The sequence below is a fragment of the Rhynchophorus ferrugineus genome, unplaced genomic scaffold (assembly GCF_030347505.1).
Source record: "Rhynchophorus ferrugineus isolate W39M unplaced genomic scaffold, kcgeb_rfMv2 rfM1, whole genome shotgun sequence".
NCBI classification, from domain to species: domain Eukaryota; kingdom Metazoa; phylum Arthropoda; class Insecta; order Coleoptera; family Curculionidae; genus Rhynchophorus; species Rhynchophorus ferrugineus.
Window position 1 is genome coordinate 18,032,837 of NW_027472580.1, and position 144,179 is coordinate 18,177,015.

At 32.2% G+C, this 144,179-nt stretch overlaps 1 protein-coding gene across 2 annotated transcripts; it reads left to right on the forward strand.

Moving 5' to 3' along the window:
• The first annotated feature begins 18,328 nt into the window (after window positions 1-18,328).
• Window positions 18,329-117,765, forward strand: LOC143195853 (homeobox protein unc-4). 2 transcript variants are annotated; one of them, XM_076403333.1, is made up of 4 exons: window positions 18,329-18,709; window positions 81,872-82,059; window positions 111,563-111,767; window positions 117,362-117,765. In XM_076403333.1, the coding sequence occupies exons 1-4, from the start codon at window positions 18,466-18,468 to the stop codon at window positions 117,628-117,630; spliced, it is 906 nt and encodes a 301-aa protein (XP_076259448.1). In that variant the 5' UTR covers window positions 18,329-18,465; the 3' UTR covers window positions 117,631-117,765. The 2 variants fall into 2 exon arrangements, with proteins under 2 accessions (XP_076259448.1, XP_076259457.1); XM_076403342.1 differs by having other exon boundaries at window positions 18,329-18,703.
• The last annotated feature ends 26,414 nt before the right edge of the window (window positions 117,766-144,179 follow it).

Here is a 144,179-nt window from a genome sequence, read left to right on the forward strand (position 1 = left end):
GACATAAACACACGCAACACATTAATAAATAAAAATAAAACTTGATGAATTTGCTGTTATTGAGTTGAAAAAAAACCATCCAACATCATGCAATAACAGCGCAGGGGATGGTGAAAAAAACAGTGGAAATTCGAGCGATTAATAGGACCTTATCTATCCATCCGTCAGGGTGAAATACGGCGGCAGGCGTGCCAACATATTTCCCACGCGAGCGCCCATAAAAATCCGAGATGTTGCAACTGCGCATCACCGACATCTTTATAATCCGTTTATCCGGCCGATATCTAATAAATCGTCCGGGAATTAACATACGTTCCGGGTCGCATTATACGGAGATGGACCGCGGGAATCAGCTGAGGGCGCGATTAGCCGGCGAAGGGCGACTACGACATTTGACGCCCATTGGATTACGGCCTCAATGGTTTGAAATTGCATTTTTTACATGATATCGCAGTAATTATAGCTTCAACACACGTTTCTCGAAACACAACACTAATAATGTTTTGAATGAAGTAACTTTTATTATTGTGAAAAAATGGATAAAAAGGAAATTTGCGTGTTGATAAAATATTGCTTTTTGAAAGGAAAAAATACAGTTGAAGCAAAAACTTAGCTTGATGCAATGCAACCATCCCTTGATTGGTATGCTAAGTTTAGACGTGGTGAAATGTGCACCGAAGACGGTAAACGCAGTGGACCCAAAAGAGGTTGTTACCGACGAAAACATTAAAGAAATCCACAAATTGATTTTGAATGACCGTAAATTGAAATTGATTGAAATAGCAGATACTCTAAAGATATTAACTGAACGTATACATCATATCATGCACGAATATTTGAATATGAGAAAGCTCTGTGCTAAGTGGGTGCCACGCGAGCTCACTTTTGACCAAAAACAACGACGAGTTGATGATTCTTAGCAGTGTTTGAAGATAATCAAGCGTAATAAAATCGAGTTTTGTATCGTTATGTGACAATGGATGAAACATGGCTTCATCATTTTACTCCGAAGTCCAATCGACAGTCATCCGAGTGGACTGCACACGATGAAACCGCTCCAAAGCGTTGGAAACGCAACAGTCGGCTGGCAAGGTTATGGAGTCGGCATTTGGGGATGCGCATGGAATAATTTTCATTGACTACCTTGGAACAGGAAGGACCATCAACAGCGACTATTACATAGCGTTTTTTAGACCGTTTGAAGGACGAAATCGCCGAGAAACGGCCGCATTTGAAGGAAAAGGAAGTGCTGCTTCACCAAGACAATGCGCCGTGTCAAAAATCCATGAATTGGGCCTCGAATTGCTTACTCATCCACCGTATTCTCCACATCTAGCTCTCAGCGACTATCTCTTGTTCTCAGATCTCAACAGAATGCTCGCTGGGAAGAAATTTTCTTTGAATGAAGAGGCGATCGACGAAACTGAGGCCTATTTTGAATCAAAGGACAAATCGTACTACAAAAATGGCATCGAAAAGTTGGAGGGTCGCTATAATCAGTGTGTCACCCTTGAAGGGAAATATGTGAATAAAAAAACTAATTTTCCAAAAAAAATGTGTTTTACTATTGTAGGTCGGGGACTTTTCAATTGAACTGTTAGTCTATCCGAAGTAGCAGTGAACTCACATCATCAATATGTTTAATGTAGTGCCTGCTGCAATTTGTAAGTTCGTTTTAGAATCAGCCAATATTTTCCTTCTCATTTTATTCTATTTAAAAAGAGATGCTGTCTAATACGTTTGAACATGTAACCGGCAAAATTCTTCAAAACGTTAGTGATGATAAGAGGTTATAAACTGGCAAACGCTGATTTGGCGCTTTGCTTGTTTTAATTTCAAAATTTCAAATCGTTGCTTAATATTTTGGGCTGACTTATACTCTGGCCGAAAATGCTGAGGACAAATAAATAGTAAATCAAAAATACATTGCGTCCTTAATCTGTAACTTCGACTAGGAGTGGAAAAATGCGTTAGAGTTGTAACTATTGATACTATTAAATACTAATTTGCTGGTTTTTTTATTGAAAATAATTTTATTGTGTTGCAGCTGTACTGAATATTAGTGTGTGTATTATAACTAAAATCTGCCAAATTAAAAACAAATCGTATAATTTTGGATTCATCGAAAAGAAAGTATCTACGTAACTTGATGTTAGCTCTATTCAAGATTAAATTTATGAAATCTATAAAAAACAGTGAGTAGTTTTTTTAATTATTAGTTTGGAAAGTATCCGTACAAAACTTCGGGATACGCATCTCTTAGGGATATAATTCAATATTATTGGGAAACATTGTATTAAAATAGTATATAGATAAGCCACGAAGAGGTCAAATGCAACCAAACATTGCTTTTAAAATAATACAATTTTTAAATGGCCGGCTTGGTGGCGCAGAGGTAAATGCGATAGGACGGTCCTCCTGCTGTTGAAATATCCGCGGGTTCGAATCCTGCTGGGGCATGGTCGTAAATTTGTGTTTGTGATTATTTAAAATTTGTGATTATACCAGTCAATAGTGTAAAATCCGAAAAGGAAATTGATCCCAGTCACGCCAGTAACCAGGCTGGATAAGACTGGATGTCTTCTGGGATGATTTCTAAAGTTGGTTACTCCCCAAACGGTAGGCTTAAGGCTGAGGACCGTGGTTCGGAGCCCACGTTAAACTGTAGGTCCAGGCCTGATAAACCCATAATTTGGTAAATGGAGACGTTAAAATATATTTAAAAAAAACTTAAATGGGCGACTAAGGGAGTCTTGTTATTTCAATTTGTGTACAGACATAGGTATTTCAAAATGGAACATCAGGCCACCATTTGTAAGACGCTAGTAAAAAGAGTGTAAAGATATCCTGAGACAGAGTGATGAGAGTGGTAACAACTAAACGTACGCACATAATTAATTGAATATAACTATAGAAAATGGAATTGTAGGGCGTGAATGATTTGTGTGCACAGATATAATTGTAATTGTTCAAAATTAAACGTAAGGATTAGGCTAGAACATACATAGGAGAGAATGAATACTAACTGTTTTGTAGATATGGTAAAGGCCTTAGACATAATTTAGTGATTAATTTTATCAAGAATAATGTACACAGGTAGTAGCAGAAGAAATAAAAATACAGTGATACCAAGATGACTTGCCAAGTAAACACACCATCGAAGAAAACAAGAACTACACGTAATAAGTAAATATGAAAATAAAAAGTAAACTGAATGGCTTTTGCACTGAACGACCTTAGATTTTCCATCACTTTAGCTCAACAATAATATTTACACAAATATCTGATTATTTTAGATAAAAAAATCGGACCATACTTGACGAAGAAATCGGGGAACATACATTAATATATATATATATATATATATATATATATATATATATAAATATATATATATATATATATATATATATATATATATATATATATATAATATACAGCCGAACATAGAACCTCCTTCTTTTTCGAAGTCGTTAAAAAGAACCCACTCCAAAAACAGTCCATATAAATGATTGTAGAGGCTACAGTCTTGATATTTTGAAATACATTGAGATATTCATATACTATATTTTATTTAATATATATATATAAAATATTAAAATATTAAAACTTGCTTTCCCTACATAAAATAAGAATTCCCAGTTAGTTATTATTGAGTTTTTCGGTGTATTTAAAATATAATCACGGAGTGCCCAATATTTCGTTTTTAAATTCATTACTATTGTTCATTGGTTTAAGGACATTTTGGATATTAACAACAGAAAACGGTCTGGAGTGCCAAAACTGTGATGTGTAAACTTTGTTAGATAACAATAAATTGCAACTCTTACTGTTGGCACTTAGCTGAAGCTCTCAAAGAACTTTCAGAATTTCTTGAATTAACTGTTTCCAGGCGTTTACATATTGGTTGCTACCAAAAATTGATGTTGACATACTATGACTAGCGATAATTAGTGGAAATACTACGCAAATTCTAAATACAAAACGCCTGCAGATATCTATTATTGGCGTCATTTGAACGACGCATTGTCGCAAATAGCAGGGACTAGCAATACTAACAGGTCCTAGTTCATCCTCTTTCAACTCACATGACAGCACTCGGCCACAAATTCCAAAAGTTGTGAACGATACACTGTTACAGCTCGAATGGGAAGCATCGAGCGTATTCACCAGACTTTATATATTTAGATTCCAATTTATTCAGATAAATGAAATATGACTTATTTGATGCATGGTTTCGAAATGCTGAATATGTACAAAAATGATTGATTAAAGATTGGATCTTTTGACACGATATTGCTATGTTGCCAGAAAGATAGGAAACAGCTAAAGAAAATGATAGAAAATCTTTTTTTAATGTATATTTTTAGCAATTTTAATGAATAAATACATTTTTTGAGTGACTATTATTAGAATACATGAAAGTGCCTAATAAAGCTTAGCTTAACGTTAGCATCTGAAAGTGCAGCGAGAAGCTAAAGAATAACATTAGCAAATAGTAAGTAGAGTTTAATTTAAGTTTAAAAGAAATCTTGAAACCAAAAAATGCTGGTCACTTTGGTAGTATTTAATGATTTAGACCAATAAGTAAATGTCTCCTTAAAGCTTATTTAAAGGAAACTCTTTTCGTAAGCCATGGCTTACTTTTCAACTTTATTTAGGTTCTGCTTAAATATTATTAGATCGATGGTGACAACGTTTCTTAATCACACCTACTGGAGATTGCGTTTTTAAATGTTTTGGCAATCATTATGGTATATTCTAATAATGTAATATATCTTAATATTTATTTGAGCTGACAATTATAAATAATAGTGATAATCAACAGGTACTGAAAAATTGATCTTTGTTTATTGGATAGTTTTTGTTTTTGTTTATTGGTAGTATGTTTTTTAGTCGAATATAGACACAAAATATTAAGAATTTAGAAGGGTATCTTATATGGGTGCGTTATGAACAGTATTTAATTTGTTTATTTGCGACTAGGTGGCTTGAACTTTAAATTTGACAGCAAAGCTAAATTTGAGATATTCAGCCTTCAGAAGACTGGTCTAGAAGATAAAAAATCGTAGAGTGCGTGTGTTTATATTTCGTGGAAATAATCAAGAAATCTACAGACTTTTTTGGTAATTATATACTTCCAATAGAAAGAATTTGATATATATACAAAGAATTTCGGTTTAATTTTCTTGGACAAAGCTTTTATTGAAAGCGTCTCTTTCGAGTTGGATGCATTTTTCAACATGGCTGACAAAGCAAACTTAAAAAACTTATAAACTTGCGTATTAAATATTCTTATTTTGTTAACTGGGTTTTTTTGGTTCTTTTTTACTTAAAATGATTTGTTTAAATCTGAAGACCTCTCAGATGTTGCGTTCCGGGATGTAATACTGTTTCAAAGAGAATGCATAGCTTTCCTAGGGATCTCTAAATCAGAAATGGCTTTTATCAATAAATAATAAAAAACTGATGGGATCTCTTGGGAGATTTTAGATAAGAACAGCAGGGTTTGTAGTGTATATTTTACACAGGCAGACCACAAACCGATATGTGGAAGAGCATTACTTAACAGGGATGCGGATGAACAGGGGTCCAGCTGTTATTTAAATTGTAAGTATGTCTTTATATGTAACTGATTTGTAAAATATAACTTGCCTCTATTTTAGCTATGGCATGGAGGAAGGAAAAAATTGATCCAAATATGTCAGGAAACATTATTGAGTTAAACAGTGAAGATATTGAAGGCCGGCAGTATGATAGATGAAATTTGACTAAGTCTAAAGGACTTTTTTTACTTTATATATAAGATAAATGATTTCTCGACTAGTCTAGTTAAATCCCAGATTATGCACAAAACTTATCAAGCAGTCTGTCAAATGTTTTATATTAATATAATTTTATATACATTTTATATTAAGCATTCTCAACGAGACGTGATTAGAAAGATAGTAGTTAGGTGTTTTTTGTTTCGGTAGATGAAAATGAACAGAATCTAATTTTAAATATCTAAATACAACACAGCTTATATGGATGAAAAATATAAAAAGAAGATTTAAAAAGTCATTTAAAAATAAATAGTCTCCAACATATATATATATATATATATATATATATATATATATATATATATATATATATATATATATATATATATATATATATATATACTGTACTGTGCTCTATATTTGGCTGTGTTATATTTAAAATAATAAAAAATTTAGTTTGTTATACTTTGTATATTTAAAAGTATAAGTTTTGTGTTCAATTTGTTATATTATGTTTTAATATACTGTTAGTCTTTTATTACATTTTTATTTTTACTATTTTTATTACTGCTATTATTATTAATAAAATATTTTATATTTCCCGCTACTCATATTGTCAGTGTCGCCCTCTGGTGGCCAATGAACGCTAATATACAATATAATAATACATGGAACATTCCTCTGTATTTTGTGATTATAGATAGAGATTCATTCATGCATTGGCAATAACATCAAAAAACACAAATGGAACCTTTTTGCAATTGAGAATGAAATTTTGAATGAATTTTTTTATTATATAATTAATTACCGAAAAATCATTTATGAACTAATAGTATTAGTCATTTATAAGGTTATAGAGTATTATTTTTAACACAGAACTCTATAGAACAAGTTTGGATATGATTAGCTTATACACATTATGGTACATTAAAAACGTGATCTATTGCATTAATGACAATTGTTTTTCTATAAGGAAGAAATTACACAATAATGTCTCAGTTTAATCGAAAATACTTCGTGGATAAGAGAACAAAGGCCGAACGAAAACGTTTTAATTCGCGGTAGCAATAATCATTTCTGGGAATGAATTCAAATAGAAACATATATATGATTTGGTTTTATTAAAATAACGATATGATCTGATATTGTGAATTATTTTTAATTAGATTGTTTCTTGAGCAATTATATCTGTCAGAGATCGAAACGTTCTGCTATTGTTGCATAAAAATGTAATAGGAAATATATTAATATTCAGATTGCGTAGCTTTTGATTGCGAATGAGTATTTTTAATTTAATTTTTATTATTTCCTTGAGAACGCGCATGTATTGTTTGCCAAGAACATTTGTTGTTATTAACTAACATCATTTAAGTTATTCCTAAGCTCAAATAAATTACCGGTTGTATTTAGATTTACTATTAAATTATTAACAATTTTATGCATGTATTCTGATCATTTTTTTTTCTTTTATAAAGACATTTATTCAGAAAATATGATACAATATACATTTATCAAATACATTTTCCTTCATTTTCTATAACTTCACGAAACAAAATAAAAGCCTATAGACCTCATACCTCATATCACTTCTGCCACTAATATCTAAGGTTTTAGAAAAACTCCTGTTGAAAAGAATAAAACCGATCATAGAGAGAAAAAACCTAATACCAACACACCAGTTTCGGTCTATTAACAAACATTCAGCAATTGACCAGGTCCAGATAATAACAGATGTTGTTGAAGAAACCTACGAAAGTAAAAAAGTATGCTCAGCCATATTCTTCGATGTAGCACAAGCCTTTGATAAGATTTGGCATGAAAGACTTGTTCATGAACTACAGAAAATGTTACCTAAACAACACACCAAACTATTCAAATCGTACTGACAGTCAGAATGTTCAGAGTTAAACAAGAAGAAGTTTACTCCAAATTAAAAGAAGCTAAAGCAGGTGTACCACAAGGAACTGTGCTGGGGCCAACGCTTTGTCTACTCTACACTCATGATATACCACAATTAGAGAATATTACGATGCCTACATTTACTGATGGTACTGCGATTATAACTATCAAAGGCAATAGTGAAAAAGCCACACAAAAACTACAACAGGCAAGTGATAATATAAATAATTTTCACAATATAAAAAGCTTGGAAAATAAAAATGAATGGAAGTAAATATGTGCATATGCAGTTAACCTACAATCAGACCGTACAAGCACATCATTCCATATAGCGACAACGCTAAATATCTCGGAATGAATCTGGATGCAAAACTTCGCTGGAAGGAACATATAAAGAAAAAAGAGAAGAACTGGAATTGAAATAAAGGAAAATGTACTGGCTAAATGGAAGAAAATCACAATTATCAGTACATAATAAATTGCTATTATATAAGCAAATACTGAAACCTATATGGACATACGGAGTTCAGTTATGGGGATGTTCTGCAAAGAGCAACCTAAACAATATAGGAATTTTTCAGAATAAAGTCCTGAGAAGTGTTCTGGGCGCTCCCAAATACTACAGTACTGACTACCTATGAAGAGATCTTCAGATACCCACAGTCAGTCAAGAAATCAAGAGAATCGCAAGGAGGCACGAGGAAAGACTTCATTATCATGAGAATATGCAACATTCATGAGAATGCATGAAGTATTGCAACTTTTGGATACGACCAGGGCAGGACACAGACTTAAAATAATCAAACTATCTGATCTTGTGTGGTGTTGTGTAGTGAGATGCATATAAAAAAAATACAGCAGTGACATGTATAAACATTATTTCACCAAAAACTGTGATAGGGCCAAAAGATTCTCCTTATTATGTAACTAGATTCAAGTTATCATAAAGACAAATTGTAAACCTACAACCGACTAACCAGTCGGAAACGGCTAGTAACAATGTAATAATTAAATAATAAAAATTCTATAACTATTTACCTCTTTTTTCTTAACATTGTGACAGTAAATAAAAAGAACGGTGTTGGTTCAGTAGCGGTTCAATCATCGATTCATTTTTGGGAAGAGTTGTTAACAACAAAAATTTAAAATTTGTCAACTGCTAACTAATCTGAAAGTTCTTTGAGAATTTTATCTGGGGTTTCCTTCAAATAGTGTCTCCATTTAAGCCAATAATGGTCTTTCAGACCATTCTTTGTCGGTCACATCAGCATTTCAGCATATTGACAGAAGTGAGAATTGGAAGTCGCTATATCTTGTGAGTATTCTGAGTATTGTATAACTTTCCATTCGAGCTGCAACACTTTATCTTCACAACCCTTGCGATGTATGGCTGAACATTGTCATGGAGATGAAGGCCTTAGGTTTATTTTTCACTATTACTGACCTTTTCTGCGACCATGCGCTATTAGACTTGTTCATTGAAAGTCAATAGTGACGAACAGTAATGATTATATCCAGTTTCAGTAGCTTGAAGGGCACTAGAATAGGCTAGATGTATATTTAAAATAAAAACGTTGAGGACAATTCGAAGTATATAGTTTTCTCGAAGTAAATGTTATTTCTAAAAAAAAATCGATTTAAAATAAAAATTGTCTTTTGAAAAGGTGAAATTTTAAATGAGCATTGGGCGGCTTCTATGTTTGCTTACATTATTTTAATAATTTTGTGTCATAGTTAAACCTATATGCTATATATGCTAAAATACACAAACAACTTTTTATTGCATTTTCTTCTTCTTTTAGTGTATGTTTGTTCCAAGGTAGAAAAATCCTTCAAGGCGGTAACAAGACAGTATAATTTGAACATCGGTAATTCATTCACTGCAGATATGCGGAAGTCAGAATATGTGTTTCTACAATATTTGAATGTTAACTAGCCAGAAGGAAATTGACTTCTAACTGAACTTACTGATTTCTCTCTGCTGTTCACTACTGATCCTATATTGTCAAAATATAAAGAAAAATATGAATTAAATGCAAGCCTTCAACAAGTGTAAGTCATATCCCATCATTGATAAATCACGAAAAGCCAATATCAAACAAGTGGTTTCTTATACATCAAATAGCTTGATGGGCTTTACTTTACTAAAATAATGGTAAGTGGCACATATTTGATTGAACAATGTGATATTGAACAATGCCTGGTGTGTGTTATTGCAAACAGCAATATATGAACCAAATGTTCTCATTTAAGTCATGTAAAATAATTGAAACTAAGCGGAGATCTAGTATAATAATTATAGGAGAACTTGATGAGTTAAAGCATGTCTAAACACAGATTACTTAAAGTAATTAATGAAGTATTGTAGTCACACGTGCTTATAACATTGTGAGGCTATTATTGAAACGAACTTTAAAATTACAATTTGCGCATTTTATTTATCCAAATATTACAGGGTATTTATTTACCCAACATTCATCATCAAATGTACATATAATGAACATAATTTTTTTTGCGTTTTAGTTACTATCAATAATGTAAAATGAATATTTTGGCAGCGTTTTCAAATATATATATCTCTATTTCAATCTCTATCTTCAAATTATGTGTTTTTATGTGGTTTTATTTCTGGTAAATTTTTATTAATAGTTCTCTGTACTTTTAGTTTTAAAAGGAATGTATTTTTAATATTTTTCTTATAGTATATTATAATTAAAATTAATATTTTCGTGATGTTTTGTCACCTAGCCTATTTTCTTATCTCTTTGCAAAACAAAACTGTAGTCATGAATATTACGCTTAGGTGTTGATGTGGATATCTCCTGGTGCCTTTTTGCTTTAAAGAATGTCATTATTTTCCTTATCAGACACAATACACCACAAAAACCTTTCTTTTCTGCTAGGCCTAATGAAACCTTAATATTGCAAACAAAATCGCCTTTTTCAGCCAATTTGGGTTGTAGCCATTTTTTGCATGCTTTTGGCATTTTCCTATCTTCAGCATAAACGTTTGGCAACAGTTGATTAATCACTTGCTAAGCTGCGTGATGGTTCTTTGTAAGTTTGAGGTAACTTTTCATCCAAAAGTCTTACAACTAATTGCCTCGGAATATTTTTGGTTCGCTAAGCCGTTCTTTGACATTGATATCAAAAAAACCACTTTTGAACCGTTAAAATCAAAGTCGTTAATTGAAATATAATGATTTAGCAGTATCATAAGTAGTTTCTAACAGTTTTTAGTTGGTTTCAGCATATATATATATATATATATATATATATATATATATATATATATATATATGTAGCGGCATCTTCTTAAAATGATACCATGTTAATGAAATTAATATTGCTGACATCTAAGAAAGTAAGTTTTAACATAAGCAACAAACAGGATAACTATTAATTAGACTCTATGTTTAGTTTTGAAAAATTACCTAGTGTTAGATGAAAATGAACATTCGAATAGAAATACTTTTGAAGCTGTCATAATGACAAATTAAGGTAATTTATTTGAAAAACTAAATATTGTTGCCGTATATTAGGTCGATCATATTTTTCTATAAAATATTGTATATTATTAGATTGCCTGTAATAGGAACGGTTCTAATCAAATCACATTAATACATAAAAATCTATTTTAGTAATGATACATTAAATTGCAAAGAAAGCAATATGAGATCATATGTTTATTTAATAATCCTCAGTGTCATTATGTTTTACATATCTAAAAATAATAACTCGAATGATCGAAGTAACAAAAGTCATGCTTACTGTTTCATATCAGTAAAATTGATTACTGAAATAAACGTATGACTAAATGTATTATTTTGGTTTAAATTCAATTCAATTCTTCATAAATTATTGCTTATTTTGTCAAGATCAACTTAACATTTAAACAATGTATTATTACGTGCACAGTGAATGGACACCTGACCTATACGCAATATTTATTTATTACGGTACTGAACCACCATTTTCTTTTCTTAGTTGCAATTCTTCGTGGAATAGATGAGTAGAGTGCTCGAATAGTTTCCAATGAAGTGATATTCCATTCTTTTACCAAAATATCAGCCATGGCGGTTCATTTATGAGTGTATAGGCGCATTATTATATTGAAATATAGCAGTCCTTTAATCCAGATCAGCTAAGTACCACGATATTGCCACCCATTCTATGACTAAATGTATTATTTTGGTTTAAATTCAATTCAATTCTTCATAAATTATTGCTTATTTTGTCAAGATCAACTTAACATTTAAACAATGTATTATTACGTGCACAGTGAATGGACATCTGACCTATACGCAATATATATCTATTACGGTACTGAAACACTATTTTCTTTTCTTAGTTGCAATTCTTCGTGGAACAGATCAGTAGAGTGCTCGAATAGTTTCCAATGAAGTGATATTACATTCTTTTACCAAAATATCAGCCATTATTATATTGAAATATAACAGTCCTTGAATCCAACTAAATCAGCTAAATACCACGATTTTGCCACCCATTCTATAAGGGAACCTTTCACGTGCTTGAATGTAGGAACCAGGTAATCCGCTGGCAGGCTTTCTTTGAAGTTATTTATACGTAAACCCGTCCATTTATAGGAAAAATGTAAACAATGGTTTATCGGACAATACCACATTCTTCAATCATCAAGTGTCCGGGCATAATTATTGTTGCACTGCTTCTTTTACAGCTTAGCGTCGGCTTCAATAATAAATGGTTTGACAACCGCTTCAATGAATGTCAGTTTTCTGGCGCTCCCGCTGTATTGTTTTTTTCAAAGTACTATAAACTATTAATCAAGTGAGTGTTGAATATTACTGTGACGTTTGCCTATATCGATTTCTATTTCTGAAGTACCACACGGCATTCTTCAGTACTTTGTACAGAAACTGCTAAATTATATCATTGATATGATTACTCTTCTTGGGATAACCTTACATCGAATTTCTTCCAAACAGTCAATACATTTTTCTAAATTAATATCCATTCAGTCACAATAGCTTTTCAGCGCAGCTTTAGGTCCAGTGTCATTCCTAAATAACCTTTGGCAATTGGATATTATTTATTCTCATAGGTATGTTTTGATTACTTGTATATATAAAATTGACGTGGACAAATTTAGTTGCATTTAAACCGATTCTATAGTGCCTGGCACAATTGTTAATTATATTTACTGACATTTGCAATCTTATTTCTTCTTCATCGTGGTTTATAGCTAGAACCAGTATCTTAAGTAAGAGTATCTTTAGGAATAGTAGCTATTTTACTATATTGCAGCTCAAGAATATTCCCGGTTTATTAAACCACCATCATAATATTATATTTTATATTTAATCAGTTTTTTGTTTCGGCATAATTATATAAACGGTTTTGGTGTTTTGAATGATAATATTTTTACATACTCTAAACGGTAAAGGAGCACATTTTATTATTATGTAGAATCCTTCACCTACCGGAAAAATATAGTACCCATAAATTTATTTTTGCTTTTGGAGAAATTCTAACATAATTTTTAATATGAAATTGATTTTTTAGTGATTTTTTTAATAAACCCTTTGGAACTGAGAATCTCAGCACAGAAGCAGCCCAGTTATAAAGTATATTTGAATAAAATTGATTAACGGATTTTAATTAAATTACTTAAAACTGTTGTTTATGATGTATATGATCCCTTTCGCGCACTAGCTTCTTAAATTTGTTGCAATCGATGTTGATTATGCGCGTGGTCATGTAATGTGAGCTGCGCATACTTTTCCCGGGTGTCCGAATATTTTATACAATCATATCTATAATCTATTCAAAACAGTAGTGACACGGGTGACCTGTCAAAACGTTGCAATGTTGCCGCAGCAACTCTGAGTTTTAACTAAATTTTAATGTAAATAAAATAATGAAACAAAAATGTTATGTATTATAATTTATTTTAACATTATTGTACATCTAAAGCATATATAATCGAAGGACTTAAAACTACAATTGATTCTACAGCCACAATACTTCATAGGTTAGAGTTGTTTTGTTATATATACATTAAACTTTTTCCCACACTAGTATCGGTAGGGTTCTGGGCGCGTTTTTTTCATGTAGCGGTATCCCCCGAAGGCCTAATCCACCTAATTAACAATTGTATATCTGAATAATGTATTTTACTTTCATTAGAGAGCAAATTTTCGTTTTAGACTTAGTTCTTGTTTCTTTCGATGCAATGTACCCTTGTAAAGTCATTATGATATTACTTCATTTCTCTTTAGTTAGTCCTGTGACTACCTGTATACGTCTTTCTTACTAAAATTACATTTAATCACTGCATTCTCCTTAATGTCTTATTATTATTTGTCAATTTATTCTTCAATGTGTCTGATCGAGCTCACACAAACCGAAGGTGTTATTTTCGACAATGCCTCTTTCCTTAAATCCAGACAGTTCTGGTTTGAATATCCTTCTCGACCTGAATTGGATTAAATATGCAATGTTAGGGAGGAAGACATAATACTCTGTGGCCATAACGTTCAGTAATCCGATTTACCATGTATCTTTTCTCAAGCTTATTTCTAAAAAAGTAAATTACATAAAATGCAATTAAATATTTCAAACGTATTTACCGAGTAACAATTTGAAATAGTGCATTCTTTAACATGATTATGGTGCATTGTACATAACAATAACTTGTGGTTCTTCCAAGTTCTTTAAAAGCGGATTTTCAAACTACTGCAAAAAAGTTATAGTGCATTTCTAAATGGTAGTCACTCTTGGAATAGAGGAAAACATTAATTCTGCACCAGGAATAGAATCATTACTGTTTCCAGCATGAAGAACTATATGTCTGCAAAGAATTATTAATAAATGTTATGACTAACAAAATCTAATCGATAGTTATCCCAACGTTTACCTTTTTCTACCAACTTTTGTTGTCTTTACACTGTATTTATTATCATCTTGCAATGAGTGACCCAATGTACCGTTCTGAAATATTTATGTCTCATTTAAATATATACATTTATATAATAATTCTTCCTTGATTTTGTTGTATGTTTTTGAAAATTGTATTCTTTTAAAATAAATCTCTGAAAGTTCCATTAAACCCCTTCGTGGGTTATCTTTACACCACTTTTCATTACACAACAGTGTATGAAGGGATGTTCTATATCCCTCAAGTAGTATATGTAAATCTTTGGCTTTATATGGACACTTTCCAGACTAACAATTTTCTCTGAAATAATTATATTAAATTATGTTTCGACTGAAAAAACTGCTTACTGTTTTTTACGTTTGGTATATTTGATCTCTGATACAGCTAACAACAAGCTGGTCTTGATTCGTCACCGGTTTTGCGTAAACACGGTTTCTTTTTGGTGAACTTAAAGTTATATTGTTCTTTTATTTTTTGAGATAGTTTAGTGACCGTGACCGTATTAATACTCAGTGCATCTGCGACGCGCCAAAAATTATTTTCAATAAAAACTCCGGCGTTTTGCAATTTATTAAAACAAAGCGTTAAAACAAGGTTTGGCGGTTTATAACCCCTAATTATAATATCTTGAAGAATTTTGCAGACGTTTGACAAATGGACAAGCTTTGTAGGTTCTTTCGGTTACATGATCGAACTCTTCTGACAGCATTCTATCTCTTTTTAAATAGAATAAAATGAAAAGTATAGTATTGTCAAACTATAAAACGAATTTACAACTTTAGACAGACACATATTGACACACCTGTCGCTACTGTTTTGAGTTGACTATATGAATATCTTAGTACGCAAAATTTTGTTTGTAACACAGTTTCGTATATATATATATATATATATATATATATATATATATATATATATATATATATATATATATATATAGTCTATTTTTATCCACTAGAGCTTGTCTTGATAACATAAACCCAGAAGACATACAGTCTTACGCAGTACGGTTACTCTATTAACTGGGATCATTCTCCTGTCATATTTTACAATTTTTCCTTTTGTACAATCATAATTATGAAAAATCATAAGGAACATTTACAACCATGCCAAAGCAAGATTCGAATCTTAAGCCGGAACTCTGAATCGACTGAGATTGGGTTACAGTCGTTTTTCGCAGGATAACTTCGAACTCGCCAGGTCATTGTCAGTGTTGTCACCTTGTTCTTACCTCAGCCATCCTCAGCCTCATCATATGCTAGGTGACTATCCAAGTCTCATTCAGCTTAGGGCCATGTATGGGTTACACTAGTTTAAGGACTCATTAACAGGGAACAATACAGACCGATTCGTTGGATTTCTGCGAGAGATCTACTATCCTGGCGATTCAATGTAAAAACTAATATGTTCAATCTGGATGGAGCCTCTTATTTTTTATGATCCTGTTTATTATATTTATTATTTTAATACCCCCTGTTTGTCTTACTAATTTTATATTATTTTTTATTTTATATATACACTTTATGTTTATCCCCTTCCCCTTTTAGATCAACATATATTAGGACATTCGACGATCGGCCATAATTGTTTAGTTATAGAGAGTGTTAGTTTCTTATGTTTTGAACCGACCTCAATGCTTTTGATTTCATTACCTCTCTCACACAAAAGGTCATCTTTCATTTGACAAACATGTATGTCTGCTTTTTTTCATAATTTCTACATTCTATGTCCCGTCAGTTGGTTTCAGACTTGGATCTACTACAGGGATTCTAAATCAAAACGTGGATCTAAAGAGTGGCGTGAACTAAATTTTTTGGTTTCAAAGCAGATTCGTTAATTGGGATGCAATAAGAATTGTCTTTCATCAGATTTATAGAAGACAAAATACTTTTACGTGAGAACTGTTGTGTCCCAGCACAAAAACATTCAGATTTTCCACCTGTTTTAGCTCCCTTTGACTTTTGTTTACTGTTAAAAATATGATCGTAGAAAGACCACTTGTAATTTGTAATAGTGTTAAGTTCCATATATTGCTATAATAATGTTGACGTTCATTTTATGTACATTTATAAAAATTTTCTATAATACTGCGATTTTTGCTGTCGGAGACAACAGCGAAGAAGGCACACGAAAATTACAACAGGTAAATAATGATGTATCTAATTGGATCCACACCTGATATACAAAAATTAAGGATTGTAAATCTGCGCATGTGCAGTTGACCTATAATCAGATCGTACAAGCACCAATAATAATAAATAGTACTATAATTCCATATAGCATCAACGCTAAATATATCGTATTGAATCTTGAATTTTGCTGCAGGAAATTTATTGGCTAATTGAAAAGAAATTCCAATTATCAGTACACAATAGATTACTATAGTACAAGCAAGTATTGAGACCTATATGGACATACGAGTTCAATTATGGGAATATTCTGCAAAGAGTAACGTAAAGAAAATACAAATTTTTCAGAACAAGGTCCTGATAAGTATTGTGGCGCACCCAAATACTACAAGACTGACTACTTACATCGAGACCTTCAGATACCCACAGTCAGTCAAGAAGTTAAGAGATCAGCTGGATAATACTGGGACAGGACGGATACTCAAAAGAATCAAACGATTTCATCTTGTATTATATAACGTAGTGAAGTTACTTTTTATAGAAAAACAGGTTAACACATAAACATTATTACACCAGAGGCTAGTAGAGGTCTATTGGGTCCTCTTAGATATATGCGTAGACCTAAGTTAGTGCAAAGACAAATTGTAGGTTAGTCGGCAACGACTAGTAACAAGGAAATAAATAAATTTAAAAAATACTTGTGTTTAAAATTATTGCCGTAAATAATCGCTATGTAAATTAAAGCGTTTTCTTTTTGCTATTGCTTTATTATTTATGCAGTGCTTTCCGATTAAACCAACACTTTACGCCGCAATTTTTTTCCTTACATAATTCATCCAATCATTAATTAGATACGTCACAGAAACGCCTCGATATATCAATGCCTAAATAATTTCACACACACACAAACACGCGCGCACGTACATTCGTACGTACAAGCCACTAAAATAATTAATATAGCCGCATTAAATTAAATCTCTAATTATATAAACAGCCCTACGCACAACTCCCACCCTTGACGGCAAACGGCGCCCCCTCAGCTCCCCTCCCCCAGGCCCGTCCGTCTCCCACCTGTCCATCTACGCAAACAGGCGCCCTCCCGATATCCCCCCTTCCGCCCCCCCGGCCGGTAATTACCGCTGGGCGCGGAGGGGGTGGGAACGAAAAGCGTCGCGTCACAGCAATTCATCAAAAAATAATAAAAGCTAAATTTCAACTACGCCAAAAAGCTCCATCAATCCCCCCACGACGATAAATAACGAAACATATTGACACCACCTTAAATTTCGCCCTAATGATATTCGAGCGTCCGCGGAGGGGTGGGGCGGGACCCGCGCACCATAGGCGTCGCTTTTTTCGGTCGGAATCGCGCGGCGATTGGCCGTAGCGCGGACCGGCCCCGCCCCCCCGGCCGACCGAGATCGCTGGAACGGCTCGACGAGTGCCGACCCAAAAATCGCGTCCAGTTTAGTTTGATGACTTTGAATGTTGAGTAGTCCGGCAGGCTGGGAGTTTCCGCGCGTCGTCTGGAACTCGTCGACGCTTATCAGTACCGTTGTCGAGGGCGCGAGTGCTTTCTCGGAGTTGCGGATGTCGATTGGAGACTCGATCGAATTGAGCCGTTGAGGAGCGGAAGAAGAGGCGCGCAGCGAACAGAGAGACTTACAGAGACATGAGATTTTTGGTGTTTGCCGGCAGTGATTGACGTTGTGGTCCCGGTTTTCTCGCCAAAGTGTCCACGGAAGACGGTAAAATGGTACTGGAGTCGGGGGTGCTACCTCCGCCACTCCAACTGTACGCGGCAGCCGCAGCGCATCTCGCCCCGAGACCGCCATGGGCGCCTCTGTTACAATTTCCCGGTGCCGCTCAATTGCTCGGCATGCCCGGGGCATTTTCGCCGCTAAATCGTCCACGATATCCACACGGTCTGGGTCCTGGCCTTAGAGCACCACCAGGTCCACCGTCGGAAGACTCCGGCAGCGAATTAAATGGTAAAGGTAAGCTGATGTTACTTCTTAAAGATCGTATCTATCTTCTGTTACATATACATTACAAAAAATCATTTTTATCGCCAAATTTTTATTAATATTTGCATGTAAGTAAATGTAACAGAAAATGTTAACGAATTGACAAAATCGCCATAACAAACAGATGAATATCACCATTCTAAAACTAATATCTTTAATATTTGAGAATAACATTTCAAAAATATCTAAGTCAAAGTAATTTAGTTAAAATCTTTGTTAAAATGTTAATATATCATTAAAATAACTATATAGTAATGGGTTTATTTTATTAATTAGATATTATCTAATGTGTGTCATCATTAATTTCATTACATAAAGCCCAATTATGCTAAAGTTATTGTAATAATATACTAATTAAAAAACTTAACATGATGTTATTTTTATCTTAAAATTGTGTGTGCCGGTCACATTAACATCACTCTATATATTTCTTAAAATCATTGAAAATATTTAGCGTACTGTATTTCATATATTTACTATTTTAATTATTCTTTTACAGTTTAATTATTCGTGTTTCATTAGTTTGACAGTTAAAATTGCTTCATTGATAAATTTCTACTCATAAATCTTCTGTTAGATAAATGTTAAATAGTTGGAAGGGAATGTGTATTCAGAGTAAAAATAGGAAAATTCGAGTATACCAAAATACCATCTGATCTGATCAATTAAAGATAAAAAACCTAGAATAATACTAGAATATAGAATACAGAATTTACAATTTTGTTTAAAATCAAGTCTTAAATATTCTCAAATAATGTGGAAACATAATTTTTTTACATAACATTGTTTCATTAGTCTGACAGTTAATGTTGTTTCAGTGATAAATTTCTACTCATATTAACATTACTGTTTTTACATAACATAGTTTTGAACAAGATTTAAAATGTATGATAACACTATATTAAATAATTTAACATATTTTTATGATTTTTGGCAGTTAAATTTAATTGATTATAACACAGTAATTTATTTACTAAATATAATAAAATTTGACAAATATGTATAGTTATTCATGGCACCATTACAACTACTCTCTTAAATATATGTTAAACATTTTTATATTTTAAAGTATATTATATATTTGAATTACAGTCTCTGATATAAATTATTTTTGAAAAATTAAGACGATAGTTATTATTTTTTGGATCTAACTAAATGCACTTAGTTATAAGCTGATAATTACATGTATTTCTAATAATTACTTTAAACTTAATGCTCAATTACGTTCATATTAATATGAAACTAAGTATATTATAGCGAACGTTACCGTGATGTTGTATCATGTAATATATGTTATGTAATGGGAAAATATATTGAATACAAAAATGTGATGTTATTACAGTTTAATGTACATTTTTTCAATAAGTTTTATGACAAACTTAATGAACAAAGATTATAGGATTTCCTTTACAACCAGATTATTTATTGAGAATTTAAATCGAATAAACTGAAACTTATCACAAATTATATTATATTTTATATTACAAATTTATTGCTAATGATATTAGTTCCTAGTGTCATTAATTTTTTATTTAGGTTATAGTTAGTTTACATTCCATTATAGTACACATATATATATATATATATATATATATATATATATATATATATATATATATATATATATATATATATATTATAGTGTACATTCTACTTATTAAATATTTTTTATTTAGTAATGATTTACGGAAAGTAATGAATAAAAATGTTCAAAATTATTAAAAGTAGTTAGTAATATATGAATGTATTAAGTGCATTTGTTTATTTTTTATTTTAAATAGCTATTATTGATATAAATTGGTGCAATATATTTGAATCAAAACATCTTTCTGGCAACATGAGGATGCCGTGTTAAACTTGGTTGCCAACATATAATATTGATCTGAACAACTGCTAATCATATAACTATCCATTTGAGTGGCACAAGTATACTTTTCACAACTTTTACAACTGGCACAAGACGATGACTTTGCATCGCTCTCACTCACACACTTGCTATTGTTGGTCTTTTTTGTGCAACATTATGTCGTTCAATATTCAATTCACGTGAGTAGACATCTGCACTTTGCTGAACTACAGAAAACTCTCCATTTTTGCCAGGTAAGGAACGGTTGAAATTTATTCCAGTAAATTGATGTAGTACCAATTTTTCCTTCTTTTGGTTCTTTCACATCGCATGTAAACATCTGAAAAGTTTATTTATCAACTGCTAAGCCAAGTTAATTCAACAAATCTTGGAATTCATTGTGTTTGAATGTTTTTGGTTCTGCAGGAATCCTTTGTCATTGATATCAAAATCACCGCTTTAGATCTACATACACTGAATGAATAACTTAATAATAATACTGTCATATATAAAATTCAACAGTAAAGTTTGGTTGCTTAATAAATTGAAGTACTTCGCGTTTTCACCAGTATCAATCGTTAATAAACATACATGGAAACAGCTAATATGTATAATACTTAACAGAGTAACTAAAATATATCAGAGTGGTATTATATAAAGTTCTAACCCAGGAAAAATCAGTTTCATTAGGTGAATTAATTTTAAAGGATTTTATTTTTGATTTTTGTTGTATTTGATGTAAAAGTACCCCTATCGATAAATATAAGAAATTATGGTTTCAATATAGTTGAGAAGGAATATCTGAAGCAAGCTAAAATGTTTAAAATTAATAATTTGAATATAAGTATTAATGAAATCATCAGTGGAGCTACAATTTTGATGAATTTATAATAATAACCGTTGAAAAAAATATCGCTTTACAATTATAACTATTACAAAGTGGTGTGTAACTTAATGACGCTCGAATACATGAATTCGTGAAAACCTACATGAAAACATTTGAAACGGAAATTCCTTTTGCACCCAATGTAGTCACCAGATCTAATTAATTGTTTATATTTTTATATTGTCTCTTTAATTGTTTATAACTTTTTCGCTAGACACCACATGATTTGGCAAGTAAATTTATATAAAGATGTTAATGTAAAAAGACGATAACATATATAAATGTAAAATAACTTTACAGACAATAAAATTATAATTTCTATTTCAGTTTCTCAATCATTTCAATTGTTCATGTCAATTTCAATTGTATAAATGTATAGCGTTTATTTAATAAAGGCTCATTGTAGAGTAAAAACTAGTATACTAACAGATCATTTGAAAAGTTCCCGGCCTGACACGTAGATGGTGGCTCTACTAGCATTAAATCCATTTGTTTTTTAGTTAGCCCTAACCCTCAAAAGATGCGTGTATAAATTTGACAGCTGTCGGATCATTAGTTTGTGAATTATAGCATTTTGAGTGAAGCAACTTTTGTTATTGTCAAAAAATTTATAAAAAGCATTTTCGCGTGTTGATAAAATATTGCTTTTTGAAGGGAAAAAAATACAGTTGAAGCAAAGACTTGGCTTGATACCGAGCTTCCGGACACTAACCCAGGAAAATCAACCATCGAGAATTGGTATGCTAAGTTTAGCATGGTGAAATTAGCATCGAGGACGGTGAAAGCAGTGGAAGCCCAAAAGAGGTTGTTGTCGACGAAAACATTTTAAAAAACCCACAAAATGATTTTGAATTACCGTTAATTGAATGAAATAGCAGACACTCAAGATATCAACTAGACGTGTACATCATATTATTCACGAATATTTGGGTATGAGAAAGCTCTGTGCAAAGTGGGTGCCGCGAAAGATAACTTTTGGTCAAAAACAACGGCGAGTTGATGATTCGGAGCAGTGTTTGAAGATGATCAAATGTAATAAATACGAGTTTTTGCATCGATATGTGATAATGGATGATATATGGCTCCATCATTTCACTCCGAAGTCCAATCGATAGTCATCCGAGTGGACTGCACACGATGAACCCGCTCCAAAGCATGGGAAAACGCAACAGTTTGGGATGTACATGGAATAATTTTCATTGATTACCTTGAAAAAGGAAGGACCATCAACAGCGACTATTACATTGCGTTATTGGACCGTTTGAAGGACAAAATCGCCGAAAAAAGGCCGCATTTGAAGAACAAGAAAGTGCTGCTTCATTAAGACAATGCATCTTTTCACAAGTCGGTGGAAACGATGGCAAAAATCCATCCACCAAACGCTGTATTCTCCAGATTACTATTTCCTGTTCTCAGATCTCAAAAGAATGCTCGCTGTGAAGAAATTTTCGTCGAATGATAAGGTGATCGCCGAAACTGAAAAACTATTTTGAAGCAAAGGGCAAATCGTATTACAAAAATGGTATTGAAATGAATTACATTGAATAAAAAAAAATTCCAAAAAAAATGTGTTTTACTATGGTAGCTCAGGGACTTTTCAATTGGCCTGTTAATCGGAGAAAGCTGAAGTAGTTGATTACACTTGCAGAATTATTATAATTCTATATTCAAATTATATTTATGTTATATAAAAAAAAACAAATGACTAATGCCTGAATAAGAGTTTTATAGACTTACTTATGAACTTAATACCTGACAGAATATTAGTCATTACATGTACAAAAATAACAGGATGGTTGGTTTATTTCCTGCTCATTGATCCTAATCCTCCTTCTCAGTTTTAATTCTTTGCAGAACAATACCCAATATCCGTTTGGTTGCGTAACATAACAACCTTTCTCCCATCAAGAGGCCTCCAAAAAAGGACAATCGCCATCGGTGAACACACACGCATACTTGGACCATATTCAATTGTCCGAAGTCTCGTAGCCGTGTTAACTACATTTTTTTTAAGCCGTAATCTGTTTTCGCTTTGATAGCAATACCGAGATCACGTTTGTGTTTGTGGTCTGGGACTTTATAAAACCAGGCGTGAAATTAAAATTATTTAGATGTGTAAATAGGAGTTTATAATTGATTGTTAACAAGACACTGTAAAGATTGGATTAGTTGGTATGACGTTAAGGTTTTTTTTCGTAGAAATTCATAGATTTTTTTTTGTTATAAATATACTGTATGCTTTATTATAAAAATGGTGTACATTTTATTTCTCATATTGTCTCTTGTTTCCTTTTATTGTAAATATTTTCTGAGTCAGATATTAAAAAAATGTACATTTGGAATTGATATTATATTTTCCAATTTTTGATTGATTCTAAATGACCTGGGTGTTTTATCTAGTTTATAAAAATTAATACTAAGAAAAAGAACATAGCGGTGATTTTATATTTATCAAGATGTCACTTTCAGAAACTATCGATATAGTAACAGGTGAATTGAAAAGTCCCCGGCCTGACACATAGATGGCGCTACTAGAATTAAATCCATATGTTTTTAGTTAGCCCTAACGCTCAAAAGATGCGTGTATAAATTTGATAGCTGTCGGATCATTAGTACGTGAATTATAATATTTTAGGTGAAGCAACTTCGGTTATTGTGAAAAAAAAAGGGATAAAAATGAATTTCGCGTATTGATAATATACTTCTTTTTGAAGGGAAAAATACGGTTGAAACAAAAACTTAGGTTAATGCGGAGTTTCCGGACACTGCCCCAGGAAAATCGACCATCAATGATTAGTATGCTAAGTTTAGACGTAGTGAAATGAGCACCGAAGACGGTGGACGCAGTGGACGCCCAAAAGAGGTTGTTAACGACGAAAACATTTAAAAAATCCACAAAATGATTTCGAATGACCACAAATTGAAATTGAATGAAATAGCAGACACTCCAAAAATATATCAACTGAACGTCTACATCATATCATTCACGAATATTTGGGTATGAAAAAGCTCTGCGCAAAGTGGGTGCCGCGAGTGGTCAATTTTGACCAAAAACAACGATGAATTGATGATTCGGAGCAGTGCTTATATATTTTTTTATATAATATGTGACAATTTATGAAACATGGCTCCATCATTTCACTCCGAAGTCCAATCGACAGTCATCCGAGTGGCTGCACATGATGTACCCGCTTCAAAGCCTGGAAAAACGCAACAGTTGTCTGGCAAGGTTATGCTGTCTGTATTTTGGGATGCGCATGTAACAATTTTCATTGACTACCTTGAAGGGAAGGACCATCAACAGCGACTATTACATAGCGTTATTGGACCGTTTGAAGGAAGAAATCGCCCATAAACTGCCGCATTTGAAGAAAAAAAATTGCTGCTTCACCAAAACATGTCACAAGTCAGTGAAGACGATGGCAAAAATCCATGCATTTGGCTTTGAGTTGCTTCCTCATGCACCGTATTTTTCAGGTCCCCAGCGACTATTTCCTGTTCCCAGATCTCAAGAGAATGCTCGTTGGGAAGACATTTCGTCGAATGAAGAGGTGATCACCGAAACTGAGGCCTATTTTGAAGAAAAGGACAAATCGTACTATAAAAATTGTATCGGAAAATTAGAGGGTCGCTATAATCAGTGTATCACCGTTGAAGGGAATTATGTTGTATAAAAAAAACTAATTTTGCCAAAAAGTGTGTTTTACTATGATAGGCAGAGGACTTTTCAATTGATTTGATAGAATATAGAGGCTCTAAAAGAATAGAAATTATTGAAGGCATTCGGTTCATACTTAAAATTAGTTTTATGATATTTTTCAGATTTTAAATTTCTTCATTTTGTACATTTTAGATCATTAATTCTATTTGCTAATTTTCAACAAAATTGAAGATCATTTACACGCTAGATTTAATGCCTATTATCGTGTTTCCAAGTCCATGCAAAGCAGCAGGTAAACGAAGGTTTAAATATTGTTAGAACTGCTATGTGCAAATCATGATTAATGTTTTTGAACGTTACATATAAAACGTGTCCTGAAATATTTCTGGACGTCTTACAGACGTTTGACGTAGAATCTCATTTGGGATTGATTCACAAGATGAGCAAATTTTTACCGCGGAACTATTGTCAATTACTGGAAAGAAAATGTAAAGTATCGCATGCTAGAGCATTCTCAATGCTCAAAACTCTTGCCAGCACTCCTATATTTGCTCTAGATGGCCGATATCCCAACAAAAAAATAAACAGTACGTGGAACATTTGCTGATGGCACATTTATTATGGCGAAGTACATAGTATAAGGTACGATAGCTCTAATTAGAGCTATAAAAACCATAAATGTCAGTCAACAATATACACAAATGAACCAGAACCTGGAAAATATATCTTAATAGCGATAATATTTTTTTGGGACGAAAAGTCCGAAACTGAATTACTTTATTTGAAATATACCCAATTCCTCAATCAGAATAAGCAAAATACCTTGGCATTCATCTTGATGGTAGAACACTTGAGACAAGAAGTTGAGTTGACCTAACAAGGAGATGATTTATCAATCAATGATAAAGCTTACTTGGAGTTCAAATCATGAAACCGTCCAGTAATCTGCTCCAACGCTGCCAAAACAAAATTCTTTGATTATTTGCCAACGGTTTTCGCTACGTAATCAACGAAGAACTGCACGATAACCTAGAAATCAAATGGATCGACCAAGTTATCCGAAATTTCGTGGATTTAGTCAGAAAATTGAAACGAACCGAACCACATGAACTTGTTTGAAGTGCATGAGTTTTTCTGTTATACGGATTTATTTTGTGATTATGTTACACTTTTTTAAATTAAATTTTATCTGATTAATGTAATAATCATTAATAATAATCACATGAAGAAATGTTTGAAATAGTTATATGAACGAAGAGGGTTTATCAAAAAAAATATGCGTTCTTTAGCAAACTTGTGGCAAATTAAATCAATTTCTATATAATTGTTTTATAAAGTAATTATATCATATACGATGTGTCTTACCAGAGTTATTATATCACTATTGGAGTAAAATATAATACAATTTAAAAACATGAGGTATTTTTTCATATTTCAAATTTCGTACCTCCTATTGCCGTTTGCAATGATCGTTAAGATCAGGCTTAATTAATACTTTATGACTATTATATAGTTGATATTAATATTATTAATAGCGTTGATGGATTATGGATATAAATTGGAGTATATAGATTATGATAAAATATGTTATATCGATTTTAGTAAAGATATATCAGTAATATAGGTATCAGTATATGTATTATAATCTAATGTTGACGTAATATACTTCAGTTATTCTACTTCTTTTGTTTTTTATGTCAATGGATTAATAATGATTACTACAGATGAAATGAGTGAATTTTGAGTCGATTATTCTAAGCTATGTTTTCGGTTATATCAATTAGTATATTAATTATGTCGCTAACGCTAATGGTTACATTGCTTGAAAATTGTATATATAGTAAAGCTTCAAATAAAAGAACCATCCTTTGAAACTAATTTATAGGCCTAATGATAAAAAGTTAATTTAACATCACAATAAATAAAATATTCTTTCATATTTCAATGAATTTTAATTGTCAGTCGACGTATTCATACCGTTAGCTTATATTGTAAGTCATCAATATAATTAAAGTACAATATCTGCTTACAGTGATAATAGGGGTTGTAAAAATGAAAATGTTGATCTACCATCTCAATCCCGAAATCATCCCATCGTCGAAAAAACTCTAATTCTAGCCCTGCAACCAGATAATTTCGTATCGTCAACGGCGACAAGCCCCTAATCCGTCAATACAGGCGTAAAGTCGCGCAGAAAACCAACCCCCGGCGTCGTATCTCCCGCCCCACAATAAATACCATCAGAAGTGGAGAGCGACATAACGGATGGTCGGCATTTGCGGCGCAAATAACCTTAATTTCTATTCCGCGGTCGTTCGTACGCGGAGAAAGTTAAGTGGAAAACTCCCCGACTCCCTAAAGCACGGAGTCGGGGTGATAATCCCGCCATAACAGTTTCGAACCCCGGATTCCGGCCGCCACCACTCCGCCCGCCCCCGGATTGTTCACGACATTTTACGGACCGGAGAATAGTGACGGCAAAACGGTTTGTTGTCGACGATGAGCTGGAGAGGCTCCCGCCCGGGAGGGAGAGCGAGCGAGAGAGAGAGAGAGATAGAGGATCGAGATCAGACTACGCGCGGTTTTGTTGGGTGGTGTGTAACTAGAGGAGGAACGGAGGGGGCCAAAAATATCATTAATCTTTTATTAAGCTCCAATTTAGCATTAGCTTATCCCGATTTCAGCTTGTACCATTAATTGTATACAGTTTTATGTCTTTTTAATGCGTCTACTGGTGGTAGAAAATTCTAATTTTTCTAATTATCAGATTTTATGTTGTTCAACTTTGGGTTTCTACCAACCAATGGTATGTAATGATAATCTGAATAAGGAGCTGAATGTAGAAACTGTCGATGACAAAAACATGAATAGAAGCTCCATCGGCACATCAATGTTCCAGTTCCTAGATAATGATAGTTTACTAATATTAAAGAAAGTAAAACCATTTGATCTAGTTCAGTGAAGTCATAAGTAAAGCTCAGTGCACATTAAACACAGTGACATAAATGTTAAGCTCAAAGTGTCTGCCGTAGAATAAGTATTTTGTAATTTTAAAACCATAGAAAATTAGAATAAAAACAATTAGCTTATTAGTGCTAATTCAAAAGATTTCTATAATAAATAATATTTTAAAAAATAATAAGCCGGCTTGGTTGGCGCCGTGATAAAGGCGACAGGACGGTACACATGCTGTTGTAGTAGTCGCGGGTTCGAATCCTGCTGGGGCATGGTCGTAAATTTATGTTTGTGATTGTTTAAAATTTGTGAATGTTCTAAGCAAGAGTGTAAAATCCGACAAGGAAAATGATCCCATTCACGCCATTAACCAGGCTGGGTAAAATCAGATGTCTTCTGGGATGATTTCTGAAAGTTGGTCACTCGCCAGTCGGTAGGCTTAATGCTGAGGACCGTAGTTCGGAGCCCACGCTAAGTTGTATGTCCAGTCCAGATAAACCCCTAGTAGGTAAAAGGAGACTTTAAAATATATTAAAGAAAGATAATAAATAGGTATTATTTAATTTATATACTATATATTACAAATATATATTTAAAGTATGACCAGGATACACCGTCCTTTCTCATTTTAAAGAGGCTAACTTGTTGACAAGATTTGTTACTGATATATTCCATCAATTTCTTCAAGTTTTTTCAATTTTTTTGGCAACAAGCGATACCTCGTAGAGGAACGTTGTTATTTGGCACATATTTATGTGTCTATCACCAATTGTTGCGTTTATTTATAATTTCGAAACCGTACGCCAGCCAAGCTATGCTGCATCGACTGAACAGCCTCGTTCACTTTGTTCAATTGATGCCTGTAAGGCGTCTGTAGTAACAGTTTCATTCGGTTTTAGCAATTCGTAATGCAGTATACTCTGCAGATTGCTTCATATTCACAGCAACATTTTATGAGCGTGAATATTTCACTTCGATGTCCATATTGATATTAGCTCTTCTGGAATAGCCCATGACTTTTTGTAATTGGGATTGTCGTAATAGATCCATTTTTCAATATTAGTTATGATGTACTCTAGAAAGCTCAAAAACGATATACCATTTTACCTTTAAATTATATTTTTAATTTACATGGTACCCATTTTCCTTTTTGCAAAAGTCTGGAAACATTGATACATCAACTGCTCAGCTGTTTGACACTTCCTTGATAGTTTGCGCTGGTTTTTCTCCAATAATAAGAACTTTTTCGATCCACAAAGCTAATTATTGTCATTGACATAATTAAATCATAATTTAACGGCTATTAGTTTCTAAAAAATTACTAGTAATTAAAAAAATGAATGTCGAAAAGGCAATTTTTAACTTTCCAAAAATAATTATTGGAATGTTAAACATTGGTCTGTATACACCGAATTACTCAATTGTACTATATGGAAAATTACTATTTTATGTAAAAAATTGTCAAAACCATGGATATATAATAGTTAGGTGATGTTGTTTAACACTTGTTAAATTAATACTTCACTTTTTACTAATAGATATTGTTATTAATAAAACTAACTGTTGGTACTAATTTCTGGATATTTTCAAAATCTTTTGATAAAAGTTGTGCCTTCTATGTAGTTCGTAAAAATCCTTTTTAAAGCAAAATGACTTCCTGGTGAATCACACAATGACATGATAATAGCGTTCCATCCAAGAAATTCTATAAGAACGCTACACGACCGTAAATTTTTCTAATAATTTCAGGTGCATAAAACGTTTTCTCTTAACGCAATTCTTAATTTTCAAAAATATCGTTTTTCTTTTCGTTGAGTTGTAATTTTCTTCTGACAGAATTTGAGTGAATCTTGAAAGATATTCCAATGCTCATCAAAACACGGCACGAACATTGAGCCAACTGAAATCTACTCGTTAAATCATAAGTTTCATTTAACGTAAATGAAGTATTTGCACTTGTTACGTTTACTTTGATCTGACCAGTAATATCAATTGTTATATCATCAACCTGTTACAGTGTGCCGTGAAAGTGAAACGCTGCCTACTTTAGCTTTGACATTTGTATCATTGTATCAATTTTGTGCAAAGATTGTCAAAACCTCTTTAACGGGAATTTTCAGATTTTTTTTGGTATTATTATATATTTAGTATATTCTTAACCACTAACCACTAATAATATATTTATTAATATCTAAAGTCTGGTTTTCATAGAGTTATATGATCAGTTTAAACGCACATAAATCGTTTTAATATTACTGTGAAAGTGGCATCCACCATCTTTGCCATTATCAACAGGAAAGTTCCAAAGCAAACGTCACAACGTAAAATATTCACAGGCAACAATAATTACGCGAACTACATAATAAACCAACTCAGATTTTTTCAGCCATAAATAAGCCTTAACCGTTAAATATGGCAACATTTCAATGGCTTGATTATAACCTACGGGCCGACGTTTTTTACCTCACGGCCGTAGACCAATATCTTTATTAAAACGAATCGTAATTTCGTCGAGTCGACCTGCATGCGTATGATGTCTTTATCGTCTTTACTGTCCGTAAGGCGAATTATTATTCAATAATCATCCGAGGTTGACGCTGTTTTCCTTTCCAGGCCTGTAATGGGATAAGTGGATGAGTGATGTCTTCATTGATAGTAGTTAACTTCGTAACTAGCCTACATGACACTTTGATGTCTCCGTGGGTGAATATATATTTATATATTATAATGTATTATATATATATATATATATATATATATATATATATATATATATATATATATATATATATATATAGAGAGAGAGAGAGAGAGAGAGAGAAAGAGAGAGAGAGAGAGAGGGAGAGAGAGAGACAAAGAGAGGGAATATGGCAACATACATTTCAAAGAGTCACAATGTAACAACCAAGGTGTTTAGCCGCACGGTGAACGTAGCATCTTAGAGCGTGTGTTTATGGTATTCGTATTATGAAGTGTTCATTGCCACATTCCTACTGTCATAAGTATTTACAACCAGAAATACCAAGTAAATACACATGGCCTCCATGGGTAATATGGCAACATCGATTTATAATTTGAGAATTCTGAAGTACAGTGTTCTAAAAAAAGGCTCAAATTTACTAAAATAAGCCTACTTCTAAAATAATAACTACTAAAACTTACCTACTTTAAGATGTTTTATTATTATAAGCTCTTTCAGATAAAGGCATGCAGTCTTAGCTTCTTTGTCACAACTTACCAGGATTATTACTCAGCTGCAATCCTGATTCATCAAGGTTGAATATTTTCTGTGGATGCTTAAACGGATTATATTTTCTTAAAATCGTCTCTAGCAATTCGAAATATTTAGCACCTTAGCTCTAGCGGTTGAAAGTCCTTGAGCTTTACCTACTGCCAGCTCAGGATATCCTTTCATAAATGACAGAAATTAGTCTTATCCTGCCATTTATTTCTAGCTATTAAAATTATGACGAATATTTTGCCGGATAACAAAAGAGCATGCAATTTTTTTGATATCACAAGCTGAATAGATAGAACTAATTTCTTGTTCAAAAGAAAAACAGCTCTTCCCGCCTAGAAGAACTTTATTAATTATCTTCTTCTCGTTAACCTCCCTGCCTCTATCTCTAATTAATATTTTAATCCCTAATTGACCCTCTATCATTAACGATAAAAGAAAATAATTGAAACTAGAATTTACAAACTTCTCTTTGAAAGTATTAAAAGTTACATATGGCAAAATTTAGGTTAGAAGTCTTAATTAGAACCAATAATGGTTAATAAATTGAATCAATAATACTTGATTCGAAAACCTCTTGTCAAATTTAACTCAGTAAAATATCTTGGAGTTTACTTATAGGTTTACTTACCATGGATTAAACTGTATTAATAAAACAAAATATCAACTAGAGGCATGCTTCCTCGTATAAAAGATAACAGATGACTCTGGCTGCGTCGGCGTCAAAATTTCGTACTAGTTAGAGTACGACTGAGGCATATTATCCGATGCGGCATATTTTCCCGCATATATATATATATATATATATATATATATATATATATATATATATATATATATATATCAACAAAGAACATTCAGAGAGCATTTTCGGAACAATCAGATATTACGAGTCTAAAGCCGGAATCTGAATATCTTTTAGGCCGGATTTGTTGGTTGATATGTTCTACCAATATCGAATGGTATTCTACCAAATGAAAAATAACTGTCTAATGTAAAAAAAATTATCAGAATACATGTAAGGACCTAATATAATATAAAATGATAGCAAATCTAAAATGAAAACTAAAAAATATAAAATGAACTGGAAATCTTCTAATGTTGATTAGTAACATTATACTAGAAATAATAATGCTTATTTAATGAAACTTTATTATAGTGCATATGAATGGTAACAAGTCACAAAACATTCTAGAATAACAGCATTATTAGTTTATTTAGTTAGAAGTTATTATCCTTTGAAACTTAAAATTCCAGTTGGTCTCGAATTGAGCTAATGGAACCTGGCCATAGTGTTAAGTAAACTCTATACTATCAACAAGTAATAAGACTAAAGCAAGAAATTTAGATAAATTCGCCATCGAAAATATGAAAAAAAACGAAACTATTTTTTCCTAATCCATTAATGGATAAACTACGTTATGACATGACCATATATCATTTTTATTTATCATTTTTCCAATGTATTGGTAATTATTTAGCTTTTCTATTAAAATTACTTTATATTAAATTACAAATTCTTTCCATTTAAACTAATCTTGATATTAAATTATTTAATACATTGTTACTAGTTATTATCAAGTAATTTACAATATGTCTTATACGATAGCTTAAATCTCTGTATATATCTAGGAGGACCCATCAGTCTCTATTTAGTCTTTAGTCTAATAATATTTATATGTTAAAATTAATGGTTTTATAGTAAAAGCGCCTCACTATACTACACAACCAGATCAGAAGATTAGATTATTTTCGGTCTGTGATTGATATGAGAATAGAGTCTCATTCTGTCCCCTTGAAATTATCTTGATTTCCTGACAATGGGTATCTGAATCATTTCGTACTATTTGGGTGCACTTACTGTGTTTCTTAGAATACTGATAGTTATATTTTCGTTGCTTTTCGCAGAACATTCCCATTATTGAATTTCGTGGGTATAAGTTTCAATAATTGACTGTATAATAGTAATTTATTGTGTACTGATAATTGTAATTTTCTTGCAACTAACAAAATATATTTTCCTATATCTAACTCCAGCTAAAACAATCTTGATAAATATTTTTATTTCTGCTCTGGCCATTAGTTATCATCAACTACAAAATTCAATTGAAAATTATTTTGCTAACAGATTCTACAACATCAACCATTCTTAAAGACAAATCCTCCAGTTATCCATGATATTAGAACTTTAATGATAGTTAATTTCCATCAGTTCAGTAATTAATTGTTGTTTCATTGATACTGTAATAGATTTGCTATTAACGAATTTATTATAGGTTGAAGCACTCTAGAATCCTTCTGGTATAATTAAAGCTGTAGATATAATTAAGACAAAGATTATTTCCGAGAATAGATCATTAAAAACAATCAAGGTTTAAGGTATATAATCATCGTAGCCAGCATTAAAAGTGAAGAATTTGTTAATTAATATTGAATATTAGTTTGTAAATGGTATGAAAATATCAGCTTGATGTAGTATGGACTTTGACTGATCCCATAAAGGTTATTCTTTTCTGAAAGCTTAAATTTCTTTACAATTTGGAGCTATTATTGAATTTTTATAATAATTAATGTCATATTAGATCATGCCTAGTTTCAGAATATATAAATAATATGGAAATGAAATCAATTAAAATCTAATTATTTGGTGATTGCTTGTGTATTGATCAGCAATATCTATTGGTAAAATGCTAGATATCAATGAAACAAGTGTTAAAAAAGTTATCCTAACTGTTAAAATCCATGGTCCATCGACCATGAAGGGCAATATTCACGGTCATACATTTTTGCTATTGATAGGATATGGCAGGATGAACAAGGTGCAGTTTACTACGAGCTACTAGATCGAATGGATCTGTTAGTGCAGATGTCCACCGAAGACGATTTAATAAATAGAATGACATATTGTTGCAAAAAGACTAGAAATAGCGAGTAACAGACGCAAGATCATCTTCCTACATGACAATGCTCAGCCATCTATTACAATTTGCTGCCACACCAACATAGATTTTATGTTACGGTATCGTCATGTCACCAGAAATATGGAAACAAGCAGTAAAATATTATGGAAAATATATTTTTTAATATATATTATAGCACTGTTCTCAACAGAAGCCTTACGAAAAAGACTAAGAGACAGTTACGAGGTACTGTGACTTTTGATGTTACCTTTATTGTTATCAAGACAATAAGTAGAAATGAAAGTTACGTGTTAAAATATCGCTGAAGTAGTGTATTAGCTTAATAAATGTTACAATGTCCTGAGGCAAAAATCAATTCCCATTGACTGGTTATATTCATTATCCGTAATACTCTAGAAAAGATCTACAAACATCCACAAAATATTTTTGGATGATTGAAAGCTGTCTATAAGAAATATATCATTAAAATTAATGCCACATTAGCTGCATATATTTTTCCATATTTCTCTTAGTATTAAAACTTGACAGGTTTTATGAACACCAGATCCCTTGTTGAACAATTTTTAACTAGTTTTATATAATAAGAATTTAAAACCTTTTAACACATGTTTTAGAACGATTTTTGCAATGATAATCGAAAGAAATATCTGATAAGTATTTTAAAGTTGACCTATTTGATTTAATAAACTACAGCTAGCTAATTCCACTTAATGCAAAGTAGAATCTTCAAGCTATAGATATTTAACTGATGATAATGTTATATAACCAGGCTTACCACATTATTTTTTGGTCTGAAATTTTGCACCAAATTGCTAGGATAGGATACAAGAATAGAATGGAAGTTATAGAAACACCTATTCATATGTAAGAAATGTCATTCGCTGTAACTTTGATTTTAACTCGCAGGACACTTGAATATTTTTAAATGTTTTACAATCTATAATGGGGCCAAGTGGCAACAACCATCAAGGCCTAGTTTAAAATCTGACAGGTGACGTAAGATTTTATATTTTCTGGGATGATCTCTCGGGGCATTATTTTGACGATCACTCGTCGGTCTGTAGGCCTGCCTATACCCAAAAGTCTTGAGTCCCTATAAAACACTAAACTCTTAATACAGTCTATATACAGGAAACTATACGACAATAAATAAATTGTTATATACATACATATTATGTGATCAACTTAATATTTTTTTCATTTTCGATAACGTCTAGTAAGCGCCATGTAATTGTAAAGTGCTCATGAATGTCCCTGCTTTCTTGTCTTTTATACTTCCTCATAATTACTAGATTATATCACTTGTAAAATTTCAAATGAATTTCTTTTGTTCCCAACTAATTATTGTCGTCCTAAATCTAAATTAGCGTTGGGAACTATCGACTGAAAACAATCGAAACAGTCGATAATAGCAAAACAGTCGAAACAGTCAAAAACTAGCTTACTATTTTCAATCAAATGCAGGGTTTTGCCTGTTTTTTCAATTCGTGATGTCAGACGAAGATATAAGAATCCTTTCCTGTATAAATTGTGAGAGAGGAAAGGATGGAGATAATTGCTTGGTGCAGTTAATTTTATATGTGTTTATATTCTCCAACGGTAGTATAAGCGAGACGGAAATGTACATATTCCTTCATAATAGTAATATACATAATATAATACTAATACATAATACATAATAATAATAATACATAATAATAATTACTGAATATTATCAACATGCAATTAATAATTTCATTTTAAAGGAAGTAGAATTACTTTTACATTTGATTGTTCTGTGAATCTGTAAAAAGGAATGGGATTTTTTTATGGAATGGAATAATACCCTATAAGGGTTTTATGGAATTTTAATATGTTTATTGCTATTTTTAAATAATACACTATAATAAATATAGACAATTCAATATAATTTCAACAAAACCTAAAAACTAAATATGTACAATAACCACAAATAACAAAACTTATACAACATATTAAACATATCCAACAAAATAAGATCCATGGCATAATTAAAATTGATCGCATAATAACTACTACAGATTTTTTAAATAAAGTAAATGCTTTGTTTATTATTGAACTTAAATATTTTTAACAAAAATCAAATCAAATAAACTAAACATTTTAACAAAAGAATTTTACTAATTAGCATTCAAAATTTTAGTCTTTTTACCCTATTATATTAACAAACTTGAAAAATATCGTTTACAATTACACTTAATTTACAAGTAAACTAGTAAAAAAAACATAAAACTGTATGTAAATGTAATAAATCTATATAAGCATAAATCGGATACATTTTTGTCAAGGTCACGGCTAGGACGACCGAGCCAGAACGTTAAAAGCAGTCGAATAAAACTAATAAAACCAAAAATAGCAACAAAAAGTACACGACTGAAACAGTCGATAGTAAATAGTAACAAAATCAGTCGAACCGAAAATAGCGACTGAAAACAGTTACTAGTAAAAAGTAGAAAAATTGGTGTAACTAAAAATAGCCATTGAAATAGTCGACAGTAAAAAGTTGTCTATTACTAAATAGTCGATAGTCAATTTCAGTTCCCAAAACTAATCTCAATAATTCTGAGTGATTCAGCTGTATTTTTTTTTACTTCATTAAAATATTGCACTGATGTTTTTTTTTAGCAAATTCGATATATCCAACTTAAAGACTTAAAACAAACTTTCGTTTATTTGAATAATGAATTCCATTCCTGAATTCCATTACATTATTAAGCAAAAGCGGACCTTATCATTCCAAACAATCAGAACCCAATAAAACTTTAACGCTATTATTACTCTATAAGAAAAAAGCCGAAACTGAAAAACTTTTTGATTATATCTCAACCCCCCGCCCGCTCCTACTCTCCTATTCGCCAGGCTTCTGGACCGATCTCCGCAACGGCAAACTTCCATAAATCCCGGGACCCGAAGTCGGTTCGCCGTTCCCGAACCCACACCAGACTTGGCCGAATCCAGACTTTTAATTTAACTTTTCGCCGTTCGCGGGTCTATAAATTCTCGTTGTTTCGTTATTCTGGGAGCCGAGACATCGAGACGGCCGAGGACGAAGAGTGGAGGGTGGGGGGTCGGCTGGCTGTTCAGATATAGATATATACGATCTTGCTCCCTCTGACGCGTATCTGAAGCGGAGTCTTATCGAGCTCGTACATCTTCTGGATAGGAACAGATTCTAGAAATTGAATAAATCAAAGAACGAACATGGTTATTATAGGGTGTCGACAGAGTAGGACTGAATTTTTTTCGAGTTACGGATGTTTTTATTTACCGAAAGATCTACGAAAAAGATTTGTTACCCCCAGTGGTTCAATAATCTGCCCATTATGTAACAATTATTTATTATGATAATTATCATTAAATAGCATGTAGAAGATGACATCTTGCTCTAAAGTTTATATCAATGCATTAATCAGATCGGATAGTAGCAAAGGTTTTAGTCTACACACTAACTGATTAGCAGATGTAGGAACATTTCTTGGCTGTACTCGAAGTTTGAAGTATTGTGTTAATAACACTCTGAGTTATATTCGTTATGAATTCAAGAGGGACATCACGCTGTATCACTTCATTAAAGACGTAGCATGAATCACCGACTATAACACACAACAATTTGCTCTGCTACGCTCTATTTACTAGTTCGACTTGTGTTCATGAGGCTTCCTCATCTTGAGTGTTCTTATTGGGTTTACCTCCTTCTAATTTATGATGTTCAAGACCTGAATGGCCTCAACGTTCACAAGTACTGATTTATTCAGCAATATTACTTCGATTTTCGTCCGGCAAGCCAGTGCATTTCGTATAGTATAAATCCAAGTTGTTCTTGTTAGATGTCGGTTTAGGTGTACGCTAATGAACCTCTGCTTGAAGGAGTTGACATTTATTTAAATTCACTGTTCATTAAATATTTAATAAAGAATTGAATAACCAATATTGTAAGCAAGGTATTAATATCTTCTTGATTAAATCGTTTTTAAATTATCGGTCAATAATCTTCATTAAAAAAAACTGTTATTCAGTTAAAACGCACATGCTCAGAACGCACGGTAGAAATAGAGAACATATGATACCATAATGTTACATTACTGAAGAAATACTTCATAGCTACTTAAAAGAAGTTCATCATTCAGTTCTCAAAAGAGCTTCTCAAACAATACGCTATGTCTTTTTGAAGCTTTTCGTTGCGTTTCCAAAAGTTTGATTTGTCTATCCTGAGAATCCTGGTAGGAACTCGTTCACGTTTCAAGCAACGGACATGACCAAACTATTGCAATATGTGCATTAGTTATCGCAAAGATATTTATTAAGAATTTAATAAGTATCTTTAATTTAAATATGATCTCAGAATCAAACATGCAGAATTTGACTTAATCATCGTATTTAAAATAACTGATCAAGATTGGTAAACAAACAATCGAATAATGTTTTTCTTTTCCACACTTCTCTTTTACAGATACCAAGTCGTTGAATTCCTGCATTTGATCTATATGTCATTGGTATTTCCAATAGTAGAGAATTCGTCAGTAATCAATACTTTGTTTTTTTCATTAATTCTGAAGACATGTGGGTCAACAATGCGAATTATATCGCAAGCACAATTCGCTGTTAAACTAGTCTGTCCTCAGATTGTTTCTTAACGAGCTCTTTGGAGTCTTATTAATATAATTTTCATGAACACTTAGCTGTACATTTTAGGGGACTTATTCCTTAGTTTAATATAGTTTTTATAATGTTTATTAATTCTTTGTTTAAAATATTGCAACAATTATCACTTTTTTCCAGCTCACGTCTTACCTCATTGATCACTAGTGGTGTTCGTAATTCGTCCAATGGTTCGTTAGGAAAATAAAATTTATAGTAAATCATTTATTAGGTTAAAATTAAAATAACTTTAATAAAAGCAGCTAATATTATTGATACTATATAAGGCATTACTAACAACAATAAATACCAATGTTTGTTATTTAGACTTTAATAGAGATATAGATAACAATAATTTTCTTATTAATTGAACTAGGAATTTTCACAAATTTTCCATCTTTACCTAAACCTATAAAAAGCTTGAAAGCCTTCTTTTGTTTCCTGTAAAAAAGTGTCTTCTACACTACGTTATATTACGTTATATTATTTATTATTTATTATTATTTATTTATCTTATTCATATATTTATTAGTTTTATGTTCGAGAACTTAAAGATATATTAAACAAAAGATTAAAGTTTGGTGTCTCATGTTCAAAGACGATATAAAGTCTTGTATATGTCTACAAAATAATCCCGTTACACATAAAAAAACTATGGAAATCTAACGATTCTATAAAATAACTGGAATATATCAGAAGACAATCACATGCAAGAAAATGTTCCATCATATGATTTTATAGAGTATCTAATACTGATACATCCTATTAGACATTAGTATAAATTTGATGAATATTATAGTAAATAAAAACAATTAATTGAATTAATTTCTAAATAATATGCAATAAACCTGACGTTTCATAATAAATCATAAAGGCATTAAACTAGGACTTATGTAACACAGATTACATACAACTAAGACAGGTTTATAACGATGATTGACATTACAAGATGATTTAAAAAAACCTGTACAAGGATTAGAAAAAGTGTGCTATATTATTCAGGGAGTTAAGTAAGGACAGATGTTAGATAATAATAAAAAAGAAAAAGCCTATGTGACAAAAAGGCTCTAACTGTAAAATATCTGATAAATTATTAATTATACTTGTCTGCAATCTGAGTACCTTCAACAAATTATAGGACGTCAGGATTTTTGAATATAATTTAGGGTTTAATACAAACTAGAAAAAAGGGGCGTCTTTTCTGCTTTTCAACGGTGCTTTTATGCTTCTGGACAAGATCCTGGAATTGATTGTCCGAAAATTAAAGGAGTGCGACAGTTTTGAAATATTACTTAGACAATAAGCTAAGTTTATGAAATTTTCCTACTTTTTGTGTTTATGAATTAGCAGAAACCAAGTGATTCATTGAACTAAAAAATGTTAGTTGCTAGATATACCAAAGGAGCTTAAAGTTGGTGAAAAGAACGTCCTACATGGAACATTTGTATCTCTATATAAAATTCTTTTACTACGACTACGTATAAAGTTGGAATTGATGAAGGAATTAGTACTAAACTTTCCTAGATTATCAGAAGTAAAGGTGAAGGATGTTGCTTTCGCCTGATTAAACATTAGACCCATGATTAACCCATAATTCATCACGACCCTGAAAGGTCCTTAAAAAGCAGGGCGTTTTGTTTTAGAGAGATATTATATAGAGAGAGACATTTTTAGGCAATTATAAACAGCCCAACTATTTTTAGCCCAACTATAAACAAATCGTCAAAAGAATGCTAAAGACATTTCGAAGTTTAGGGTGTCTATTAAGTAAAAAAATATATTTTCTTCTTTCCCATCTGGTCTAATTTTGGGAAAAATTGGGAGACATGAGTGAAGAACAAGATGATAATGAAAAACAAGGTGATATCACCAGGATATTAAAGAGATGGGGAAAAGAAACCAAGGAAGAAACAAACTACAAAGAAACAAACTACTATTGGACGTTTCAGAAATACCTTGTTTTGATATCTTTTAACATATATTAGATAAAAAAATGTGTATCCTTAACAGCTTGAAATTAAAATAATATTTTTGAAATCTATTCTCTTTTATTTTAATGTAATAGCCTGTTTATTATAGTAACCCAAATTCTCAATAAACGTGTCGTCTTATAACAAAAAGGAGGGTCAAAAGGTTATTTTGGGATTCATCCCACCGAATAATGAATATTACGTCAGAAACCCTAAACAAAAGAGCTTCTAAGTTCATAATTATTTTTACTACAGACTTGTGTTATAAACTGCATTATAAAAATTGCCGTCAACGAAATAATATCAAAACGTTATTTCAAGCTGGTCGTAATAACTTTCTTCAATCGGTTGTCATAAAATAAGTCATCGGGTCAACTAAATTTTATATCGTATTTTGTAAAATTTCGTAATAAATTTACATATTGCATTATGCAGAAATTCATCGTGTCACCCAAAATATCGACCGCAATCAAAACATTTATATATTCACAATACTATACGTTAATTTAGCAATAATTTATTAATGTTTTATTTGTGCATTGAAGTATAAAACAACGTTATATTTCATTTTCCGTTAAAATTTATCACCGCGAGTGGAAATAAAAAGCAAAATTATGTGGAAATTCAATGACATTTTTGTAATGGAAAATTATTCGTTATTAATTTATAACCATACGGAGATAAAATATTTAACATATATTATACTTTATATGGATTTAGTTAGTTTAATCGACAAGCGATTGATCAATATATCACGCGTTACAATAAAAAAAAAACTAAGATAAATGTTTGATTAGAATTAAAATGTAAAAAAGGATACTTTTTATTATTTACTATTGTGTATATAAAAATGGATGTACACATCATTGTAGTGGTGGTTTGTTCTGAAAAGAGCCCAAAATCTGTATATATATTTTTTTATTTTGTGGTCTAAATATAAACATAGAAAGAATTAAAAATCTATTTGATGGAACATCATCTAATTTATAAATATATAGTTACTTTGATTTCTATGTTTTAACACTTTTCAAGATATTTACCATTTATTACACTTCGCTACACAACTGTAAGTTCACATTGTTTACTTCTCTTGAATCAGCGTCTTTGTCAAATGTTTGGTCAAGATTTGGAACACTTCGATGTTAACCAGGGAGTGGAGTCTTACCTTATGTATTGTTGCAAATCTACTAATTTCCTCTATGGTAGTTGGAATCTGAAGGTCTCCGTGTAAGTTAATGCCTCTATAGCATCTGGATACATCCACAATGCTTCTCCGGACCTTATACTTGTATCATGTTTCCATAATTTCGTAAAGGTTTTAGTAAATAACCAATATATATTTTATGATTTAATTCGAGTTTCAATGAAACTTTGCATCAAGATTCATCATACCCGAATAAAGAGTTCCATCAAAAAGGTTCCAGACTCGCAACGTTTTTGAATACAGCTGATGGTTTTGTACAAAATATAAAAAAATTGTTTGTTGCATATGTTTTTTAACAATAACTCAAAGAAGACTAACATTTAGTATTATAAATTCATTCAAATTTATCAACAATATTCATTATTTCGTATATGTTGATTAGCTTCTTTAAATAGGTTATACTAAAAATACTTGAAGTCATATTTGTCATATTTTATATGGAGATCTGAGTATTAATCAATTATGTGGAAATAGATTCCATATCAGATATTGAAATAAAAAGTCTCTTAGGCAATTTAAATGAAACAAGTAAAAATCACCAACACTGGTTTAAAAGGAAAATAATTGTTCACTCTAATACTTGAATATTGAAATTTCAACAACGATAGCAGTGAAAGAACTTTCAAATAATTGCGGATGCTAATTACACATAAATATTGATAAGTAACTTTCATGTAGTTTATTGTATAAACAGTGAATAGTTATTTTTTAAGTGAAGTAATATACCACTATATAGACTGTACTAAGAGTTTATGTAATTTTGAATCTTTATTTGAAGGAACTGGTATAGTGAATAAATTAATTCAATTACAAGTATTGTCAATGATTTTTGTAACTTCTATTTATCCTAATCATTCAGTCAGGATGATTCAGTCAAAAAATCTTCTGTGGAAATCTTGGCAAACGACTGGAATAAATCTAAGTGAGAAGGCCGGTTTGGTGTATACGGCAGCAGGGCTTTATTTTAGCTTTTTATTTTATTGTAGACCTTATAAATTATTAGGTATAAGGTCCAGTATAAGGCCCAACATCTTCTTCGTCTTCTCTCTTCATCTGCTAATTCAAAACTTATAACTTTTTCCATGAGTTTTAATACGGTTTGAATTAGACTTTCAGCGTCTTCATACGAGACTATATATAATCGATATTGTTGCAGACGTGAAGTATCAATGGAAACAACCGTTAAACAGCTCGATCTGTTCAATTGTTATGTTATGTTAAATTCGATGTTTGTGACATTTCTCAACATAATATTTTTTCACTTAATGCTATTGAGTTATTCAGTGTATACTATAGATAAGCATAGAACGCTCAAAATGTTATATTTTCTTTTTATTTTTATAATATTTTATATACATTTTCAACATTCAATATTTTGGTTGCTTAATTTGAAGAAATCTGTTGCCAAAGTCCGTCGAATTCTTTTAGAAACTTTTAGTGATGCTACTCTATAATATCACAATTACCGATTTTGGTTTCAACGATTTAAAAGTGTCGATTTTGATGTAAATGACAAAAAACCATATGGAATAGCAAATAAGTTCAAAGACAGTGCAATTATTAACTATTTTAGATTATTGCTTGCGATAGCAAAGATCCAAATTGAAGAAAAATGACTACCATACGAATAGGCGATGAAAAATTAATATACTACGATTATATAAAGTGTAATAAAACATGCGTTTGTCTACTAGAACCATCCATAATTACACAGAAGCTCATTATTCATGGCTATAAAATCCTGTTGTGCATATAGTAAGATCAGCAAGGTGTAGTGTATTACGCTGATAAAACCGAAAGAAAATATTACTGCTTGTGAAGGATACACTGTTACAACTCGAATGGAAAGCCTTGTCCTACCAGATAGAGCGCCTACTTTTTACCACTTGTTCATTTGATACAGCATAGTTTTGCTAGAATATCGCTTTGAAATACCAAAGAAATGCGAAAATTGATCGACGGTTGGATCGCCGTTAAACCAAGATCGTTCTTCCGACACGATATCGTCATGTTGCTAGGAATATGGGAAAAAGTTATAGAAAATAATGCAAATATTTTAGTTAATATATATTGCACCAATTTATTTCAATAAGTGCCTAATACTTAAAATTGAGCACCTAATAATTTTTCCTTTGATGTCATATTTACCATATTTAATATATTTTGACGCTTTTGTGTCTCGTTTGTAGTCTTAAAGTTTTCCACAAATAACTTATCTTCTATTTGAACATCGAAGATATGAAAAGATACGGTTGATTGGTTGCTGATGATAAGGCGTAACTGCTTCAAAGTTATATTGCTGATCAGGTTATATTTTTACAATGCATGTAAATGATTTATTTATACTCCTACTACAAAATGTTAGCTCGATATGAAAACATGAGCAAGCATCACTAATGGTCACAAAATATAACCTTCTTTTCTTTCAAAATATTCGACCACATTTTAATAATCCTTCACCCAGGAAAAATAATATCCATTCCTGTGAGTTTCCTCTTTCATAACAAACTTCAAAAACTGATGCAGAAACCCAAACAGTTTCTGATGCGGTCCTGTTCGAACATTTGTCTCCGATCGTCCCCACATGAAAATTCTATTTTCCGAGACGAATTGATTATATTTATCATATTTTATTCGCAGAAAACAGCCAGGGTTATGAAATTATATGACTCGGCTTCGTCCCTCTTATCTGCGCCATTCCGATGTAAGTTGCTAAATTGGATTGGCAATCGACCACTTTATTGCATTGGAAAAGCTACTCATTTTGCGAGATAATAAATCGGTAATTCGCGTGGGATACGTCGTTGGGAATGTGCCCTTTGACGAAAAGTATTTTATTGAAATTGACGTACCATTAACTTTTTACGTTGCCGTCGATAGTTTAACGAAGGAAATCATTTGCAAAGTCGATGAATTTTTTATTATTATTTATTTATTTCATTGTAACTAGTCGTTTCCGACTAACCTACAATTTGTCTTTATCATAACCTAAGCCTGGTTATATAACTAAAAGGATCTATCGGCCCTGTCTTAGTCTCTGGTGAAATAATGTTTATAGTGTCATGTCACAATATTTTTTATTATATGCACCTCACTACACAATATCAGATGGTTTGATTTTTTTTTGAGTCTGTGTCCCTTGAAATTCTCTTAATTTCTTGACTGATGATTGGTATCTGAAGGTCTCAATGTAGGTAGTCATTCCTGTAGCATTTTGGATGCGCCCACATTAGTTCTCAGGACTTATAGCCAATTAGCCATTAGCCAATATATTTCCTTATATTTCAATTCCAGTTCTTTTCTTTTCTTCTTTAAATGTTCTTTCCAGCAAAATTTTGCATCAAGTTTCATTCCGAGATATTTAGCGTTGTTGCTATATGGAATAATAGTATTATTTAATTTTATTGGTGCTTGTACGGTCTAATTGGAAGTGAACTGCACATGCACAGATTTACTGTCGTTAATTTTTATTTTCCGAGCTTGTTCCTATTAATTTATTGTCACTTGCCTGTTATAATTTTCGTGTGGCTTCTTCACTATTGTCCCCGACAGCTATAATCACAGTATCATCAGCAAATGTAGCCATCGTAATATTCTCCATTTGTAGTATAACACAAGTGTAGAGCAGATTAGTATTAAGTATTAGCACGAATACACTTCCTTGTGGTATACCTGTTTTAGCTTATTTTATTGTAGAGTAAGCTTCTTATTATTTAACTCAAACTGTAACTCTTGCTATAATGTACGGTTTTAGTAGCGTGTAGTTTTGGTCACATTTTCTGTAGTTTATGAACAAGGCCTTCATAGCAAACTTTATCAAAGGCTTGTGCTACATTTTAGAACATGGCTGTGCATACTTTTTTACTTTCGTAGGGTTTTTCAATAACATCTGTTATTCCGTGGACCTGGTCAATTGTTGAATGATTGTTGGTATTAGGTTTTTTCTTCCCATGAAAAGTCGACGAATGACAAAAAAAACTCGAATAATGTTTGTTCTTTTCGGACACTTCCTCGTTCGAGGTTAAACCGCCCGACACGTGCAGAACAAATTGATCGATTGTTGCCGGTAAATTGGTCCTGTACTGAAAATATGTGGACGTATCATCGAGCAATTAACCGATATAATAACAGCGACAACAAAACAACAATAAAAACGATTTTGTTTTCCTTGGACTGGTTGTCGGTTTACGGCTTATTTAAACATTGAACGTGTTGACCTGGCTTTATTCCGTTAGTTTAATGATATTGATAAGAAAATAAATATTTTATATTCGATATAAATATATAAATATATATAAATAAATATATAAATATATATTCGATATAATATTAAATTAGATATGCTTAGTACAATTTTAATTTTGAAATTAATTTATTACTACTGTTCTGTTGACGTTGCATTAATACACAACCAAGGCGAGTACGGGATTAATACATCAGTATGTATTTGCCAAATTAAAATAAATCTAAAGTAGTTACGTTAAAATTAAGAACACACTTATAAACTAAAAACTTTCGGGTGGTTTGGTTTGCTGCAATCTTTTGATTTCTATCGTGTTATTATTCAATAGTTATATTCCTTCTAGGTTGCTATGATTTAGTGACCTTATTTCAAGTTTTAAGACGAAATTTTAGATCACACGTATATCCATTTAATTTCGATCTTATCGCAGCTTTTCGTTGGTTACATAGAGATAAACATTGGCAATTAATCGTTGAACTTTGTTTTGGGTGCGTTGGATTACTAGTTGGTTTGATGTTTTAGAGCAAACCCATATTAGCACTCCATAGGTCCAAATTGGCTTTATGATAGAATGATAAACCAATCCCTTTGATTTTCGGTCAAGTTGAGAGTATCTTTCGACTAACCAGTACAGTGCTTGGCTTTGAGGCTAATTTGCTCTTTCTTTTTTGTCTTAAATAATGTTTCCAATTTAACCTACCATCGTAATGTATTCCGAGGTATTTAGCTGATTCTACTTGCGGAATCGGGCGTTCGTCAAGTGATTTGTATTTTCCAGCCTCTAGTCCATTTGTAGATCTTGTTTAGCGCTACCTGTAGTTTTTCTATAACCTTAAACAGATATCTTAGACAGATCTTTTGCCATGATAACTATATATGCCCCTAAGAGGATTTTTAAAAGTTTGAATTATTTTCGGATATATTAAAACGAAACTTTAAACGTGCTTTTCTCAGGAGTATTTTTTTCAAGACAGTTGATATATTACCTCAAGTTCTATTGAACGCATTTTTATGAAACTCGGCCTGAGCCTTCTCTGTACTAAGGAATTATAAAATATTAAAGCTATAACTAGATTGTTATTTTAAAAAAATCGAAATGTTAAAAAACGGTAGATATGTCCCGTTTTTCCAAACAATCGTAATTTAATGAAAAATTTAAAATTTTTCCTTTTCATTTTGTATGATTGCTGCAGTACTTTTCTAGAATTTTCTCTTTTCTTTGTATTCATATTTTTAGGAAGGTTGTAATCGTGTCAACATGGTCGCGCAATATTTTGAGATCTTTCATCAGTTTGTAACTTTTTGGATTATTAATTTCTTCACTCCTTTTTTCTTATGTATTCTTCAAAATTTAATAAACATCTAGCGAAATAATAGATTGTAAAAGTATTGTTTGTTTTTTTATTTCATTTAAAAAAATATATAAAATTCCATTTTATGTTTCTAGACTAGAATGCCACCTTAAACACTAGACGTATATACTCTACACTACTGTTTTTCATGTTGAACTCTCTAAAATATCAGTTAGTTTGATTCTATTGAGTTTAAGTTGTTTAAGTTCCATTAAGCATCTTCGATAATTTTCGAACTAACAGTTTCCTTTGAAATACTTTAATTAATCTGATATTTGATCTCTCATAGAGCTAACATCAAGCTGATCTTGATTCATTACCCGCTTCGTATGAAGATGGTTTCTTTTCGGTGAATCCATGATTATGTTTCTCATTTTTTGAGATATCCCAGTGATCGTGTCTATACTATTATTCAGTACAGCTGCAACATACTAAAAATATTTCCAATGAAAATCGCAGAAAGTATTAAAATAACGTTTGCCGGTTTATAACCTCTTACTACTATTGTTTTGAGGAATTTTGCATATGTAAGTTTGATAACCGTACGACTTTGACAGGCTAGTTCGGTTATATGTTCGAACTTATCAGACAGCATTGTGTCTCTTTGTACTAGAATAAAAGGAGAAGGAAAATATTGTCTGGTATTAAAACGAATTTACAAATTGCGACAGGCAATACATTAAACAGCTTGATGACGTATGTTCACCGCTTCTTTGAGTAGATTAAATGTACGTATATGTCTTCATAAAGTGGTTAGGCTTATAACATTGATCCGAGTCATTTTCATATTTAAATCAGGTCGCACTGTTGACAATCTTCAACGACATCCTCGACCAAAAACCGAATTCAATCAGAAACCGCTTAAATCTCATAAATAATGCATCCGTATAATGGAATTTTTGCAAAATAGCCGCCAGAGTTGTTGTTGATAACAAGAAGGGGGCGTAGACTGCTTCGTAGACGCTCAAAGCTAATCAATTTTCGAAACACGTCGGATCGGATACGATAAAAATTCCTGCGCCGTTTACTCATTCATTCCGCAGGAAAACGTCGCTATTCGAGCGCGATCATTCTCTCTATCGGGCCGATTAATAATGGCAGACGATTAAAATAAAATATGGCGAGATTTCATTTCGGGAACTATTAGCATTATCTTAAGTTAAACAGTCTCCAGTAGATATGAACAATAAATTAGTAGGATATTGGTTTAGTTGACGAAAACAATATTTCTCTTGTTGCCAATCAATTTTTGGAATTATTATAAACTCATTAATATGATGATGATAAATATCACTACTAGCTAACTGTAATAATATGTTATTGAGTATTGACTAGAAGAATGGTTTATTAAAAACAGCTTTTTATGTATTATTGTTTTCTAAACATCTGCTAATCAACCTTCTACTTCAGTGAATTTTATTTAACATACTTTAGTATTTATTTAAATCATTGTGATTTGACATATTAACCGTCGCATGCGGAAGCCTACAAGTTTTTGGAAGGCTAAAACAATAAAAACTAGCTAGAAACAAGAGGCCCAAGAGGTGTTATTTCCAATTGCTATTTAGCGGATTAAGAAAATCTGATTTGCCATGAATTTTTGGAACAAAGTAAAACCATAATTAACGACTAATTGATGCACTTGAATTGTGAAGATTATAAAATATTTTTTCAATTCAACCGTACCTCTCAAAACCAGCAAGAAATTGTTGGGAATTAATAAAATTGGTTTGCCAGAAGGCCTTCAAACCAATTTAACCTGCAACTGTACAATATCAAATTTAAATATTAAATAAATTTACTAACAATGTATTTCTTGATACAATTTGAACAAAGACAGGGAGCTCAAATAATCATAATCGAGGCTTTTTTCAACAGCGAGAGGGAGATATTCCGAAAACACTCGCCTTTTGGAGTACTTCAAATCAACCAACCGAAAGTTGCTGTAGCTAAATAATTTTAATTCTCTTAAGCTATAGCTTTAAATATTTTAATATCTTAGAGTCATATTATTAATACCCAGCAAGATAATAACTCATTAATCATATTAAATGTGTTCACTTTGATGGTATTGTAGGAAAGTTCGTCGGGTCGGTCAGTCGGTCGAAATGTGTGGCTGCCGCTGCGATTATTTGTCGGAACACTCACTACTATTTTTGGAAGGAATTTGCACGAGAACTGAAAACACTGGTTGAAGAAATACTATTTATTTCATAGTACGGTAGCGCTTTGGAAGTGGTACTATTACAAGGGGTTGGAGAAAAGAAAAGAGAGCTAGACGTCGTCGTGATGGTCTTTTACAGCCTGGAACTACATGGTACCAATCCACCGGCGTTGCCAACCTTTGTACTTGTTAATAAATTCGTGGTGGCCTAAAGGGTCGTGGCGGTCGCCACATAACTCCCCTCCCAGTGGAATTGCCATGGAACGTACCTCTATGTGGTGCACGTTCTGGAGTGTACCCGCGATCACGCAAACAAACGCCCTGGGATTGCTGATGAAATGGGGATCCCAACCTGAGCGAGGGGATTCACGGGATCAGCTGCCATCGGAGCTGTAACAGGACGTGGTTGGTCTTGGGGCGTTTAGCTTTGTTTGAGGGTACCTATAAGTGCGTTACGTGTCCTATTTCGTGATGCGAGGGTATTCATGTGTTGATGGTATACATGGTGGGCTTCTGTGGTTTTCGTCCATCAGGCTAATCTCGTGGATGTCGTCGACCATGTGATGTTGATGAGTTCCGTTCCTCGTGCTATCCTTCCATGCACCTGTCAAGCACCTGTCAAGTGGCTTATGTTGAGTTGATTTACCTGTTAGGCACTTTGATCACATCGGGGTCACCAATTGTAGGAATGTTCGTCGAGTCGGTCAGTCGGTCGAAATGTGTAGCGCCGCTGCGACTATTTGTCAGAACACTCACTACTATTTTTGGAAGGAATTTGCACGAGAAATGAAAACACTGGTTGAAGAAATACTATTTATTTCAATGTTAAATGATACATGCGGTCGACGGGAGAATTGAAAGTATATTAGATTATGTAGAGGAAGTACGGTAGCGCTTTGGAAGTAGTACTATTACAAGGGGATGGAGAAAAGAAAAGAGAGCGAGACGTCGTCGTGATGGTCTTTTATAGCCTGGAACTGCATGGTACCAATCCACCGGCGTTGCCAACCTTTGTACTTGTTGATGAATTCGTGGTGGCCTAAAGGGTCGTAGCGGTCGCCACAGTATCATATATTTTAAAGCTGTTCATAGATGCTCAATATTATTGTGCAATGTGGGTTGCACAATATTTTCATGGTATTCTCTAGAAGATCAATATTATTGTATAATATTTTGGTTTGTGTAAAATATTGAACTGCATCGAGGCGATATTGAAGGTTGTGTGATGTTAAAGATGTTGTGACGTGATATGGCTCAATCTTAACAACAGACGGCACAATATATCCCCTTTTGTGCAATACACGAGTATTTTCAAGACTTTGAATATCGCGCTATATATTCCACAATCTTTCAGTCTCGTCTAAACTCGGTCAATTATATTGCACAAACCCAAATATTGCCTAATAATATTGAACATCTATGGCCCGTTTAATATCCACAAAATTAGATTGTTCTAATTCTGTTTTTATGACATTATATTTTAATTATACCTTTTTAGAATATATTTCACCTTGTTTTACTTTATCTTAACTATTGTCTCGATATATTGAGTTAATCTTTGCGCATGTTCGTTATCTCACATATTTTGTCTATATCGTTTATTAGTTACACTTTTATTTTCGATAAAAAACTTGTGTTTATTATCACAGGTTTTGTATAAATTTCACCATACATCATTAATTATTTGTGAAAACAATGCAACAATGCATTTACGATTTTGATCAGTATACATTAAATACGCACATTTATTGATTCAATTGTTATATAAATATGGGTTGACTATGATAAACGTAGATGATCTAGACAAAATGTGAAAAATCTGCCTTTGTGAATTTTGGGTGTTCATATTTTGTTATTTCATGATTACATCTTATTCCAATTCAACAACCAATTCAATGTTTACAGTAGGATGAGATCTTGCTTGGATTTACTTTGATTAATTTTTATTCTCCTTGTGTTGGTAAAGTTCTTTATATCGTCACTCCCTTATAATTTTCTTGGTGCTTCTTCACTGTTGTCCCCAACAGGCATGTTTCGCAGTATCATTAGCAAATATAGTCATACAACTGTTTTAAGTTACTACTTTTATTGTAGACTAATCTTCTTTTAATGTAGACTAAGCTTCTACTAGTTGACTCTAAACATTCTGGCTAAGATGTAAGAATTTAGGAGGTCACTGTGTTGTTTAGCTGCTTATCAGTGATGACGAACAAAAAAACAGCATATCACCTAAATATCTACTCATAGTTTTTTGCTTTGCCCAACTTTTTGGAAAATTAAACGATTCGATGACAAATAAGATGATTTTTTGTCTCAACTATTGTCCCGATGTGTTGACTTTTTTGTGATGTGTGATGAATATTTTCTCATGCTGGCTATTTCACATTTTATGTTATATTACTTTATGTTACGATATATTCTTATTTGTACTATTGTTTCTGTTACCAAACTTGCACTTAATTTTTTTTAATGTAGATTAAACTTTTAGTTCTTTAACACTAAACATTCCGTCTAAGATCGAATAATTTAAGAGTTTAGTGTGTTGTTTTGGTGTTTACTAATGACGACAAACTAGACACAGCATATCGTCTAGATTTCTCATCGTTGATTATTTTGTGCATTTAAAGACCAAAGTTTATTGGTTGGATGTTGGAACGTTGTTATCAGTAGTGATAATTTTGGTAGACAAGAGTTATTTAAAAAAAAACATGGATATATAATGAATACCGTACGAAATAACTATATATCGCTTGGGTTAGTTTTTAGTCAATACATGGTTCCCTAATACGAACAGTATTGGGTGCAGTAATAACGTTGGTCTTGGCCGTTTTCAAAACACAAATAATGATAGATGATTAGACCGGCACAAAACGGGGCAGAGTTTAGAGGAGAAATAATATAATTTTTCCTTTTATCAACTAGGGGTTTATCTAGATTGGACCTACAATTTAACGTCAGCTCCGAACCGCGGTTGTCGGCATTAAGCCTACCAACTGGCGAGTGGCCAACTTTAGAAAGCATCCCAGAAACATCCGGTCTTATCCAGCCTGGTTACTGGCGTGAATGGGATCATTTTCCTTGTTGGATTTTCACTCTTGCCTAGGACAATCACAAATATGTAATTGTTTAATCACAAACATAAATTTATGATTATGTCCCAGCAGGATTCAAACCCGCCACTATCGCAACAGTAGGAGGACCGTCGTGTCACCTTTATCAGTGCGCCATCAAGCGGGCACATATCGTATATAGAGGGATCTACTAAATGTGTGTGCTTCATTTTCTCCCTGTCAAGCGTATTACTTGTTTTTTTTTTAAATCTTTATCAGAAAGGATGCTGCCAATAATTTTTGTAAATCTCCATTATGATCTGTCTGCCATAGCAAAATACATTTTTTTGGCAAAATTAGTTTTTTTATTCAACATAATTCCCTTCAAGGGTGATACACTTATTATAGCGACCCTTCAAATTTCATACCATTTTTGTAGTACGATTTTGGAGTTTCGTCGAAGATGGAAGAATTTAAGAGTTTAGTGTGTTGTTTTGGTGTTTACCAATGACGACAAACTAGACACAGCATATCATCTAGATTTCTCATCGTTGATTATTTTATGCATTTAAAGACCAAAGTTTATTGCTTGGTTGTTGGAACGTTGTTATCAGTAGTGATAATTTTCTTAGACAAGAGTTATTTAAAAAAAAACATGGATATATAATGAATACCGTACGAAATAACTATATATCGCTTGGGTTAGTTTTTAGTCAATACATGGTTCCCTAATACGAACAGTATTGGGTGCAGTAATAACGTTGGTCTTGGCCGTTTTCAAAACACAAATAATGATAGATGATTAGACCGGCACAAAACGGGGCAGAGTTTAGAGGAGAAATAATATAATTTTTCCTTTTATCAACTAGGGGTTTATCTAGATTGGACCTACAATATAACGTCAGCTCCGAACAGTTATTTCATGATTACATCTTGTTCCGACAACCAATTCAATGTTTAGAGTAGGATGAGATCTTGTTTGGATTTACTTTGATTAATTTTTATTCTCCATATGTTGGTAAAGTTATTTATATTGTCACTCCCCTGTAATTTCCTCGGTGCTTCTTCACTGTTGTTCCCAACAAGCATGTTTCGTAGTATCATTAGCAAATATACAACTGTTTTAAGTTACCACTTTTATTGTAGACTAATCTTCTACTAGTTCACTCTAAACATTCTGGCTAGGATGTAAGAATTAGGAGGTCACTGTGTGACGAACAAAAAAACAGCATATTATCTAAATATCTCATCATTAGTTTTTTGCTTTGCCCAACATTTTGAAAAATTAAACGATTCCATGACAAATAAGATGATTTTTTCTCTCAACTGTTGTCCCGATGTGTTGACTTAATATTTTCTCATGCTGGCTATTTCACGTTTTATGTTATATTACTTTATGTTACGATATATTCTTATTTGTACTATTGTTTCTGTTACCAAACTTGCACTTAATTTTTTTTAATGTAGATTAAACTTTTAGTTCTTTACCACTAAACATTCCGTCTAAGATGGAAGAATTTAAGAGTTTAGTGTGTTGTTTTGGTGTTTACTAATGACGACAAACTAGACACAGCATATCATCTAGATTTCTCATCGTTGATTATTTTGTGCATTTAAAGACCAAAGTTTATTGCTTGGTTGTTGGAACGTTGTTATCAGTAGTGATAATTTTGTTAGACAAGAGTTATTTTTAAGAAAAAAAAACATGGATATATAATGAATACCGTACGAAATAACTATATATCGCCTGGGTTAGTTTTTAGTCCATACATGGTTCCCTAATACGAACAGTATGGGGTGCAGTAATAACGTTGGTCTTGGCCGTTTTCAAAACACAAATAATGATAGATGATTAGACCGGTATGGAAACGGCATGAAATCATTTAGCAGAAAACGGGGCAGAGTTTAGAGGAGAAATAACACGGGCTCGCCATCTATCATTTGCACGGTTATTTATCCAGCATTAACCCGATTAAAAAGTGCCTCGCTCGAAAATTGACCGCTCCGCCATCTTAATAGAGATATTACGGTCGGGCTATCGTTGGCGTCTTGTTATTTTGCATCTGGTGATCGTGGAAATTGATAGGGAAAACCGAGACCGGCGATCATGGTGATTACGTTCCGCTTATGGATTTCGTTCGGACCGATCGTTTCTCGAAATCGTGGCGGACCCGGTGTCGGATCAGCGCCCCGGGGCACCGCGGACGTAATAGTTTGTCGTAGGCGCCTAGTCGGTCGTTTTAATAACGACCCAGGCCGCTTTAATGAGGATAAAATTATCGCCGTTATCGATCGTCAAACAAATTACGGAGCGATATGTCATGATATCATCCTGTTTGCTGTTCTCAACCTGGCTCATTTCCACTTGACCGTAACTGTAAAGATATATTGACAAGATTTATTCCTATTCCTAGCCGACTGAACGTATAAATCCATTTTTGCGAGCAAAAGTATCATGAAATAAAAGGTAACAATTAAATCTTGCTTCACTCAAAGGTAACTAACACCTGACAACATTCAAATATCAGTTTTTTAGATTGTTTCGTAATAAAAGGTCAATTGTTCCTGGCTTACCATAGTTACACATTTTTTTATTATTAAGCAAAATTAGTTTTTTTTATTCAACATAATTCCCTTTAAGGGTGATACACTGATTATAGCGACTCTCTAACTATTCGATACCATTTTTGTAGTACGATTTATTCGTTGCTTGAAAATAGTCCTCAATTTCGGTGATCACCTCTTCATTCGGCGAAAATTTCTTCCCGGCGAGCATTCTTTTGAGATCTGAGAACGATGGATGAGGAAGCAATTTGAAGCCCAATTCGTGGATTTTTTCCATCGTTTTCACTGACCTGTGACACGGTGCATTGTCTTGGTGAAACAGCACTTTATTTTTCTTCAGATGCGCCAATTCTTCCAATAACGCTATGTAATAGTTGCTGTTGATGGTCCTTCCTTTTTCAGGTAGCCAATGAAAATTATTCCATTCATGAATATTTTCAACAATAAATCGTCTACATATATAAAATGAATTGCTATCTGTTAGTCTAGCTAAAAATCCAGAACTACTAGACCAATTTAGGTAATTTTGATTTTGGAATATTTGTAGAAGTCCAAGGAAGATTTATGTAATGAGAAAACATAAAATATTTGCAAGAAAAATAGTAAATTAGCGAAGTTTTACGTGATGTTCATCGGGTAATTTGGTCATTTAAATAAATGAGATATTCGCAGAATATAATACATCATTCAATAATTTCTTTTTTAATTAGAATTCTATTCTCCTTCCTTTCTTTAACTTTTTGCTGAATGATGATTTGATAGCCGAGTAAATTACAGAGCGATATGTCATGGTATCATCCTGTGTGCTGTTTTCATTCTGGCTTATTTCTACTTGACTGTAACTATGAAGATATATTGACAAGATGTATTTCTGTTTCTAGCAGATGGAACATTCTACAAACATTTTTTTGGTTGGTTTGTATGATTGGTTTTAATTGCCAATGTTTATCTTTTCTACTACCATTAAGAACCAATATTTTATGTTACGTTATATCAAAAATATTATTTGCAAATATACAAAGTGCTTGAGTTATTTCACAATCACTCTAGTTACCAGATATAATCCCATGTGAGCTCCTTTCGCTAAAAATATGATGCTCTATATTCCCATATTCATTTTAGCCTATATAATACTTAACAACTAAGTAGGTATCAGTGTAATAACTGATCAATATTTATAGGAAATCATTCATTCACGTGACTAACGACTGATGAAAAGTCGTGTAACACTAATTGAAAACGCACAAAAAATTCCCGCAGCCTCGCTAATGAACTTATTACCATTTGCTACTGCTAATCTGCGATTTCTAATTAAAAGCTCTACAAATCAACGTATTAAACTTTAAAATTAATTAAATGGCTTATTTATTTATACTTTGTATTTCAGATTAAGTTTTTATCTGTTAAATAATTTCCCCGTAGCGGAAACTCGTATTTTATGGCAACTCTCGATTATACATGTACATCCAAGATATTATTGCAAATTGAACCCGTATTTTTACCCGGTTTTAATTGATTTCTAATCAAACCTGAGTAATTCATTCGGGTATTTTTATAATACAGTTTTAATAATTCATTGATGAGAACTGAAATTGAGATGAACTTAATCTGTTGATTACATGGTGCAACAAAAAATATATTTTTTAATATTTTCATCAGCGAATAGAAGTTAAGTCGACAAGAATGAATGATGAAAAAGAACTAAAATTATTAGCTCTAAATTATACGGTACATATCGTATATATATAATTTTTTATAATATATAATTTTTCCTTTTATCAACTACGGGTTTATCTAGATTGGACCTACAATTTAACGTCAGCTCCGAACCGCGGTTCTCGGCATTAAGCCTACCAACTGGCGAGTAGCCAACTTTAGAAAGCATCCCAGAAGACAGGTCTTATCCAGCCTGGTTACTGGCGTGAATGGAATCATTTTCCTTGTTGGATTTTCACTCTTGCCTAGGACAATCACAAATATGTGATTGTTTAATCACAAACATAAATTTATGACCATGTCCCAGCAGAATTCAAACCCGCCACTATCGCAACAGTAGGAGGACCGTCTTACCAGTGCGCCACCAAGCGGGCACATATCGTATATACAGGGATCTACTAAATGTATGTGCTGCATTTTCTCCCTGTCAAGCGTATTACTTGTTTTTTTTTTGAAAACTTTATCAGAAATGATGCTGCCAATAATTTTTGTAAATCTCTATTATGATCTGTCTTCCATAGCAAAACACAGTTTTTTGGCTAAATTAGTTTTTTTATTCAACATAATTCCCTTCAAGGGTGATACACTTATTATAGCGACCCTCCAAATTTTATACCATTTTTGTAGTACGATTTTGGAGTTTCGTCGATTACCTCTTCATTCGAATAAAAGGAGTCGCTTGGGGCCAGATCTGGAGAATACGGTGGGTGAGGAAGCAATTTGAAGCCTAATTCATGAATTTGTGCCATCGTTTTCACTGACTTTTCAGACGGTGCATTGTCTTGGTGAAGCAGCACTTTATTTTTCTTCAAATGCGGCCGTTTTTAGGCAATTTCGTCCTTCAAACGGTCGAATAACGCTATGTAATAGTTGCTGTTATAGTCCTTCCTTTTTCAAGGTAGTCAATGAAAATTATTCCATTCATTTCCTAAAATACAGATACCATAACCTTGCCAGCCAACTGTTGCCTTTTCGCACGCTTTGGTGCGGGTTCATCGTGTGCAGTTCACTCGGATGGCCATCATTTGGACTTCGGAGTGAAGTGATGAAGCCATGTTTCATCCATTGTCACATATCGACGCAAAAACTCAGGTTTAGTACGCTTGATCATCTTCAAACACTGCTCCGAATCATCAACTCGTCGTTGCTTTTGGTCAAAAGTGAGATCGAGCGGCACCCATTTTGTACAGAGTTTTCTCATATCCTAATTATTCGTGAATGCTATGATGTACGTTCAGTTGATATCTTTAGAGTGTCTGCTATTTCATTCAGTTTCAATTTACGGTCATTCAGAATTATTTTGTAGATTTTTTAAATGTTTTCGTCGGTAACAACCTCTTTTGGGCGTCCACTGCTTTCATCGTCTTCGGTGCTCATTTCAACACGTCTAAATTTAGTATACCAATCCTTGATTGTTGATTTTCCTATAGCAGTATCCGGAAACTCGGCATCAAGCCAAGTTCTTCTGTATTTTTCAACTGTATTTTTCCCTTCAAAAAGCAATATTTTATCAACACGCGATATTCCTTTTTATCCATTTTTTTTACAACAACAAAATTGCTTCACTCAAAATGCTATAATTCACAATATGAATGATCCGACAGCTGTCAAATTTATACAGGCATCCTGTGAGGGTTAGGGAGAACTAAAAAACATATGGATTTAATTTTACTAGCGCCATCTATGTGTCAAGTCGTGGAATTTTCTATTGACTTATTACGTCAACCGTCTGGCAAAAATTGCTTAAAAATACATTTCGTTTTTGATACTGATTCACATAAACAGCTATAGCTCTAGATTTAGCTTTTAAAGTATTAAAAATATTGATTTTTTCAAATTGCAAGATGAAAATAGCCCCTTAATGAACATAATACTTGATATTTTTGTGAGCGATGATGTAATATAATAATGTTTGCCCTCGGTCATAATTCAACATGCTTAAGCTTCCAAATAACCTAATAACTGTAAAATGTGGACACATTTTCCAACTCAGCTCAGTATTATGAACAAGTTATATGGATTTTTATTCTTTAAACTTCAGATAATTATCCGAATCGTCGGCCGCTATATCGCGACGGCGATATTTTCCCTACGATTTATACCGGACAAGACAAACCGAAATTAAACCATGGACCGCGGTTAAATCCAACACATAATCGTAAAGGGGGACAATCTTAATAAGATACATCTCGTTCTTAAACGGCAATAGACGCATTAACGCAACTAACGCTGCTTTCAAGCTTAGCCGTGGTCATAAACAAGGATTTTCGTCTTAAGCAAACGACAGCATACTCTATTTCATTTCAGGTGTTTACCGTGAACTAGCCAACGGTGAGTTTGACGACTTAATCAGAAAAACGCCTTGGGTACCGAAACAGGATAGCTCTTATGCATTTCTCATTTATTTTGTTCACGGCGTTAAAGACTTATACATTATCTCATTATCTTGCTCGTTTGGTTTGAAATATGTATTCAATATATATTTATAAAATTTTAAATATTGTTTCTCGATTGGATTAGGTACGATGAAAATGTTCGTATTAATCCAAGAAAGAAGATTTCGAGAATAACTAATGTGTAATCGAAGGAAACTGTAAGAATGTTCGTCGGGTCGGTCGGTCGAAATGTGTGGCTGCCGCTGCGATTATTTGTCAGAACACTCACTACTATTTTTGGAAGGAATTTGCGCGAGAACTGAAAACTCTGGTTGAAGAAATACTGTTTATTTTAATATTAAATTATACATGTGGTCGACGGGAGAACTGACAGGATATTAGGTTAGGTAGAGGAAGTACGGTAGCGCTGTGGAAGTGGTACTATTACAAGGGGATGGAGAAAAGAAAAGAGAGCGAGACGTTGTCGTGATGGTCATTTATAGCCTGGAACTGCATGGTACCAAACCACAGGGGTTGCCAACCTTTGTACTTGTTGGTGAATTCGTGGTGGCCTAAAGGGTCGTGGCGGTCGCCACAAAACAAAATAGATATAGAGGTTGACTTAGGTATCATTTATAGTAAAATACATTTGTACAATATCTTTTAAACCCTTTTGAAAGTCCACTGAAATTCCACTGAAACGTTGAAAAACTATTTCTACGTATGTTACATATAATCAAGAAATAACTTTTGTACTACCACTGTTTTTTGTTTGGTATAAAGGTGTTATGGTGATCATAAAGATCATGTATTTTTTTTATTGTCATTTTCCGATTCCATTATATACACTATCCGTCTTTCCTCCTCCTATGTTAAAATCATCTAGGATTAAATATTTTAATACTAGCTTCATCACTTACTTATGTTAGATCCTCCCAGAACGCGACAATTGTATTCAACAAAGTCCCACTACCATTTTGTTTTCCTATAACTTTGCTCAAAGAAAAGATAAGTAAGTCTGGTTTTCATAAAAGGTTAAAAACCCCATAAGAAAAAGCCTGGTGTTGTTATATCCGGAGACCTGGCTGGCCATGCTAAATCGCCACTTCGCAAAATTAGTCTTCGTAGAAAAACTTCATTCAATAAATGAGTTCTTGAATGAGATGTATGTGTTGTGGCCCCATCTTGGTGAAACCACATGTTCTGTAGTTGTTGCTCTTCCGTTTCAGGTACAAGAAAATTTCGAATCCTGTCTTCACCAGTAACAACAACTGCAACACCTTGGTCATTTTCAAAAAAACGACATGATGTTTTCAGCATGAATACCACACCATACAGTTGTTTTACTGGATGCGATGATGATTCATGAATTAATTGAGGATTCTGTGTTCCGAAAAACGGACTGTTCTGTGGTCACTAAAAAGAAAATTGGCTTCATCGCTCATTATCAACTTAAATGAAAAATCTTCAATTTTACCAGGCAGCCTTGCATTAGTAATGTAATTGAATAAGTAATTTTCAACTCATTGATCAGGATCTCTCGGTAGCAATTTTTGAACTAATTGAATTTTGTACGGGAACATTTTCAAATCATTTTTCAAAATTCGTCTTAAACTGAGTGCAATGTGTAACTAGGAACCACGTCTCCGAAATGCTGTTTATGGAGACTCTGAAACACTATCGCGCACCAGAGTCACATTTTCAGCCTTACGAGACGTCCGTTGTCTTCCAGAATGAAGTATGTCTGCTGTCGTATCGTACTGTCGAAAAATCGCATGTAAACGATAAAATGTGGTTTTGTGAGGCACTGGACGATTAAGATATCTTTGGCGCAATTTCCGCTAAGAGGCAATAATGGAACTATTATTTTCAATAAATAATTATTGTGGCGTATATTTATCAATGATAAAATTTGGATGCCTACACAACAAAGCGGTTAAAGCGAAACTTTTGCCTTACCTGTTATATTGTATGTATTGTATATTTACATATACGTTCACTTCATAATACATATACATATAGTCTTTGTTTTATTTTTCTTTTACTTCTTTATAAGTATATTATAGTTCTTATTAAGTATTTGTCATTTTTATACATTTACTGCTATTTACCTCCTTTCCCCTCTCAACCCGCCCTGAGCTTATTGGTATTTTCTTTAATTTGTCATCTTCTTGCCTTTTGGCGTCATCGTCACCGTTATCTTAATCAGCTTGTCATAGCTTGTCAGTTGTAAAACATATATGAAATAAACTGATAGTGATTTTGATACATTTTCATATCGTTGGACAAGGCTTTTTTTTAAGTACGAAATTGTGTTGATTTAACGAATTGAATTTGTTTGAATTGATTTAGTTTTAACGAATTGATTTAGTTGATGCAATATTGCTGAATCAAATAAAAACTAGAGCAACTTAGGCTGAAAATGTGTTTGAAGAAAACAATTTTTAAGAACGAGAAAATGTTTTTAATTGAGATGTAGCTTCAAAACAGTTTGTTTGGCGAATAACTTAACTCGATTTCACTGGTACTAATGTAACAAAGGTTTAACAAAGTTTAGCAACTATTAGGTGCTTGTATATCTTTTGATAAGCGATTGATAAGAAAAGATCCGTTACTTATATTGTTATGTGACCAGAAATATAGGAAAAAAATATCACCATAGAAAATATCATCATAGGCACTCATGGAAAATATTTTTATTAATACAATTGATACAATATGGTCAACTTTTCTAAAGAAACGCTTTTTTAAAGAGAATAAATAATCAAAATACATGCACGCACCTAACACTGAAGAAAAGTCTCAGCATTATGGAGGGAAAATTCTTTTTTTTATCTTAGTTGCATCTTTTAATTTTTCCATCGTTATAATGAACCTTCTGACATTGCATTATTTTTTGCGTCTTTTTATTAGTTAAGTGATGTACTTTTATGCAAGGCCATCACCCCTTCGTCTGATTTAGCTCCACTGAACATTGAGAAGTGAATATAGTTTTAACAAACAAAAAAAATTGATATAAATGAATCGTATTAAGGGAGATTAATCGGAACAAAAGCTTTGCTAACACTAATAGAGTTTTGAAACATATCAAATTGGTAAGTGAATACGTGTTTAAAAGTGTAGTAAGTGAATATTGTTTAAAATATAATAATTGGCAATTCGGCGTATTGGGGAGTGCCATATGGTTTATTTATTAGGTGTTGTCCCATTCGCTTCTAGAAAAAGGGATATATACGGAGTCGTATATAGATCGGAACAAAAGAAGACTCTTACCTATTTTAAGAATAACATCTCTCTGAGATGTTCCAGATAGTCTTAAGCAGTCGTTTATAGTTATTGTATATGTAAAGAACATATTTTGTACAACCACCGTGCTGTTTGTTAATATAACTTATTATTCATACTTTTTCCAATTTATCGCCTACAATACTTATATCAGATTCTATCAGTCCTATCAATTGACTAATACAATAAAAAAAAGGCTTTCGACTAACCAATAAAAACGAATAGTTATTTTTTAGGCACGGCAAGTCCGATTATTCGACATTTTCCGAACAGGCGACAGGACCGTATCAATTCTAATCATCGTCGATTGGCGGGGAATGAAAAATCGAACGAATGGCCGACCGATCCGGTAGCGTGAACAGACAATGGCGTAAATTTCAATATCCGCTCACGGAGGCGGCGAACGAACGCTCGACGGCGTTAGCGTCGCCGAAATTTCCGACGCGTCCTAATTAAATTCCGAAAATTACATCGCGGAATTACAATGGCGGGTCGAATTTCGATTTGGAATCGTTCGACGAGTTTTGGAATTGGGTTCCGGCGGTGCGTGACCGGATTATTTCTGGGGCGCGAAGGCTAAATGGGAAGCCGGTGGTGGGTGGCAACACGGGGATTTGGCAAAAGAATTAGCGTCGGTTTTAATTGACTCTCAATAATGCGAATAATAGATCCGTAGACAAATGAAGCGATCAATAGGAAGGAAATATAATTAAAATTAGATCCAATCAAAAAAAAATTAAATAAATTAAAGAGCTGCGTGGCATCGTTGACGTCCCATATTGCATCAGCAACAGACTAATTTGCAAGAACAATATGCCATTGGAAACCATAAAGGGTATAATCCGAAGAAGCAGTGTAAAGTACTCTAAAAGAGTGTTACTGCACACGAATGCACTAACCAAACAATTAAATGGGCACGATGTTAGTGAATTTTGAACGTTTATTACTACCAACCTGATGAATAGACACGTAGAATAGATTTTAGACCAACATACCATAGTAATGAATTTAAGTACTAGTTTAAAAGTTTATACAAGAGATGTAGTGATCTTCTATATGCGATTTTATAATATAGATCCCATCAAAAGCTTATCACCGATTGAACAGATTGTGGAATACTAAGAGAATAATTTTTTAAAAATCAAAATATGTCTCCTAAACTTTATTTTGTTCACTTTTTATGGACTTCCTTCTTCAGAAGTGAAGAACTGCTCAGACAAATCACGATTCATATGTCGAAACAAGTTAAGTAATTAGAAGCAGCAAGGTCTGGAGAATACGATAGGTGCGGAAGCACTTCCCATTTTAAAGTTTCCAAGTATGTGTTCAACGGTTTTGCAACATGTGGTCGAGTGTCGTTATGTTCGTTAAGAAAGATCAACTTTGTTATATCACAAATGCCTCAATCGTAATCAATAGCAATCCCCATTGAGGACACATGCGAGTGTTACTATTAACTATTGGTCTTCAAATATTTTTACCGTCCAGAACGCTCTTTGTATTCGGTGTTAGGATCTACAATTTTAAAACACCGAGACAAGTGTTCACATGTTGAAATCGATGGAGCTTGGTTGTCATACACTTCACACGACATTGAATGACCTTCAACCGCATTTTTCCTCAAACTGTAAAGTAAAAGTAAAAAAGTAAAGAGTAAGTCTTGCAAATGCGGTTTACTTAGTACAAATTCAGATATTTTCAATGCACTAAAACGAAATAACATACTTAAAAATGAGGTTTCAACATGAAGTTGGTTACAAATGTACCCGATGCAATTTAGTAGACTAGCAATTAAATGGAATAATATGGTTAAGGCGACAGGATGGTCCTCCTGCTACTACTAAATATATAATTGTGTAAATATCTTTATTAGGCAACTGTTGAAAATCCGACAAGGAATAACCATCCCAGTGACGCCAGTAAGCTGGTTGGGTAAGACTGGATGTCTTCTGGGATGTTTTCTAAGTCGGTAGGCTTAATTTCAAGGATCGTAGTTCGAGGCCTATGTTAAACAATAGGTTTCGTCCAGTTAAACCCTCGTCGATAAACTTTAAAATATATCAAAAATTAGTATATTACACCACAAGGGACGAATGTTGAATTTTCGGCATCATTCATCATGATTCCCGAGGCTTCGCCTTGCAGGACCGAGATTTCAACTTTTGGCCCGTGCGGCGTATACGATTTTTTATTCATAGCCGGTCGAAAGTACGTTATTAATTTAACTTTAACTTACTAATACTTATTAATTAGTTACGAGTATAAACACGCATAAGAAATTCTTTCCTCCCGCCGTTATAGAGGGCGCGGGTGTACTTCTCATAGGGAGTAGATGTTTAACTATCTTCTCTGTTATTAGGGACGAAAGTACGTACTTTCGACCGTGGTATGAAAAAAAACTATATTAGTTACAATATAGTCAAAATGTATCAAATTTATCAAATTAACGCACAAACTAATGAGGGTTAGGCCTAACTAAATAACGCAATAATAATTAACGCACAAGCAATAAAATTGTAATTAAATTAAACATAATACTACTGATTTTATGAACCAGATAACGAGATCAAAATGTTGTGATTTTTCTAGAAACTAGCACTTGAGGAATGTCGAAATACATAACAATAATCTTTAGAAGTGATTGTTTGTTTGATATATTTGCCCTTTTAGATTGGGTGAAGCGAAAACAAGTCATAAATCGATAGCGTGGAAAAACAATATTTGAATAAATTTCTAATTAAAACCCGCCAGTGGAGAGCGTGAACCGTAACTAATGAGAAAATCGCAAAACAGAGCGAAAAAACCAACTCCTCCGGAGCCCCCGATCGTTGCCGAACCCCTTACGACTAAGTAATAGCACGCACCACGACGTCGAGTCGGTACGGCAACTGTAACCAAAGCGCCGAATATAATGTAGCGTCAAATTGGGTTGGGGCGACGCCTCCCCGGCTCCCCCTTACGTTCCCGCTTGAGATATTACCCCCCGGGGGCTCGTTCCCTTCCGACTCTATTATTATTGTATAGAACAAATCAAAAGGTTAGCTCTGTTAGAGTGGCCTAATATCAGAGATAAATCATTGGTAAATAAAAAAGAGCAGTCTCTAAGAGGGTGATGGTTGATTCATTCTCCGAAATATGTTCGTTAGGTTGTGCTGCTGTTTCAGCAATAAAGTTAAACTTGTTCTTTTATTTAATTATAAATCATAATAAAATACTGGTTTTCTAGGAATGTTCGTCTGGTCGGTCTGTCGGAATGTGTGGCTGTCAATGCGATTGTTTGTCCGAACAATCACTGCTATTTGTGGAAGGAATTTGCACGAGAACTAAAAACACTAGTTGAGGAAATATTTGTTTATTTCGATTTAAACTGATATAATGTGGATATTAGGTCAGGCAGAGAAAGTACGGTAGCGCTGTGGAAGTGGTACTGTTACAAGGAGGTAGAAAAAAGAAAAGGGAACGAGACGTCTGAATTTGTGTATTTTTGACAAACCATGGCGCGTTCAGAGTTTTCCTGAGAAGTTTATTTTGCATTACCTGATCCACTAGTTCCGGCCTAATAAACCGATACCAAGTGTTAAATCCATATAATATGACGGGTCTGAGAAGTAGCTTGTAAAGCAAAACTTTAATCATCGGAGACAATTTACTTTTTCTGCAGATGAGAAGGTTAAGCACTGTGGCTACACCGTAGCCTTTGGAGATTGCTTTGTTTATCTGTGATGACTATAGGAGTCTACGGTCAAAGATGAGGCCGAGATATGTGACTTTTTGTCGCCACGGGATTGAAACTTTCTCCATTCTCAGCTGGACGGCGCGGATGTTTCTCTGATTGTAAAGAGACGTCGTCGTGATGATCTTTTATAGCTTGGAACTACATAGTACCAATCCACCGGCATTGCCAACCTTTGAACTTGGTGTAGGTGAATGCGTGGTGGCCTAAAGGGCCGTGGCGGTCGCTTCAGTTTCATTTGTAAATAACGAAAGTAGTAAAATTATATTTCATTGCTGCTTATAATCTCAATAATTAATTTGTTAGCCTTTTTTTGTCAGCACCGATTCATTAGCTAAAATAAAATATATAACATATTTTGTTCTATTAGAAGTGTTTCATTTATCAATAAATATAATACTAATGTATGATTATAATTATTGTAAATATTATTTTGCTTCATCTGAACATTTAAATTATATCAGAACAGGTCTGTGAAGCACAATCTATTAAGCAATCCTACAGGTCCAACACTGAATGATAAAATTCAAAGGCTTAGACGAGAAATCCCAAAACTAAAGAAGATTCTATAAATATCTATATTAAAGAACTATCACATATAAAGAGGTCGATTACTCACTTTGGACAACAATCATACGATCTATAAGAAGCAACAGCGGACCATTAGCCAAAGACAATAAATAAGAAGCAAAGCTCTTTGCTACGCATCTAGCTGAACCACGCCATAACTAGTAGTGATAACTTAAAATCAGAAATTGTCACACCAGTAACCCCAAGAGAACGAACCGATGAGATAAGAATTAAAACCAATATGGCTATATGATATATAGAGCTGTACCCGGGATTGCAATGTGAATCAGATTCGAGTATTTCAGAATAAGGTATTGCGAATGGCAGCGAAAGCACCTTGGATGTATGCAATGAAGATTTGTTAGATAGTCAAGGAAGAAATCGAAATGTTCGCTGAGTAGCATGAAGCCAGGCTGCACCTCCATGAAAATCCAGAGGCGCTTCAGCGTCTAGAATACCAATTTTAATAATATTTTTTTTATTATTTAATTATTACATTGTTACTAGTCGTTTCCGACTAACCTACAATTTGTCTTTATGATAACTTAAATCTAGGTATATGACTAGGGGGACCCATCGACACTATCTCAGTCTTTGGTGAAATAATGTTTATACATTTCACTGCTGTATTTTTTATTATATGCACCTCACTACACAACACTACACAAGATCAGATGGTCTGATTCTTTTGAGTCTGTGTCCTGTTCTGGTGGTATCCAAAGGCTGTAATACGTCAATATTCTCATGAGAATGAAGTTTTTCCTCATGCTCCCTTGCCGTTCTCTTGATTTCTTGACTGACTATGTGTATCTGAAGGTCCCGATGTAGGTAAACAGTCCTGTAGTATTATTTGGGCGCGCCCACAATACCTCTCAGGACTTTGGCCTGAAAAATTTGCATTTTGTTTTTATTACTCTTTGCAGAACATCCCCATAATTGAACTACGTAGGTCCATATAGGTTTCAGTATTTGCTGATATAATAAGAATTTATTATGCATTGATAATTGTGATTTTCTTCCAATTAGCCAGTACATTTTCCTATATTTCAATTTTAATAATAAATAAATGTAAAAACGTCTTGTCTCTATTATCTATTAAATTATAAAATATCATAAATGTTATATTAAGCAGGTTGTTTAACATCAAAAATAATTTTTCAATTAAATATGTTCATCACAAAGATTACAATGTGATACATGTACTTGAAACTGTGCTACCATGAAACAAATTTCAGAAGGCGAGAATTATTATTATTTATTAAGTTGTTTTATTAACTAGACCAATAATGAATGCTCATTGTAATAACCAAAAACCCATTTTTCAAATTATTAAACGTTATACAATATCAGCAGAAATAATAAACAGTTGAATACATAATTATTAAAATTTGTATGACAATAGTCTCTCTCATTTTTTAAAATATATCATGATACATGATTAAAATATATACAGCGATATAAATAGTTGCAAAAGCTTCAAAAGTTAAAATAGCTGTTGTCTGTAGTCAAGTGTTTCATTAATCATTTACTTAATACTTTTGTTCATGTGGGTGTCATGTAATTAAGTAAATATACGATTTTCTTTTCTGAAAACCTGAATAAATTGTATTAAATATCAACACATTTCTGTTATTTTAGAGGAGTGAGGCAAACAATATTATGTTTAACCAGCTCAAATTGTTTTATCTTAAACTATATGTTTTTATTTAATTACAATGTCCTAGATAAAATAATGGTTTTAATATCTCTTAATGAAACTAACTCAATTAGTTAAAATATTTTTCATCTCTATTTATATTCAGCCGTGTTTGTTGGCACAGTGGTCAAGACGACATGACGATCTTTCTATTGATGTGATAGTCGCTACTTCGAATCCTGCTGGCGCATGGATGTAATTTTGTATTTGTGGTTGTTTATAATTGAACCAGCCTCCTGAGTAAGTAAACCATGTACATAGACAAACATGTCCAGATAAACACCTGTTGGTAAATAGGAAAATATCGAAAAAGGTGGTTCTGAAGTTCTCAACTGGACTCAAGGTGTCAATTAGCATATTATGTGCCACTAATATAAGCAACTACCAATGGAGTCGTGTCTGGTGAGTCTGGATGATAAGTTAGAACAAATCATATCAGCTGTTAATGTTTAACTAATATGAATATATTGAAATAAATATGGGTTTATCAAATTACAAGGGTCTACTATTATGGTACGTTGTCAGTTCATGTAAATTATACGTATATTTCAAGAAAATTTCGGTATTTGTTGATATATATCGGATATAGAATCTTGGATTCACAGATTAACATAAAATATCTCTTTGAATTATAATTCTGATAAGTTTATTGGCATAAATATCATGCTCTATAATATAATAAAAGTAATATAAAGAATTTTTTTATAAAAATTTTAAAATAATTTTTATTTTAAGTAAACAAAGGAATAAACAATATTTACGATAAAAAATATGATTTATTTATCAATATATAAATATTACAAAACAAAGCCAAAGTTATTGTAGATAAAATATAAATAAATTTTAAAGGCATCAAATCCTTTGTAAATATACAAATATGTTATATATCTCATCATATATAAATTCAGCTGTGTTACAATTTTTACCAACAGCGGTACTCATAACTCTATTCTTTCAATATTATCTTTCTTATAAATAATATAATCCTATATGTAAAATAACAATAAATTAATAATAATATATAATAAGCTAAAGAATATAATAATATCTCTCTAGTTTCATCGCCTAAACCAAAAACGCTGTATTGGATCGACTTGTGTAAAAATTGCCGATATTAATTGAATACCAACAATACGTCACTGAAAGTAGCCATCACTATAAAATTCAAAAGTAAAGTTTAAAAATTACATAAACACAAGAAAGGAAGGAACGTACTAACAAGATAGTAATTATTATGGGCTGTGATATTAGAGATGATTTAATCTTGATATGATTTAATATGAAACACTTTGTAAGAATTGATTGAATTGATTTGGTGACGAATGTTTTATGAATTTTAATTAAATACTTAAATTATCAAAGTAGATCAAACTTGCTTCATATATTATACGGTATTATGTGGTTTATTGTTGCCATATTATTACTGTTTATTTAATTATATTTCTTCTACAGTATTTAGAATTATATATTTTTACATTAATTGTCATTAAGTAAACTTAAGTAATTTTGATAATCTCATTACATTAGTAATATATACTTTATGCAAAATGTATATCATATAAATTCGTTACTAAATAATACCACTATCTGCATGGTTACAAAATAATAAAAAACTATTACACGCTTTTCTTCATTACATAAATTAATTAAATATATACAAACATTAATTTATATTAAATTAGTTTAGGTGTTATGTCGTAATAAAGGCGAATTAGAGCATCATACGTATATGTTACGAATTATTATTTAATACACGAATGCCACAATTTATTATTAAAGCAAAAAGATAAAATAAATCAGTCGAAATGAACCGCTATCAAGAGAATGACCCACGATGAACAGACCCTCTGCCAGGGGACCGTTCACGTCCCAGAGGTTTGTTTTGCTAGCGAGGGTTGTTCCTGCGGTAAATATGTTGTTGTATTAGCTATTGATGATGTTCCGCAGCTTTGAATCCCTACAATGATTGGATAAGAGGGTGTGAAGTTAATGACAGATTATTGGATTTTCTGGTGAGGATTACCGCGGCAGAAAATCGAGATGGTTTTTATGGAATTAGAATCTTTCTTTCTTTCTCTTTCTCGTTTTTTTTGTCGTATCGATCGCTCGGTCGCTTTTAACGACAGGAAGGGAAGGCATCTGCCAATTTGGGGTGGTTTAATTTGTGGCAATTATATTTTTATGTTTTTTTCGGTAATATAACTACCTGTACAGGTGTCAGATAATATCGTTAACTAAAATTGGAGCGATCTTGATACGTTTCAATTTCGTTTCGGGCCCAAGCTGTATAATAAACGTGGCATAAATCAATTTTCCTGTTATATATAAAGTGATCGGTGGACTTTTTGATTCGATAAACACGTATTCGTATGTTAAAGAAAGTGTCTATTTAATGTGTTTGAAATTTTGTTTATGACTTCTTGCTACTCTTGGTGTCGTTATATTGAAGAAAATCATCAATCAACTTATCATTGGACATACGTTTAACTAGAATTGATATTTATCTAGAAAGTTTTGAAATAACATAAAACCACCGTATTAAGCAAATATTTGAAGAAATTTGAAAAAAAATAATCTCCACAAAGTAAAACAATATTCTTATTAGTCCAAAAAGACGTTAAATATAGATAGTTTTAAAGATAAAACATCAATAAAAAGATCACTTTTGCAAACGTGCAGCCTGTATGAGAAAAAATAGGAATAAAGAATGGTCAGCTACCGAGCCTAAGAGATTTGAAAAATTTTCTAACCAAACTAAAATTGTTGTCCCCGCCGGGAATCGAACCCGTGACATCCGCGTGGGAGATATGATACTTCTATGGCTTATCATATGATATTATTAGTGCTTAAAAAGCAAGAAATGGCTTAAATCTGTCATAAAATTTTAAAAGTCATAAAGATAAAGATAAAGAAAACAATATTCAGAAATAAGGACCTAAATGTAGTGAAAACTTTACTAATTTTCGCTATTGTTTTTGATTTCCGTAAGAAGGTATACTGTATTAACCAAACTATGGTTTTGCTCTTGTTTCTAACGTTTTTTTTTTTGGCGAATTTTTACTAAACAGGTTGATAGGTCTATTTAGGATAATTGTTAAAAACCACTTAAAATTGCATTTGAAAGTGTTCTTATTCTATCCTTAGTTGATATAACAAACATTATGCAAATAACTGTTCAAAACTCAACATTTCAGCTAAAATATTGCTAACATTGGCTGTTAAATTTCTCAGAGTTAATCAATAGTAAATTGGCAAACCTTATAGCGTAATTATTGATAACCTAGACATTCTATATCCTTCATTCTGATATATGTTGAAGACCTTTCATTGTAGACTGAATAGAAAGTGACCAAAGTACAGTGATCAATCAAATAATAATCCTACTTTCTATATATCAAATTTTTCGGTATTATTTTGTGTATTATTATTGCAGCTTTAATTGATTACTTTAAAAAAATAATAACGTTTCATAACAATAACCGATCGACATGTCAAGGTTAATTATCTGTTAATAATTTAGAATTTATTGATCGGCTATTGTTAATTATAAATAGAGGCTTATTTCCGAAAACGACAACCTTTGTTTTTGTGTTTCCTATTGTTTGAAACATCATAAAATAACTCTCCTTCATTTTCTATGCACCTTAATCTCTCTCTACTTCTCTTTCATTTTATTATTATACTTACTGGTTTAGCATTCAGCCAAATGGGAAATAATTCACATAATAATTATTATATATATGACATGTAGAAGATCACATCAGCAAATAATCCTCTGTGTAAAATATTTTATTCTAAATCTTGCTCTAAAGTCTATATATATGGATTAATCAGATTGGATAGTAGTAATTTTTTTTTTGGCCTGAAACCGGGAAGGGTGTCCTTTTATGGATACATGGTCGGGAAGACCCGCATGAATAAGCGAGTTGGACTGGTTATGTGGAGACTGCCTCTGGGCTACCCACTAATCCCACTACCCTATCAGCTTATCCAATAACCGTAACTGATACTTCTTACTGTTAGTAAGGAACGTTCCCGTAACCGGTAACACCGTTAAGGACCACCAAGGACCTGGCGTCGTTATAAAACCACGCTGCCTGCGGTACATGAGCTAATCGCTTGCCGGAGAAGGTTGAGACAATATGGGGTTAAAGCACAACGGGAAAGTGTGGGCTGTGATAGAATAAGGCCACGAAGAGCCGAATGAGTTATTGGCCTAAAATATCGGCCAGCTCGGTAATACATCTATTATCAGAGAGACGAAGTAGTGGTATCTCGAGTAGACCTCGGATATAAAATCGTAAAATTGGGGAACGTTTGTTTCTTTATGAATTTGGTTGTTTCTGACGAACCAGGGGGCATGATTATTCTCCTGAAAATTTTATTTTGAAAGACTTGAAGACGTTCCACTTGGCTGGGTGAGACGTATTTTAGATAGACACTGGAGCCGTATAGAACGACTGATCGAACCAGCATCTTGTACAGGAGATATTTTATAAAGAGAGGAAGCCTGCTAGCCCGGTTGATAAGCCGACTTTTGAATGTGGAAATTTCACCTAAACTTGCAATCGAAGACAAGACCGAGATAGGTGGCTTCTTCTGACTATGGGATTTCGGAGTTCTCGATTTTAAGACGCGATATGCTCGATGCAAAACGCCACTTGTGGAAGAAGATGGTCTGGGTTGGATAGTAGTAAATGTTTTAGTCTATGGACTGGAAGTTATTGCGATGCACTAATGACATTCTTGAATAAAGGCTGTGTCAGATTTACTGAAAGTACGCCATAATTGGATTCCATAAGTCTAAATGGGTTTTAATATTGATTTTATTTAAATACAAGTAAAACATTTGTAAGGATTTATAAACACAACAATTATTATATTTATTAAGTTAGTTTTAACGTTAGTGGAAGTATTTATTAGCCATCATGATGAAGTTAACATTTATCATAATTAATTTAGCTTCATGTCAATTAGTTTCGGTCATTCAACTCATCAACATATTTCAGGAAGCATATTTACTTCAACAAGCTGTAATTAATTCGTAATTAATTAATGAAGTAGCAATAGAAACTAATCATCTGATGATAATAATATATGCTGATTATATCATTTGATAACAAAGCAACTCTCTCTCTCTCTTTACCGACTCATTGATGATACTGATATGCTGTTAGAATTTCAGTGTCCTTCTCAATATGATAGAATTTCCTTGTGTAAATTTAATGTAAAACTATTCAGTAATGTTCTAAATGTTACACAATTATTCACACTGTAAAGATCATAAATCAATGGAAACAATTCATTATCCTAATGTTTTTCATTTCTAGTTTTTCAATCCTTTCGGAAAAAATATTCGATCATTTTTTCATGTCTGTCCAGCTTTCCTATGAGTTTAAGTAGCAATTCTTTGGTGGTTGCTTCTTCTTCCTTGGTGTGTCTTTGGTTACTTTGACTGATACTTTGGGCATAAGTCATTTCACCATTAACATGTTATATTTCTATATATATCTCCTCTTTTGTAGTTTTTTAGCAACTACACATCCTCTATAACTTGCCGGATGCGCTTCATTGCAGTTTGCACATTTCGGCTTAGCTTCTTTGGGTTTGCTACACAATGTGGTGATATGTTTACCTGAACATTTTACACATCTAGGTTCTCTTCAGCAGAAATTCTGTGTGTGTCCATGCAAATGGCATCTTTTACATTGCGATATTAAGTTAGATTTTTTTAGAGGTTCGATTTATATTTCTACCCCTAAAATTCTTTTAATACCAAAAATGGTTTTTGTGTCCGTATTATGTTCAAAGGCTAACATAAATAGAGGTAGTGGCTTCTTGTGGACTAAAATTTCCCCTTTGTTATTTTTGGTCTTCTCTTTTTTTTAAATATTTGTCGCATTTAAGCATTTAAGCCCGTTTTGGTTTAGTTCTGCGATAAGTTTTTCACTTTTAGCTGTTGATGGAAGTCCTCTTGCCATAACTTTGATGTCTCTGGTTTGCTTGTCTTCATACGAGTGCCATTTCAGTTTCAGCAACTCTAAGCAATTTATTATTTTGTGAATCTTGTACGACATTCGGGTTCAGTTTTATTTGTCCATTGTTTAGTACCGTTGCTTTGAATATTATATAGTTGGATCTCAGTGTTTCGTAGAGCAAGTCAAAGTCGGTTGATATCATTTGATAAAAAAGCAGCTCTCTACTCTCTAACATAATAAAATGTTAGTGTCCCTCTCAATATGGTTTCAATAGAATTTCCAGTGTGTAAATTTAATGTGAAACTATTCAGTAATGTTCTAAAAGTTACCCAATTATTCACAATGTAAAGATCATAAATCAATAGAAACAATTCATTATCTAATAATAAATTAACATTTTATTTATCTACTAATTTGAATTTACTAAAGCTGTTGTACCTTCCTTATCTCTACATTACGCAATTTGACGATAAATATATGTACAAAATGTCTACCATATTTAATTTCATTGGACCAATATTTAGTTGTGATTAATGAGTACAAAGAGATCTAAAAAATATTCAATTTTGCTTCACATCTGTGCTTTACTTATATTAGTGACCGAAAGCGAATATTTCCTACTAAAAAATTATTTAACAATTTTAAGCTTTGTGAATGGTTTTGTTTAAATTCATGTCAAACACGGGCACTAATAAATATAAAATACGCTACATTTACAGTATTTCTTCAATAAATGTCAATAACTCAAGCCATAAGGCTGAAAATGTAAATAGTGTTTATTATCCTAATTTTATAATTTCTTTTATATTTATGATGATATATTTTATATGATATGGTGATATATTTTGATGATTATGATGATATTTTTCATATAGTGAGCACTATCTGGAAGGGAACAATAGCAAGGAACAGGCCAGTAAACCGTTAAGTTTAGGTACGAAGACAGAACTGTGTTTCATCAAGTCGCTAGATTCGCTAGAAGCTCTGGAAGATTGATTATGAGGTTCTTAGTGAATGAGCACCAAGTGATTGCCACCTGTTCTAGTATATAGAGAACTGTTTTCCTTGTAAAAAGTCCCCTCAAAAGATGCTTGAAACAATTGACTGTCTATGTATTATTATAGTTATGATATATTACTAAAATACGTATCGTAAAATACTTGCAGCCATTATTCCATTCTTCCTTTGTAAATCCAAAATAACACAAATATAAAGTTAATTTTACACCATCCAAAATGAATATGCTTATGACATAATAGAACCCAGCAATTCTATTTCTCCTTTTCCATTCTTTTTTCTCCATTCTATTACGTTCAAAAGAACATAATTGGTAAGTATTTTATTACCTAAAAGTATTTTTATATATTTGAGTTAGTTGTACAGAAGAATTGAGTAATGGCTTCAAAATATTTGTATCGTATTGTTTGAATCAATCTTTATACATTATGTAACCATCTCACATTTTTTAAATATAATAATAATTGTATTTATAGTTGAACAGGGTTATTCTAAGATTATTTGTTGAAATTTCAATGAAAGAAATTTTAATATTCATAATGCTTGAACAAATATCGAGAGACAATAAAAAGTCAATTAAAAATCCAATAGTTGGCAAGATAACATACATTCAGTTAAGATTATTCGACTATTTATCAGTAGAAATGTTGTTCTTTTACAGTAATAAAGAATCATGAAATATAAAGTTCCAAAATGCTGCTATATTAATGTGCAATATATTTATTTATTATATTGTTATTTGAAATCACACCGCAAACAAAACATAAAACCATATATATTACATGTAAATCTATGCAAGTATAAATTTTGCACATTATTTTCAAGATAGGGCTAGGACGGCAAGGCCAGAAAGTTAAAAACCAGTCGAATGAAACTAGTCGGATCGAAAATAGCGACTGAAACAGTCGATAGTTCCCAACGCTCCTATTTCCATTCGATTACATTTTTGACTATTCAAAATTTTGCGATTATGTCGACTGTGTTCATTCGATAGTTCCCAAAGCTGATTTTTAGCAAATACTTAAGGTATATTTTCAGCAACATCAACCCAATGTCGGATATGTCGGAAGGAAAATCAATAGGCCCCGCTAAATGTTTGAAATCGCAATCCGATGTAATAATTGTAAAACGATAGAACGTGCGCCGTTAAAGGCTTCAAACTGCAAAGCTAGCAAAACTATTAGTCTAGCTAATGGCGCGGTGCTAAACGTAATCGGTACAAATTGATAAAGGCTACGAATTAACAAGTAAACATGCATTAATTTGTTGGGAACGCTCGATAGGAACACTTTAGACGAGCGGCTCGTGATAACAATCTCCGTATATTTATTGATTTCTATTACTTTTCATTTTAGAAATCATTATTCTTTGTTTACTTGAAAAATAACTGCTAATATATCCTCTAAAAGATGTCATTTGTCGATAATATAAATCAACGTTTTATATTATTAATATTAGACAGAAATAAATAATCAAACTAAGGTTTAACCTAGACGTGTCGTTCACCAAGAAAAATATCGATATTACGATATATCGATATATCGAAGAAAAAAATCGACTTTTATTGCAAAATATATTGATATTTTTAATAAACCCTTACAATTAAGTTTTAAGATACACTAAACATTTAAAATTAAGTACCGAAATAACATTAAAAAATATATTTAATGTTCTTGAAAAGATATCGAAAAATGGCTTACAAAAATATCGATATATTAGTTAAAAAAATATCTGGTAAAAATATCAATATAATATAAATTCAAAAATTATCGATACATCGATATTTTTTCGACACCCCTAGTTTGCCGAATTTGATAATTAAATTGGTGAGATTATTCTTAGTTGTTAAAATAAAGCACTTGATTTATATACTCTTACTTTATTGTACCCTCAGCATGAAAAATAAATGGGGAGACCAAACATTGTAAAAACTATGTATTTAAGGGAAGGTCATGCAAATGAGACTTCAATGTTCTCGCAAGGAGACAACTCGACTAGAGCACACTTTCCAATTAACACTCCAACAATTTATAGAGAACCTATTTAATGTGAAAATCGTGCCATTGTCGATTTTATTGATTTTCACTCTGCTTTCGACTATATATACTGGCCCTCACCTTGAGTAGCTTTGAACACTTAATATGTTTCCTTAAACATTTATAAACTTCTTCAGGCTTCTTACGATGATCCCATTCGTTGTGTGTTGGTGCGAATTTTTTTTAATGAAAAATGCATTTATTACATTGTTGCTAGTCGTTGCCAATTAACTTATAATTTGATCTGACAATAATTTAAATCTAGCTATATCTATAGGATTTCTAGGAGGACCCATTGGCCCTATTTCGGTTTAATGTACATGAAACTATACAAGATAAAATGGTTTGATTCCTTTGAGTCTGTGTACTGTTAATGACAAGAATGTCTCATGAGTTTCTCTTTATGACTCTTTGCAATTATATTGATTTCTTGAGTGGCAGTTGGTATCTGAAGTAATCAGTCCTGTTGTATCTGGATGCGCTTACAATATTTCTCAGGACTTTGTAGAACCTCTAGTTATATTGCTTTTCGCGGAACATCCCCATAATTAAACTCCTTATATATGTTCCAATACTTACTTGTATAATGGTAATTTAGCACGTACTGCTAATTGTAATTTTCCTCGAATTAAACTATACATTTTTCCAGTTTTCTTCAGCGAAGTTTTGCATCAAGGTACATTCTTAGATGCTTAACGTTGTTGCTGTATGGAATGATGGTATTATTTATAATTATTGGTGCTTGTGCGGCCTGATTATACGTGAACTGCATATGTACAGATTTACGTCGTTAATTTTTATTTTCCAGGTTTGAGTTCAAGAATGCGAAATGGATTTTTAAAACAATTTGTTCTTACAATAACTTAAATCTAACTATATTTATAGGATTTCTAGGAGGTCCCATCAGCTCTATTTCAGTCTTTGGTGTAAGAATATACACGACCCTATACAAGATTAAATAGTTTGATTCCTTTGAGTCTGTGGCCTGTAATTAATATGAGAATGTCTCATGAGGCTCTCTTCATGACTCCTTGCAATTATATTGATTTCTTGAGTGGCAGTTGGTATCTGAAGTAATCAGTCCTGTTGTATCTGGATGCGCTTACAATATTTCTCAGGACTTTGTAGAACCTCTAGTTATATTGCTTTTCGCGGAACATCCCCATAATTGAACTCGTTATATATGTTCCAATACTTACTTGTATAATGGTAATTTAGCACGTACTGCTAATTGTAATTTTCCTCGAATTAAACTATACATTTTTCCAGTTCTCTTCAGCGAAGTTTTGCATCAAGGTACATTCTTAGATGCTTAACGTTGTTGCTGTATGGAATGATGGTATTATTTATAATTATTGGTGCTTGTGCGGCCTGATTATACGTGAACTGCATATGTACAGATTTACGTCGTTAATTTTTATTTTCCAGGTTTGAGCTCAAGAATGCGAAATGGATTTTTAAAACAATTTGTTCTTACAGTAACTTAAATCTAACTATATTTATAGGATTTCTAGGAGGTCCCATCGGCTCTATTTCAGCCTTTGGTGTAAGAATGTACACGACCCTATACAAGATCAAATGGTTTGATTCTTTTGAGTCTGTGGCCTGTAATTGATATGAGAATGTCTCATGAGTCTCTCTTCATGACTCCTTGCAATTATATTGATTTCTTGAGTGACAGTTGGTATCTGAAGTAATCAGTCCTGTTGTATCTGGATGCGCCTACAATATTTCTCAGAACTTTGTAGAACCTCTAGTTATATTGCTTTTCGCGGAACGTCCCCATAATTGAACTAGTTATATATGTTCCAATACTTACTTGTATAATGGTAATTTAGCACGTACTGCTAATTGTAATTTTCCTCAAATCAAACTATACATTTTTCTATATTTTAAATCCAGTTCTCTTCAGCGAAGTTTTGCATCAAGGTACACTCTTAGATGCTTAACGTTGCTGCTGTATGGAATGATGGTATTATTTATAATTAATGGTGCTTGTGCGGCCTGATTATACGTGAACTGCATATGTACAGATTTACGTCGTTAATTTTTATTTTCCAGGTTTGAGCTCAAGAATGCGAAATGGATTTTTAAAACAATTTGTTCTTACAGTAACTTAAATCTAACTATATTTATAGGATTTCTAGGAGGTCCCATCGGCTCTATTTCAGCCTTTGGTGTAAGAATGTACACGACCCTATACAAGATCAAATGGTTTGATTCTTTTGAGTCTGTGGCCTGTAATTGATATGAGAATGTCTCATGAGTCTCTCTTCATGACTCCTTGCAATTATATTGATTTCTTGAGTGGCAGTTGGTATCTGAAGTAATCAGTCCTATTGTATCTGGATGCGCCTACAATATTTCTCAGGACTTTGTAGAACCTCTAGTTATATTGCTTTTCGCGGAAAATCCCCATAATTAAACTCCTTATGTCCATATATGTTCCAATACTTACTTGTATAATAGCAATTTTGTACGTACTGATAATTGTAATTTTCCTCGAACTAAATAATACATTTTTCTATATTTTAAATCCAGTTCTCTTCAGCGAAGTTTTGCATCAAAGTTGATTCTTAGATACTTAGCGTTGTTGCTATATGGAATGATAATATTATTTATTATTATTGATGCTTGTGGGGCCTGATTATACGAGAACTGCATATGTACAGATTTACGTCGTTAATTTTTATTTTCCAGGTTTGAGTTCAAGAATGCGAAATGGTTTTTTTAATTCATTCGAGTTTTGAGTAGGTACGAGTATTCGCCAAGAATATATCGTCGTCTCTTCACTTCTTTTCAATATAGTAACACATATTAAAAATTGTTGAAATAATTTTAAAAACAAATATTGGTGTTCAATTTGATGCTACAAACTCCTTTGCTCCATCCGATTTTATAATCATTTATGATAGTGCCATGTAATGTGATCTAATAGCGTATGAGATGTTGCATTGCAATTAAATTTTAATAAATTGTTTAATCCAATAATGGATCAGATCCAACAATTTTCAGAGCTTATCCTAAATCAATAAATTTCCATTGTTAATGTTGTGTAGGATTTCGGAACTCTCATTATTTTTGCTGAATATGTTGCTTTTCCTTATAAATGTGGAATTATATGAAGACCATAATTTATACTTGAAGATTAATATGGGAATTTGGGAGTTTTGAATAAATAAGTTTCATAAATAATAATCTTACGATCACAAGTTATAGGAAGCGAAGAAATTAAGCAGTTTGTGAAAAAAACATAAAGGCAATAGAAATTGTAAATCATACATAACTAAAAATAAATTAAGGATGGAATAACGCAAAAAAAGCTTATCTTGACATGAGTTCGGAATTTAGAGCTCTTCATAATATATGCAATAAAGTGATTATCGAAAATCGACAAAAGTAATCACCTCACATAAAATGCTTTCTTCTATTAGTTATTAGATTATAAATTGCGGTAGCTTTTCTGTATTTGTATCTCTGTATCTATGAATTTGTTGTAGTCATTGACTATACAAGTATAACTTAATACGACTTTGATAGACAGGATATATGATTAATAATTATATACCTACTTTTGTAGCGGTTTAAGACAAGAAGGAAGAACCAAGTAATGTTAAAAAGCTATAAAACAATAAGATCTATAAATGTAAAACGACCAATCATGACAATGAATTGACGTGATGACCATCAAAGTCCGCTCCTCTAACGCTCGTTCCTCTGCCGTTCAATTGGCCGGCCAATCGCGTGAGCTGCCGTAACGACCGACATAAATCAAGTAACAATTGAAACCGATTCAATTGCGCGAATTGACAAGGTATAAATGCGCGCATTCCAAATGGCCGGCATTAAAACGAATTAGTTGGTGCCGTAAAAAGCTTCGTAATTGATGCGATTCGATCTGGCCGACTGAAAAACGACGAGAGAGAGAGAGAGGGCGAACGCCGACCGAAAGGAGCGAAAGAGAAATCGGGCGCGGGTTGGAACGGAGATATTGAGATTTTTTTCCATGTTGTAGGTGGCGCTGGGAGCAGCGGCGAGGCGGATTCGGAGTCGGCGGCGTCCAAACGAAGAAGGAGTCGGACGAACTTTAACAGTTGGCAGCTGGAGGAGTTGGAGAGGGCGTTTTTGGCCAGTCATTATCCAGACGTTTTCATGAGGGAGGCTCTAGCTATGAGGCTGGACCTGAAAGAAAGTCGAGTAGCGGTAAGTTTATGACATGCTTCGATAATCCTTTGGTTTCGTTGTGACATATTTAAAACGACCTTTTAAGAATTTATTATTAGATTAAATTGTGACTAACATTCCTATAATAGTTATATTTAGTAAATATTATATATTCAATCATATATTATATATATAATTATATAGTTATATATTATATAGTTTAACTTAAAACTAAATATATATTTAAGAGAACCAATCGGCCCTAACTAGGTTTCTAATCTAATAATGTTTATGTATTAACACTGCTGTTTTTTCTATTAAATGTGCCTCACTTCACTAAACTACAGAATATAAAATTGTTTGATTCTTATAAGTCTGTGTTCTATTTTCGCGTTATCCAAGGATTGCAATACTTCGATATTGACATGACAATGGAGTCTCTCGTAATATCCCCTTGCTATTCTCTTGACTTCCTGAGCGACAGTCGGTATTTGGCTGCACTTACTATGCTTCTTAGGCTTTGTTCAGGAAAACTTGTGTTAAATTTGTTATATTATGATGTTTAACTAGCTTTAGTGCTTTCAAAGGTACAAAGACAGTTGTGTGATTAAATCATAAAACTCTGGTATATGCGATTTATTTACATTCACGCAATGAATGTCTCTTTTTGATTGGAATCTTCGTACCATTTTTATCCCCAAAACTAAAATGTTATGATTTCTATCGCCTAAACTTTTTTTCTATAAAAATTATGCGCCAGTGTTTTTTACTACATAATTTCAGTAATTTTTGTTAACCACGAATCTTGACACCATGACACTATACCTCAATGGGCCAAAAGCTTTGGAACAGAAGGAAATGCTATGGCCATGGGAGGAGTCGTGGAAAAATCGGATAGACATCGTCGAAACCACCAAGATATGGACAGACGCTGGTGTCAAAGGGAAAGCAGGCATAGGATTTGTGATGAAGACAGGAACAGCTGCCAAAGAAGGGATGAGTCTTAGAATAAAAGACGAATCGAACTCGGTACGGGACAGAAGTCTCCCGGGACCGATCACCATACCAACGGAGAGCAGGTGTCCATATGGTGAACTGAGTACGCGAACACACGAAATAAGGACATAACGCGAATAAAAACAACTTTGCAAATAATCTGCAGAAAACCGGCACGGAACTAAGATGGTGTCGGAGGATGAGAGTGGAGGAAATCGTAACCGCGGATAGACTTGCAAGAGAGAGAAGTCACGCAAAAGGAATAAATCGGGCTGGAAAACCACGGATGGATAAGCACTAGGACCATCAAAAGGATTAAAGGAAGAAGAAGCCTTTACAAATACTGTCAACAAATAGGGACAGGAGCAATAAAACTGAGCAGGAAAGCTGTGCAACTAATGACAGGCCACAGAAATAAGCAAGTTTGCACAGATTCAAATTGAAAGAGACTGATGGAAGACTCTGCGAATGTCGACAGGACCAGAAGACACCACGCATATCATGGAGACGTTCCTAACCGAAATAAATGGTAGAGGCTCCAAATAGACACCGAACAACTGATGGGAACGAAGACGGACTGGCCTATGAAGAAATGATAGCAAGGATCAATGTTTGGGCCGAAACGGTGATTGAATACGAGAAGGAGGAAAACGAGAATAGCAGTCAAGAGGAGGAACATGCAGGCGCGCAAGAGAGCGGCCAGGTTGGAGACCAGGACGGGAACTGAAGAAGCAAAGAAACGGAGCTAGCGTTCTAAAAGCGGACAAGACACATCTAAAATTCGCCGATAAATGACAAGGGGCTCTCAACCGGCGTCGTCGTCCGCAATTATTCAGAGGAAAATTCAGGAGGATGTACACGCTGTACTAAACAGGTGACCGGAGATTCATTTGAGAACTGTTCCGCAGATTTTATGTAGGCACGATCAGCTCAGAGCTTTAACAAGCACCAGAGCCAACGACAAATGGTCTACATTTCGACTATGACACTGCAAAAAACACTGTATTTTTACGTTCGTTTTTTTTACCAAAAGGTTATTTAATTGAACCGACTTATACATAAACAATAGACTGCTTCATTGTCTAGTACCAGATTTCGAAAGACTCATCAACAATCTACTCTTTGCACGTACTTCAATTTCTGCATTCCTAGTTGTGCATTTCAGTGAAAACTGACCTGATACCATGTGGTTTACACTAATTAGTTTGTTCAGATAATACAAAATACATGGTTATTATGGGGACATGAATCATGATGTCAAATGTTATAATTTGATGTTTTTCTTAAATTTACGCATAACATTTTTGATGAATCAATATTAATTGATCACCTCCCAACTAAGATCTGATCAACAGAATTTGACACCTCATCTCTGTACAATACCAGCACTGAGTACAGCTTTGTTATTATTTGTAGCTATATAACTACTTTTAATAGGATTACTTTAATAATTGTCTTTCATTCAGTAGCACAACAAGTATGAAGTTCTTTCCCACTGCCTTTTTGGCCATTAAGACTTCTATATCCTGAATAAATAAAAAGGGATCAAGTAGTCTATGCATTATTACCTAATTTCTTACCTCGGAGATAATAAGATTATTTTTTTGTTGACCATTGCCTAGTTAGTCAACGAAACATGCAACATCATGGGTAAAATTGGCTTTAACTTTAAAATTTCAACGATAATTAAAATATTATAGTCAGTTACCATCATCTTCAACAAACAAGTTGTATATTACGCATGTATATTCATAATTTCTGCTGTTAATTTTTTCTATTAAATGATATTATCACAACAAAGTAATTGAGACAATGTAAATGTAAAATTAATATAAAAATACCATCTAACCATTACTCTCTTGGGCAACAACGAGTGGCATTTGGAGCATGCGCAAAGAGTAAATAGCCTGTGGTTCTGCCGAGTACATAAACGTATAATGTTCCAAAATAGCGAGAACTTTTTCAACGCCTCAATATACATAAAGATGATAATGATTCGGCGAAACACCAATTCTACACGTGATATCTTTATTGTCGGATTTGTATTTAATTTAAAGGGGACCAATAAAAATACATCGTAAAGATTCAGCGGTCCTGTCCTGCGTCGGGCGAACGAGTTCTAAAATATACGCACATACACACAGACGCGAACAGGGTGAGCTCTTGATTAATATCTTGTTGGTTAGTCAAATGGAAGTCGTTTGCGAAGCGATGTTTTCATATTTATGAATGAATTTTAAGCAGTTGGCATTAACGATTATAAATTACAGTCGTAAAAATTAGTGCGATGAAGAGGCCGAAAAAGAAAAACGGCCTTGTTTTATTAATCACGCAGGCTGGGTAGCGATTGTTTGTTTTTCGGGAATTGTTTTGTTGTTCTCTGGTTAAAAATCAATTCACTAACCAATTTGTTATTTCTGTGTTTGTTAATTTTTTAAAATTTTATTGCTAGTAAAAAATAAATATGTTTGTGTGAAATAGTATCTTTTAAATATTCAATTATTGTTGTACATAGAGATTGGTCTGCTGACTTGAATTATGTTTCTGTTATTTGAAACAAAATTTTACAAATGAACTTGAATTTTGCTTTCATAAAGGCGAAATAAAAATCTGTTTAAATTTTTACGTATCTGTCTAATATGCATTCGTGAAAGAACTGTCGGTTTTTCAAAATCTGATTGTACTATTTTTTCCGAATAAATAAGATTAGATATTTCTAAGTTGGGCCAGTTTCATTTTTCACTTGAGACTTCGAGAGCTTTGGCTTTTATTTTATATTTTCCATAACATTTTATAGCTTCGGAATAAAGTGCCAGTCATAGTACCAAAGAATATAGACGGGAAATGCTAATGTATGTTCTGATCAATTAGATAAAATCTTTTACACACTACACTAGGGTTATTTGCAGTTATCCTATGTTAATTATACACTGATCTTTAGTTATTTCAGCTCTTATCACTTTGTATTGGCAATTGTTAGCGATGGATTATAGGCATACAACAGAAAAAATTCATTCAATCACTGTCACTTTGACAATCAGAATCACTGCTCAAGCCAATACTAAATTGTTGGTCTATAGAATATTTGTTCTTGATTTCCACATTTGTGAATTTTCTCTTCTGTCTGTCAGATGGAGCTTATTCAAACTAAAGGTGCTATTGTTCTATGTTTCGTTCTACTTGGCTAGTTTCTAAAATAAATAAAATACATAAAACATAAAAATTTAATTTATATTTACCAAGTAACAAGAGAATAATTCAGTTTCGGTGATAAAGCCGTGCCTGTTTCCCCATAAATAATAATATAATAAATATTCGATTCAAATATAAATAAACAACAATAATTTTAAATTAATTATCAAAAAATATTATATAATTAATAAAACTTATATAAAGAACAGAATAAGTTGATTCCTTATTATCTTATAGTCTAATATTAAGGAATTCAGTTATGAATGTTTAGACAGTATGTGTAAATTATATGTTACCAAATGTTTGGCATTTGTTTGCTTTTCCTATTTTTTGGCATATTACTCTTTGTTGAAAACTCTTTCGTTGGATGTTTTGGGATCTATGCTGCACTTTGTTAACCACGGGTTGGTTTTTCATACCTTGCGATTAAATTTCAAGCTTGAAAAGTGACATTTCGATGATTTTCGTCTATAGAATATTTGTCCATGATTTCCACATTTGTCAATTTTCTCTTCTGTCTGTCTGATGGAGCTTATTCAAACTAAAGGTGCTATTGTTCTATGTTTCCTTCTACTTGGCTAGTTAAATAAAATACATAAAACATAAAAATTTAATTTATATTTACCAAGTAACAAGAGAATAATTCAGTTTCGGTGATAAAGCCGTGCCTGTTTCCCCATAAATAATAATATAATACATATTCGATTCAAATATAAATAAACAACAATAATTTTAAATTAATTATCAAAAAATATTATATAATTAATAAAACTTATATAAAGAACAGAATAAGTTGATTCCTTATTATCTTATAGTCTAATATTAAGGAATTCAGTTATGAATGTTTAGACAGTATGTGTAAATTATATGTTACCAAATGTTTCGCATTTGTTTGCTATTCCTATTTTTTGGGATATTACTCTTTGTTGAAAACTCTTTTGTTGGATGTTTTGGGATCTATGCTGCACTTTGTTCACCACGGGTTGCTTTTTCATACCTTGCGATTAAATTTCAAGCTTGAAAAGTGACATTTCGATGATTTTGGTCTATAGAATATTTGTCCATGATTTCCACATTTGTGAATTTTCTCTTCTGTCTGTCTGATGGAGCTTATTCAAACTATGTTTATTTCTACTTGACTAGTTTCTAAAATAAATAAAATACATAAAACATAAAAATTTAATTTATATTTACCAAGTAACAAGAGAATAATTCAGTTTCGGTGATAAAGCCGTGCCTGTTTCCCCATAAATAATAATATAATAAATATTCAATTCAAATATAAATAAACAACAATAATTTTAAATTAATTATCAAAAAATATTATATAATTAATAAAACTTAATAAAATATTATTTCTTTGCCTATTAACATTTTTTGAGGAATTTTAGCCTCAGTGTAAATATTGTTATCAAGTGCAACTGCAAAACGTTAAAAGTATTTCCAATAAAACTAGAGCAACTTTATATTTAATAGTATCAATACTTACCTCCATAAGGCCTTTTACTACCAAAAGAGATCCTCCATTATATCGCTCCTACTTGAAGTAATTATGTTTGCATAATTTTGCAGACATTTGACAAAGAAAATTGCGGTTTTCTTGTTCAAACTAGGCTTTTTTCACCAACGTAATCATCATCAAGAGCCACACAATCATTCCAGCGCCGTTCAAACATTTCATTACCACTTTCGTAGAACTTTTTGTTTCTTTTGCCTGAAAATAGGCTTGTCATCAGTTGATGTCGACTCAGATGAAGATTGTTTTGATAGCGGAGTGAAGTAATGTATCCATGTTTCATCCATTTTCACCTATCGACCCAAAAATTCCGGTTTGTTACGTTTAGTCATGGCCAAAAATTTATCAGGATCATCAACGCGTTCTTGTTTATACTTGATAAATAGCTTTTTCATATCCAAATGCTCATGCACTATAAAACCAACGTGTTCTTTTGATATCTTTTCGATGTTAGCTTTCTCACGCAACTTCACTTTTTGATCATTTAAAACGATTTTGTGGATTTTTTTAGGTTTTCTGATGTTACCACCTCACTTGGACGTCCACTGCGTTCTGCATCAATCTCTACGACCACGTTTGAAGTCAGCAAAGCAACATTTTATTGTTTTTCTTGATGGAGGAGTCTTTATAACACTTTTTAAACAATTGCTTCGCTTGAACGGTATTATCTCCCACCAAGAAGCAGTGTAAAATTAAAATACGAAATTGTTTTCGATCGATTGTTTTGAAAATAATAAAAGTAGTGTCACTCTTAGCACAATAACGCACAAACTTATGAGTAGATTATCATGATATTTTAACAGCTTTTTTTTGAATATTAGTACTAAATGAAAAAGTGGTGAATGTAAAAAAACTAGTGCCATCTATTTACTTATTATCTAACTAGTACTTTGTATTGTTGGAGTTTTATATTCAACGTTGAATGTTATAGTGGTTTTCTTGTTTTAATAACCCTAGTGCCAATATCTTAAACGCTGTCCATCGGTTATGAATAATTAAATCCAAAAAAGTTTTTCGTCCACAAACGCTATCAGCCAGCCCCGCCATTAGCGTGGCGGTGGAAAAGGCCCCGAAATCCGACTGTAAATAAGCCGTAACAATTTCACGCCAGCGCCATAAATTCAAATAGAGTCGTCAGCCCGAGGCGGTCGACCATCAATTTATATGTATATCGTTCAATTATCGTCGGCTTCTGAGGTAGAGCGCCGCTCTATCGGGCCGTAAAATAGAACTCTAGGTGCGAGCAAACTAGCCACTACACGCCAACGAAACTTACTGCCAACATAACGCCCCCAAATTACCATGTTAATTACGGCCAGGTCGAGACGATGAGGATCGACACGGTACAGGGCCGTGCTCGGTTTTATGAATCCAGTTCTTTTTAAATTTAATTTGTGATCAGCTTTCTCAGCCTTGAAAGTTAACTGAACATGAAATGCTATTTTTTTACTATAAATTGTTCAATATGTTTATAATTTGTGCCTTTTTTGTAAAAACAAATAACTCTAAGTAATATTAGGTGCTTGCAAGTATTTTGATCAGCGATGCCTAGTGGTGAAAATACGAAAGTTTATTGATTAAATTCGGTCATTTTGACATATCTCTAAAAACATAAAATAACAATTTTTCACTTTATTTATTATTTATTTGAAAATTATAGACCCATCAGCCTCCGGGGCTATTTAGGGTCTATTTACATACATACAATACAATGCATTTACAGTATCAGTCATCAGTTAACTTATACAATGTTATTACAAATGGTACAAGTATGAAAGATGACAAGCAGAATATGTTAAACCATACAGATTCAATAATATATGAATGCTACAGTATAATGGTCGCCTAACTCTGATAGTGCTAAAGATACAAAATACAAAAAAATGAGCATGCATGATATTACATAGATGCACACTATTATATATTGTTAGTAATAGTCTTGTTACGGTTAGAAAATTAATCAGCCCGTCAAGGTTCTCCAGCCTAAGACCATCGTCTCTCCCAGGTAGACCAACCTTTGCGAGTTGTATATTCGGCATTGGGTTAGTATGTGTTTAGTTGACAGTAAGGAACCACATTCGACGCACTTCTTCCCTTAATGAGAAACTCATGGGTCAGCTTGTAGTGACCAATTCTGAGATGCGAGAATACGCTTAAGTTGCGCCTGCTGATGTTAGTGGTGTGATATGTTATGGCCCTGATAATACTCTTTTTTCACCTCCAATAGCTTGTTGTTTTTTGTTAAATTCGATTTGAATTGTCCCAGATGTCTAAAGATTCTAGTCGAGTAGTGTTTCATATCTCTACTCCAGAAGAGGAAACTTTCAGTAAGTGATCCCTCCCTCTTATTGGCTAAGTAATCCGCTCTTTCGTTTTTAACGATCCCACAGTGGGAAGAGAGCCACATAAAGTTTTGGTGCTCCTTTCCAATAGAGAGGCGATTAATTTAGCGATACATTGTTACAGCTCGAATGGAAAAAACAACTTCTAGCGGTTCACCTCATTCACTATCACAGGAGCTATGATGCCTTCTAATTTCTCCTTCATCAGATAGATGCAAGCTTGCTTGATACATGGTTTCAAAACGCTAAAGAAGAGCCAAAATGGATCGAAGATTGGATAAATTCCTATAAAAAGTCATTGATTCTATCGTGTTTACAATGCTTTATATAAAGAACAGAATAAGTTGCTTCCTTATTATCTTATTGTCTAATATTATGGAATTCAGTTATAAATTTTTAGACAGTATGTGTAAATTAAATGTTACCAAATGTTTGGCATTTGTTTGCTTTTCGTATTTTTTGGGATATTACTGTTTGTTGAAAACTCTTTCGTTGGTTTCACATAGTCATTGCCATTGTCAAACTCCTCATGGAGACATTGTCTCATATTGACAGTCTACTGCGGCAGTCGCCACGGAGGCAATCTACCCTCGAAGGTATATATCGGTGTTTTCCACTTACTAATTTAGTGTATATAGACGCTACTCACGGAACGCTCAAATTACATTCTCTACATTCATTACATTTATACTCTACTTTCAGAAACATCTGGCTATGCTGCTCTGCCAAATCCGAATTGTTAGTTTTGATTTCAGCGATTTAAAAATAGTAATTTTGACGTTAATAATAATATGAATATGAACTTTAATAGTTATGGACGAAAACCTAACTCTAATTGTCCAATAATTTTCAAATATCTTTGCAATTGGTTAATGAACTGTTTTCAGATATTTACATTCGTCAAGAAATATGCTAAAGAAGAGAAATTTACAAGCACTTGAATTGGCAGACAAAAAAAAGTAATTTCATTGACGTTTTATGGCTGACGATAAAAAGTCGATATACATTACAATTCCAAGTATAAAGAAGTCATCGATTAGTCAAGAACAGCCATACAGATCAGCGCTGAAGTGAAATATACACGGCTATACGGTCTTGCGCTTTATATGGTTGACATGTTACTACCCTTATTTGTATAAACTGAACAGGGCATTGTTACAAAAAAGACCAGCACTCTCAGCGATTAAGAGCCACAAAACCATCACATGAGTTGTGAGTGATACATTGTTACAGCTCGAATGTAAAAAACAACTTCTAGCGGTTCACCTCATTCACTATCACAGGTGTTATGGCGCCTTCTGATTTCTCCTTTATCAGATCGATGCAAGCTTGCTTGATACATGGTTTCAAAATGCTAAAGAAGAGCAAAAATGGATCGAAGATTGGATGAATTCCCATAAAAAGTTATTCCATAGTGTTTACAATGCTTTATATAAAGAACAGAATAAGTTGCTTCCTTATTATCTTATTGTCTGATATTATAGAATTCAGTTATAAATGTTTAGACATCATTTGTAAATTAGATGTTACCAAATGTTTGGCATTTGTTTGCTTTTCCTATTTTTTTGGGATATTACTCTTTGTTAAAAACTCTTTCGTTGGATGTTTTGGGATATATGTTGCACTTTGTTCACCATGGGTTGGTTTTTCATAACTTGCGATTAAATTTCAAGCTTGAAAAGTGACATTTCGATGATTTTTCGTGTTCGTTTTGATATAAGTTATCAGCTGATCAGTTTTCTCCAGTTAAAAAGTGGAGGTTATCTTCATAGTGGTATGAAACTTTCACCTTATGGTTTGTGTTGCGGCATTGGAAGCATGTGTTCATAAACGCTCATGTGTTAATAAACACTCACGTGTTAATAAACACTCATGTGTTAATACACTTTTTTATATTTAGATAACAATAGAAAAAGTTTTTAGACAGCTAAAAAAGTTGATTCAGAAACACTTATTTCAATAGAACAGATATATCAGTCGTGGCAGAAATAATCTTAATTCAATTTAGATATATCACCATAACAAAAATATATTTAATAAAATGTCATTATTGTTTAACAATACAATTTTTATTATAGTGGTCGTATATATTTTTGCCAATTAGTTGAAAATATTTACTGTGTGCTTATATTGATTATTTCAAATTTAATTGAAAAAACTGGCTTGAATTTGTGCCTCGCCAGAACCAGTTCTTGTTAATCCGTCTCTGCGTATTCTGTCGTGCCAGGCGGCAATATCAGTTCGGACCGCCAAGCTAATTTTCATTAATTTTCGCGAGGAACAGTGTCTTGTGTTCTGTCTCCGTTCAACCGATGGTCAGTAGCGTATACTTATACGAACTGGAGAAAGACGATCGATCTTAAATGCATTACGAGAAAGAATCCCGAAAAAAACGAACAGGTGCACTTTGTGTTGGCGTAAATTATTTCGTCGGTGTTTGTACGCCGGAAAGTTGATGATGTTTCCAATCATTTTTGACTTTCTTATTATGCGATAATATTTCATGCAATATAGTTCACTATAATTCTGACATTAAGGGTTTATAATAAGTACTGTTATATAAAGATAAAATTATAAATGGATAAATTGTAGGTGGCAATGCCAACGCATTATGTGCCTTTATGTAATTAATTTTTCATTGTAAAAATGCACTTGTTTAGAGAAATTGCGGTAATATATATTAATTAATTAAGATATTTTTTCTACAGCAACGTGAGGATACCGTGTTGAAAACAGCGATGTTTATTGGATCGCTGTCTAACAGTTAATGCATCAATGCAATTCTACAGCATTTCGAAACAGAACTCTTGCAACGTGTGACCAAGTATGGTTATGTAAGACATGTTATGAGTGTCTGTGTCTATTGCTCGCTATTCATGGTCTCCTTTACACCTACGCGTTATTCAATTTCTTCAATTGACCTGGTAAATATCTGTAGTAATAGTTTCATCTTATGACGTTTTAGATCTTATTAGATCCACTTCTCATCGCCAACCACAATTTTTCTTCCCTATATTAGCTTCTCTTTGAATCCTAGTCATTTTCCCTCCTTTTGGATATTTCCCATCGCATTCAAACGTCTATAAACACTTCATTGAATTCATCAACCGCTGATTTGGCTGAAGATTTGTCGAGAGCTTGAACATTTGAGTACTTTCGTCTAATTTTATATTTAACCATTCACATTTAACAATTAATTTTTAAAAGGGTTTGATGGGTATTAGCGTCCAGATTTTTTCTACCCAATATGATAAATAATTAATGGCTAAGATGCAATTTTGAGCCAAGATTAGGATTTCTATACAGTATAATTCGATAACACCCATTGGAAAACATTATTTTATGTAGAGAAATGTCAAAACCATTGAGTTTAGTAGTTACTTACTTCGCATCTTTACATATTTAAATACATGCAGCATCTAATATATATTATTATTGGTTTGGCTAATTATCAATTGAAGCTTTTGATATAGTACTACCATGATATAAAGGCATATGGAAAGTTGGACAGACAATGAACACAGTTAGTAGTCTTAAAATAAATATTAATCAATTTTTCAAGGTTATTAACAAGGGTGTGTAACATAAGATCAAAAAATATCATGGGGTATCAACTTCTGTTAACTATATAGCAATTGAAGCATATTATTGGTAACAACAGTCTTGTCCAATTTTAACTACAAAAATTCCTAGAAATAATGTTTTGTATTCTAATTAATACAAAAATTAGTATTTGGTATATTTCTTTGTTTTGTTGTTTACCTGATATTAGGAAATTTTTTTACAATATTTAACACAAGAAATCTAAATGATTTAAAATAACAAGTACTACTAATAAATAACTGCAAATATATGATTAATATAAACATTTTTAATACAGACATATTCTTTATGGTTATATTTCCTTTTAATTTTGTTGATCAACGTTTTGTTAGTATATATTCAATTTTTATTTAATTTAAATTTAAGTCATGTATTTGAAGATGGTTTCTATATAGATCAATTGTCAGACGGTTTAATTCTCTGAAGGGCCTAGAAAATAATCGACGTTTTTAGAATACAATTAATTTTGTTTTCTTATATAGCGTAGTAATTATAATGATGAAGTATAAATAGTTTATCTAAACCGCAAGTGCTCCATTATTATTGATTGCTTCATTATGCTGCAAATATACTGAAGTATATATATATATATATATATATATATATATATATATATATATATATATATATATATATAAAAAATATAAATAGATAAGATACAAAATTATCGATATCTAAAAATGATATATTAACATAAGTGCTATATGACGAGTGACATGGAAGTATAAATTAATAGCATCTATTCTTTAAGAGGGACTCGAACTTACGACAAACGCTTGGATGAAAGTGTTTCACCGCCTTGGCCACTATTCTACCAAGTCTGTAACTCCGCAATATTTTATTGTAAGTACTTTTGGTAAAGATACTGCATCCGCGACCTTTTCATCTATATCCGAACCTGTTATAACCTGAGCCACTAATAAAATGTGGTAATTGTCCTAAAATGTTTTTAATGAATAAACTGAATTCACCGAATTTATAAAGTGATTCGGAGCCCGCGCGCTCCTCCTGTCTGTTGCGATTCGAATAATTACACATTTCGTTGGAAATGCGAAGAACACTATAATTACGAAAAGTTGGAACTAGCACGATCGTCCTGGTTCTCTCCATTCTTTTTTTTATTTCGTTTTGGTGAAGGCAAAATTAATTTTATTTGAAAAAGCCGAACCAGTAATAGCGGTCATTAAAAAACTGTTAGGGGAAATTTCGTGTGTTTTTAGAGTCCGAAATCTGAGCCGGGATCGAGCTAACGACCCTCTTAGGTCTAACGTAATGAAGTTATTTTAAAAGAGCGCGCAGTGGACCGGAATACTAATACTTAACTGGACAAATATGAAATTTCTTTTATGGCCCGTTTATTATGATATAAAATAGAGCCTGTCATCAGCGTCGTTGTTTTTTTAATATTACATTCTCTGTAAAATGAAAATGAAGTGTTTTACTAAGTGTATACTATATGGATCATGCCATTGTTCATTACGAATTCTTTCTGTTGTATTAAATTATCATCACGGAATATTATTTGAGTGTTATGAATCGTTAGTAAAAAACTATTTATCTGGAAAGGAATGAATTATAAGTTTATGCAAAAAACTGATCATATTAGGTCCAAAATAAAAGATATTGGTTTATCAAACAATAATAAAACCTATTTGAATTTATGGGGTTACCCTAAAACATCAAACTGACTAGTAATCCGACTCGGTCATAATAAAGTTAATCGATTATCGTTACTTTTCGTTACGTAACCAACAAAGAACTGCATGTTGATCTCAACATCAAATGGATTTACGGAGCTATCCAAGATTTCTCCTTAAAATATGAAATAAGGTTACTAAATTACAGTAACGTGGAAGCAATGAAGCTATTAGAAAACGTGCAGCAAATCAGAAAATTGAAGCGAATGAAACAACATGAACTTGTGTATGCTACATATATCATCGTTCCTCTTGCTGATATTTCGTTACAAAACTTCTTGACGCCAAAAGAATTTTTGAAACATTTTACTGGTTATGTTTGACTTGATTTCACCACACAATTTCTATGAAATTCCTTGAAAATATTTAATTTTCTTTTACGAATATTATAGTTACACTAAAGTTGTTTAAAACGAAAGTTCTAGTTCAATTATACAATATAGTATCAATTTTAACATAAGAAATAATTAATTAATTACAGATATTAAGGTACAAATCATATGCTTTTCTAGATAATTAATTAAAATAACAATTTAAACTAGACCTTATCATTGATGTAATATTTGAGAGCATAGTTTTATTACAACTTTTACAATATTACTTAAGGATCCATTTTCCCTATTTTAATCATTTCGGCAGTTTGTTTGAATCTGATGATCAAGCTGTTGGGTTTTATATAAAAGACTACATCGTACTTTATTTCTTAATAATAATTTATTTTTTATTTCTATTAAAGAATTGAAGATCAAAAATTAGTTTCAATATTTTTCAAAATAAAATATATTTCTTATATTATCTTCATAATAAGGTCAACAATGCCAAATAATCTCAGTCTTAGTTTCAAATTTTCAAGACGGTACCGCACTATATATAATAAGTTCATTCATAGCATCAATAACTACCGCAGAACAACTGACAGAACATAACCTAAAATTGTTGTTACACATTGAAACATTCTTGTTTATATATTATAAAATTTCCCTTTTACCAACGAGGGTTTATCTGGACTGGATCTAGTATTTAACGTGGGATACGAACCACGGTCCTCGGCTTTAAGCCTACCGACTGGCGAGTGACCAACTTAGAAGTTATCCCAGAAAACTTCCGGAGCCAGGTTACTGGCGTGACTGAGATCATTTTCCTTGTCGGATTTTGCAGTCTTGCCTAGGATAAGTCACAAATATTAAACGATTACAAACATAAATATACGGCCATGCCCAGCAGGATTCGAAACCGCGACTATCATAAGTAAGTGGACCGTTCTGTTGCCTTTACCACTGCGCCAGCCAAGCCGGCTTGAAATATTCTGAATGGCAAATACAATTTGATAGTATGCAAATATAAAGAAAATCCTCCTGGTTCAAATTTTTGAATTTTTTAAAATATCTGCCATTCAGTCAATTTACAATAAAATATATTGATAAATGTATGATATGTGATATATGATAAATGTGTAGTTTTGATAAATATTTCCATTGAGTCTCAGAATAGGGATGTATGGATGTAGTCATTTATACTATAAACGTTTAAGTTATGATCTATAAAGAAAAAAAAAAAAGAAATTGAAAAAACCTAGAAACAGTGAATATCTAAAAATTGTTTGGCTGTTTTATTATAGTAAAATATCGATTACATATATAACATATACATCAATCATACAACATTAAATGCGAATATTCCTTGTTTAATAAGAAATACTGTGATTATATTAATGCAAAGCAATCATAATTACTATTGTATAATAATAAAAAATCATATTTTTCAATTTATTATATTTTTTCACTATTGTCATTCCAAATGCCTTTTTAACATCTCTTTGCACCCACCTAAATATTCCTTAATATCAATGATCCCTACGTATTTATTTCTGCTTTATTTTGGCCCACTGTACCTTTAAAAGAAATTAAAGCCTAGTGGTCATGTCAAGAACAAAATTATATTATACCGGGCGTAATACGAAAATAATTACATGGCGGTTCGACTTTTCTCAGTAAAAAATAGCCGTATTAATAACACTAATACGCTGACAAATGTGTTATGGAGACCCGGCAATAATTTAAAGCTCATTTTTGGTAGAGAAAAAAGCGTTGCAAAGGTTACGACGAAAATAGCGACTCAAATCGTATTTCGTTGTGACATTACTTAAACTGATTTGATTCATGAATTGGCGTTGACCTTACGTAATGCGATTATATCGTGACGTCACTTACCGGCTGAAAAGTTCTCGGTTTTACTCAGTTTTATTAATATTATTAACGCTTGTTCAGGGAATTAATTACTAGTAATAATTCTGACACTGTGAGGGCTGTGAATAGAAAAAGTTAAAACATTTATGTTTCTCAGTATAGAAACCGAAAATATTGGAAACCAGGAGCTGGAAATGAATGCGAGAATTTTGATTTTATTTTTGAATATTTTAATTGAGAATTTGTATTTCAAATCAATTAATTCAATTAATCAAAACTAAAATAAGTATACAAGGCAATTTACAGATAAATCCTAATTTTCAGTGATGATATGGGTATTTTCAAATAAAGATAACAATATTCAAGCAGCAGAAATGAATTAGCACAGTCAGCGGAGCAACAAAGACGGACAGGATGAGAAGTAATGAAATAAGAGAACACCTCAATATTGAGGAATACGTTCATGGAAGACGCAACATAGATAAAGAGAATATGGGAATTTGAAAGCTGAATATATCAGAGAAACATTTCAGAATGGAGAAAAACCTCTCCCGAAATAAAGAGATTCAGCAGAGACAGAAAAAAAACAAAGGAAATGTATAAATGGTGAAAAACCGAATGAACAACAAACATGCCTACATAACTAAATGATACAAACAGTGTATCAGCGATATCTGGGATATGAGACTGGAATATAAGTGACATGTAATATCTTGAGAAATTACATGACCCTTTGTTTCTTTGTTTAAACTGTAATCTCTATTCTTTCAGAACGTGGTTTAATATGTTCCATTTGGTAGAGCTCACCAGTGATTGTTTCAATGAGTGTAATATACAACATATAGCTGCTATTATCAGATACTGGACGTAAATTCATCAAAATTCTTTCAAGCAATGTTGATGCATTACAAACCAGACAAATAAATAATATTTTACGTGGCCAGTGATAAAACATTGCAAAAGACACTTTCATATTTCTTCTTTTCTTGTTCTTAAGGAGGTAGTCTAATCTAAACATTTTTAAAAACCAATTAATCATATTTTGTAAGCTTAGCCCATTTGTAGTATGACTGCCCTCAGGAGGATTTATCAAAATTTTGATTATTTTGGAGATATAGCTGTTTCAATGACTTGTGATATTATATCAATGGTCCAGAATAAAGTGGTTACGAGAAAACGCATTTAAAGTAGGTATAAAGCGTTATTTATCAATTGTATGAACATTTTGTAGCACCACAATAGCAAACAATTGCGTTATGTTTTTATTGAAGAATATTTTGTCATAGTAAGTGTCCATTGTCTCTTTTAATCGTACATGAGTTTTAATCGTTAATGAATAATAGTTACAGTTACACAATATAGTAAAGTTATATTATAGTAAAAGTTTTATATTATAGTAAAAAGTATAGCTAAGTTGTATATACCAGTTTTGTCTATATTCTTTGTCTATATATAAATTGCTCCAAGTATTTAGAATAATTAATCTAAAATCATCAGAAGAAAGAATATATAGTCTATCCAGTTAAACAACCAATGCACGTCATCAAAATTTATGTTGATGTTGATTCTATTGCCACTAGTTGTTTAAACATTTTACGGACACTAAACAACAGAATCCACCAGTACCAACCCAAATCGGCTTTTATAAACAGATTCGATTACACGTTCCGGCCCATCATCATCGGCACCAGTCTCTATTTTTAACTATAGCGTACAATATTTGTTGATACAAGTATTTTCTATTCGATTATTTTAAAATTTTTGTCAACATTTTGATCAGCAGTGGACAAGAATGGCGTTTTTACTGGGCCTTTGATCTCTTGATAATCTCTTAATTGTGTTATCAGAGGGCAGAATCATTTTCCTTGATGATCCAGATTCTAGTTAAAACTAAATATCCTCAACGTTAAAACTATATGGTCTGGATTTGTTAATAAACAACATTTTAATAATATTCTTTGGCAATATCTTACTTATTTTCTTGGCAATGCCAATAATATTTTGATAAGTCGTTAATGAACTAACATGATACTTCTTTTAAAATGATAAACTTCTGTCTTGTTTCAGTACGTTTAAATATGACACAAACAGAGAAAACTATTTTATGGAAAATCTCACAAAATTATCACTATTCTGCATTTTTTATTCGTTTAAAATCTGAATTATTCTCTAAAAAAACTAATTTAACAACTTGATAATAGCGACTGAAAAATACAAAAAGAAGCCGAAAAAGAAATTGTATTTTCGGTCAGGAGGTGACGAGAAAAAAAGTTCGAGTCGGCGTTTCCTTTGAATAAAATAAAACTGTGACGTTTCGACGCCAATCAAATTCAAATGAACAGAAAAAAGCTCACGCTGCCGTTTCCTGGAGGGCCAATTTGTATAAATCCCGAATAAAAACCACCATTGAAAAACCGAATCCGAAAGGAAAAACAGACCGATATAGGAGGGGGATGATCTGTCGCCAGTGGCGTACGACATGTTTTGTGTGTTACAAGTGTAATTTTCTTGTCTGAGTTTTCTTTAACTCGTTGAATGGTTTATAAACTTTATATTTGATTATTCTTTAATATTTACATAACAGAACGTGTTCATTATTATTAAAATAATCTTAAAATAGAATAAAAATATCTATTAAAAAGTGTATTACTTTGCCTTTTTGTCATAATCGTTATATCAAAATAAGCTTTATTATTATTATATTTTCTTTTATTATGCATGACGATTTATTAAAATACGAATTATAGTTAAATTATTATCTATTTATTTGCTACATAATTTATAAAAACTGTTAAAAGTATTTTTGAATTAAGGAAACTGATTACCTAGCAGAAGATGGTGTATAACTATAAATATATATTTTGTATTTGTAATATTTGAACATAACATTAATTTTTCTTTCTTTTCCGCTGTCTATATTAATATTTATTTTTGTATTTTTATATAGTTATTTCATTAGCCATGGAACACATTAAAAAAATAAGATTTAAAATATTAAGAAATACATTGGTTCAATTATACTGATCACATATATTGGAAGAATATCTCAATTATACTTATATACTCGTAATTAATTGTTCTAAAGTATTCTAAAGCTTAGAATTCTAAAACGGACATATGTCCATGGAGGTCAGTTAGGCAAAAGTAAATATATAAAAAGTAGATTTTTCCCAAGAAAGTTTTAAGGGTTTTAAGAGGTGTTGTAGATGCACCCAGTGCTTTTTTATAATTACTTACACTGATACCTACAGATACCGATCGGGCATTAGGAAAAAATCAGCTCTTATATTAATATAGTAACATTAATTAGTGAGGTTATAGTATGTTAAAAGAGGTTAGTCGGCAAGGACTAGTAACAATGTAATAATAACTAAAAAAATATATTGGTCTTCGTCTTACCAGCTAAAGTTATCTGGATTGGGTTCTGTATACTTAGCATTAAACCTACTGATTGGAGAATGACTAACTTAGAAATTAGAACATATTCGGACTTTCGGACTTGGGGTGATTGGGACGATCGTTCTTCGTTGGATTTTATACTTTTGTCTATAGCTAACCAAAGACACATAAAAAAGACTTGTGGCTAAAAGGTTTGAACATACATATATGGTACTAAAAACACTCTTCTAAAGTCTTGAACAAAAATATATCTGGAAGAAAATACACTGGAGTCCATGAACATAATTCTTTAAAACAAAAAAAATCTTTTTAAGAACCTCACAGTTGAATTCTTTTTATATTGCCCTGGAGTTAAAATAACTAAAGCAACAAGTTGAACTGATTCAGAATCACACATATTGAAAAAAATATTGCTGTATTGCTACCTACAAAGGGTTTTCTTAAGTTTTATTACGAAAAATCAGTATAATGTATTTTATTCAAAGTGTTATCCATCGATAACCTCTACATCTACTTCTAAAGAATGATGTATCTTTTGAGGCTATCTACGAATAATATTTTCATAACAACTAACATCGCCGCTCAGATAGATGACGACTTATATGACCTAACAAGCAGTAATTAGAAGGAGCAATATCTGGAGAATGAAACGGGTGGTATGGCACAAGCCATTTTAAAGTTTCCAAGTATGTTTTCACCACTTATGCAACATGTGGTTTAGTATTCAATGACCTCCAGCCGCTTCTTTCTTCAAATTTGCATGAACAAGTAAAACATCCCCCAAATGCGATTTGCTGTTTACATATTCAGAGATATTCAAGCTCTGAAAAAAAGTTTGTTCATACTTTGACAAAATGACATACTTAGAAATGAAGCCTGTCAGGGGGCTTCAATATGAAAGTGGGTACAAATGTACACGACGCGGTTTATTACACAGTAAAACTATACTTTTAATCCTATATGAAAATTAATTTATAGGCCTGATAGTATTATTTTATCCAGTTAGAGTTTATCTGGACCTGAACCAAGTAGCCTCAATAACCATCTTGGAGAATATCTTAGAATGTCGCAGATTCTTAGTGTGTCTAGGATATTTGAACCTTGTTCGATGTTATACTTTTATTTATGGGCAATTACCAACATATAAGTCATACCCTGCCAAGATTCAAACATTTTGTTAACTAAAAACGAAAGCAAATATATAAAAAAGTTCCGTGAACTAATTCTTAATAACGACAAGTCTTCCAAATATTGAAAACCGACATCCGTTCTTATAATGGAATAGAAAATGCCCCTAATTCGACGAAACGCCGTTACTTATCCTATTATCTGCGGCTAAAGTGTCGGACCCGCCTCTGAATCGAGGCGAAGCAAGAAAAGGAAAAGCCGACAGGTCAGCAGGGGTCAAAGGGTGGGTTAAACCGCTGCCGGAGTAGAAAAATAGGGATCGGGAAAAGAGAAACGGGGGGAAAAGAGCGCCGGATCCCGGAGGATCGATTGGCCAGGCCGCAGATCGCCCTTTGATACACGCTAACATTCCAATATTGACTGGATCCTTTCGATATGTCTATTGTTTTTAAATTGATGGACTGCCGATGTGGGGGAATAGAAAAACTTTTTCCCTTTGCCGATAAGCCCGACTATTCGGAAGCGCCCTGCACAATCGGGATTTCGGTCAGAGCTTTGCCGTCTGACGTTTGGAATGGAACTTTTTCTTATCGTCGAGTAAATGGAATTTTATATATATATATATATATATATATATATATATATATATATATATATACATTTCTCAATAGTTTATAGGTTAGAGTTAAAATCTCCTAAGTGCTGGATCATAAATTGATTGCGCTTTTAATAAGCTATTTTGAAAAGAAACTAGGTAATGAAAGCCCCCTTTTGCCGTAAATTCCGTTAGAGTTACTATAAGTTGCTGCAATTTTATTGAAAATGTTGCTGAATTAGTGTAGGTACTATAAATAAAATCGTTTACAAAAACAATTCGTTAGATTCAACCAAGAAAACATGGACATTTTGATATTGGCTCTATTCGAGATCAAATGTATGAAATGTATAAGAAGAGTGAGCACACTTTTTTATCGATATAAACATAATTTAATAAAATTATTTTAGAGGAAATTGTTAGTCTGGAAAGTATACATAAAAGAGTTAGGCATAAAATTAGGTTAAAGGCATGCAATAAAGTCAAGGAAGATAAATTATTTGAATTTGTGTATCTTGATGAAACGTGGATATTTCAAAATGGTTCATTGGGACATTCTTGGCAAGACAGTAACAAAAAAAGTATAAAGACAAAAAAAATTGATGGAGAAAGTTTAAAGTTACAATAGCATTCGATTAGATTTTGTTAATCATAATATTTATTAATAATTAATTAGAGATACATTGTTATTCATGTAGGTAATAAGAATGGTTTTATTCCTGCTACATAGTTAGTGTTTTCTTCCAGTCAACTGCTACGGATAAATGAACAATAACAACCAACCATTTTTGCTATTGTTTGAAAATCAATTGTTAGAAAACCTGGATGAACCATCAGTTATTATTTTGAACTCGATAAGTCATAGAGAGGAAGTAATTGATAAATGGTGGATTGTGAATATGTTTTAGATAGATTCGAAATTAACAGTTTAGTGATTGCACTGGACAACGAATCGGAAAGTGAAAGCGACTAAAGGAAACTTTCACGATATATGATAATGCTGGTATTTCCTGAGAGGGAGAGTGATGAGAGTGGAAACAATTAAAGGTATACACATAATTAATAGAATATAGCATAACTGTAGAAAATGGAATTGTAGGGCTAGAAAGATTTGTTTGCAGATATATGATTGTAATTGTTCAGAATTAAACATGAGCATTAGGTTAGAATGTATGAGGAGAGAATGAATACTAACTGTTTTGTGGATATGGTAAATGCATTAGGCAGAATTTAGTGATTAATTTTATCAAGAATGCTGTACATAGGTAGTAGCAAAAGAAATAAAAAATACAGTGATATGAAGATGACTTGACAAGTAAACACACCATCGAAGGAAACAGGAAACAAATGTAAAAAGGTAAATATGCTCTCGAATTAAAGTAAAATACATTACTTTGATATATAATTGTTAATTACGTCGATTAACTATTTACTCCTCCAGGAGATACTGCTACTTAAATATGTGTGTCACGAACTTTACCTCATGGGTGGTGTGGAAAAGGGTTCAATGTAAATATAATAAAAAAACTCTAACCTACAAACTATTATATCTGTGTTCTTAAATGTTGTTTTAAGTCCTTCGATAATATTTGCATTAGATGTACTATAATGTTAAAACAGATTATATTTGAAAGCACTATTTTTGTTTAATTATTTTATTTGGATTATAATTTTGTTGTATGTCAAAGCCAAACTAAACTAAAACTCCGATTTTTCCGGCAACATTGCGACGTTTTGACGTCCCAACTTTCGAGGACGCATATTTAATACATATATATATATATATATATATATATATAATATATATACTATTACATATGTTTATATAAGTATATAGCATTTATATATTAATATGAATCTTGGTAAGTAATTCTTTCAGTTCCACACATTTGCAAAATTTCTCAGCTGATTAAAATATTCTTTGTCAGTTATGTCAAATTTCAATAGCATTGCTATGAAAAGCGAGGCTTTTATGTTTTTATTGAATAATTATTTACTATAGTAAGTTTTAATACAAACCTAGAAATTAAGCACTCCCTTATTATGGGAGAATTTCCTAAAAGAGTTCCAGAAAGAAAGGCCTTTGTTAAATTAACCAACCTGTTTAATGCCTGCATTTGGTTAAACTATGTACCAGATGCGTGGAAAACAGTTGAAGTCATGATGATACCAGAATCTGGTAATAGTTGAATCATACCGCCTTATTTATTTATTGCCAGTAATCGCTAAATGATTTGAATAATTGGTTGTGGAACGCCCCAAACCTATTCTCAGGCATAGGAAGCTGATACAAACTCATCAGTTTGATTTCAGGAATGCCCACTGAGCAACTGACAAAGTACATAGAATTACACATGTAATTGAAACTGACTGATTGACATTGACTTACCAATGTTGCACATGCTTTTGACAAATTATGGCATAAAGGCCTACTATATAAAATTACTCACATATGCTCTTTCTTTATAACTTTATACCTTGCTCTTTCTGATTACTACTTCTTCCGACATATGACTTGTCGCTTGTCTGAGCAGAAAATACTAAAAAATGGGTCAATTCGTGAATAGCCTCAAAAGATGCAATGTTCTTTCGAGATATAATCCGTAAATTTTCTAAGAATTAAAAATGGTCTATCGATGGACAATATTTTGAATCAAATACATTGCACCGACTTTTCACAATAAAACATCCTTCAATCGTTCAAAACCAATTCATTGGGCATTAAGCCGACTTTTTCAAGCTCATTAAAGTGTAGGTATATTATTAACGGCACCTGCATACCAGAGTCACTATTTATATTTCGGGAATAGGAAAAAAACCAATAATTAAGCTGCGAATATATTTTTATTATTTTTCAAAGTACTCGCCACGATGATAACCAATTTTTAAAGCATTTATTTCATTCCAAATGAAGTACCTTCAAAACATGATGTTTGAACGCTTCAATAGCTTCTTCAAACGATAAAAATTGTTGACCACGTAGTTTATTATTCACGGATGCGAACAAAAAGAAGTCATTGGATACCAAATCAGGGCATTACGGCGGATGACCGTTCAATTCGATGTTTTGAGTGCTCTCTCTTGTTTGAACCGATGTGTGAGAGCTCGTATTGTCACGATGAAGAACAATCCGGCGACTCTTGTTTGTTTTCTTTATTTTACCGAAGACTTCTGGCAAACAAATGAGTGTGTACCAATCAGAATTTACTGTTATACGATCCTTTAGAGGCACTGTTGCAATATGACCAGGTTTCCCGAAGAAACAGGCAACCATTTTCTTTGAAGTGCTTCGTGCGCGAACAACGTTTATTGGATTTGGTTCATTTTGGAACACCCATACAGTCGACTGCTGCTTACTTTCGGGCTCATACGAATATATCAATGATTCGTCACCTTCACGATTTTACAAACGTATCGTAAAAAATTATCGCACAAAAATGTTCACGATTCAGTTCCATTTTTTGGCGAGACGAAACTTTCAACTAAATATAAAATAAACAAATAGCGTCCGTGCGACAAAACGTTCTGAGTATGTATATCGTCAAAAATGTCATACTTTACGATGGAACCGGTAGATGGACCCACAGGACAACAGTGTTGCCAATTCCTGAAATATGAATAGTGACCATCGTATCATTGGCACCTAACGAAGCATCTTTTAAGAGACATTCTGTTCCAAGCACTAATTGATCATTAACCAATAAATATCAGATATTTCGGAGAACGTACCAGTTACCATAACTGGGTAAATTGCATTATTATGTTACTATTGATAACTAGTTATTAATTGCTAAACAAAAACCATCATTTATACAAAACGTAACTATTTCACAAAGCCCCATATCGTTTCGGATAAATCCGTTTCAATACGCGGCTAATTATTCGGTTAAACGTTCCTTTTTGTGTTAAATTACACGGCAGATTCGGAATTAATTATCGCCGTGCTGTTGGGAAAACAATTTTCAGATTCCTCTGTGACATAAATCTTAATGTAGATACTCATTAATTATTCAACGCGATAAATAACGTGGAGTGTTTGGATTTTTTTCTACCGTCTAACTACAGTTGGAAAATGATTTATAATGATGATGTCGGTAATAAATTTATAATTTTATACTGCTTTATTCAAATTGAATGCCGCGCGTGAAAGATTGGCATACGTCAAAACGTTAAGTATATATACAGCTCTGGACAAAAATATTGCAGGTTTGTTAAAATGTTTGTATTTTGATTTTTATTTAACTTTCAGGGTATTGTATCTGCCTTTCCAGCTTTACATGCATGACTAAATGAATTAGCTATTGTTCGCAATGTTGGTTTAGCTACCGAATGCATATAATAGACATTTTCTCATATTGTGAAAGTTCAGACTGTTAATTGGACAATACCTTTGTCTCAGTCGTGATCTTTACAACATAAGTTAAAAGATACCTCACATAACTTATAAATGAATTTCTAAAAGTTAATCTTTAAAACAAATAACAAAGAATAAAGAAGGAAACAAACTTTCCTTGTTTTGATTTAAAAAAAATACAATGATGTAATGGATATGTTATATAGTTCCTGCAAGATAAAGACATAAACGAAAGTCTGTGCATGTGGAGTTCACGGATAATCAGATAACACAACCATCAATAACTATAATAATATCATTTCATATAGCACCAACGCTAAGTATCGAACGAACTGGAATTAAAATATAGGAACATGTATTAGTTAGTTGGAAGAAAATAACATCTATCAATACATAATAAATTGTTAATATATAAGCAAATATTGAAGCCTATATGGATAGACAGAATACAATTATAGGGATGTTCCGCAAAAGCTAATATTATTATAATAAAATTCTAATCTAAATAAAATAATTGACCAAAAATATTATCAAATATAATTTATTTTAACATTATGTTATATCTATAAACTACAGTCAATTATACAGCCACAATAATTTAGAGGTAAGAGTTAAAACCTCTTATCACTATTGCTTTCAAGAATTATATATATATATATATATATATATATATATATATATATATATATATATATATATATATATATATATATATATATATATATATATATATATATATATATATATATATATATATATATTATCAAAGGACTTAAAATTACAATTAAAAACACAGGTATAATAGTTTGTAGGTTCGATTTGTTTTGTTTACGTTGAACTCTTTTCCGCAATATCCATGAGGTAGAGTTTCTAGGCACGTTTTTTATGTAGTGTTATCCCCCTGGACGCCTACTCCTACTACTATTTGAAAAACGTATTTTAATTTCATTCGAGAGCATATTTACTTTTTACGTTTTGTTCTTGTTTCTTTCGATGGTGTGTTTACTCGGCAAGTCATCTTGGTATCACTGTATTTTTATTTCTTCTGCTGCTACCTGTGTACACTATGCTTGATCAAATTAATCACTTAGTTGTGTCTAATGCATATCCGTATCTACAAAACAGTTAGTATTCATGCTCTCCTCATATGTTCTAACCTAATGCTTATGTTTAATTTTGAACAATTACCATCATATTTGTGCACACAAATCTTTCACGCCCTACAATATCATTTCCTACAGTTATATTCAATTAATTATGTGCATTTAGTTGTTTCCACTCTCATCACTCTGTCTCAGGAATTTCCAGCACTCCACAGCATTTTCACATATCCTGAAAGTTTCCTTCAGTGACTTTCACTTAACGACTGACTGTCCAATTCAATAACTAAACTGCTAATTTCTAATCTGTCTAAAACATGTTCACGATTCCACCATTTATCAATGGCTTCCTTTGTATGTCTTATCGAGTTCCAAACCAAAGGTGTTATGGTTGACAATACTTCCTTCCACTTATCCAAACTGTTTTTGATGGAATATCCTTCTCAATCAGCAATATATCTGAAATTAACTATTAATAAATATAATGACCAACAAAACCCGATTGAATGTAATTGTAGCTTTTACCTTTTTCCATTAATGTTTATTGTCTTTACACACTTTTTGAACACACAATGAACTATTTTGAAATATTCAAGTTTCTTATATTATTTTATGCCTTTAATTGAATTTTTTTAAAGATAATATTTACAATTTCCATTAAACCTCTCCGAGGGTTATCTTTACACCATTTAAACACTATGCCCTGTAAGAGTGTATGAAAGGATATCTTACATCCCTCAAAAAGCTGCATGTCTCAAATTATTTTTTGTATACTTTCCAGGGAGACAATTTTCTCTAAAACAATTTTATTAAATTATGTTTATATCGATGAAATAAGTTTGTGTCCTTAGTGTTCGTATACATTTCGTATAATTGGTCTCGAATAAAGCCAATATCAAGATGGTCATGATTCGTCACCCACTTTGTATGTAGACGGGTTTTCTTGGGTGAATCTAACGTATTATTCCTCATTTTGTAAGCGATGTTATTCACAGTACCCACAGTAGTATTTAGTACGGCAGCAACACGCTAAAAACATTTCCAATAAAATTGTAGGGACTATTTAATATTATTTAATATCATCAATAATTACCTCTCTAATGGAATTTACCGGCAAAAGGGGGCCTCCGTTATCTCGTTCGTTTTCGTAATAACCTATTAAAGCTGCAATCATTTTGTGACACTGAATATCTATTGTTCTAAAATTTATCAAAATAAAGGGCTAAAATAATGTTTGCCGGTTTATAACCTATAATAATTATAACTAGTATTTTGAATAATTTTGCGTACATCGGACAACCGAACGGCGACCAGCTGTCAGACGTATACAAAATTCTTGAAAGCAATAGTGATAAAAGGTTTTAACTCTTACCTATAAATTATTTTGGCTGTATAATTGACTGTAGTTTATAGATGTAACATAATGTTAAAATAAATTATATTTGGTAACATTTTTGTTCAATAATTTTATTTAAATTAAATTTTTTTTGTATGTCAAAGCCAAACTGAATTTCAACTCAGAGTTGATGCGGCAACATTGACGTCAAAAATATCCACGAAGCATTACTAAAAAAACTTTGACTAGACTATATATATTGATCAGTGATATATATTAGTGTTGAAGTATCAATGTTAAAGCAACTGTTAAAGAAGATGGCCAAAGAACTCCTGGCACTAGAACGAAAATCTAGCTCAATCTTTCAAAGAAAGACTTAGAAACATATTAGCTGTTGACAAATAAATTGTTTCCTGACGTTTATATGCGATAGAATTTAAAATGGTTACTACAAGAAATGACGAAAAACGCCATCTCGATCTCGATATCTCAATATCATTACTTGCTTGTTAAAAATAGAAAACTGTTCTGTGACGTATTGTGATTGGCAATTGAAAGGGTCTACTACGACAGTATCAAGTCTAAAAACTCATAGGTTAGTCCAAAACAGCTATCTAAATCGACACCAAAGGGGAATATGCATGACCATAAAGTTTCGCTTACATATGGCGGGGACAGCAAGGTATACTGTATTGCTAGCTGCTAAAATCGAACGAAATTGTTACTGCAGATTTCTGACAGGGGAGAAAATAAATAGCGTCAAAATCAAGTGCGTAAAAATCTCTTGCACAACAATGCTCGCCCACAAGTTTTAAGATTAGTGCACGATTCACTTGCAGATGGAATGGGAAGTTCTGCTGGACCTAGCGCCTTCTGAACTCCATTTAATACGATCGATGGCTGGCAGATGATTTCGAAATTCTGAAGAAGTGTATAAATGTATATAGTTTACCTGTTTTCATTAAAAGTTATTTTTAAAGTGACAAATTATCAAAATACATGGAAATACTTTACTTTGTTTGACTTGTTGATTTGAAGTTTCATAATGCTTTTAAATATGCTATAGAAACAGTATCGATTCAAATATCATTCAAGCCGGCTTAGTAACGCAGTAGTAAAGGCGATGAGACGGTCCTCCTACTGTAGCGATAGCCGCGGGTTCGAATCCTGCTGGGACATGGTCGTAAATTCATGTTTGTGATTGTTTATAATTTGTGAATGTTCTAAGCAGTAAGAGTGTAAAATCCGACAAGGAAAGTGATCCCAGTCACGCCAGTAACCAGGCTGGGTAAGACCGGATGTCTTCTGGGAGGATTTCTAAAGTTGGTCACTCGCTAGTCGGCAGTCTTAATGCTGAGGACCGTGTCTCGGAGACCACGTTAAACTTTAGGCCCAATCCAGATAAACCTGTAGTTGGTAAAAGGAGACTTTAAAATACATTAAATTTTTTTTTTATATATCATTGGACATACATAAAATATTCTAAAACACGCTATATAGGCTGGTAGTTAAAGCGGTTTTCAAGGTATTTCATGATATCTTTTGCAAAGAACGTGCAAAATAGTGCAAATTATAATTAGAACAAATGTGCCAACTCTGGCACAAGTTATCCAATAAATAATGTTACATAATAGTTTAGGTTCTTGTTTATTTAACAAAAATAAACTCTGTATTATTCCACCAAGGAAATAGGTAAAATTGTAAACAAAAAAAATTCGAAGAGCAGTTTTGGTAATTGAAATTACACGAAGAATTAATAATTCCCTAGTTTGTTTTGTATATTGACTCTCTTAGGTATTATAATAATATTTTTGAATCTTTAAAAAGTGTATAAGAAATGTTGATAAAGAAAATATTTTTTTTATAAATTAATATCATATAGTTTATGTCTTATTCAAATATTTAGAACTATCAAAATAGTCTTATTCTGTATAACTTTAAACAGTTTTACGTAATCATTAACTGTTTTAACTGTACAATAAATAAGTAGACCATGATAGTCGATATAAAATGAGAACGAGATAAATAAAAAGAAAAAAAGAGTTACTATATTGATATAATAAACGCAATAAAATTAAACGATATCATTTTGTTTCAGGTTTGGTTCCAGAATAGGAGAGCGAAATGGCGAAAGAAGGAGCACACGAAAAAAGGCCCAGGACGACCTGCGCACAACGCTCACCCTCAGTCCTGCTCCGGAGAACCAATACCTCCTGCCGAGCTGAGAGCGCGGGAACGTGCCAGGCGCAGGAAAAAGCTGCAAAAGGCCCTCGAACGACAGGCCAGGAAACTGAGAGCCAAAGGTAAATATTTTATTTCGAATTCTTTTCAGTTGATTTAGTTAATATCTTTAAAATTATTTTGTTTATAGTTATTATTATAATTCAGATATTAGTATTTAGATTTTATTGATTATTATAAAAAAATACCAAATGTACATTATATTTATGCTAGCTTCATTAATTTTCTTTCGAGGAAGATACCCAGGGCACATTATAAAATGTCATAAAAAAATTATGTCGTTAGTTATTACTCTGTCTTTTGTCATTCTTTCTATGGTATGGCATGCCTTTATTTTATCCTAATCCACATTATTAACAATTGTATATCTGAGTAATGTACTTTCACTTTACTTTCATTAGAGAGCATATTTATGTGTTAAGCTTACTTCTTGTTTCTTTCGATGCAATAGTATCCTTGTAAAATCATTATGATATTACTATATTTATCTTTAGTTTGTCCTGGTACTACCTGTATACATCTCTTTTGATAAAACTACATTTAATCACTGCTTTCTCCTTAATGCATTTGCCATATCTGCAAAACAGTCAGTATTATTTATCTATTCATACATGTTAACCAAATGTTCATGTATATTCTGAACAATAACACACATGCTCATAAAGCTTTCACACTCTGTAATACAATTCCCTACAATTAAAGTATATTAATTTTATACTGACCTTTTGTGGTTTCCTCTTCCATCACCCTGTCTTGGTAATCGTCAGCATTGAATAATAAATCATCATTCATAAAATTTTATTCAATCACAGTCACTTTCAGAAAGACTAGTCAAGTTAATAACCAAGCTGTTTATTTCCAATCCATTAAAAACTTGCTCAACATTCTACTATTTGTCAATTTCTTCTTCAATGTGTCTGATCGAACTCATACAAACCGAAGGTGTTATGTCGACAATGCCTCTTTCCATAAATAATTTCAGACAGTTCTGGTTTGAATATCTTCCTCGACCTCAATATCTATTGTAATAATTATTTGCAATACCCCATATCAACTCATTTGGATTAAAAATGCAGTGATAGGAAGGGAGACATAATACTCTGTGGCCATATCATTCAGTAATCTAATCTACTATGTATATTTTCTCAAGCTTAATTCTAAAAAAGTAAATTACATAAAATGCAATTAAATATTTTCCAAGTTCTTTAAAAGCTGATTTTCAAACTACTGCAAAGACAAGTTATGGTTCATTTTTTCATGCTAGTCACCCTTGGACTTAGAGAAACACTAATTCTGCACCAGGAATAAAACCATTCCTGTTTCCAGCATGAAGAACTATTATATGTTTGCAATGAATAAATGTTATGACTAACAAAACCTAATCGATAGTTATTCCAACGTTCCAACTGTTTCTATGAACCTTTGTTGTCTTTATACTATATTTATTATCATCTTGCCATGAACAACCCAATTCGAAATATTCATAGCTCCTTTAAATATATAAATTGGTATAATTCTTCCTTGATTTTGTTATGTTTTTAAAAATTATATTCTTTTAAAAGGAATCTCTGGAAATTCCATTAAACCCCTTCGTGGGTTATCTGTACACCACTTAAATCCTATATTATCCAACAATATATGAACGGATGTTCTACATCTCTCAAATAGCTGTATATATTTTGGATCTTTGTGGATACTTTCCAGACTAACAATTTTCTCTGAAGTAATTGTATTAAATTATGTTTCGATTGAAGAAACTACTTATTGTTTTATGCATTTCGTATATTTGATCTCTGAAGCACCTAGATTGATCTTAATTAATCGCCTGTTTTGCATAAACACGGTTACTTTTTGGTGAATTTATATTGTTTAGGTTATATTGTTGTTATATTGTTATTGTATTTAGGTTGGTATATATTGTTTTTTATTTTTTGAGATATTTTAGTGACCGTGTCCGTACTAATATACAGTACAGCTGTAAGACGCAAAAAAATATTTTCAATAAAAACCGCGGCGATTTCAATTTTATTAAAACAAAGCGTTAAAACGTTTGTCGGTTATGTCAAAAATGGGTCTTTAAGAAGTTGCATCCATTGATCTTTGATATTTCAGCACGCAAGTATATTTTTGATTTTTGAAATCTTTTGAATCCTGCTATGAAGACGCGGAATGAAATATTATTCTATAGAAAGTATTTTTCTATAGAAATATAATATAAATTTGTGTATATACATAGAAATATACACAAGAAATTAAATATTAACTATATGTTAGGCGATTAGTCATATAACTTTTTTTGAATTTTATTAATACGTTATTACTTACAATTTTCCTCTACAATAACTTCATTCATAATGTCTTGTTAGGAATCTCCCTTTTTTATGATAGTTAGAATTCGAAGATCTCGGTCCAAGTAATTATTCACAATACTTCCCAGGATTTAGATCTGAATTGTATTATGTTGATATTATTTTGCAGAGTCATATTACTGACATTCGCTAAACAAGCTAATGTTACTGTTACATTATCTATCTTCCTATGACATTCCTCTTTATAAAATAACAGTTTTATTGAGTAATTCAATGTAAAGGACGTTAATCATGGAACGCTCAAATTCATTAATTTCATTTTCGATATTCATTAATTCATTGTTTGCTTTGAAGAAATCTGCTCCTCAGACTTATTAAACACCTTTAGAAACTTATGGTAACCTTGCTTCCTTATATACCACTTGTCGGTTTTGGTTTCAACGATTTAGAATTGATGATTTCGATGTGAATCACAAAGAATGGTCTCGAAAAACTAAAAAGTTCGAGTATTGCCATATTTATCAAACGAAAATCCAGCTAAAACTCTCAAGAAACTCTCACAGCTTGGTTTTTGGTAACACAACTACTTTTTTAGAAAATAGATTGATAATAAAATTGCTACCAATCCAGCATCATTCTTTCGGCAGATTACTATAACTGAAAATTTTATTACTATATCTTTTATCAATTTTGCTCAATAAATTCCTTCTTATAATGAAAAATTATTAGAATAGATGCTAATATCTAATAAATTAATGAGTTATTACTAATCAATAATTTATAAATGTATACAACCCTCAAGTGATATCGTTCCTAATTTTTCTTTATTAATGAGCTTTTCTTTAATTTCACCTTTTTTAATTTCCCTCTATTAATATGTAAATGAAAAACAAAAATAATCATATATCATTAACTGTCATTAAATTATGTTACTTTATGCATAATTAATACCTCAGTTATTCTCATGTTTTGTTGTTGGAATACCGGAAAATAGAAGAATATATAATAAACATAAGTTATTAATTACCACTCGAGTAAATTTGATATCTTTGTAATGATATTCATGATGGTTATCTTTTCTAATGATGATAAAGTTTTTCTAATTAGATGTTATTAATTTATTTTTATACGTGAAGAATGGGAAATAAAAAACACAACTTGCTAGGAATAAAATAAATATAAATATATATGTCAAGGATTGCCTTTTATATTTTAAGATTGTGTTTGTATTACTATTACCATGTGATGACTGACAGAGTCCTAATGTACCTTCTTCTATATATTAACATCTTTTAAAATTTTGTCCATATATATTGTTAGTGAATTTTGACCAGATTTGTTTGTATTAAATATCAAGCAAAATGTAATTAAGTTAAAAACATTTCGATCCATATTTTTGTTACTGCTTTCAACGTAAATGTATGAATTTATTCAGTTTATTGTCGAGTTCAAGTTGGCTATGGACGAATTTTATCAAGGGCAATAATGTATGAAAATGTATGAAACGTTATACAATGTATGAAATATATATATATATATATATATATATATATATATATATATATATATATATATATATATATATATGTATATATATATATATATCTTAATTTCTGGTTTATTAATGTTTATGTTTCAACATTCTGTATTAACAGTTGGTTTAATCCTCTTGAGTTCGTGTTTTTCCTGGTGTTATCTAAGAGTTGTTATATGGATTTTAACATGAGAATAGAGGATCCCCTCATGTCTCCTTAGTCTCTGTTTTATCTCTGTGCACCAACAATATTTCTAAATAATTTGTTTTTAAACATTTGTATTATATTTATGTTACCTATAGGTTTCAATGTTTGGTAGTATAATAGCAAGTTATGTGTCCTGATAATTGCGATTTCCTTCCAATTAACCAATTAATTGCTCTATATTTAAACTCCAGTTCTTTCATTTTCTTATTTACATGTCCCTTTCAACGAAGTTTTGCCTCAATATTCATTCCGAGATGCTTGCGTTGTTTCTGTATGGAAGTATTATTTATTGTTGTTGGTACTTGTACAGTCTGTTTATACGAGAACTGTACATGCACAGATAATACGTTTATTAGTTTTTAATATCTAGGCTTGGGTCCAATTATTCATAATTTTACTTGCCTGTTTTAATTTTCATTTAAATATTCACAGAATCACAGTAGCATCAGCAGGTGTAGCCATCGTGATATTTGTGGTGTATCTCATGTATAGTGTCGGTAAAGAGTGAGCCTCACTCACTTCCTTGTAGTACACCGACTTTAGCTTGTTTTATTGTAGAGTACGCTTCCTCTTTTTTGAACTCTAAGCATTCTAGCTATAATGTAAGATTTTAATAGGTGAGTGTGTTATTTTTGTAACATTTTGGTAACCGTATCGAAAACTTCCGCTACACCTAAGATTTTAGCTAAACTTACCGTGCATTCTATGCACCTGGTAAATTGTTAAACGTTTGTTAATAATCCTTAACCAGTGTTTAAGCTTTTTCTCTCTATATCAGCTTATTTGATAAAAATTATAATATTGTTTAAACGGATTAACTTAGAAGAAATCATTCTTTCAAGGTGCGAATGACTTCTTTTTGAATTGACTTCATGTGAGTTTGAAAAATACATTGTTTTAGTAGTTTAAAAAAATAAATCAGTACACTTTTGTAGAAGTTGTCACCATCAACAGTCTCCACTAATTTGGCTAATCACATTAAAAAATAGAGCAGATCAGTATCAAAATTAAAAGACTGTACTGATTAGTTTGAAGATACCATCATACTAACTATGAAGTTTCACTGAAATCGCAAATCAGCTAGTAATTTAAAGATACCAAAAGAAAGTTCTTCAATTCATTCCCAACTATAAAATAACGATCAAAGATAATTAGTTTTGTTTGTAACCAATGAAGAACTACACGATGACCTCGAAATGAAATGGATTTACAAAGCTATTTAAAATTTTGAGAGAAATATGAAATAATATTACTGAATCATAGCAACGTAGAAGCAACGCAGCTACTGGACAACACGCAGGAAATCAGAAGATTGAAGCGAATTAAATCACATGTATTTGTCTAATATTTAAGTGTTTAATCTTATCTCTAAATAGTCTAATTTAATTGTAATTTGGGTATCACATGCTAATATATTTGTTCCATCGTCTTGCTTATATATTGATGAAAGTACAAGAGAACAATATAAATAAATTAAACTTAACATATACTGAGCATATCTAGTGATTTTCTTCACGATTACCACCAGTTTCAATGGAGATAATAAGTTTCAAAAATCTTCTCGGGATATAACAAAATTAACTTGTGTTTTTTTTTTAATTCCAGGTATTACCGTGGATTTGGTGGCCCTCAAACGCGAATATCTAGCACAAAGAGGCACCGACGCCATGGACAGCGACAGCGACATCGACGTCGTCGGTGATTCCGGAGCGGAAACCGAAAACTTCGGCGACAACTCCATGTTCGCCTCGTCCATGACGGACAGCAGTAGCAACGGAGTCGATCTCACGTCCAGCACGAACGAGCACGACGAGAAAAGTCGACAACGACCGAATCCGTTTAGTATAGATTCACTACTGAACAACAACACCTGAACATAGTGAACTTGTCTTGGTCAGTTTTAGTTTTGTCCAGTGTATATATAAAAATATGATCGCGTCTAATTCTTTTTCGTTTTGTATATTTTCGGGCATTGATTTATATTTTATATTATTACTTGAGATAGTTCATAATCGATAATTTTTAGTAATAATGCAATACATCACGGGTACCCACTGTTTTTATTTGTTTATGGGCAAGAGTGTAAAAGCTGACGTGAAATTATAAACTCAATAACACTGGATTGATGTTTTTTGAAATAATATCAATTACCAGTTAAAGGCTTCATACATTGCCAAAGTAAGTCAAATCTGAATAAGGTTAACGTGTAATTTTAACTCTAAAACCAACCCATACATATTCCAATAAAATAAATATTTATTTTTTGCGTTAATAATTAGTAATTTATAGAGAATATATAACGAATTTGAAAATTATTACCAAACGCCTGGATTAAAATTGTAATAAAACAGATTATGGCTATTGTAAATGGTTATCAATATATAAATTATTAACACTTTCAAGTAGATATATTTTAAATCAAAGTATTGAAGAAAAATTCGTAAATATTATTGATGCAATAATTGCAAATCATAAAAACTCAAATATTTAAAAGGTATTTTATACAATATACATTTGACACTGATTATTAGTACATATTTTTAATTTAGCTAAAAATAATTCTCACTTCCTCGCAGGGGAACATTCTCTTATCTCAGATATGAAAATATTAAAAGGAGTAAGTCTATTCTGCATAGCTTCATATATTTTTAACTGGACCTAATTTACTAATGTGTCAGTAGTTCCTTAGGTATTAAACTTGATCTTTGATTTGTGCAGGTCCAGGAAGTTTTTGGTGGATTATTTTGACTTCTTGACATATGTTGTATTATTTTACATTTTTTATATCCATATATTTGTCATCATCAACCATAGCACCTTCAACTATATACTTTCAACAGTTTCTAGTCGAAACAACTTGATCCTGTATAGCCAGCCGGTGACCTCCTGTTTTCTAAAACAACTCTCTTGTACGTCTCAAAATGCATTGAAAAGTTTTTGTTTTTTTTAACCGTAAAGGTATATAGCGATCGACTTGGTATATCGCCCTTTGTAACAGTGATACAAGGCTTCTTAGATTCATCATCCGTTACTAAAGCAGTTTGCCAATATCTAGCAATCCCCTTTCTACGAGATTTAGAAGTTGTTCTTACGATTACACTTCTTGATTTTGTTGATAATTACTACTAAATTTGCCTGAATTTTGATATGAAACCAAGGATTTATAATTTTTCATGAAATGTAGTTTTATTAATGCAAGTTCTTAAACAAACAGTAAATACAATTTCAATTGATAGTACAATTTTGAAATACCAATCCAGTAAAGGCAAGATATACATATAAATATTTGGATATAAATAATGGTTGTTTTTCTTCTCTTCGTTTTATATTTGAATAAAAATTAATATTAAAAAGCCGGCTTGACTGGAGCGACAATAAATGCGACAGGATGGTTCTTCTGTTGTTGAAATAGCGTGGGTTCAAATCCTACTGAGGCATAGTCGTAAATTTATATTTGTCATAAGACATCATAAGACAAGAGTGCATAAGCCGACAAGGAAAATGATTCAAGTCATTCCACTAGCCAAGCTGGGTAAGACTGGATGTTTTCTGGGATGATTTCCAAGTTGGTCACTCACCAGTCGGTGAGCTTAATTACGAAGACCGTGGTTCGGAATCCACGTTAAACTGTATGTCCAGTCCAGATAAACCCTAGTCGGTAAAAAGAGCCTCTAAAGTATATTGAAATAATATATAATTAATAAAATTAATATACCAACAACAGTGGTTTAGAATCACTAAAACTGTAGATTCAGATATATTTATAAAATTGTAACAAATAAGCTACTATAATTAGCAAATAACAATGAAATAAAACAGACAAATTTAATTTATTATGAGCTATCTCAATAAATATTATATTATACAGTTTATTGTATAGAAATTGTATAAAGGAATATGAAAAATTATTAAAAACTTGCATTTATTAAAAACAATTGTCTATCGAAATATATATATGTTATAACAATTTAAATGAAAAATAATATTCATATTCTCCGTTATACAATCAAATCTTTCTTTGGTGCAATATTATTTGTTGAAAATGTCAAAGTACTTTATTAGTTTTTTTTCTCCTTATTTTATTTTTTTCCTCCAGTCCCGTACTAATTATAGTTAATAATTCTTTTTGTGATAATCTATTATAACATATTCAATATGAATGCTGTACATACTTTGTAAACATATCCTTAGACTTTAGGATTTACCCTTTCATATTTTTAATTTATTATTATTTTTTTATTTTGTCATCTTTTTGTACATATTATATGAAGTATATAAAAGTCCCTGTGTAAAAATGCCGCCCATAAGAAGTTCTAACGATTCTGTATTTATTAAAAATAAAAAGTACCTTAAAATTGTAACGGTAGTTTTAATTTTGTGAGTCAGGATGTTATTTTTAATCGTTCGACAGTTCGATGTTTTTGGTCATTCAAATGTTTTTTTTTATTCCGATTAATAGGAACATCCTGAATATAGTGTACCTAATGCAATATGAACGATTATATTTCAATAGTAGGCCTTGATATTTTGCAATACGTCTGTTTTAGACATTCTGTTTTCCTTCATAATAATCAATAAAAAATAACATCAGTGTCTAAAATATGTGCAGTGATATTGTATCGGTCCTTTTAATTTCGTTTGTTATATTTGTGTTTTATGGATATACAACGAATATGATGAATGTTAAATTTTAGTAACATTAACTGTGGATATTTTTTGTTTCTGCTGCAAATATCAATTTACATAGATTCAAATCAAATACACTATTTATTCGATATAATTGTTGTTTTATTTTAACCATATGTTAGAGAATTGGTAGTTTTAATGAATAATTTTATATCAATTGATTGTTCCACTTATGCAAAGATGGCTACTGCATTAATATAGAAAAATATGGTAACTGTGATGACAGGAATCAAGAGATACAAAAATAAAATACAATTTATGTAATGAAATTAAATTAAAGTATTTTATGATATGATATGAATTACGAGTTACCAGTGCATAAATATATATATATATATATATATATATATATATATATATATATATATATATATATACATATTTCTCGATATTGCGAAAGAATTATAAATATTTTATAAATATATTAATATTTTTTCAACAAGCAAAGACAAAAATTATTGTTTAGTTCATAGTATAGTTCATAATTAATGGGAAAAATAAATTATTTCAACGTTGTTTATTAACAGTATAGGGACGTCATATGATTTTCATGAGCATTTTCAGAAACAAAATATTCGAAAATAATATACTTTAAAAAATAGTAAATAGTTTATAAACTAAATCATAAATTTTTTTATTATTGAATCATGATGGTTTAATTATAAATATTGCATGCAAAACATGTCAAGGAACAGATTAATCGTGCGAAAAGTGTTTATATATGATGATCAAAGATATTAAGTGCGCAAAGCTTGCGACTGCTAGTTTTATTAATTTTGAATTTAAATTCCCTTATCCCTGTTTTTAGACAAGCATAAAGGCATAAAACATCAGTGGAGGTGGAGACTAAAAGCTTAAAATTGATAAATTATGTTAAACATCTTACGACAATTTCGTGACTTATGTGTGAGTGCGAAACGACTTCTTAGACTCACTTATGATCCAAGCCGCTGTTTTGTCCAGTGATTTTAATCACAGTAATTACTTGATGCATAGTCGGAAAATCTAGATAACAATTCACAATGTATAATGTAAGAGACAAAATATGTATAAATGAGGAAATTAAACAATACAGGAGATACTTTCAATTAATAATAGATGGAGAGATGTGTATATGGAACACGTAATTGGAAGATCTGACGATGGGACCGGGAGAGATATTCAAAGAACGATTTATGGGCATAAATTGTAAAGGGGGGACTAAAATAATTATTATGACAAAAGACAAGAATATGGCAAGTAAAAAAGATAGAACTCCCACAGAAAATATAATAACAATAACTTCACCAAGATGAAGAAAGGAAAATAGGGAAGCACTATATATTGACAAAAATGAAAAAGTTGAGCAGGTTTTACACAAAACAAAAATGGAGAGATCTGGCATTTATAAAATAAGCAGGAGTTTTATAAGAAATTTGTCAAACTCCCTGAAAGTCCCCTCAAACTCCCCTCCCTGATTTTGTTGAAAGAAGAATATGACCAAGAATATTTGTTAAGCATACGGAGTTCTTTGTGTAGTTTGAGGATTTCTAAGATGGTTGGGGGATATTCAGACCTTCTTTTTACTATTGGTAAAAGGATTGATAAAAATATCTATAATGTAATTAATAGAGTATAAATGTAAAACTGCTAGAACCTCAAGAATTTATAAATAATACCTAAGGTAAATTGCACTTATACAATTAAAATAATAATTCTCAGATTTGTCAATATAAAACATAAAAACAGAAATGTTGAAAATGTTAACGTTAATTATCCATTTCATTTGTCTGACCTATCACCTCACAACTTTTATCTGCTCAAAGTTAAATCTGCATTAAAAATAACAAGATTACAGATTAGTAAAGTCCTGAAGGAGAAAGTAACATGCAATCTAAATGAACTCACATTTTACTTACTATTTACACAAAGCATACGTAAATTAGTTATTGTTTTGGTAAAAGTAATGGTGTATTGACTGGAGACTTCATTTAGGTGAAAAGTACGTTGGTCTGCAAGATAAAGATTTTGTTTTGAGTAAAATAATGTAAAGTCTTTATATAAATATAATTCGAGGGCTTACCGTAGTATTTCATATAATTCCAAAGCCAACTATTAATGGTAGAAATTAATTTAAAATATTTCATACAAAATTATTGACAATTTTTCATATTACTATCTTGGCTGTCTTTAAACGAGTTCACACTCCTTAAGGAAGTATTAACACTTCCTTTACTATCCTAATATGTGTTTGATTATAGCTTGATTGTAGTTTATTACAGTTTGTTATTAATTTCTCCACCAAAACAAAACATATGTACGTATATTAGTTGTGCAGGGCTTGCCAGAAAAGCACTCATTCTGTTAGTCATGCAGTTAGTAGAGCAATAGATTGAATCTTATTATTTTAACAATATGTTGAATTATATGTTACAGCTATAAATTACAATATTCAGATTTGCAGTATTCATTTTATAAATCTATACTTAAAAGGATATAAAGTTTATTTACATATTTCCTAATGCCTGGTAGCCGACAAATATTTGTCCCTATGGAAAGCAACTCGGAGATGAGAGTACTAATGAATTTAGTACGGCCTATTAAAAAGGATCAATATGAAGAGGTTCGACGCAATGATGTATTGAATTGAAAAGCTGAATTATTCGCAGAACATTTAGCTAACGTATTTCAACCGAATAATATAGAATCTACAAGAGATATAAATCCTGTTTACCAGCCCGATGTAGCTGTAAATCTGATTTCTCCAATGGAAGTTGCTTCAGAAATTGACAAAAACCTTAATCTTAAAAAGGCTCCCGGAACTGATGATATTTCACCTGAGTTATTGAAAGAGCTGCCACGAGGAATGTCTTAATGTCTTAAGGTTACTTAAATAATTATTCTTAAACAATAAAAAATCTGCGATATCAAAATTATTTCAGAAACTGCTGTAACGTATTAAAATTATAGAAATTCCAGTTTGGAATCACCTCTATCTAAGACTGTAGAAAAGTTACAAGCAGCAGTCAACCAGATATAGAAATGGACTAGAGATTGGAAAATACAGCTTAATAGCTCCAAATCTATTCATGTTAATTTTAGGTCCCGGCAAAATGACAAAAAACCTAATTATGCACATCATGTTAGACAAAAAGCAGAGCAGATTAGACTCAAAGTCAAGCAGCTGTATTGTTTAGTCGTAAGATACTCTCCACTTGATCTAAAATCAGACATTGGTTTATCAGTCAATCATAAAGCCAATTTGAACCCATGGGGTACTAATATGGTGTTGCACTAAAACATTAACCAGTAATCCAGCGCACCCAAAATAAACAAAACAAATTCTACTAAGAATTACTAATGCTTATCGCTACGTAACTAAAGAAGATCTGCATCTGTCAAATGGATACACGAGGTGATCCAAGATTTCACCTTAAAACTTAAAATAAGGTTGCTAAATCACAGCAACTTGAAAGCAATACAGTTAATGGACAACACACAGGAAATCAGAAAATTGATGCGAACCAAATCACACGAAGTTCTTTAGTGTATAAGTGTTTTCTTAACATTAGCTTAAGTTGTTTAGCACACAGTTTAACAGGACAGTAGTAACAAATTAATTGATAAATTACGATTGTACTAAGGATATCTAATGTAAGACGTAATTAATAAAAAAACTATTTTCTAAATAAGATTTACTAAATACTGACGTTACATGAATTATATTTTTAATAGTAACCTGTCGAATCTACACAAATATAAGGCAAAAAATTATATTACTGATAATTATTTCATGAGTAACGTTAGAAGAGTTAATGAGTTAATTAATAATAATAATCATTTGAGTATCAATGTAATATATTATTCAACAGTTACGAAGAGGAGTACATGAAATCGTACAACTAATATATTCCGATTGTGTACAGAAGGCAGTGTCAAAATAGAGCGAGATCCGAACGATATCAACGTCTTGAATTATGAAAGGGTCAACGTTCCAACTATTAATCATGGTGTAAGCTCGCATGCTCCAGCGGAAAATAAAAAAGTTACGCCGAAGATTTTTGTTATAATTCTCCGGTGCTTGCCGCTAAAATAATAAATAATTGTAAGGTATAATTAACAAACCATAATTCTGCCCATAAAAGCACCAAGATTAAATTAAGATTAATTTACTATTCACCTCGGTTTTAAATAGAATTATACGTACGCCCAGGACCGGGCTTACCGGGCCCGACAACGAGGGGGTTAATATTAAATTGATCACCTGCCCGAGCGTATCTCTTTTGATTTATTGCCGTCCGTTTTATAGCCTTAGAATGGTATTTTGGATATTACCAATTCCACTGAAACGTATTACTGGGTTGGGTCTTAAAGATATTTCGTTTTTTTTTTAATCAACATACCTGTTCGATTACCAAATATATATATATATATATATATATATATACTGACGAAACTGTTTATATATATATATATATATATATATATATATATATATATATATATATACTGACGAAACTGTTTTATTCACGGCCGCCAGGTTCAGTTACAGTTCATGCCCGTTTACAGAAGCAGCTCTATCATGTGGTCAAGTGATTCAAATTCTGGAGGTTGCAAATCAACCCCCTGAAAACCCAGGTCATATCATTTTCCATAAGAAGCGTTAGTGCCATAAACGCGCAGTGCGTGCGTCTCGCAACTTAAGATCAACACTGGAACAATTTCATGGCTGGATAACGTCACCTACCTAGGTCTCCACTTCGACCAACGGTTCGGTTGGCATTTCCAAATTCAGAAAGCAATTCAGAAGGGTTTGGGGATAGTAAACCTGCTATATTATCTGATCTGCGCTTCTAGCAGACTTCCCATCTCCACCAAATGCTTATTTTATAAGATGTTTATTCGGTTCGCACTTCTCTACGGATCTAATGTCTACTTCAAATTTGTTACGCCTAACCAGGTGAAACTGCTTCAAGTTTTCCAAAATAAGCTCGTCAAAAGTATCTTAAACGCGCCATGGTTTATCAGAAATAATGAAATTCGTAGGGAAACTGACACTCTAGAAATCAAGCACTTCATATTTCAATCATTCTACAAACAACAACTCAGCCCAAGTTCTAATTAAAATCTCGCTTGTTCGGTAGTTGATCGACATGCTGGGAACTTAGCACCGTATCACCGCTAAGCACGCCCCCCCCCCTTTTTTCCAGGCTGAAACGACATCATCCATCACTGCAGTCATAACTTTTTCCCCCATACGACAGTATCCAGTCGAATGTTCTCAAGTTCGCGAATCAATAGAATCGCTGTGTCCTCGTACCCAATAAGGACTGCCCGATCAGCGGGTGCCATATCCCCAAATTTAATGCAGTAGCAATATTGCTCCAAACACCGCCATACTCCAAAATAATAATACACCCATACACATAGCCAAAGGTTTAATTTTGTTTGAGTAGCATTAGAATATTATGAAACAGCTTCCCCAACATAATTGAGATATCGAGCAGAGTGAGCAGTAGAGGTTTTGGTACAGGAATAGGATAATATTCCGTTGAAAAATATTCAGACACAGTAAGATTTTAGTCCGCAAAGAATTGCAAGTATTTATTGTTTATATGTTTGATGTTCATTTTAATTTTTCAAACTAAACTTTAATTTCACAAAACTAACCAAATAAGTTATATTGACATAGATGTATAACAATGTCTTATTTTATGGAGAATATATATTGTTGGGGGAAATAACGCGATAACATTATCCGTTAAAATAAAGTAGTACCGATTTCTCAATAGTAAGTCTTAGTCTACTTAAAAAAATACCAAAGAAACTAAGCCTAAACAATTAGAGTATAATATAATAAATAATATATATAATAAAATACACATATAAGATATATTGATAAAAAAAAGTATAGTTATTAACATCATGTTAGACAAAAAGCAAAACACATTAGAACCAAAATAAAACAACTATTCTAGTTAGTCAACTTGATCTAAAATTAAAGAAATTGATTTATCAGATAATCATAAAGCCAATTTAGACCTCTAGGGTTCAAATATGGGATTGCACTAAACATTTAAATCAACTAGTAATCCAACGTTGCCAAAAAAAATTCTTCGATTAATTATCAATGCCTATCGCTACGTAACCAACGAGGAACTGCACGATGACCTAGAAATTAAATGGATTTGCGAAGTTATCCAAGATATCGCCACAAAACACGAAAGAAGATTACTAAATCATACTAACGTGGAAGCAATACAACTACTGGACAACGCGCAGGAAATCAGAAGATTGAAACGAACCAAATCATACAAATTTAAAGTGTATACCTTTAGTATAAACTATAGCTTAAGTTAGTATAACTTGGTAATTGAGGAATATATATTGATGTATCTATCTCGCACTCGTCTTGCTTGTGAAGTAATCCAAGTACAAATGAAATTTAGTAAAAAATTAATTTATAATTAACATTGTAACTACTAAGCATATCTAATAAAGATGTTACTAAAAAAAGAATCATAATTAATACGGTGTTATTTAAAAAGTGCCACTTGAGATGTTTGAAAATAATTTTATAGATCATTAAAATTTATATATTATTAAATAAATATTGTAAAATACGTTCCAGTCCGAAATACGTTGTAGCCTTGTTTGATTAGCCGGTTATTAAAAGTGTTAAAATAACATTTGGTAGTCCTTCCGTATCTTCTCATCTGACAAATATTTGTTCAGCTTAGTTTGCATTTTGGTCGTCAAGTGTAATATTAATGATGGCTTATTAGAAAGTAAAAAAACCGTATATCTATATTTATTATCTATATATCTACGTATAGTGTGGACCATCTGTTGGTATTTTTCGGATAATGCTAATGAAACTGCATTTCTAGTATATTAAATGATTGTTACCTTATACCAAGGAATATAATTTCAAATTATTTACGAGATTTATTAGTTTATTTGAATCAAATACGAGACCAAAAATTATTAAAAATATTGTCTGCGTTTCCTTCTCTTAATATAGATGGGATTTGTGAAAATATAATTCCATCATTTCTCAATTTCTTTTTCAATATGTCTGACCAAGTTCCTAGAAACCGAAGGTATTATTAACCACTCCTGTCCTCAGTATACAATAAGTATCATATATCTGCAATCAGCTATTAATAAATGTTATGACTAATAAAACCTAATCAATTTTTATACCAACGTTTACCTTTTTCAACGTTTGTTGTCATAATATTATTTTTATTATCATTTTGCCATGAGTGATCACTGGATATATTTTTCCTATTCCAAAATATCCATATGTAATCTATATACATAAATTGAATTAATTGGTCTTCCTTCATTTTATTATATGATTTCCAAAATAGTATTTTGTTAAAAGCAATATCCGGAAGTTCCATTGGACCTCTTCGATAATTTTCAGACTAACAGTTTCCTTTGAAATAATTGTATTAAATTATATTTTTATTGAAACACTACTCGCAGTTTTTATACATCTCTGATAGAGCTAACATCAACCTGATCTTGAATATATTTTTCCAATTTCCTATATTTTTCTATTTTTGATATATTTCAGTGACCGTGTCCATACTAATATTCAGTGGAGATGTGACAAGCTACAAAATATTTTCGATAAAAATCGCAATAAATTAATATTTAAGAGTATAAATGTTTAGCTCTCTAACGAATTTTACTGACAAGAGTGTCCGCTATTGTCTCGAAGTAATTGATTGGAGAAGCAATCTGTACTGTCTGGCATTGGCATTTTTAATGATAGTAATAATTACACAAGCAAAGCATTAATGAAAAGTAAAATATTGTCTGATACCAAAACTGAATTTATAAATTGCGATAGGCAATACATTAAACATCTTGATGATAAATGTACAAAATAACTTTGGGTAGAGTATAGTTATGCTACATGACAGGTGAAACCGAGCTTTTTATTTGATATTTCGGTAGTATCGTGGTAGTAGTTTCTGACCTACTTGATCAACTTTGTAAATTAAATAAATTGAGCAACATGTTGTTCCAGACCAGTCATAGCGAATTACTGACTCAAAGTCGTCCTCAAGGTTTGGTCACACAGCTCATGATTTATATGTTGTAGAAGGATACAAGGGTACACTGTAGCGGCTCTATTGAGAACTTCTGCAGCACCCAGCACCCATCGTACTCATCACATTTCTAATTACAACTTGTTTAAATCATATAGTAGGCGCATGGTTTCACAATAACATACTGAACGTTTTATAGAAAAAGTTGTAATATATGCTATAAATGTTGATTAATAAAAAGAACAATTTGAAAATAATTTCAGAACAAAGTATTGAGTAGTGTTGTTAAAGCTTCGTTGTACTCCAGAAACAGTTTCCACCATGGAGACTTGGAAATGGACACCATTAATCAGACCATTAGAAAACTTGCCAAGAGTCACAAAAAAGACCTCTTCGAGTTAATATCAGTGTAAACAAGTTGACAGAACCTAAGAAGAGATTTTGAAGCGAATATCGTAGTATCTTAGAAATAATACCATCAAGCTATTTCTTTTTAATTTATACAAAAAGGGATACTTGTAAAAACTATGTTATTGTTCAAAACGTTGAGTTGAGAAGGTTGTGTTGAACGAAGAGTGGTGAACAATTTATTATAGCCGGCTTGGTTTACGCAGAGGTTAAGGCGAAAGGACGGTCCTCCTACTGTTGCGATAGTTGTGGGCTCGAATCCTGCTTGGGCATGGTCGTGTAGCGACCGCTACGACCCTTAAGGCCACCACTATTACATCCACATAAAGTACAAATGTTGGCCACGCTGCTGGATTGGTACCATGCGGTTCCCAGCTATAAAAGGCCACCACGACGACGTTTTTCTCCCTTTTGTCTATCCCCTTGTAACAATACCACTTCCATAGCGCTTCCGTACTTCCTTTATCTAACCTAATGTCCTGTCCATTCTCCCGTCGACCACATATAGTAATTAAACTCGAAATAAGCAAGTTTTTATTCAGCCGGTGTTTTCTATTCCCGTGCGAATTCATTCACAAAAATAATAGTGAGGGTTCGAGTGCTCCGATAAACGACCGCGTCGACAGCAGTCGACAAAATCCGACAAAGAAAATGATCCCAATCACGCCAGCAACCAGGCTACGTGAGGCCAGATGCCTTCTAGGATGATATCTAAGTTGGTCATTCGCCAGTCGGTTAAACACTCATGTTAAACAGTAGGTCAACATGTAGATATTGCTACTTTTAACATATTACTTGTTATATTGGCGATGCTAAGAGCCGTGACTGGATCTGATTGATTCGTTTCGTTCTATGATTTGTTTATTTATTTTGAATGTGCTTTATACAGACGACAGTGTGGTTAGATTTTTATAAGGTTTATACATTAAATTATTATTTATTTTATTAGTATATAGAAGTCGATAGTTGAAATGCATTCTTTTTCTAGGCAGTGTTATGTGCCCGGATGCACAGATAGTAAGGAAATGTATCATCGTTTTCCGTTAAAAAGGTACTCGGCATCTTTAAGAAATAAGTAGAAACTATTAAAAATCCTAAACTCGTTGGGTTAAACATGAAACAGATGATCGCTACTATGACATAGACATTGTTGTGATACATTTAAACTTTCCTTTAAGTATTTATGAACATTTTAGTGATGATCAAAATAATACCACGAGCCCAGAATATGTACAAATGGGAGTGGATCAAAATCAAAATGATATAAAGGTAAATTGAAGGAGTCAGTCAGTCATACTTCTTCTCATAATTGTTACCATTAATTTGTCAACTTTTTGTACAACAAACATAAACTGTCTTACTATATTTGTAGTGCCTCTTTCCATCGTTCCAGACCCACAACCAGTCATCGACATCAAGAACAAAATTCAGAAGGAAGTGGTAAAGTTTGTATTCATTCTGCCAGTATCCCCCATTCTTACCGTTAATTACTTGACTCTATAACTTCAGTCCAGATGTTCCTATAAGAGTAAACAAAGTTTTACGTTTCTGGTTATTTAGTAAATCTTTTGGAAAAAGAAACTAAGGGTGCTTTTTATTTACATACAATTATGAATAAATCAGTAAACCCACAAATTGAGACTGATTCTATGGAGGCAAGACAATATCTGGTGCTCCAGACTCCAACAAAATTGTTTTATTATACCGTCAGTAGGTCTTTGAGCCAAGTCAGTTATTTTATTCAGCGATTTTGCCACCTTGACAATATAACGCAATATAAGTAAATTTAAAACCATAAAATTGAACATTCCATTATGATATTTCGGATAAAATATTAAAAGTAGTAAAAGGGTGTGCTCTATACTTTTGACGAAAACAGGTGAACAGAATATTAAGAGGGAAAGACTCAAAGTTTGCTTTCGGAATAAGAAAACAAAAGGCAGAACTCTGATGGCACTAAACAAATATGAAAAAGGAAAAAGACAGAAGAGATAATTTGGATTTGCAATGCACCAAAGTTTTTTGCTTATGGTTTTATATTTATGTATATAATATTTACATTTTATAGATAAAGTTATTTTATATATTTAAATTTATTGTTGTAAATTATATTTATATTTATTTATTTTTAAATATTATATTTACGTTTAATTGAATTTTATTTAATAAATATATTTCAGAAAAAAATTGTTTTTCATTTAAATTTTATTGGTCAATTAAAGATGACATCGAGGCTGTTACGTGCCAAACATTACTAATGAGTCAATGATATGTCTTCACAGTAAAATATTTATATATATTTTATATATTATAGGCTATAATGGAGATTTAAATTGACCAATCAAATTACTTGAATACGTTATGGCTCTCTCTGGATGTTGGGCAAAGCAAAATTTTTCCTATTGAGTGGCATGTCTATTACTTTATCATTATAAGTTTATTTCTTGCGATATTATATTCATATGTATATATATATATATATATATATATATATATATATGTATATATATATATATGTATATATATATATATATATATATATATATATATATATATATATATATATATATATGTATATATATATATATATATATATATATATATATATATATATATTATTAACTTTCATCGACATCGTACATCAAACAAGTTTGTCAATGATTTGTACGAACGTTCCGCGTTGACCCTTTTATCAGGTATAGCGTGTGAACAGTCCGGTCAAAACAACCGATTGCTTTATCTGATATCAAGATAGACGGTCGATTTTATTTAAACCGAGTTAATGACTCAATAGCGGGCACCGTATAGTTTTAGAAAATCACAGGTTGCTGGTCGGCTATTTAAAATAATCAATGCCGAGGGTGGCTAGTTAGTTTCTTTCGGCTATATAATGACTTCCTTTCGGCGGGCCTTATATTTTCGAAAATTACGGACTGTTTCGGACCGAAATTTAGTGAAACTAATGGTCGGAATTAATTCTGAATCATATTAAGACATGAAACATTATTTTCGTGGCATATTTATTTTGACTAATCCATTATAATTGGCTATATTTTACCTACCAATGCGGTCTCGTTTCCCTGCATTGAGTTATACTTTTTAAATCACTTTTTAATAACTGTTTCTTTAAAAATGCTGTTATTATTTATAATTATTTTTTCCTAAAAATTTATTATTAATATCTTCAGACCTACGAAGCTCATTTTGAGAAACTTAAAAATATAGCTTAATACATATAATATTAATAATTTTTTCAATAATTTGCCGTGGGCAATAAGCATTATAATATGATTTCTGTTACACAATATAACTCTACTGGCATGTAGAAGATCGCCTCAGTAAGTGATCGGCTGTACAAACTTATAATCTAAATCTTATTGTAGATACTATTCCATCTTATTCTAAAATTTATCCTAACTTATTCTAAAGGCTATTCTAACTTATTCTAGAGATTATATACTAGATTATATATAACTTATTCTAGATATGTGTCTGTTAATTACTTCGTACGGTAGTTTAGAATTAAGCCTACGCACTTCATTCTCATCGCGCACATATAACTATTTGGCGAGTGCATTAGGATGCACTAACAGTCAGAGTACTTCGCACTTTCAGAATACCTCGAATCCCACTTGCTATTGGTTCTAAGGAGATATCGCGCTGTATTAATTTGTTGGACACGTAATATGGGGCATTGACGATGACTGGCAACATTTTATTCTGGAACCTCTGGAGGATATATATGTCAGATTTGCTAGTAGTATCCCACACTATTAATAATTGTTAGGAATACGAATACGATAAAATAGAATACGTAAAAAAAGTAAAGAGAGTCCATAATGAAACTTTCCATTCAAATTTTGCTTTAAAAAAGTAGCTAAAGAAATTGAACCATTTTCAAACAGCGCTAACTACATCTATAGAAACAAACCACCAGGATAAAGGTATAATGTATGATGCACATGGTGAGTGGTGCTTTTCACTTCTGTTATTGTCATACTTGTAAATTGGTGATGACTTGATGAATTTTAAACCCTGATAAACTTGTTTCACCTGCCTTTGTTCAATCTGTATACTATATTTGTATTTAGCAATCCTCTAATATGGTTTATTTAGACATATTAACTGTAAAACATACCTTTGGACAAAAAGTAAGAGTAGATTGGATGCAAAGTCACATAACTGCACTGGTTAGTTAAAAGATACTCACAATTTTACCTAAAATCAAAAACATTGGTTTATCAGGCTTCTATAAACTGTATTTGAACTTATGTGGTTTCATTTTTCATTTAATTTCAAATGCTAATTGCTTTATAACTAACATTATACAACGCGATAACATTAAAACATAAAATAAAGTTACTAAATCACAGCAACATGGAAGCGATATAGCTACAGAACAACACGCAGTAAATCAGAAAATTGAAGTGAACCAAATAACATGAACATGTACTAAGTATTAATTGTGTATTCATAAGGCCTTACTCTTAACTTTAGATTAAGTTGTGTTACTTAATTTTTATTAATATATAATATTTTCAGTATGTATTGAGTGATGATGATGCGAGTATTCTTTTGAGATCTAAAAACAGGAAGTAGTCGCTGGCGGCCAGATCTAGAGAATATGGTGGATGAGGAAGCAATTTAAAGCCCAATTCATTGATTTTTGCCATCGTTTTCATTAACTTGTGACACGGTACATTGTCTTTGTGAAACAGAACCTTCCTTCAAGAACCTTCAACTTTTCCTTCAAATGCGGCCGTTTTCGGCGATTTCGTCCTTCAAACAGTCCAATAACGGTATGCAGTAGTCGCTGTTGACGGTCCTTCCTTTTCAAGGTAGTCAATGAAAATTATTCCATGCAAATCCCAAAAAGAGACATCATAACCTTGCCAGCCGACTGTTGCGTTTTGCTACGCTTTTGAATGGGCTCATCGTGTGCAGTTCACTCGGATGACCGTCGATTGGACTTCGGAGTGAAATGATGGAGCCACGTTTCATCCATTGTCACATATCGATGCAAAAACTCGGGTTTATTGCGCTTGATCATCTTCAAACACTACTTCAAATCATCAACTCGTTGTTGTTTTTGGTCAAAAGTGAGCTCGCGCGGCACCGACTTTGCACAGAACACCAATATATTCCCAAATATTCATGAACTATTTAATTCAATTTCAATTTACAGTCATTCAAAATCATTTTTCAAAGTTGCTTCATTCAAAATGCTATAGTTCACAAAATGATCCGACAGCTGTCCAATTTATACAGGCATTGAGGGTTAGAGCCAACTAAAAAACATATGGATTTAATTCTAGTAGCGCCATCTATGTGTCAGGCTGGGGACTTTTCAATTGCCCTGTTAAGATACAATTAATTCAAAGAAAATCTAATTAACATTATCATTGTTTGTAGTATTGTATCATTAACCCTCAATATGTAATATTTAGGTGTCCTTTCGAACCAGATTTCTTCATTATTTCAAGTCCAAATATCATTTTATTGAATTGATCTTATATTTTGCCAGATGTCTTTGAATGATCTCCATTTTTATATATTGTGATATATACTATTGCTTTCTATGTATTACAGACTATTCAGAATCAGACTATCAGACTATTTATGAATACAATTCAAAATAGACTGACATCTTGCTTGTTATAAAACTATTCATCAACCATAAAAGAATTTTGAACCATTCACAAAAGTCTTATTTACCAAAAATGTAGTCATATGCGACAATAATATATCATCCTGGTCAAAGCTCGAGGAAACTACACAAATGGTTTGAAAAAAGCATATTTTATTAACTAATTTGGAATATATTATAATTGGCAACCAAAACTATTAACAACATGATGAACACATGATTCAATGATTGAACTATAAATATCTAAGTTCACTAGTGTTGGAAGGAAGAAAAGTATTATAAAAGAAAAGTAAACACCTGAGATCGTTACATGACCAAAAATATATTATATTTTCAATCAGCTGGTCGAAATTGATTTAATCTATGAATATGAGTTTTAGGAGTATAAAGGTAAACATTGGTCAAAGTTTAATCTTGATTATATTGGATTGAATTAATTGATAAATTATTTGGTTTTTACATTTCTCTATATAAAATAACAATTTTATTGAGTTAACTGATATATAGAGATACTAATTATGGAACGCTTAAAATTATATTTTCGACACTTCGTTAATTTTGTTGTTTGATTCAAATAAATCTGCTTCCAAACCCCATCAAACACTTGGTGATGATGGTCTGTCATATCGCGATTGTCGGTTTTTTTTTCAACTATTTAAAAATGGCGATGTTGATGTCAGCGACAAACAACGGCCTGACGGGTAACAAAGACTCTTAGCACGGTCAGACTCTTAGCAATCGATGAATCAACTACTTCCAGAGGTTAACATGCGAGGGTAAAAATTCGGAAGGAGAGGAAATGACTACCACACGAATTCACTGGAAATGTGATTTCGATGTGATTTTGTGCAACATAATAGTGAACAACATGAAACTTGCCAGGCAAAACGAAATATTGTCTGTGTGATATTGGGGTTGAAGAAAAAAGTGGACCTATTGTAATATTCTTTGGGAGCAACAATTTATAGGTTAATTCAGTTAGACATCAATAGAAGTAATTAACGTATTATTATACAAAAATAGTAATTGAAAGTTAAAGATGCAAAGTGACCTTCTTGCATGTCAACATTCAGCATTACAAGAGTTATGAAGGGTACACGGTTTCACTTTGAATGTCAGCTTATAAAAATGAAGATACCCAGCGTACTAACCTAATATAGTGCATTCTGCGTACTACTTGTTCAGATTCATGGAACATGGCTTGATTGACACTCGGTTTCGAAATACTGAAGTACGATCACCACCAAACCAACACTATTGATTCGGTATGGTCGCCATATTTGTGGGAAGATGGTTAAGATGGAAAAGGATATATAAATGATATTTTGTATTATACCAAATTTTTGTAATAAAAACCTTTCTAAAGTGAAAAATGTACAGAAAAATGTATTCACTAAACCCAGCATTAAACGTCACTTGGAAGTTGGTTGAGTGTAATTATGCTTCTGAGCATCTGAAAATGTAGAGACAACGTTGCAAAGTCGATTCAAAGTGTTTTTGTTACGTTTGTGGATGTTATATGCTCAGCAAACGTTAGAAATTCATGACGAATGTGCACAAAGATGCATATTTACAGTATTTTGGCTTTGCTGTAGAAAATATTGACGAGCCGTGGGAACCGAACGTATTTTGTAACGTACATAGAACAAAGCTGCACAAAATGCATATTTTTCAATTTTTGTGCCAACGTAATTAGAACATAAAAATCAAGTAGATGATTGCTATTTTTGCTCGATGAATGTCGTCGGTATAAATGCAAAAAATAGCATAAATATCCTGACGTATCTTTATTGTCGAAACCAGTTCAACGCATGGACGGTGATCCATTGTCTATTTGTCCAGATACAAGCAAAAAATGCACTATCGAGCAATGAAAACGAATTCGTTATGCCGATAACCAATGGTTGACACAAAGTTTACAGAACATTAAACGACTGTTGAAGCAGAGGCATGAACATCGAACTTTCTCTGTTGTATTATACCAAATTTTTGAAATTAAAACCTTTCTAAAGTGAAAAATGTACAGAAAAATGTATTCACTAAACCCAGAGGTTTGCATTAAACGTCACTTGGAAATTGATTCAGTGTAATTATGCTTCTGAGCATCTGAAAAGGCAGAGACAACGTTGCAAGGTCGATTCAAAGTGTTTTTGTTATATTTGTGGATGTTATATGCTCGGTAAACATTAGAAATTCATGACGAATGTGCACAAAGATGCATATTTACAGTATTTTGGCTTTGATGTAGAAAATATTGACGAGCCATGGGAACCGAAAGTATTTTGTAACGTACATAGAACAAAGCTGTACAAAATACATATTTTTCAATTTTTGTGTCAACGTAATTAGAACATAAAAATCAAGTAGATTATTGCTATTTTTGCTCGATGAATGTCGTCGGTATAAATGCAAAAAATAGCATAAATATCCTGACGTATCATTAGTGTCGAAAACAGTTCCACGCATGGACGGTAATCCATTGTCTATTTGTCCAGGTACAAGCAAAAAAATTCACTAGTGAGCAATGAAAACGAATTCGTTATGCCGATAACCAATGGTTGACACAAAGTTTACAAAACATTGAACGACTGTTGAAGCAGAGGCATGAACATCGAACTTTCTCTGTTGTATTATACCAAATTTTTGAAATTAAAACCTTTCTAAAGTGAAAAATGTACAGAAAAATGTATTCACTAAATCCAGAGGTTTGCATTAAACGTCACTTGGAAGTTGATTCAGTGTAATTATGCTTCTGAGCATCTGAAAAGGCAGAGACAACGTTGCAAGGTCGATTCAAAGTGTTTTTGTTATATTTGTGGATGTTATATGCTCGGTAAACATTAGAAATTCATGACGAATGTGCACAAAGATGCATATTTACAGTATTTTGGCTTTGATGTAGAAAATATTGACGAGCCATGGGAACCGAAAGTATTTTGTAACGTACATAGAACAAAGCTGTACAAAATACATATTTTTCAATTTTTGTGTCAACGTAATTAGAACATAAAAATCAAGTAGATTATTGCTATTTTTGCTCGATGAATTTCGTCGGTATAAATGCAAAAAATAGCATAAATATCCTGACGTATCATTAGTGTCGAAAACAGTTCCACGCATGGACGGTAATCCATTGTCTATTTGTCCAGGTACAAGCAAAAAAATTCACTAGTGAGCAATGAAAACGAATTCGTTATGCCGATAACCAATGGTTGACACAAAGTTTACAAAACATTGAACGACTGTTGAAGCAGAGGCATGAACATCGAACTTTCTCTGTTGTATTATACCAAATTTTTGAAATTAAAACCTTTCTAAAGTGAAAAATGTACAGAAAAATGTATTCACTAAATCCAGAGGTTTGCATTAAACGTCACTTGGAAGTTGATTCAGTGTAATTATGCTTCTGAGCATCTGAAAAGGCAGAGACAACGTTGCAAGGTCGATTCAAAGTGTTTTTGTTATATTTGTGGATGTTATATGCTCGGTAAACATTAGAAATTCATGACGAATGTGCACAAAGATGCATATTTACAGTATTTTGGCTTTGATGTAGAAAATATTGACGAGCCATGGGAACCGAAAGTATTTTGTAACGTACATAGAACAAAGCTGTACAAGTAGTAACTTGGTGAAAATACATATTTTTCAATTTTTGTGTCAACGTAATTAGAACATAAAAATCAAGTAGATTATTGCTATTTTTGCTCGATGAATTTCGTCGGTATAAATGCAAAAATAGCATAAATATCCTGACGTACCATTAGTGTCGAAAACAGTTCCACGCATGGACGGTAATCCATTGTCTATTTGTCCAGATACAAGCAAAAAAATGCACTAGCGAGCAATGAAAACGAATTCGTTATGCCGATAACCAATGGTTGACACAAAGTTTACAAAACATTGAACACCTGTTGAACCACAAAATTGGCGCTCGAATATATCCCAAATAAATTGTCTATATTCAAATTTCGATTTTTTGGCGACAAAAATTTGGCAACACGAGCGAGAGCAAGCGACTGCACTAAGATATAACGAACATTGAAAGGCGATATCAAGGAATTTGGAATGAAGGTATAATGTGATTATTGTTGGACCCTAATGCGTGTAACAGATCCCAAGCAGTAAATAAGGCTCTGTTCAACCTGTTTTCATTTCTGATTTATAGATTTTATTTTAATAAATGGCCGTTTATGGTCAAAAATAGTAAAATAATAAATTTATAGAAAATTTCGAAAATTAGAACCAATTTAAAGAATCCTGCTGATTTGGAGTTTTTTTTTTATAAAACATTTTTTTTCTCAGGTCCAAAACTGATCGCTGATTATTTTCTTTAGAGGCCTCATCATGTTCGATCAAGCATCGAGAGGCTTTAGATGGATTAATTTTTCTATTGCTTAATTCCACATAATCCCCGAGATAAATTTCCTACAATAGATTTCGTGTAATAAAAAAACTTTCCCAATAAACCTAATAAAAATATATTTAAAGCTTATGAGTCCTAAAAATGACGAATGATCCGGGCGGTTGATAAACCGTTCTTTGAAACTCCCATCCCCGATAAAAACAAACCATTCGGTACACGATATCCAAACTTGTTCTCAGATAAATCATTAAAAACGCTTTATCGCACATCCGTCGGAATCTAACCGAGAGTATGAGAGAGAGAGAAAGAGAAGGAAAGCGAGCTCCGAAGAAAAAACGGTCCTTAATGCTTTTAATTAAGATTAAATAACTCTGTAACGTTGATAAGGCACAGTAAATCGACCCGGAGATTGTTATTCACAGTAGTTAATTGTTAAGTTCTGGTTACGTTTAACATCATGTTTCCTGTCTTTGACAAATGCTCGAAGATTCAGTTATCTGTCGATAAGACCGTTTCATTTCTTGCCGCCGTTATCTGCTGATTAATTATTAAACAATATTGCCTCAACGACGTTCAAAACAAAGTCGTAATCTATTTTTTTTTTGTTTCTTTTGATACCACCGTAATTTATGTTTTTTTCGGTATGGTGTAATTGTGTTTGATGAAGTTTATATATATACCTAATTTTTAAAATTAGTTAAATATTACATTTGATAACGAAAAAATAATAAATCAGATTAAAGAATTAAAAAAAAAAGAAACATTAATATGACTGCTTTTGTTAATCGACATAAATAATTAATTTTGTTATTTATTACACCTTACATGTATAAGATGTAATAGATGTGCTTAGTACAATCTCAATTTATAGTTAATTCAAAATAGCAGTGACACGGGAGAACTGTCAAAACGTCGCAATGTTGCCGCATCAACTCTGAGTTTTAGTACATTTTGGCCCTGACATATAACATTTTAATATAAATAAAATAAGTGAACAAATATTTTATAAAATATAATTTATTTTAACATCATAGTACATCAAATGCATTTATTATCGAAGAGCTTAAAACTACAATTATTTTATAGCCACAATAATTTATAGGTTAAAGTTGTTATATTATATATACATTGAGCTTTTGTCCGCACTATTATCGGTAGTGTTCTAGGCGCGTTTTTGTATGTAGTTGTATCCTCCGTAGGTCTAATCCACATAATTAACAATTATATATCTGAGCAATATATTTTACTTTCATTAGAGAGCATATTTATGTTTTACGTTTAGTTCTTGTTTCTTTCGATGCAACGTATCCTTGTAAAGTCATTATGATATTACTATATTTCTCTTTAGTTCGTCCTATTACTATCTGTATACATCTTTATTGATAAAACTACATATAATTACTGCATTCTCATTAATAAATTTGCCATATCTGCAAAAATGTTAGTGTTATTTCTCTCCTCATACATGTTAACCAAACGTTCCTGTATATTCTGAACAAGGCACATGCTCATAAAGCTTTTACACTCTATAATATAATTCCCTACAACTAAAGTATATTAATTGTATACTGACCTTTAGTGGTTTCCCCTTTCATCACCCTGTCTTGGTAATAGTCAGCATTGAATCACAAAGCAACATTCATAAGGTTTTATTCAATTACTCTCACTTTCAGAAACACTAATCAAGTGAATTACTAAGCTGTTTATTTCCAATCTATCAAAAACTTCCTCAAGGTTTTACCATTTATCAATTTCTTCTTCCATGTGTCTGATCCAGCTCACACAAACCGAACACGCTATTTTCAACAAGGCCTCTTTCCATAAATCCAGACAGTTTTGGTTTGAATATCCTTATCGACCTGAATATCTATTGTAATAATACTGCAGATTACTACTGATTAAAACTGCAGTGATAGGGAAGAAGAAGTAATACTCTGTAGCCAAAACATTCAGTAATCTGATCTGATACTATTTATCTTTTCTCAGGTTTATTTATAGAAAAGTAAATTATATAAAATGCAATTAAATATTTCATTTATATTATTTATAAGTAACAGCATGAATAACTATATGTCTCCAATGAATAAATGTTATGACTAACAAAACCTAATCGATAGTTATTCCAACATTGATCTTTTTCCATCAGCTTTCGTTGTCTATAAGATATTTATTATCATCTTGCCATGAGCAACCCAATGTACCATTCTGAAATATTCAGGTCTCATTTAAATATATAAATTGATATATTTCTTCCTTGATTTTGTTATATGATTTTAAAAATTGTATTCCTTTAAAAGCATTCTTTTAAAATCTCTGGAAGTTCCATTAAACCCCTTCGTGGGTTATCTTTACACCAGTTAAATATTATATTATCCAACAATGTATGAACGGATGATCTACATTTCTCAGATTGCTGTATATATCTTGGATTTTTATGAATACTTTGCAGACTAACAATTCTCTCTGAAATAATTGTATTAAATTATGTTTCTATTGAAAAAACTATTTGCTGTTTTATACATTATGTATATTTGACCTCTAAAACAACAAGTTGATCTTGATTCGTCACCTGTTTCGCATAAACACGATTTCTTTTTGGCGAATTTAAGGTTATATTGTTTTTTGTTTTTTGATATATGTTAGTGAGTGTGTCCGTATTAATATATAGTGTAGCTGCAAGGCCAAAAAAGTATTTTCACAAAACAAAGGGTCAAAACAACGTTTGCCGGTATATAACCCGTAATTATAACATTTTGAAGAATTTTCAGACGTTTGGTAAACGGACAAATTTTGCAGGCTCATTCCGTTACATGTTCGAACTTCTCTAAGAGCATTCTATGTCTGACTGTAAAACGATTTAACAACTTTAGACAGACACATATTGACACTCGTGTCACTGCTATTTTGAATTGACTATATAAATTAATTTTATACCATTGTTCCGTTGTCATCAATATCTAAACTAAATCAAAATTAAATTAAACTATATAAGGTAAATTTAAGAGTGACACTTAGACACTGTACAGATTCGTGAGGTTTGGTTCACTTCAATTTTATTTCCAGTGTTCAGCTTCTTTGTCCAGCAGTTGCTTTGCTTCAACATTTCTGTGAATAAGAATCTTATTTCATTCAATGAATTGATCATTACTAATAAATTGAAGATCTTCGTTTTGGGAACGTTGGGTTACTAGTCGTTAAGTTTGTTAGTCGTTACTAGACTTGATGTCTTAGTGCAACCCCATATTTGCACCTCATAAGTCTAAATAGGTTTTTTAAATTATTATTAACGAATATATTTCATACTGTGTCTGATCAGCTCTGCGTTTTGTCTAACGCGATATTTTTTAACAGAGAGAAGTAGTTCATTGATTTTGCTTGCGGAAGGGATATAATTAGATTTTTGTTACGTGGGTAGATTTGGAGCTATTGAAGCTATAGTCATATACAAAGTTTATTTGTATATGGGTCATCAAAATGTTTAATGTATTTCCTGTCGCACTTTGTAAATTCGTTTTAGAATCAGACTATATTTTCCATCTCACTTTATTATAGTTAAAAAGATATACAATGCTGTCTGATTAGTTTGAACACGTAAAGGAATGAGCCATTTTTGTACAATTATTTTATTTAGATTAGAATTTTGTTGTATGTCAAAGCCAAACTGAACTAAAACTAAGAGTTAATGCGGCAATATTGCTATATATTTTCCAGTCTTTATCATAGCATATTAATGACATATTTAAATTACAACACAACTTAATATTATAGTATTTGAAGTGATTTAACTTATAAAATCACTTTAATTAGTTGTTCTTTAATTATTTTTACTAACAAAGTTAAAAAATTTCCGGGTTTGTAGCCGCAGTAATTTAGGCGACAGGATAGTCTTCCTATTGCGGTTATATTTGCAGATCCAAATCCCGCAGTGTTTTTGTTAACCACAGAGTCTAGTCACACCAGGAACCAGTCTAAGTAATAGAAGAGATGTCTTCTATTATATTAGGTGTCGTATAGACAGCTAACAGATCAATTGAAAAGTCCCCAGCCTGACATATAGATGGCGCTACTAGAACTAAATCCATACGTTTTTTAGTTAGCCATAACCCTCAAAAGATACCTGTATAAATTTGACAGCTGTCAGATCATTAGTTTGTGAATTATAGCATTTTGAGTGAATCAACTTTTGTTATTGTGAAAAAATCGGATAAAAAGGAGTTGAAGCAAAAATTTGACTTGATGTCGAGTTTCCGGACATTGCCCCAGGAAAATCAACCACTAAGGATTGATACGCTAAGTTTAGACGTGGTGAAATGAGCATCGAAGACGGTGAACGCAGTGGACGTCCAAAAGAGATGGTTACCGACGAAAACATTTAAAAAATCTACAAAATGATTTTGAATGATCGTAAATTGAAATTGAGTGAAATAGCAGACACTTAAAGTTATCAACTGAACGTGTACATCATATCATTCACGAATACTTGGGTATGAGAAAGCTCTGTGCAAAGTGGGTGCCGCGCGAGCTCACTTTTGACCAACAACAAGGACGCGTTGATGATTCGGAGCGTTGTTTGAAGATGATTAAGCGTAATAGACCCGAGTTTTTGCATCAATATGTGACAATGGATGAAACATGGCTCCATCATTTCATTCGAAGTCTAATCGACAGTCATCCGAGTGGACTGCACACGAGGAACCCTAAAGCGTGGGATAACGCAAAAATCGGCCGGCAAGGTTTTGGCGTCTGTATTTTGGGATGCGCATGGAGTAATTTTCATTAAATACCTTAAAAAAGGAAGGACCATCAACAGCGACTACTACATAGTGTTATTGGACCTTTTGAAGGTCACCAAGATAATGCACCGTGTCCCAAGACAGTGAAAACATAATGCCAAAATCCAAGAATTGGACTTCGAATTGCCTCCTCATCCACCGTATTCTCCAGATCTGGCCCCCAGCGACTATTTCCTGTTCTCAGATCTCAAAATAATGCTGACTGAGAAGAAATTTTCGTCGAATGAATAGGTGATTGCCGAAACTGAGGCCTATTTTGAAGCAAAGAACAAATAGTATTACAAAAATGGTATCGAAAAGTTGGTGGGTCGCTATAATCAGTGTATCTCCCTTGGAGGGAATTATGTTGAATAAAAAAACGAATTTTGCCAAAAAATGTGCTTTACTATGATAGGCCGAGGACTTTTCAAATGACCTATTATATATGATATAGTAGAATCTTCAAAAATAATTAATAATCCTAATAACATTCGAAATG

Coding starts and splice junctions, on each gene's coding strand:
- LOC143195853 (XM_076403333.1), top strand. CDS start 18,466: ATGGTACTGGAGTCGGGGGTGCTACCTCCGCCACTCCAACTGTACGCG. Junction 18,710..81,871: donor CAGCGAATTAAATGGTAAAG/GTAAGCTGATGT, acceptor TCCATGTTGTAG/GTGGCGCTGGGAGCAGCGGC. Junction 82,060..111,562: donor TGAAAGAAAGTCGAGTAGCG/GTAAGTTTATGA, acceptor ATTTTGTTTCAG/GTTTGGTTCCAGAATAGGAG.